This window comes from Phalangium opilio, unplaced genomic scaffold (assembly GCF_054372755.1).
Source record: "Phalangium opilio isolate 3A_F unplaced genomic scaffold, DU_Popi_V2 ptg000041l_1, whole genome shotgun sequence".
NCBI lineage: Eukaryota > Metazoa > Arthropoda > Arachnida > Opiliones > Phalangiidae > Phalangium > Phalangium opilio.
Window position 1 is genome coordinate 3,063,609 of NW_028324165.1, and position 116,988 is coordinate 3,180,596.

General features: G+C 38.1%; 9 protein-coding genes across 15 annotated transcripts; 6 read left to right on the forward strand and 3 right to left on the reverse strand.

Moving 5' to 3' along the window:
- Window positions 1–4,081: 4,081 nt before the first annotated feature.
- LOC149679365 (uncharacterized) lies at window positions 4,082–82,980 on the forward strand. Of its 3 annotated transcripts, none has more exons than XM_089835087.1 (7): window positions 4,082–4,391; window positions 4,484–4,549; window positions 6,078–6,159; window positions 6,216–6,320; window positions 6,602–6,733; window positions 6,826–7,708; window positions 82,179–82,980. In XM_089835087.1, exons 2-7 carry the CDS (start codon window positions 4,503–4,505, stop codon window positions 82,346–82,348), a joined length of 1,419 nt encoding a protein of 472 aa, XP_089691213.1. In that variant the 5' UTR covers window positions 4,082–4,391; window positions 4,484–4,502; the 3' UTR covers window positions 82,349–82,980. The 3 variants fall into 3 exon arrangements, with proteins under 3 accessions (XP_089691213.1, XP_089691215.1, XP_089691214.1); XM_089835089.1 differs by lacking the exon at window positions 82,179–82,980 and adding an exon at window positions 7,769–11,516; XM_089835088.1 differs by lacking the exon at window positions 6,078–6,159 and having other exon boundaries at window positions 6,189–6,320.
- On the forward strand, window positions 11,663–17,398 carry LOC149679366 (uncharacterized). Its single transcript, XM_089835119.1, has 5 exons — window positions 11,663–16,349; window positions 16,412–16,597; window positions 16,658–16,720; window positions 16,778–17,041; window positions 17,100–17,398. The coding sequence occupies exons 1-5, from the start codon at window positions 16,297–16,299 to the stop codon at window positions 17,374–17,376; spliced, it is 843 nt and encodes a 280-aa protein (XP_089691245.1). The 5' UTR covers window positions 11,663–16,296; the 3' UTR covers window positions 17,377–17,398.
- On the forward strand, window positions 17,519–18,134 carry LOC149679367 (uncharacterized). Its single transcript, XM_089835131.1, has 3 exons — window positions 17,519–17,653; window positions 17,715–17,771; window positions 17,831–18,134. The coding sequence occupies exons 1-3, from the start codon at window positions 17,601–17,603 to the stop codon at window positions 18,075–18,077; spliced, it is 357 nt and encodes a 118-aa protein (XP_089691257.1). The 5' UTR covers window positions 17,519–17,600; the 3' UTR covers window positions 18,078–18,134.
- On the forward strand, window positions 34,529–41,096 carry LOC149679368 (uncharacterized). Its single transcript, XM_089835049.1, has 2 exons — window positions 34,529–37,864; window positions 37,923–41,096. The coding sequence occupies exon 2, from the start codon at window positions 38,029–38,031 to the stop codon at window positions 41,083–41,085; it is 3,057 nt and encodes a 1,018-aa protein (XP_089691175.1). The 5' UTR covers window positions 34,529–37,864; window positions 37,923–38,028; the 3' UTR covers window positions 41,086–41,096.
- LOC149679369 (uncharacterized) lies at window positions 43,552–45,251 on the reverse strand. The gene is made up of 6 exons (XM_089835050.1): window positions 45,154–45,251; window positions 44,742–44,956; window positions 44,466–44,657; window positions 44,065–44,401; window positions 43,912–43,995; window positions 43,552–43,829 (listed from the first exon to the last, which is right to left on the reverse strand). Exons 2-6 carry the CDS (start codon window positions 44,940–44,942, stop codon window positions 43,594–43,596), a joined length of 1,050 nt encoding a protein of 349 aa, XP_089691176.1. The 5' UTR covers window positions 44,943–44,956; window positions 45,154–45,251; the 3' UTR covers window positions 43,552–43,593.
- LOC149679370 (uncharacterized) lies at window positions 48,791–49,693 on the reverse strand. Its single transcript, XM_089835719.1, has one exon. The coding sequence runs from the start codon at window positions 49,607–49,609 to the stop codon at window positions 48,797–48,799; it is 813 nt and encodes a 270-aa protein (XP_089691845.1). The 5' UTR covers window positions 49,610–49,693; the 3' UTR covers window positions 48,791–48,796.
- Window positions 75,860–77,055, forward strand: LOC149679371 (uncharacterized). Its single transcript, XM_089835127.1, has 4 exons — window positions 75,860–75,936; window positions 76,007–76,111; window positions 76,467–76,598; window positions 76,683–77,055. The coding sequence occupies exons 1-4, from the start codon at window positions 75,898–75,900 to the stop codon at window positions 76,914–76,916; spliced, it is 510 nt and encodes a 169-aa protein (XP_089691253.1). The 5' UTR covers window positions 75,860–75,897; the 3' UTR covers window positions 76,917–77,055.
- Window positions 82,981–89,034: 6,054 nt separating the features above from the next.
- LOC149679372 (uncharacterized) lies at window positions 89,035–90,931 on the reverse strand. 3 transcript variants are annotated; one of them, XM_089835085.1, is made up of 4 exons: window positions 90,813–90,931; window positions 90,437–90,681; window positions 90,079–90,368; window positions 89,035–90,015 (listed from the first exon to the last, which is right to left on the reverse strand). In XM_089835085.1, exons 1-4 carry the CDS (start codon window positions 90,899–90,901, stop codon window positions 89,254–89,256), a joined length of 1,386 nt encoding a protein of 461 aa, XP_089691211.1. In that variant the 5' UTR covers window positions 90,902–90,931; the 3' UTR covers window positions 89,035–89,253. The 3 variants fall into 3 exon arrangements, with proteins under 3 accessions (XP_089691211.1, XP_089691210.1, XP_089691212.1); XM_089835084.1 differs by having other exon boundaries at window positions 89,035–90,368; XM_089835086.1 differs by having other exon boundaries at window positions 89,035–90,368; window positions 90,838–90,883.
- A 1,291-nt stretch (window positions 90,932–92,222) lies between these two features.
- LOC149679373 (uncharacterized) lies at window positions 92,223–110,923 on the forward strand. Of its 3 annotated transcripts, none has more exons than XM_089835062.1 (5): window positions 92,223–92,354; window positions 92,445–92,581; window positions 93,383–93,471; window positions 93,567–94,217; window positions 107,551–110,923. In XM_089835062.1, the coding sequence occupies exons 1-5, from the start codon at window positions 92,352–92,354 to the stop codon at window positions 108,672–108,674; spliced, it is 2,004 nt and encodes a 667-aa protein (XP_089691188.1). In that variant the 5' UTR covers window positions 92,223–92,351; the 3' UTR covers window positions 108,675–110,923. The 3 variants fall into 3 exon arrangements, with proteins under 3 accessions (XP_089691188.1, XP_089691187.1, XP_089691189.1); XM_089835061.1 differs by lacking the exon at window positions 107,551–110,923 and adding an exon at window positions 100,580–102,448; XM_089835063.1 differs by lacking the exons at window positions 93,567–94,217; window positions 107,551–110,923 and adding an exon at window positions 100,580–102,836.
- The last annotated feature ends 6,065 nt before the right edge of the window (window positions 110,924–116,988 follow it).

Below are 116,988 nucleotides of genomic sequence, written 5' to 3' on the forward strand. Positions count from 1 at the left end.
ACTAGGTCAGATACGGATAATTTGGTTTGGTTAATAATAATAATAATAATGATGAAACGAACTGAAATGAAAGGATTGTTTATTGTGTATACAAAAAACCGCGAGGGTTCACGAGAATATACACATAGGGCTTATACAATTTACATACAGTGCAATACAATGAAAAAAAAAATGTCAATTGTGCCGAAACATTAATTACATACTTTGTTAAAATAGTTTACTTTGTTAACATATATTTCGTGATTTAAAACTTGTATAATAGATTTATTATATTTATTTATCGGATATCTTTGTAATGCATGCAAAACAAATCGAAAGTACTACTAAAAGAATTATAATGTCGTTGCATACGTTGCATGGAATCAAGTTTACCGTTCTTGACATAAAACGTCTGAGTCCGTCGCAGACTTTTAGGGACTAGAAAACACAGTTTGACTAATAATTCACTCAATGGTATAATATTACGAACAAACTTGAATAAAAATTTAACATCATTAATTTTCATGGTGTATTCCAAGGACTTAAGGTTTAGTTCATTTAAAAGGGATTCGTAATTATAAGGTAAATGACTTAGAAAAAAACTATGAACGTATTCGACGAACTTTCTTTGTATTCCTTCCATGCGAGTGCGAAGGTACAGACTACACCCTCCCCATACCAGAGCACCATACAGGGCACGAGAGCGCACTAGACTAAGGTACAAAATTTTAAAATGATGTAATGACTTAAGTGAGCGTGATAGTTTATAACAGACAGCTAGCGTCCGCCTACAGCGATTTACACAATTGGCTATTTGCTCGCGAAAAAATAGTCCCCTATCAAAAATAACTCCCAAGTCATTTACTTGCAATTTTTGCGGAATTACCGCGCCGTCAACACTATATGAAGAATTAAGGTTTCCCACAGTTCGGTTCAAATCGGTTTTGGACAAAAACTGAAACTGAACTGAAACTTTTCAGTTAGGATTTTCAAGAACTGAAACTGAACTGAAATTATCAGTTCGGTTCAGCCAAGAAACCGAACTGATCAGTTCAGTTTTCAGTTATAACTGAACTGAACCGAAAACCCCAGATTGTAACCATTAACCGCTAACGTTTTCTACTACTACTAAATATTTTGGAATCGTTAAGTGCCATACCTTAAGAGTCGTGTTTATTTCACAAACTACTAATTATTAACATTGAACAATTTAACTTTGACTAATTAACTAATTATGATACCCTTTTTCTAATGTTGTTAATTTAAATAAGAACTGCTACTTCATGGAGTAGCAGTTCTTATTGAGATTAACAACATTAGAAATATTAAAATACCGTGGATCAGAAATTCAATATCTACGATATGATACCCTTTTTAGTTACTAATTATTGGTATTCTTTTAGCCTGTGTCTCTCTGCAGAGGGTCCCAGCTAATCACGGGACTTGAATTATTAGCTTATTTCTATGCATAATTAAATATACGCGACATAAATGATGAAATATGCGCGACTCTAATATGGTAACTTTACGCGACACATCCCCCAAAATATCATACAGCATGCAATACTAAACGATGCCAGTTTTCTATTGTTCAACTAATGTTTGCGGGAACGTATTGATATCGTTTCTCGCGATAGATCGAAAGAGTACTTAAATATCTCTTCAGTTCAGTTTTCATCAGTTCAGTTTAAGAAATAAACCGAACCGAACTGAAAACTGATCAGTTTGGAGATGTGCAAACTGAAACTGAACTGAAGCAATCAAATCAGTTTAGTCCCTAAACTGAAACCGAAAATAACTGAACTGAACCGAAAACTGAACTGTTTGAACTGAACTGTGGGAAACCTTATGAAGAATGCACCTCGCGACAAAACCTTCTCGTGAAAGTCACGTGTATGGACTTGGAAGGGTTAATCGCAAGGTTATTGCGAGTGCACCAACGGGCAATGGCATGCAAATCTCCCTGTAGTTTCGCAGAATCGTCAGGTGTATTTATAAGATGACAAACTTTGTTGTCATCCGCAAATTGGAATAGGGTACAATGCTTAACCAAGAATTGCAAGTCGTACAGATAATAATAATCTAGGCTTTGTCTATGAAGGGATTTCCACACTAAGCCTGTGGCTTGTTTACAGGTAGGTCCCTTTACAATGCATAGAGGGGTGGTGGGTAGCCCCTATGTCACAGCTAACTCACAGCGCCCTATACTAACTATTACCGTTAACCTCTGCAAGTTTTTGTGGAAAGGAGAAACAGGGTTAGACCGCGGAGGAAAACTCCTTTTAACAAGCGAACTCTGCGCAGAAGAATTTGTTCCCAGATTTTCACCCGCTGATTATTTGAACTCAATAGTATTAGGTCAGGTCAGGTTGGGTTGGGATTTTAAGGGTTTTTTTTCGTTTGGTTTGAGTTAGGTTAGTTATATTTTGGAAATAGTGTAACAATGTTACGCCTTTTCCAAAATATTGTTGTTTATCTATATTGACTTTCCAATTAATATGCCTTTTCCAAAAAATATGTCACATTACCAATATTACGCCTTTTTCAAAAAAATATGTCACATTACCAATATTACGCCTTTTCCAAAATATTGTGTTTATCTTCATTGACTCCCCAAATAATAATATGCCTTTTTTTAAAAGATTAGGTCACATTACTGAATAAACTAACATAAAAACCAACGAACATAACTGTATTGTTAAGAAATGCTCAAAACTCTAGACAAACACTGCTATTTCCCAAAATAGCAGCCGCTATTTCTAAAACAGCAGCTGCTACTTCTTGAAGAGCAGTTTTGATTAACGCCGCTGTTTTTTGGAATCGCGGTTGCTATTTCGAGAACTGCTCTTCCGAGAATTGCTGATACGAGTTACACCCCCCGAGAGGTAAGGGCCCCGGGAAAATGGACCGAATTGCCCCCCTCTCTCGACGGCTCAGAAGATGTTGAAGCTTTTCCGTGGCTTATCGCGAGAGAAACAAAACTTAAACCTCCGTTTATATTTTACTTTAATGCTTATTGAGAAAAGGGGGAAAACAAGGGACTAAGAGCACATTAAGAGTAGGCTAAAGTTTAAAAACTACTACTCATCATCACCTTTTGAATTTTACTGTTTAAGCTCTAGTTGAAGATAAATTTATTTTTAAGTTTTATATTTATATTTTTACAACCATTATCCACTAGAATTAACCAAGGTCGAGGCCCGGCCGGGCCCCCGAGAGGTACGGGCTGGAAAAAAGGACCGAACTGCCCCCTCTCTCGACGGCCCTGTGCATTATAACGACATACTCCCCTCTCATTTTAGGGATCGGCTTGGGGGGCCCTTTTTAAAAGTGGCAGATGGCTGTGCAGCTTGCCAGTCCGCCCCTGTCACTGAAACAGTCCTAAAACAATATACAGAATGCAAACTTATCCTAATGAACGTATGATAAAATAACAGACAATTTTTCAGTCTGTTGAAACCATCTAGTACCTGTGCTTATGACGAAGTTAAAGTAATTAAAGACGCAAATGACGACCAAGGACATTTAGCAAGTATACTACATCTAAACTTGAAGAAACTTCAGACAATTCAAGTGGTGATGAGAGCTCCTAGGAAACTGATAACAAAAATCGCTCGAAAGAAAAATCTCAAACGATATTACCATAAGTTTATAACGATAAGTTATTAACTTATGATATTACTAAACGATAACTTTAGTTGAAATCAGGGTGAGAAATAAGGCGGTGGCACTGGGCAAATGACCAGTTTAAAAATTGCTTTGACCAGTTTATTTATTATATGCCTGGGGGTCCAGTGGTCACCGCGACCACTTTTTAAATTCCCCTTCTTTAGTAAAAAATAATTCCCAGAAGTGGGTTATAGAAATTAATGCTTATAAAACACATAAACAGTATAATAAAACCATCCCTAGAGCCATTTCAGTGCAGCTCTGACAGTATATAGAAATATTAAGTGGTCATTGACCAGTTTTTTAATTAAAACCCTTGGGCTCTACTGGTCAAATGACCAGTTTAAAAATTTTCCTTATTTCTCACCCTGGTTGAAATTGTTCTAGATCATTTCATAAAAATAACACCGTTTATCCAAAAGCGGGTGGAGGGAGGGTAGTTTAATTAGGTTTATTTAGTTTCTGAAACGGACTTAAATAACCTACTTTAATTGCGACGTTTATTGGAGTTTTGGAACTCTTAAATTTTACCATACAAAATGTTCTTCCGAAACTCACTATGTTACCCCTAAAAGCGGAAGCCAATTTAGCCAAAAGTCTTAAAATGTTTTAGCAGACGACGCATAGGACTATTTCTACTATTTTAGAATTTGGGAAATTCAGTAAAAATTGGTCAAAAGGAAATTTAGGATTAAATAGCGTTTCCCGAAGATGTGTTCCTAACTTCATATCAGCCCTGACTGGTATGTGATAATGTACATATTAGTGACACTAAGTTTTTGTTTATGGCCATATTTTTATTATCATTAAAATGTTTCGTATGTTATCTTAACAGGGAAACTGTACAAAGAGTGATGGAATTTGTTAAAGAATGTCGAGTTATGGTCGAACGTATAAGCAGGTAAGTGATGAATATAATGCAACTTGGATGTCAACAAGGCATGTAACGATCCAAACCTTAACCTATAGAATAAATTCCCTCATTTTCCAAAATATTACTAAAGTAGGTATGCTGCCTATATATGGTAGGATTGCACTTTCTATATATGTTTTGACCCCTGAATAACCTGACCTTTTAAAAATTATTGCTGATTAGCATGTTTATTGCCTCCTTTTCAACAATATTGTTAATTTAGTTTCATTCTACCCCCAAAATTGCCGCACATTTAGCCACTCGTGTAACTTTGTAAGTTGTCCACGCTATAGTGTGATTTGGTTATGCATGTGAGTTGTGAGATCTACCCATAGACAGGGCCGGAAATAAGCACAGGACACTGGACATTGTCCAATAAAATTTTAAAATGTCCTATATTTTTTTTAAAAACTAAAGGGGTCACAGGACGGTTGACCAGTAAATTTTTCCGAAGTTTTTATAGCTTGACTATGAAGGCGCGACACAATTTTTACGCACTCCAGTGGACAATGTCCTGGGCAAATAGCGTGGGTGACGTCACACTAAGGTTTCTGAGGTAGGGGACCGTCCATAAACTACGTCACACTCTTATGGGGGGAGGGGGTTTCTAAATTTGTGACGGTCCGTGACAAGGGGGAGGGAGAGGTTCTTCGATGCGTGACGTCACATTTAGCATTGATTTTGTTACGAAGTCAGTAAGAGGCCGATTGGCTCTCTTATGTTATAGAAGAAGAAAGACAACATTCCATAGTCCACCGTTACAATAATTGTTATTCCATCATCGCTAAAATAGTAGAAAATTTAAGCAATTTTCTACTATTTACACCTTTTTATAGCCAATTTAAATAGCGCATTTAAAATAAACAGCGTAAACTCTCTTATGTCTCTGTTTATTCGCCCCTGTTATTTTTGGGGATGAATAAATCCCCCTGCCGATTGAAATGGTTTAGTTTCTTTGGCAAATTTTCTAAATCTCAAGCTCGATTAGTCTGTTTTCGGTGACAGTGTCGAAACCTAAAAAGTGTGCCCCTTTAACTAAGCTTTATGGAACTTTTTTGAATCTTATGAAAAGCACATCCAGACATTAAAATTGTAAAGGTCAATCAGAGGGAAAAAGCTTAAAACGGAAGAGAACTTGAATTTTCAGCCGAGCAAAATATTTCTGAGAGGGCGGCATATCACTCAAAAAATTAATCAAATTAAATTTGTAAATTAAGACAAATCATAGTGCGGAGGGGGGTTAAAGAAATGTGACGTGGTTTTTAGGGGAGGGGTCTGAGAAAAGCGTGACGAAGCGTGATCTGGGGGGATGGGGGTTCAGAAAATGCTTTTTTTCGCGTGACGTAGTTTATGGACGGTCCCTAGCTCTTGAACAAAATTGCAGCGATAATTATCACAATCTTTTGAACTAGTTAACCTTTGCCATGTTTTTCTTAGCTACATTGTATGGGGAAACCTCTCTTCTTATTTGTTCGTTTTTAATTTACCTTCATTTTGAAAAATTATTTTATTTTAGGGAAGATTTACAATTTCACAAACTCTCTTTACAAAATTCCGAAATGAGTTTAGTAAATCTTCAACGGTTGGTGATTAAAGAGGTATTTTGCGAAATTATTATTTATTTAAGACAAACTGAAGATGACGAAAACTTTAGGAAATGGACTACGAGGAAGAATGTAGCTATGATCACTTGAGCAAAGATGATCTAATCAATGAAGTAAAAGCTAGAGATGATCGAGTTACGAAACTGGAAGCCAAGGTATTTTTCAAAGCATAGGGGGAGCACAAAAATATGAGACCCTTTTGTGATCATAGCCAATTTTCTATGCGCAGGATAAGTTGTCGAATCTGTTGTCTCCTAATTAAAGGCTCTAATCTAAGGGGATTGGTAACATGTCCGTCGTTATTAACGAGGACCTTGTTACTGATCCCTGTTCTTGCGTGTCATTGGTTTCCCCTTTTTCTTGCTTGCCCCTTCAAAATACTTTCAGCCAAAGAAAGTCCGAAAATTGTTTAGTAATGGATTCTCATTTTGGTTAGTGTAATGTCTTAATTTCAAACTTGGAAAAAGAGAGAGTGAAAACAACGTTAACGATATATAAACAAATAGACGAAATTGAAAGACTCAATAGGGTCATTAAAGACATGGAAAAAAGAATCAAAGATCTGATGGTATGCAACATCCTTCATTTTTATAGTCGATAGAAAAATTAATAAGTTCAAGAGTAAGAGTTAAACTATCGTTACTTGTTCAAAAATATTAGAAAAGTGGAATACATCAATTAGATAATGATGAATACGTGAAAACTGAACCCGTTGGAAATGATTTGGAAATTAATGTCCAGGAGTTAACAATTCCTATTGTGATGCACAGTGTCCAAGTTATTCTGGATAAAGAATATATTATTCAAGAATCACCTGTTTTTGAACATCAATATATTGCGGAGTTTTACAATACAAACGCAAAAACTGAAATTACCTCAATAAATTCTGAAAATATGGGGTTTATAACGCGTAATTCGAATCTGTGTATCCCTAAACCGAACTACAGTGACAGTTTGCCTCTTTGTGCGCCTTCACCAAAAATTAAGGTCGAAAACCAATTCGAAATGACTCCTGACAGGAACAAGGAGAGCGATCCGCCTCGAGAACCTCTTGGGAACAATATTTACATTAACGACTCTCTTCTTAAATCGCAAAGTGTCTCGACAGAGGGGGACAATGAGGATATTACAACTCGATCGAAGGAATTTCGTGTTCCTGAATTGAATGTTGAATTCGAAAAACATTTGGATCTTTCTCTTGACACAAATATCGAAAGCGATTCACTAGAAAGAGTCCTAGAAAACGATCTTGATGATAACCAATCCGAAATCGCCTTGTCAGATGCGCAGAAAACTGACAATAGACAAAATCAAACTCTGTATGTTGATACGAGGACACTGAGTGTGCCATTATGTGTCCCTAAACTTGAACTTATCCCAATTGAACGATCAGAATTGACCTCCGTCTCTATGGAAAGCGATTTACCCGAAGTTCCAATTGCAGTTCAACATAATAGTTCGGTGTCCAACTCCGAGACATTTGAAGATGTCGCTCCAAAGATTCCAGAAGGTAAAACCTCATCACTTCGTTCGGAAATTGCAGGTAAGTCATTTTAAGCTTTAATTGTCTTGAGTACCTAGATTGAGAAGTCATATTTCTAAGGAACTATTTCCGACTTCTCGGTATAAAGTCTAATAGCGTATTCCATTTGAATGCTCTGAGATCGCTCTCGATTTGCTTAATAAAATCCGAATGTATTTTTTAGCCATATCGTATGATGTACATCTACGATGTGGGTATTAGTTTGGCCTGCCCTGTTGGCGGCATTGTAGGCGGCGTTGTAGTGTACCACAATAAATGCCTTTGGCAGTATAAAAATTTTCGTTCGTCATTTGAAGGGACTCAGGGAGACTGCATAGGAGAGGATTAAGCATTGCATTTTAATTGTACTAGTAAGGATAAGAATTGTGAATTGTGTTTTACGTTTGCTGGATATATTTAAAGCGAGAGAGACCATTACTTTACTACCTTAATTTAAAGGAATAGCGACGTGATTTAAAAATTATCTCAAATCTAAAGAAAACCTTACTTTTTTTGAGAGTTTAAACTCTTCTGATTCCAAAAATATGCTTGATAAATATTTAAATATGAGGGAAAACACAGAAAAAACACTTCAAACATTTGAAATTTGGTTGGGCAAAAGGAAATTTGCGGAGAATATTTTTGGCGGGTTTTTCTCCTTGATACGTCACTCACGGCATCTCGCGGGAAAGCCAAGCGCGAGCGCACGAGACTCCCGAGTCTACTAATGCCGCGCGAATCTGAATAAAATAGGCTTAACAAGGCGCGGAGACACTAACAGGCGTCACGTGCGCGATATCTAGAGAGAAAATTTCTCCTTACTACGTCATCAAACGAAACAAAATTTTAACTAAGCCTTTTCCAAACACAATACTTTGATTGCAATTTTCTAAATTGCTTCGAAACCAAATAAAAAAGTAAACATATCATAATAAACTAGATTTTTCAAGGATTTTTTTCGCATATTAAGTTTGTGGATGACGAAAATTATGTCACTAACACTATAAATAGGAGGTTTCCTACTCCCTTTAAAGGAATGGCTCACCCATAAATTTTTTTTTTGTCTCTTACCTCAATAGTACTTTTATAAAGATATTGGTACTACTGAGATTAAATTATTAGCGATAGTTTTCATTTTATAATTAAAATAAAATTTTGTATAGACATCACCATTAACCCCTATCTCTAAACTTCACTGTCGTGCTTGGCCAGACCGGCACTCGATTTTATAATACCCGGAGTTTTTTTCGCGGACGATATTTGCGTCATGGCTGAAACCGAAGTGACACTAAATGATATCTTAAAAATTTGTGGCAACTACGCGAATGACTTCGGTTTACTATTTTGCCCCAATAAATGTCAAGTCTTGCACTTTGGAAGTGACAAGTTACCGAATATCCCCATAACTCTTCAAGGAAGTGAACTACGGATCGTAGAAGAGGCGACTTACCTGGGAATAACATTTACCCCGCATGATGAGTACCTGGCAACCTTCGAAAAACATCTCGCTGGTAAAGCCAATAGACTTCTCGGAGCTATTAAACACAAAGGTTGCCACTCTTACAACAAATACCATGTCATTCGTTCACTGTGGAAGAGCGTAGCTGCACCGGCCCTAACCTATGGCAATGAAGTGCTATGCTTTAGGGATTATACTACGAAAGCGTGTGAACGTGCCCAATTCGCTGCTGGCAAAGCCGCTGTTGGCGGAAATTTTATGACAGCATCCTCGGCTATAAGTGGCGAAATGGCTTGGTCTACCTTTGTTTCCCGAGAGGCAAAAAGTAAATAAAGGTACCTTGGTCGCCTTATATTCATGGATGAAACTCGGATCGCCAAAAATATCTACCGCTATCTACGAGCTACGGGACTTAGAACCCGTTGGATTAATCGGCTCTCTTTCCTCGATGGGACGTATGGATGCGGTTCTAGCAGAGTAGAAGCCACTAACACTAGAGACTGGAACAAGATCATGGATGCGGTTCTAGCAGAGTAGAAGCCACTAACACTAGAGACTGGAACAAGATCGTGGATAAGTCTGTTAAAGATCTCGCCGAACAGAAATGGAGGGCCGAATAACCGCGCGTGAGGATATTCCTCACATCCTGTTAGAGTGTCCCTCTTTTAGTCAATACCGCGAAACTGCCGCAGGAACATCAAATGCACAAAGGTTTTACGGGTAAAGACAAAGCCAAGAATGTGCAATCGACAAAAGCCCTCCTAAAAGCTTGGAACAATATTAGACCAACTCCTGCCACCACAACAACAATAACCGCGCCTTAAGCTTTAAAGCATACAATAATTTAATAAATAACATGTTCTAAAGTGTACAAAATTAAACTTGCGAGCAGCCTAACTTCTCCTTCCTGTTCCAAAAGGGATTCACTGTATGTGAAAAGAAAATAAATATTCATTCATTCATTCACCTGCCAGATGACTGGCTGGTTTAAATAGAGGTTTAGCTAATGAGAATTTAGTACTCCAAGCAGAAAAATTTAGGTCGGGTTTTTTTTTTGAGTCTGACAATTTCATCTTCAAGTATGTTTAGCTCTCGTTAGTCGTTTCGTTGATCAATTTGAATCAAAATTAATTGCCGAAATGCCAAGTTGTACTGTCAGAGTGTTAATTCTAGGTGTGCGGTTAGTTTTTATACTGTTCCCGATCACTGTAAGTACCCTTATAGTGCATCAAAATGTTTACGATATGCCACGATTCGCTAGCGTACTGGGCCTTGGGCTACGGAGCTCTACGGGCTTGACTACGGCTCTACCAGTATCTCTACGGGCGCTGCCAACGTACCTTGTCGCCGGTCTAGCGCTCAACTGCGTAATAGTCGAGTTTACTTTTTAGTAGAAGCTTGTCCTCGGCCAATAAGATGGAGGACTAAATTAATATATGAGAGTGACGTATCGCACTCTCACTGGCTTTGCGGAAAAGCACCATACAGGCGCCAAAAGGTCCTCAATGCAATTAGTTTTTCTGATTTAATTTAAAATATACTTAATGTAAAATTTTTTCAACCCTCGAAATCTTGGTTTTTGGTGTAATTAAAGGGATTACTGCAAAAAAACGTTTATGGGTGAACGGTGAACCATTCCTTTAAATTCTCTGACACCCTGGATTTTACGATTTCAACCACGCTCCCCATCCCCTATTTCAACATTCAAAGAAATCGAGGGAAATTTTAAAAGCAAAAGCAAGCATACACTGATGCTATTTTTAGAATGCGCATAAGGCACCGGGATATAACAATTATTGGGTGTTTTACCGAATAACGAATTCTTTCTCTTTCAAACGCTTCTGGCCATAAGTTCATGTTAGAATTTTTATAAGATGCGAAAAGTATGCGTCGGCATAAGTCTATGTTGTAAACTAAAACTTTCGGTACGTGTATTAATCGAGCGTTAAGTACATAATCAGTTTAGCACTGTTAAAGGTAACTCGATCATTGAGGGTGTAATCGCTAAAATTTTCTGTTCTGATATTAAGGGTTACTTGCGTGTATCATTTTAGCATTGTTGTTTTTAGAATGGTCTTACGGGTAATCATTTTAGCAATGTTAAGGGTAGCGCATCGAGGGGCTATTCACATAAATGTTTTGTACGCCTGTTAAGTAGGGTACGATGCGGCTGCTATTACGAGCCCTTGTGTCGTCCTGTTTTTCCATCTTTCAAAAATCGCGAATGTGGGAGACACGAGCTCCCTGCCGGAAAATCAGTGTTCAGTTTTAGGATGTAATTCCGCTTTAAACTTAGATGAAAACTAATCTTGGGTTATATTAATTCAAAATCTATAACCTCACATTAAAACGCCATGCAGGAAAAAAAAATCTTCAACTGTTATTAGTGTTTCTTTGCAAGCACCCTGAAAATTAATTTGGTCAAACAACAAGCCATTAACAAATGGGGGGGGAACCTTTGTTCGTGATCAATGTGCCTTAGGAAGAACGTTCTTGACTTGGAAAAGTATGGGCAAATTGAATGGATTTGAAGACTACACAGCCAAAAAAAACTTCATTTACGTCCTATATGGAACAAATTTATATGTATTGGACAAACGTTCACACTTTTAAAGTTATTTTTAAGATTCTAAGTAACATATATTTGAATTTTAGCACTTAACGACCTTTCAGCCTCATGAATAATAAAACTTTCCCAAGGGTCTTGACTCTTTTCTTTTCATCGATGGTACTTATTTCGACCAAAATACTTTGACAATAGAGAGGGGGGGGCGAGGACGAATTAAAGGGGTAACTTCTCATCATGCAGCGTCACCTAGCATTTGATTCCCTAAAAATCCGTTGAATATTTTGAGAGGAAAGAAAAAGTTTTCCCCCATCCTGTTCTGTGATTTCAGCTTCAAAGGATGATGATGTATTTTCGTCTTGCCGAATGGTGACCATTCAGGTCGCTAGTAGTAAGTTACCACACTTTTAGGCATGCAAATTAGCCAACAATGATCCAAATTTGCATAATTCAGAAATCCCACTTTTGACTATGCAAATTAGGATCTAAATTTGTATAATTCAGAGATCCGACCTTAAACATGTAAATGAACCGAAAATGATTATAATTTGCATAATTCAGAATCACACCTGTCAATCAAATGCGAGTCACGTGTGAGTCACGTGTACTGTTGTGACGTAGGTAAAATTTGTAAGATATATCAGCAACAGGGTTTGAAATGATATTAGTTCGGGCCAAAACGTAAAGCTATAATGAACTGGGAAAAACTACGGCTCGAAACTTTTAAAGATTACCCCGTTAGTAATATAAGACCGTCAGAGTTTGCGAAACATGGTTTTTATTATTTAAAGAAAGGCGACGCCGTTAAATGTTTTTATTGCGATATAACATTACATAGTTGGAAAGTTAATGATAAAGTAAATGAGGAGCATCGGAAATATTCCCCGGAATGCCCAATTGTGAAAGGGTTTTCAACATGCAACATACCCATACATTGTTCTAACGACGAGTCAGGGAGAGATGTACCACCAACGGAGAAATACGTTTCAACTACAAGCAAATCCAAGACTGAAGAATATTGTAATAATCGATGTTGTACGCAGCGTGTTTTACAGGTTGTAAAAGAAAATGTCTGTTTAGGTGGGTTATTACTTATCCTTCCCATAACTGTACCTGTAGGACTTATTTGTGGAATGTTATCTATGAACCCAGGAGTAGCGCTTCTTGGTTTTTATCCTGTACTCTTACCTATTTTAGATCAGAATTTTTTTAAAACAGGATTGTGTCAATGGTGTAAAAAACAAATCAAAGGATGAAATAAATTTTTTAAAAAACAATGTTTATTTGTATTGATTACATCACGATTAAATTCTGCGATAAACATTCCAAAAATTTGGAAATAAATTTAAAAAGTGTCTTTCCATCTGTTCCAAGTCTTGATGATAATAATAATCAACAGCGTCTTTTGAAAATACTTTAAAAGTGGGGTCATACGCTAATCTCAAGTTTCTATCTTCCAAAATACTTGGAAGATATGGAGATCTTGTAATGAGACTAAATTTATTTTTAAATTTTTCGAAAGTGAAAGTTAAATCCATTAAAGAATGATTATATTTATGCAATTCTTCAATAACTACGCTAATATATAATAACTTAAACAAATTAACAGTATAACTAACAGGTGTAATAATATATTTAATATGGGGGTTGTCATTGCATTGTCTGTTCTTTATAGTCAAACGAGTGTTGAATTCATACAAAAGTTTTATAATTGCAGTATTTAATACCGATTCAACACTCGCTTGATCGTGACACACATACCCTAAAACGTACGCTGCTCGATAACATTGATCAAGTTCATTAGGGTTGTATTTATGTAAACTTCCTAGTTTACATGCCGAACTACAAACGTAGCGTCCACAATCTCGGGTATTGATAGAGGTCCATTCGAACCATTCACCATTTCGTAAGTGGTAAGATACACTTCGGTAGTAAGATATTTTAACGATGTTGTTAGCGCACAAGTTTTTTAACATTTCGCGACGTACAAGTTGATTAATGACACGCTTCGATATTAGATTGTTTCCTTCAAACTTTTTACGATTGTTCTCAATTTCGATCAAACATAATGTACCTAATCGAGGTATCGCGTTTGCACCTTCTGATTTAATACTAATAGGTTTGCAACACACATAACTCGAAAACCGATGATTTATATTTTTACGCGATTCAATACCAAAAACGTTCTCCATTTTTGAATTTTTATTTCACCAAAAGGTGATGGTTCACTAACTCGTGAATTATAATTGACAGTGTTCTTTCTGGGGTTAAATTCTTCGATAGTAAAACGAAAAATTTGGAAAATTACGTTTTAAGATTTTATCTAGTTTTTCCAAGTCGTTGTTGAAATACGTTAAGTGGTCATTTTTAAACATTGTAATCATCGGGTTATAAAATACACCGCTAACACCTTTAAACGGATGATGACGGTGTACGAGAAAAGCAAACTTTCTTTTATAATTTTTAAAAGTGAATGTCAAGTCCATAAACGAAAAATTGAATTTGTTCAATTCCGTAATTGCAGAATATAAATACGCAAATTTCAAAAATACTACTGAAAAAGTAGTAGGAGTAAAGTTACCAACAAAAATCGATTGGTTTTTTACAATTAAAGGAGAGTTTAATTCGTATAAAAGTTTTATTATAGCGGTGTTAATAACTGCTTGAACACTATCACTGTCGTGACACACGTACTGGAAAATATAGGCTGCGTCATTCGAATGCTGACAACGCCACTGTTTTTTGGGATCGAATTTATGAATTCGACCAAGTTTACATTCTGTCGTAACAACGTGACGACCGCAATCTCTAGGATCGATTTGACACGACTCTATCCACGCGTGTGGCCAATTCAAACGCACGACCCTGCTTTCATATACGTTTTTTAACATTTCCCGACACACAAGCTGTTCGATAGCGTACTTGGCAATTCTCTTCTTTCCACCAAATTTTTCACGATTATCCTCAATTGTGATTAAACATAACGTACCCAGTCGCGGTACTGCGGGCACAACATCAACATGGATACCAAGAGCTTGATTAAAAACGTAACTCCCGAATTGAGGCATAATTACCAATCCCAATCTTCACCTTCAAGTTCTAGGAAAGATGGATTGGCATTTTGAAAATCTTCGTAAGATTTGTTAGTGGCATTCTTTGAAAAAATCACTTCAGACACGTTATCAATGGATACATTGTCACGAAAGTGACCGGTTTTACAAAAAGAGTATCGAACCTTAAAAAATGTATCCCTAAATCTAGACAGTGTATTTGATAAGGATGATTTAGAGTAATTGCCGAACCGTAAAGAATCGATTACAACACTAATATATAACAGCTTCAAGAAATTTGAGCTGAAGCTGTTAGATGTTGCGTAATTCTTGCGAAATGGGTTTTTATACGTCAGCGTAGAGTTGCATTCGTAAATGATTTTAACAATCGCCGTGTTAATTACTGCTTGAACAGCCTCACTGTCGTGACAAACGTATCCCAGAACGTAGGCCGCCTCTTTTCGATGTTGACAACGCCAGTTTTGTTTGTTATAGTACTTATGAATCCGACCTAGTTTACACTCCGTTGTAGGGATGTAAATACCACAATCAACCGTATCGATTTGACATAATGAGTCAACTGTACAGAAAGTGACCCAAGATAGTTCTACAACATAACTCTCCCGCTTGTTTTTCAAAATTTCTTCGCAAACGAGTTTTCTAATCACTGTGTGAGTTATTTTATACTTTCGCGCAAATTTCTGACGATTGTCTTCAATTTCGATTAGACATAACGTCCCTAACCGAGGTACGTTATTTTTACAATCATGTTCAATAATATTTTTTTCATTAAAATTGTACGAATAAATTTCTCTCATTTTTGGGGGAAGCTACACAAATAATAGTTTGGTTCCTCTTCACTGTCCCAGTATGAACACTCTTTTTCTTGACGTTGAGCTTTGTAACAAAACTGGTTACAATTGATACAAAAAAAACTATTGTCCAGAATCGCGTAAGCGTTTTCAATATTGGTGATTAAAACTTTACCGTATTGTTTATAAATGGCTTTTTTAAATTTTTCACAATTATTGTTAACGCAGTAATGAATTTCACCACCAATAGATGAGAAACTAGCAATATCGTCTTTTTCACAAAAAAGACAGTTTAGATCCTGACCACTCTGTAACTCAGTTTGGCCTGTGGTATTTAATTCCGAAAATTGTTTTTCATTCAAGTCTGTGAAAAGTAATAATATCTTATAAGAAACACGCACGTTGTGAGGGCCTCTTTTAAAATTATACATTTATAATATGCACCCTTCTTAAAACGACTGATAAATATTTTTCGATAGGGACGCTCATTAATATGGACCCTTCTTTAAAATCGTTAATACATAAAAAACCAACAGTTAAATATTTTTTCAAAGAAAACTAGGGATGACCTCGACGCTCATTACAAATTCCTAACTAGACTTCTTAAGCTAACAACCTTGAAAATTTCATATATAAACTGAACGGATTTCAAAGTTTCACATCATAACGCAAAAAACTTTAAGTTTGAAAATATCTTCAAAGTCTAGAGTACTACTAGAAAAATGTGTCCAGCAAAATCTTTTGACTCAAACGCTGCTCAACCGGTTGAGGAATTGTAAGTTATTTTAGCTAGCAAGTTAAAATTATTTTTTAATACCAGATCTATTTTATATATAGCGCTCTACCCCAACTCTGGGATATCGATGATGAATTGGAAGTAGAACCAATCATCATCCACGAGGAGCATGATATCCCAGATGGCATGGAGGAGCAAATAAACGAATTAATCGCGAATTTTGATATGTTCGCCGAAGCGGACGACCCGGATGTGGTCTCTACCGAATCATCCTCGGATGAAGAAACGTAAGGTTTTAAATAAGTTTGAGGAATTGTAAGATACCTAACAAGAAATTTTTAAAACAGCGAAAGCGAAGAACTTTACAACGCAATGATTCAAGAATACCCATGCATGCAAATTGATTTAAAGTAAAGCAAAATAAATTATTATCTAAAAATTAATAAACTAATACATGATTTTTACAGTCTTAAATATCCCTATCCAACATTGTGTTCTTGTTGTTTTTCCACCGAATTTAATTCTCATGTCATTTTTCGTACTACTGAATCCCGCTATATTTTATACTTTTGCGCTAATTCTAACTGCCCTCTTTTCCAAACTATCATCTGCCTTACCTGGGATCAGTCTAATTTCTATCCAATTAACATTTTCCTAGATACGTTTTTCCTTTCTAAATATAAAGCATACCGGCTTCCCGAATACGAAAAAGATCTACAAATTGACTTAAAGTAAGTTGGAAATGAGTCTTATTGTATATAAAAAACAAATTTTAATCTATTTTTATAGTTCTACCTACGATATTCCTACTCGCTGCCCTAATTGTTACTGCCGTTCTCCAAACCACTACACTATCAGGGAAACTGTCTGCGTTCCGGAACGACGTACAACTGTCTACAAGCTCTACTTCTGTCCTATTCGAGAGTGTCCTTTATATCAACATCTCATCTGCTTCTCCTATCATCAAAAATATTATCCTGTTCTTATTTTAAATAATTCTCATTTCTGTTTTCTTATTGATCGTAGACGCTTACCTAAATTATTATCTCAAATTAATTCTCAATAAAAATATATATATTATAACGAAACTTGTCTCTTATCTTTTTATATTAAGCTTAAACACTCTATAAGAATCCCTCTCTCTTAAACAACCGTAGTGCCAAACATTGCTTAAAAAGTAGTTAACCTTGAGACAACGCCCAATAATAATTCTTTTGAAATAGTAGATATCTCGGGGAAAACTTTATCATTTTCTTTTAACGCTTCATCCGAGAAAGTCTTTTAAAAAACATGGGTCTCCCAGAAGATAATCCTCAGCCGCAGTTACAGGAGATGGACTCTCTGTAAGCTAAAAGTTTACTAGTTGTTTTTAAGCTTCTAGTTTCTTAAGAGTGTTTTTTATAGAACCCAAGTACCGTTAGAAATTACAGCAGCTTTAGCGAGAGAAAGGGCATCTGCAGGGTAAGTGATATTTTTACCATTAAAAACTATAGTTAAGTAAAAGTAGCTATGTATTTTAGAATCTTCGAAACTCATTCATACGCATTCGTACCGTGTTGCGTTTGTAAAGGAAGAGAGGTTTCTGAAATCGATAGAAATATTACAAAGGCTTTCTATTGTAGAACTCTATCCTGTCCCCGATATAATAAGATAGTGGGTATTTGCATCCCCGTTTTTATGTTTAATATTCATTACCCCTGTCGCGGCCATCCCGATGATTTTAATACGGCATTTATGGAAATGTTTGATTATCCTTTAAATGTTTAACTCTTTTTCTAAAAAAAAATATTAACTTTTTCCAAATATATACCATTTATTATTGTTGTATTTTAATTTTACATGTTATTAAAAGATTTTTTAAAATTCAATTAAACAGTACGAAATCATTTGTTGAATGCTTAAAACACATTGAATATTTTGAGGATTACGTAAATTATTTTCGAAAGATTTTAACAGATCGGTTAAATTTAACGTGCTGCAAAATGCGTGTAAGGTAGTTTTATACTCGCGTTTAACATCCAATAGTTTTTTTTCAAAATCACCCAAAAGAATTCGAAAGGTGAGTAGCATATTTTTTATGAAAATTCTTTGATTAATAATAAAGTTAATATGGGTTGAAATAAACCCGTTCATGGGGTCTTGCATAATAAGCGTAAATACTTCGGGTTTAATTGTCACTGGAACGCTTTCGTCATATGTAAAGACAAGACCCAAATTCGTAATAGATATATAGATGTTTTGACAACGACAAAATTTAATTGACGATTTCTGCATACAGGCCGCGAATTCAGATTTACGTTTGTTCAAGATGTACCATATTTTATACGGTATTAAAATAAAGTTTCCACTTTCAACAATAACTGTTGGTTCTACGTCTCTTCCCCGCGGACAAACAGTTACCGTTACACCGCTTTTTGTTAAGTGTAAGTTCAAATCGCGAAACATAGCCATATTTTTATAAAAATAGTATTACTCACAACACATCACGGGTATTTTTATTCAGGAACGAGCAGTGCAGTTTCAAACATTTACTTTCGATTGACTTTCCTAACAAAAACTCGGGGTCTTTTTATAGTAAAATATCTCCACTTAAAAATTCCATAATATTACCCTTAAGCGATAGAAATTCTTATACCTGATAATTACGAGAAAATAAAAACCTTGGGAGAATTCACACGTGATTTTTGAAAGTATAATTTTAACCCTTCGACCTTTTTCCAAAAATATCATCCATTTTAAGATCGGAGCACCTTTCCCCCGAAAAATCCCTGTTTAAATTCCCACACTTTTTCGTTTTTTATAAAACCATTAAATACCAATTAAAGCTTTCCATCTGTGTAGGACGTGTATTGGAAAGCGTCTTTTAGCCTTCTACATAAACTCCACCCAAATCGAAGCAAAAAATACTTCTCGGTAATTACACCCAGGTGCATCGTATAAAAAAGCAATTATTTTTTTGATACAATGTAATTTAAAAAATATATTTGATAACCTAGGGGAATTCAGGTGTTCCAATCGTATATCTAATATCATTAAAAAGTATACCCGCAGCCAGATAAAAAAGCAATTATTTTTGATACATTGTAATACAAAAAATATATTTTACAACCTAAAAGTATCATTAAGTATAATTAACGACTAGAATTCTCGGTAAATTACTTTTAAAAAATATATTTGATAACCTAGGGGTATCCAGGTGTTTGAAATCGTATATCTACCCATCATTAAAAAGTATACCCGCAGCCAGCTAAAAAAGCAATTATTTTTGTTACATTGTATATACCTAGGGTATCATTAAGTATAATTAACGACGAGAATTCAAAATATATTTTATAATCAAGAGGTATCATTAAGTATCATTAACGACGAGAATTCAAAATATATTTTATAACCAAGAGGTATCATTAAGTATCATTAACGACGAGAATTCAAAATATATTTTTATAACCAAGAGGTATCGTATAATTATCCACGAGAATTCTAACTTTTAAAAATTTTATAGAGGCTATAATTATCTACGAGAATTCCTATCGTAATTATTACTGGGAAAAAAATATTTTTAACCGTATAATTAGGCGTTCCCCGCGCGCTAGCGCGCGGGGACGCCGTGTGTCACCCCCCTCCCCCGGGGGCGGCGGGGACGGTGTATATAAACTCTCGGGATTTTCGGATATTTCATTCGTTCTTCACTCGACGTTCGTTATGGCATCTTCATCTTCACTCGGTAAGCGAAAACTTAATATATCAGATGATGAGGAGGAAATAGATATTTTTGAGCAAATTAAAAACGTTAAAGAGGAAAATACTATCGAAAAAGCCGGCATTGTCCCTCGATACGATATTAAACGAGGTTTAGCTAGTTACGTGACTTCATTACCAGCGTCGCGTGACGATTTTTATTTCGATATTCAAATATACAAGTACGAGGATATAAAAGATAGAGATAATAAAGATATTTGGCAATGCGATGGAAGAAGATTAAGATTTGTCGCGTCTAAAGATAGCGTCGAATGTAAACAAATTCGATCTATCGTGAACAAGATCGCCAAGCATATCATCGATAATCCCGACAAGATCACGAAAAATTATTCGTTTTTTAAGAAAAACGAATAATTAATCAATATGGAATCCCAATATCTATTACTCGTATATCTATTAACGTATCTATATATACTATATACCCAATATATCAATTATCACTACTATTTAATATAAAAAAAGAAGACAATTATTACATGGTTGATGGGATGGATATGAGACTCGAAGTTAACAGATTATCAACGTTCAAGATATGGTCTGTCGAAGGTATTAGCGTGGATGACATGGCAGCCAGCGGTTTTTATTGCATTAGTCCTAAAACCGTTCGTTGTTTTTCTTGCCTTACCGCCTTGACTGGATGGAGAGCCGACAATCATCCAATGGCTGTTCATGGCTACGAACAACCGTTATGCAGATTTGTTTTTCGGTCAGGAATGAGGTGTGGAAACGTTCCCATCGCTGGACGTAATTTTTTCGAGGAAATTGAAAGGGACTACTCGGGACCGGAAAATCATCCCACCAGAAAACAACTAGCACCTTGCCCACACATGTTACAAGCCAGATTCGAAATCGATTTAAAAGAAAAAGAAGAAAAACGAATAAAAAATATATAAAACTCTAAACAATTTGATAAATTTACTCATTTAAAGATGAGTAGTTCGAGCGATTCCGAAAATGAAGAACCGCTAAATTTAAGTGTTAAAGCTAATCCTAAACAATTTTATACTTGCGAAAAAATATTAGATAAAAAATCAAGAAAATACAAATGTAATCAAGTAGAATGTAAAATTAAATTTAAAAATTTAGAACGTATTAAATTAACCGAAGTAAACGAAACGTTTGTTAGTATAATTAATTCCATACTCTTTGAATTATTACGCAACCAGCAAGGATATAATAGAGTTAGATTTTGTATTCGTTCGGATGAGTTGGATAGTCCGATAAATTTAAGGTTTATGAATATTAATGAATTAACGGCTGAAAGAGTAATAGGAGCTATAAGTCAAGTTGCGCAATCAAATCGAAATTTCCATTTACAAAGCTCTTTAGTTTTTGACGTTATTTTTTTACATTGCGACGTACCCGTTGGACGTCGATCAAAATCATTAAAAAATAGAAATATAGTAATTTTGGATACGTTTATAAAAACGAGTTCAAATTATATTTACATTGACAATACCGATAACTTATGTTTTGGAAGAGCTTTGGTGATAGGAATTTATTTGGCTGATAAGAGATTCGAAAAGAATACGAATGAAAAGTATCAAACAACGAACGAGTCAATTAATTATTTTAGAAAGATAAAAAATGTAATCACCCCCTCCAAAAAGAAAAAGCGGAGCAATTATATAAAAACGCTAATATTTCTCCGGATACCGTTAATTTATTAGATATTCAAAATTTTCAAACTTACTTAAACGAATATCAAATTATTATATTCAGAGCTGATAATTTAGAAAAATATTTTGTCGGACCTTTCAAGGAAAAACAAATTTTTTTATTGTTAGTTAATGATCACGTGCATGTAGTTAAGGAATTGCATACAATGTTTGGCGGTATATCTTATTGTTCTAAATGTTTAAAAGTATTTCACGGAACTAATCAAAAGAATAATCACTTTTGCGAAACTCGTGTTAAATGTAGTAGATGTAGAACTTTAAATGTATTCCACGAAGATAAACTAATTAAACCTGTTAAATGTCGAAAATGCCATCGTTATTTTAAAGGAGAAGAATGTTTGAATTTTCATATATCTAACGGAACGTGCGATAACTTTAAAAGGTGTTTAAAATGCGGACTAGAACTGAAAGAAAAACACTCTTGCTCGAAACCATGTAAAAACTGTTTACGCGTACACGAGAGGAACCGTTGTTACGTTATGCCTCTTTCGAGAACGTACGAAAAAACCAGATATTGTTATTTCGATACCGAATCAATCGTTAAAAATAACGAACACGTCCCTGTCTTACTCGTAAGCGCTATGCAAGAAAATGAAGGGAACAATTACGAGTACGAGATATTTCGGGGGTTCGACTGCGTCGATAAATTTCTAAATTATTTATTCCGGACGAAAGAAATGGTTTTCCAACACGCGACAAAACGGCTTAAAGCAACTAAACCGGTTTTTGAAAATATTACGTTGTTAGCCCATAACAGTAAAGGTTTCGATTCGTTCTTTATTCTTCGTGGGTTATTAAAATTGAACATCATACCGGATATTGTTTTTGACGGAAGCAAAATGTTGGCCATTTTTTTGAAAAATCAAAAAATGAAATTTATCGACTCTTTCAATTTCGTCTCGCAACCATTAAGATCGTTCCCCGCGACGTTTTCTTTGGGAGAAAATAGAAAAGAATTTTTCCCTTACATATTCCACACCGAAGAAACTTTGGATTATGTCGGTCCACTACCGCCGAAAGAGTATTTTCAACCGGAACATATGAAAGAAAAAGATTATAAAGATTTTCTCGAATGGTACGCTACGAAATCGAGACAATCGGTCTATAATTTACGCGAAGAACTGGAATATTATACTATCATGGATGTTAAGGTTTTACAACAGGGTATGGATAAATTTAGACAATTGTTCGAGAAGGAAACTGGTTTCGATGTTTTAAATATGAACGCTTTAACCATAGCGGGGGCCTGCACGAATATTTTCCTTCATAAATACTTGGAAGAATTTACGCTCGGAGTAGTACCGTGTAACGGCTACAGGAATAACTACAATCAAAGCAAATCTGCTTTAAAATGGTTGGCGTGGGAAGAAAAAGAACGCGGAATAAAAATTCAATCGGTTCTCTCGTTGGAAGGGGAAAAGAAGATTGGACGATACCCGGTAGATGGTTATTCTTCTCAACCCGAAATAATATTTCAATTTGACGGAGATTTTATTCACGGATGTCCGAAACATACGAAAGGAGGCGAATGGAATCCGTTATTGCAAGATACGTTTAAAAATTTATACGAGAGAACTCTGGATCGAGATGATGATATCATGTGTAACGCACCGAACGCTGAATATGTTAGAATATGGAGTTGCGAGTTTGACGAAATGTTGAAAAACAGAATCGAGGTAAGAAAGTTTTGCGATTCGTTACACTTTCGAGATCCGATAGGACCAAGATCGGCATTATACGGTGGTCGTACTGAATGCTTCAGGCTGTATCATAAAACCAAACCAAACGAAAAAATTCTATATTACGATGTTTGTAGTTTGTACCCCTTTGTACGTAAAAACAGAGACTATCCTAAAAATCACCCGGAGATTATTACGAGAGATTTTTCATTCGATTTGAATCATTACTTTGGGGTAATGTCTTGTAAAATATTAGCTCCGAAAGACGCTTACATACCGGCATTACCAATTCGAACCAGAAAAAAACTATTTTTCGCTTTGTGTCGTACTTGCGTGGAAAACGATATACAAACAGCCTGCGCGCATAACGACTCCGAGCGAGCTTTCGAAGGGATTTGGCCCACCCCAGAAATATACATGGCGGTCGAAACCGGTTACGTTATATTGGAAATCTTCGAGGTTCACCATTACCCCGAAAGGTACACCTATATCAAGGATAAAGATCCTGGTTTTTTCGGCAGTTACATTAATACATTTTTGAAACTAAAAATCCAAAACTCTGGCTGGCCTCGCAACGTTACCACCGACGAGGAAAAAACGGAATATTTAAGACTAATTAAAGAACGAGAAGATATCGAGATTAGACCCGAAGATGTAACAAACAATTCAGCTCTACGCGCGTTGGCGAAATTAGCTTTAAACTCGTTATGGGGTCGACATTGTTTAAACAACGATAAACCAAAATCGGTTTTCGTCAAGGATTATCAAGATTTCATTAAAATTATAATGGATCCGACATTGGAATTAACGGATATGCGGCCAATTAACGACGATGACGTTTGTTTAATGACCTACAAATTCAAAAAAGATTTTTGCCCGACATATTACAAAGGATCGGCAGTGTTGGGGAGTTTCGTTAGTTCGTACGGTCGGATCGAATTATTTCGAACTCTGAATAAATTAAAAGAAAGGGTTTTGTACTGCGATACGGATAGTATTATATTTATTCACAAAGAAAGTGACGAATTTCTTCCACCCGTCGGACAATTTATGGGTGATTGGACCGACGAAGTTCCAAATGGGTATATATCGGAATTCGTTACTTCGGGTCCGAAATCGTACAGTTACAAAACAAATACCGGGCATTGCGTTACGAAAATGAAAGGAATTTCGTTAAACAGGAAAAACGAACAGATAATTAACTTTGATTCGATCAAATCGGCTTTAGACACTCCGGGAACTAGTTACACTTTGGAAATCCCCTTTAACGTTGTGCGTGACAAAGCTCGCGCGAAACTACTTTTAGGAAATCTGAAAAAAAGTTTCGGCGTGACTTTTAATAAGAGAATAATCGCGGACAATTTTTTAACATATCCGTTTGGATACTCGTTAAAGCAAGATGCATCGTGAAAGTCTACGTTTAAAATCATTCAATGGTCATTGGACTTCCAATTCGTCGGAGTTGGAAGTTATTCCCGCGGAACTAGCAGCGTCGGGTCTCTTTTACTTGAACGACGGCTTAAAAACCATGTGTTTCAGCTGTCATAACTTATTCGATTGGGGAGGATCGAATGAGACTAATCCTCACGAAGTGCATCAAAAACAAGCTCCATTTTGTAATTATATTCTCGGACTCGATATTACTAACGTGAGTCTGGCTGATGAAGAAGGGGAAAAGAGAAGATTAAAGGAAGAAATCGTGGAATATTTTGACGAATCCATCAAAACGTTTACGTCTAGTTTCGTCGATTTAATTCTCGAATCGTCGATAGATGCTTTCAACACGGAATTTCAACTCTAAAAGAAAAAAAGTGACTTTCGACGATATCCCCGTGGTTTTTATTATTCCGTACGAAGATCGCGTTAATTGGAGAGAAATAAACAAACTCCATTTTCAAAAACGGATTGACGATTTTAATAAACTTTTTGAGAAATGTTTGATTCGTGCGCTTGTAGAATAAAATTCCAAGCCCCCATGCAAATTTTACTGGCCGGTAGTACTATGGCTGGTAAAACGACGTGGATATTTAACCTTTTGAAACACGCCCATTGTTTGATCGAACCACCTCCGGACAGGATAGTGTACTGTTATAAAGAATATCAACCGAAATTTGACATTGCGAAAAAAGAAATTAAAAACATTGAATTTATGGAAGGACTCCCCCCAGATGATTCTTCATTTTGGGATGAAAGTATTAATAATTTTCTAATAATAGATGATCTGGCATTCTCTTGTTATAATAGTTCCCATATCGCTAATATATTTTGCGTCGGCTCTCATCATAAAAATTTATCCGTCGCTCTTTTAACTCAAAATCTTTTTGGTCAAGGTAAAGAGAGTCGAACCATTAGTCTTAACTCTTCGTACATAATTGTTTTTAAAAATCCGCGAGACGGGTCTCAAATAACTTACTTGAGCAGACAAATATTTCCGAATAATAAAAACCTCGTAACTAGAGCGTATGATTTTGTTACCAAGGGTACTCCCTATTCTTACTTGTGTATCGATTTAAAACAAAACATTCACGATGATTTGCGTTTAAGAACAAATATTTTTCCGCATGAAGGAAATATGATTATTGTATGTGATGACAAATAAAATTTGTATATAAAACTATTTATCGTTTCCGTATGTCTTTTATTTCGCGTTGGAACGTTCGAGGAGTTGGAATGGTTAAGAGAAAGCGTAAATCGAGTTTGTTAAAAAAGGTATTAAAAAGAAATTTTAAACGAAAAATTCGAAAGAGAGGACGTCATCCGTTACACAGACATTTACCATTTTTTCGTGGATTGGTACGCGCCAGTCAAAGTGGCGGAGGAAAATTAACCAAGGTACTGAAAAAAGCCAAGCAAAGTCAAATCAAAGCCGTTCACAACACGTTTTATAATTTGTTAAAGGGAAATATTCCATTACCCGAAAAGGATAGAATTTATATTAAAAAACATCGAGTATATATAAGAAAAATCGCTAATAAAAGAGGTCTGGCTAAAAACAAACGGAAACTTCTTATAAAACAGGCGGGAGGATTTTTACCCGGGTTAATAGCTGCTTTGGTACCGACCTTGATATCTACCATCACTTCATTAGCGAGATGAAACGAATGGTATTACTACCCGAATCCGCTGTTTTATCGGGAGCTGAAAAAGAAGCGACAGAGTTGGATCGTGAAATGAGTCGGATTTTAAAACAAAACACCTCTTCGGAGGATAAACTTCGACATTATTTATTAACTTTACAAAAGTATTTGACTATGAAGAGCCTGATAGAACCTCCTAACGTCAACGTTGCAAATATTCCACCAGTTTTCCAAGTTCAACAACAACAACAACCCGTTCAACCACCGCAATTTCTAACACCTAATCCGTTTTCAGTATTGCAACAGCCGCCTTCGCAACAACAATCACCTCAAGGGACCCCCCTGGCCCTCTCAAGGTCAACACCGAGGTCACCCTCGAGGGTGCCCTCGACGATTAGGAAGTCATTCCCACGACCTAAACTCACGTCAACTCCGAAAACGAAGAGACATCGACGATATACCAGAGGTGTACCGGAGGCGGAGGAGGGTGATGATGGTGATGATGGTGACGGTCATCCTTATCGCCCGAGACGTCTCCTTACTGGTATGAAATTGCGAAAAGTCAAAACACCGATAAAATGGTCTAAATGAAAATGTACCAATTTTTTTAAAAATAAAAAAATATTTTATTTCATTTTTTCTCTTGATTCAATAAATGTAAACACATATTTAACATAATAATAACGTCGTTGTAAGGTTTATCTTTCACATCGTACAATTCTCGTATTATTTCATTAAAAGAAAATCCGTGACACAAACTTGTTAAAACAAAAATAACGTGTCCCCCGCATGTAAATGAACTGTTCGGCTGTATTTGACAATTATTGTAATACCAATTGGAAGCGTAGCTTGATAGATTAAAACCGTAATAACTAGGGTCTTTACCGTACGAGCAAAAGAAATAACCGTTATCGTTAGTATCGATATAGACTCCTAACCAATGCAATCCTTCGTTTGAGGATGGTTCCGAATTGACTACGAAACAATAGGGTTTCCGTTCTGGTGGGTCGGGTAAAATATCTTTCGGGAACACTCCTATGAAGTAGGGTCTCGTTCGAGGATCTGTGCTTAAAAAAAGGTTTAATTCTTCCGTGTTCATTTAACAACTTTTTGTAATTCCGGCTCGTAGAATGATCCTTTTATTATTTCGTCGTTTTCGTCTTTTATTATGTAAACAGTTGGAGTACGTAGTAGTACTTTATGTACGACAAAAATTTCATTCGTCCAATATCCAGTATATCCTTTACCAAAGGCGCCTTTGTCGGTCGTAATTCTCACCAAATCACCCTTGCGTAATTTTGGCTTGTTGCTTGTACGTTTCTTCTTGTAATATAATCGTTTCCATATTAAATGTTCGTTATTTATATTTACGTTTTTAGGAGCTATACCGATTGTTGAATGAACAGTAGCGTTATATCCATTTACAATTTTTTGTAAATGTTTCGTGTAATTATAATTGTTATTTCTCGTCATTAATCGAAACATTCGCGTTTTCAATGTTCTATTCCATCTTTCTATCATGGCGCATTTTAAATTACCGTAACTAGCGTACCAATGGATATCCTTACTTTTAAGATAAGCTTGCACTTTTTTGTTTTTAAACTCGCTTCCTTCGTCGGAATTTAACCTCGAAGGTGTACGTTGCTTAAAGATTGTACCGAGAGCTTTTATAATTTCTTTCGCCCCCTTTGTTTTTAACGGTAAAGCCCACGCGTATCTCGACAAGACGTCAATGACGGTTAGAATATAACGATATTTGTTATTGTATTTGGACAATTGGGGTAGATCGATTAAATCGCATTGGAAAACCTCGTTCATACTAGTGACGTAAGTTTGGTTTCTAGGATATATTTTTCTTCTGGGTTTATGTTTCGTATACGCGGGTTGGGAAATCAACCATTGCTCGATATCTTCCTTTGATACATTTGGTAGAGCTTTTTGTAATTTTCTCACCGAACCTAAACTCGCGGGATGTTGCGGATCGTAATATATATTTTCGATTTTACGCGCTATTCGTTTACTAACCATCTTTGAAGGTATTTGGGAAATAAAGAAAAAAACATCTGTGAATAAGCTTTTTATTTATCAAACGTAATTGTAAAAATCATCTCTTTTCAATTCCGTTACATTGTCGGTAATAATAAGAAATAATTGATCCAAATTTTCGTTCTTCTCTCCAAATCGTTTTTCAAATTCATTCTTCAGGTTCGTCTTATTTAACATCGATATCGCTTGTAGGATATTCAAGTCCGTATTCGAATTTGAGGTGCAGGATACGTGGTGCTCTATTTCGCCTTGGCAATTAAGATTACCGCAGCAGTTGGTGTTTTCCAGTAAACTTTCGGTAATGTCTCGCAAAATCATTGTTCTGAATAATTCCTTGGTATTGGCTTTTATTTCCAATTGCCGATCCAATTCCGGTTTTATTTGTTTCAATCGATTCCACGTGGTTTTATTTAAACAAAATCCTTTACAAGTAGCCATCCATAGTAAATCGTAGCGATGAATATTCGAATTTTCGCATACGTATTGTCGAATGTCGATATACTTTGTTCCGGTTCCGGATACGTAACCTTCAACTTGAAAATTTTCCGGTAGGGTACTGTGGAAGCGAGGTAAGACGTCTTGGAAAAACAAGTTTATATAATCCACCAGCAACCATAAGTTTTGATATACTTTGTTACTAATAGTAACCATATATTCCGTTCTCGCATTATCGGAAATGGAAATAATTAGATCATCGCCAGCTTCGGCTATCTCGATAGTTTGTTTATCGGAGAGATTGTACTGTTGTTGTTTCATGATTTTCACGCGATCATTTGACGCTAATTCGTTGGAGACGTTTAATTTTATATTTCTTTCATCACCTTTTTAATTTCCTTAAAATCCCAACAATTACCGACAATAGTTACGTGTCTTTTGTTATTTCTAACTGTTACGAGAAGATTATTATCTTTTCGAGTTGGTAAATAAACGTACTCGTCCATACTCTCACTCTAGTTTGTACAAAACGTTACGATCCCTCGTTATTAATAACTCGTTTTCAAACTCGGCGTATACTATAGCTGTTACCGCAAACGCGAGTGGTCTTTTAAAACGTATAGTTAACCTTAAACTACCGTGTTTTTCTAAAGAACAATGCTCGGCACTAGCCTGCTCTTCCGGAGTAAAGTCAACAGCGTATAGAGTATTACCTCTAGGATAATCAAAAAGACTAATGTAGTTTCCTTTATTTTTCCCATAACTATCTAGAGCCGTAAATAAGGTAGCGTATTCCCTACAGTAATGATCCTGAGTAAAATCCGGTGTGAAAGGTTGATCTGGATAATTTTTATTCCCTACCGTAACTGATAAAAAGTTCAAATCTAGGTGTTCGAAATAAAATGGATTTTGAGATAAATTCCCATTGAAGGCTGATGTTTTAACGAATCCGATAATCATTCGATTAGGAATTCTACCCAAAAATAAGTTTTCTTTAATCGTGTCACTGTTCCCGGTTTCGATACTAAAATACTTTGCCACAGTTTGATTAATGGGATACACACACGGTGTTTTTTCCAAAACCATAGCATGCGCTAACATAATTTCAGTGTTTGGTTTTATTTTCCGTACAAATAAAGAAGCTGATTTAATAACGATTTTATAATTATTAATTGGATCAGGAGGAGGAGCATTCCCTTGGGGCGGAGCAGCAGGAGGAGGAGGTTGGAAAATTATTGGAAAAGTATCCGCTGATCTAATAAATTTAAACTTTATATCAACGTTGTTCAATAAGAACTTGTTCATCTTACATACATCAACGTGTAATCTCCCTATCATTTCAAATATTTTAGATGCTCCGGTTCTAGTTCTTCTAGATTTCATTCCGTTATTATCGGCATGGTGTGAATCGGTATTTGTTAGTTTTGAATCTTTGTAAAACATTTCTAACGCCAATTGCGTGTCTTTAGCTTCTTTCCCATAATTTAACATTGTTTCGAAATAAGCGATATATGGGGCCAAATTATTCACGACTTGAACCTGAGTATCGTTAAACATAACTTCTATTTGATCAAATAAACTCCATAAGGTTAAATTAGCCGGGCCGAGTTTATCGCTTCCCGCGATAGCTTTCCATTTATTATCAGTTGTATCAAATCCTAATATTTGAGCCTTAACGTACAGTTTAATTTTTGAAGTGTCTATATAACTATCAGGAGTTCCTGGAATAAAAAATTCCAATGGACCACCATCCGTTATAGCATTAACAGTTTGTAGTTGTATATCGTTACTGGCCACAATATTCAAATTAGAGACGGGTTTAGCGAACAAATCTAATTCCGACATCATTCCTTCCATTTTTGTATAACTTTATTTGTCAATGTTTAAGCGTAAACTAATTATTACTCGCGTATATTCCCTACTTTTATACCCCCCCCCCCTTTGATTTTTATCGAGTCTTCTTTAAGCTAAAAAATCAGACTTCTTCCTTATTCTTTTCACTTTTCTCTTTCCTAGCTTACTGGCTCTTTTTCTTCTTTTACGCCTTCCACTCCCAAATTGCGCTTCCCCTATTTTATCACCCGCTTTATGTAATAAATTAGACCCCGCAATTTTAATATTCTTTTTGAAAGAGCTTTTAGGATCTGCTCCCGTTGATATATCACCAAACCATCTACTTCCGACACCTATCGCTTCTCGTCCAACAGCTTTTGCTGCTGGTTTGAGTATGGGGGTTATGAACCGAACTAAACTCTTAAATATCGATCCTAATCCATTTCCTCTTTGAAATACTGGCCCAACAAACGCCCCGCCCGATTGTTGTAAATAATAATTATAATATCTATTCCGTACAGACATTATTAGTGATTACGGATCCTTCTAAAATGTAAAGTCGTAACAGTTTTTCCGAGTTTGAATGGAATTTTCGTTCCCGAATCGGTCTTTATATCAATCTCAACTAAATTAAAATTGGGTGTACGTACTGGATAATAATTAATTGGATTGAATGTTAACACGTGAGGTTTATTATCTCGACTGTTTTCAGGTCTTGGAATTGTACGTAAAAGCCCACCCCAAGAGTCACCTATTACCTGGGGGTATATGAGACTCGTATAAATGAATAAGGTTTGTACACCTCTATTTATATCTCCGAGATGTTTACTTTCCGTATTGTTCCTCAACGGAGTGTCTACTTGACTCTTATCAAATCCTAACATGTAACCTAATCCGGGATTATCTTTTGGAAATGTAATTGAAAAATAATCCATATATTTAGCCTCATTTTTGGTTATTTTATTCCATGGGGTATTCTCCTTAACAATACCAACCCCGCATTTGATTGTTACTGTTCCTGTTTTATTATACACAAAATCGAAATATTTTCGTTTCGATTCGGGTAAAACCATTTTCATTGCTTCGACCACAGTATCTATACTTTCATACGTTCCGTGAGGTATCGTATAAGATTTCGTTTCGATTGATGCTTTATTAACATCTTTATCAACGTCAACGGGTCTATTTCGATCCCTTGAAACAAATTGCTTGACTTGGAATTTACCCAAATTTCTGGTATCTAATTGATCCCGCGCAATGTCTAAAGGATTACTAGCTATATATGTTTCCCGAAAAATCCATCGATCCCAATCTAATTCCGCTATTCCAAGTACTTTTCCATATTCTTTAGGAAACTTGATAGCCGTTTGTTTGTCTCCGTTAATTTTAATTTTCATAAATGTCATTCCCTCTTTCGTCATTATTTCAAAATTTATATCATCCCTAGCGTTTGTTGTTATTGATTGTTTAAACGTTTCGAATAATTTTTGGTAAATACTAGTAGGTTCGTCTTTCGCTCCCTTAACTATATTTCCCAAATTACCACAACCGCCTTCCCCAATTTCATACTCATAATCAAGATCCACCGATCTAACGACAAATTCATCAAAACAATCAGTTATGTTGTCCCACTTTGAAGGCATATTTATTTCCGACAAACCAACCTCCCAATTTCCATCCGATAAATTATACGTTGTAGGTAGTTCCGTCCTATAACTTGTTTTAGTATTTTCAGGATATAATTGCATGGAGGCATTACTTGGTAAAGTAATGTAAAAGGAATCGTAAGCGGGTGCTAACATTGCCATGTTTACTTGTCGAGTTATTCTTTGCTATTGACGTATTCATCAATTTACTAATTGCTTTTATTAACATTTTTGATTGACAGGTGTGATAATACAAATTCTGAGCGCATATGCAAATTTTGATCATTTCAGGCATGGTTAAAAGTGGGATTTCTGAATTATGCAAATTTGGATCATTTTCGGCTAATTTGCATGCCTAAAAGTGTGGTAACTTACTACTGTCGCTGCCGAGAATCAGAGGGTGGGTGAGCTGGGAAGTTAGATGAGCTAAGGCGGAATCAGTCGTTTGACCTTTAGGGTCGTACAGAGAGGCTAGTTGTATTCGTTGGCCTTGCCAGGTGAGAGAGGCGGCGACACCTTCGATTGACAAGGGCCAAGTTAGAGTGAGGTTTGATGGTCGGAGGTGAGAGGCAACAAATATTGCCACCCCACCCCCTCGCCGAGATGAGGTATCCGGGTCCGGGGGTCTGTCTCTTCGAAATACGGTGTATTTATTGAAATTAGTGTGGGTTGGAGCCAGGTTTCTTGTAAGAGGAGTGCATGTGGGTTATACCGGTGTATTAGGGCTGTGAGGTCGCCTAGATTAGCGTTTAAGCTGCGGATGTTCCATTGGATGATAGTGAGATGTTGCTGCGGCATATTAGTTTCCGAAGCTTTCCTTCAAGAGTTGTCTCTTGTTGGGGGGAATTTTCTGGATGACTTCTTGACATTGAAGGTTGGTTTTGAGCGTGCGATTAAGTAGTAAGGTGAATAAGGAAATAATTTCCTCAAAGGCGGGTGGAGATGGTTTGGCGAGAGCCATGGTGGCCTCGTAGAGCATACTGAGGAGGGCGTCGGGGGATTGCAGAGGCGGTTGAGGCCTGGCGGAGGACCAAGGTGAGTGAGGTGTGTGGGCGGTACTGGTCGTAGGTGTGGGGCCTGACGGAAGAGGGGGGAAGTTGGTAAGATTCGGTTTTGGGGCAGATGTCGGATTTTGTTTCTGGTAGGTTTGGACCGCATCGTAGCGGGAGAGATTATGGCGTTCTTGTAGGCGGAGGATTTGCAGTTCTTTTTGGCGGCGAGGGCATTTGGCGGCTGTAGCAATGTGGTCAGTAGCTCCACAATTGGCGCATTTTTTCGGACCCTGGCAATCCACCGCATCAGCGTGGTTGGCGCCACACGTGACGCAGCGGAAAGGGCTTGTACAGTATTTTTGAGGGTGTCCAAATTGTCGGCAGTTTTTGCATTGTATGGGTTGGTGCTCATACGGGGAGACTTTGTAAATGCGGTAGTACATACGTATTTCTTGAGGGACCTCCTCTGGTCCAAAGTTGAGCAGAAAGGTGGTGTTATTGGCACCTAGTCGGGTTACTTTAAGGCAGTTAATGTCTTGTCTTCGTAAGGCTTCACTAATGAGGTTTTCGTCGAGGTTTTCCGGGACTTGGTATATGACTCCCTTGTTTCCAGGCTCTTGGTGTTGTCCAGGGCTGGTTATTGTGAATTTGATGTTGTCGATATGGTCCCATTTAACGAGGGTGTCACGTTGTTTCGCCGTAAGGGGTACCACCAACAGGGCGCCACCTTTTAAGTCCCGAAGATCTTTTACTTCTCCAACAGTTCTGTCAAAGTGATCGCAAAGAAGAATAAAGTCAATATCATGGAATGTGCGTACGGTTTTGTTTTGAGAGTCCTTGGTAAGTTTCCCTTCGCGGGTAACGGGGGGTTGAAAAATCAGCGGTTTCATATTATCTTGGGGTATCGAAGTCTCCATTGAGTCGTAGCCTTGGCCTGCTTGAGTTCTTGATGTTTCCGATTGGCATTCATCTTCGGCTTCGGGAGGGACCGAGTCTTCATTTTTTTCCGTTTTCTGGGGGAGGGCATAAAGAGGGCAGGGGAGGGGGGAGAAAGAAAGCACTAAACAGAACTTTAAAAAAATCGCAGAGAAACCGGAGCGCAAGAAAGGCGACCGGCCGGCACGAAAGCAAAAATCGAACTCCGTTCAAAACCAGTTTATTAATTGCTTGGACTAGTTTTAAAATTCAAGAAGTGAGGGTTACTGGTCCTCAGGACCAGTTTATTAATTGAGAACAAAGGTGGGGGCCAGTCCAGAAACCAGTTTATTATTTCGGACACTAGGGGGGTCACTGGTCCCAAGCAGCGTGGGAAATAAGGCGGTGGCATAGGGCGAATGACCAGTTTAAAAATTGCCAGGATCAGTTTAAAAATTGCCAGGACCAGTTCAAAAATTGCCTGGACGCGTTTAAAAATTAAATCGGAGGGGGGTCAGTGGTGTACTTGACCACTAATAAAATTCAAGGGTAACTGGGTAACCAGAGTCCAGATGTTATCTCAACTATTTTAATTATCCACTGCTTCATTTTAGCAGACGACGCGTCCTGGTCAATGGTCATGGATCAATTTATTTATTCCAGACTAGGGGGTGGCTGGCCCAATGTCCAGTTTTAAAAAATCCTTATTTCCCACCCTGTACTCCCAAGGACTAATTTAAAAAATATCCTTATTTCCCACCTTGTACTCCCAAGGATGTTGTAAATTTCCTAATGGGCACACAGAAGGCTTTCATTTGCACGAGACTCATTCTGCTGTTTCTGCTTGCTTTTGTTTAAAGCCGGGTTTTGTTGGGTTTTTCTGGGGTTTTTTATCTTTAGCAGTTGCGTGTATAGTAGAAATGGTCATTCGAAAATCATTCTGGAAATGAATATGATTCTTACGCCACGATAGGTCCGAATATCGTATAGTAACAGGAAAAACAAAAACGTGAAGTTCAGTCCCCAAGAAAACATTTGAAAACTGAACCGACACAGTCTGGTCGACGTCGGTCCCATGTGTCACGTTTCGAAAACTGAACCGACACAGTCGAGTCGATGTCGGTTCGTCTGTGTGATGTTTCGAAAACTGAATCGACACAGCCTGGTTGACTTTGGCCCGACTGGGTGACGTTTCGAAAATTGCACCGACACAGTCTGGTCGACGTCGATGCGACTATGTGACGTTTCGAAAACTGAACCAACACAGTCTGGAAGCTTCTTGCCGCCTTTTGCTATATTTAAGTCAAGACCTGACCTTTCAGTCAAGGAGGTTAAAGTGTATAGACATCTTCCTAACGGATGGTTTTCTTACATTTCGGTTCATTTGAATCATTATATTTAAAGATTGCCTCGAATTATGAAACGTTTACATAGTTAGCACATGATAGAAGTATCATTCCAGAAATTTGAGTTATTTATAGGTAAAACAGTTTGAAATGGGCAGGACCGCCCAGAGAATTTGCCGGCCCTGGGGAAAGTGACCGAAATCGCGGGTCCCCATCAAAACAGCCCTATAGTGGCATGAACCCCAATGTATATACGGGCCTCGTGTAAACTGACCGAATTGCCCCCTTGTCTCGACGAGCCTAGGCTTACACAAAAAGGTACAAGGAAGTAAAACTCTTTGATGAGTTCCTGTTATTGTAGGTTTTTCTGATTCTACCATCATATTGGAGACAAAAAACATGGTTTAGTCATCGTACAAAGTTTCTATTTGATGGGATATGTGAAGTCCAAACAAGATTGACCAAACTTAAATCAGAGAAATGGGAGAGTAAAAGAAAGTGTAAATTAAGAATAATTATAAATATCACCTTAATAAAAGAAGGGAACGGGAAAAACTACAGAAAAATCTGTAAACACGACCCCAAAATAGAGTTCTCTCAAATGGAAACCCATCCTTCTATAAGCCTATGGCAAACACGAAAAATAAATGGCACGAACCTCCATCAAACACACACATAACTAGTTTTTTTCCTCTATTTCTAAGAAATAGCGCATTTTTCGTTCCATGTTCATTCTACCATTGAAATCGCGCCAAATGGAAACATTTTTTCAAAAACGCCTATCCCATCATATATATATATATACCAAAACCATCTCGTTCCTTCCCCTTGTGTTCGGCTAACCCAGCAACCCCCGTAACTCTCTCTCTCACTCTCTTTGAATCTCTCAGTTTTTCCAATCTTCGAGGAATTAAGTCAGTAGTTTGCACATTTTAGAAAAGTGAGCCTTCGTTTTATAAAATGACCCAGTCGCGACATCTACCTTACATTTGGACCAATAATAGAGTATATTATCCACAATAAATATGATTTTTTTGGAAATGAGTGTTAAATGTCAGGGAAAAGTAAGGGATTCGAGAAAGAAGTTCGAAATGTGAGGAAAAAGTCAGGAATTCGGAAAAGGAGTGATAAATGTCAGGGAAAGCTCAGGGATTCGGGAAAGGAGTTCGAAATGTGAGGAAAAAGTCAGGAATTCGGAAAAGGAGTGATAAATGTCAGGGAAAGCTCAGGGATTCGGGAAAGGAGTTCGAAATGTGAGGGAAAAGTCGGGAATTCGGAAAAGGAGTGATAGATGTCAGGGAAAGCTCAGGGATTCTGGAAAGGAGTTCGAAATGGGAGGGAAAAGTCAGGAATTCGGAAAAGGAGTGATAAATGTCAGGGAAAGCTCAGGGATTCGGGAAAGGAGTTCGAAATGTCAGGGAAAAGTCAGGGATTCGAAAATGGAGTGTTAAATGTCAGTGAAAAGTCAGGGATTCGAGAAAGAAGTGTTAAATGTCAGTGAAAAGTCAGGGATTCGAGAAAGAAGTGTTAAATGTCAGGGAAAAGTCAGGGATTCGAGAATGGAGTGTTAAATGTCAGGGAAAAGTCAGGGATTCGAGAATGGAGTTAAATGTCAGGGAAAAGTCAGGAATTCGAGAATGGAGTTAAATGTCAGGGAAAAGTCAGGGATTCGTGAAGGGAGTGTTAAATGTCAGGTGTTGTGTTTTCGTATCCCCTTAACCTAGATGTCGCTAGCGTTCCCATTCTCGGATATAAGTCTAGACGAGATATTATCTCTCCTTTGTTTATTCAGTCACGCGGAATACGCGCCCTACACCGGAACGGGGAAAACACTACGCTCGTCTTAAGATTAGTATTTCTTGTAACGTATTAGCCTCTCAGCACAATTAAACTTTATGTCATTAATTAACTGACTAGTTATTTTATTAGCTCATTATAGTTAGATTATTTAGGCTCCAACTTGTTATAATGTTGTCACGTGACCCAGACGAGGCTAGCTTATTCACGTGATCTAGACTGGCCAATAAGGAACTTACACGATAAACAAAGCTACAGTCAGGCTAGGTAGATCGGCGAGACGACAGTCAGGATCAGATACTCGAGCGATGTAGTCATTCTTAATGTTAATTTAACGAGCTTATGTCAAAGTAATAAAGATACTGTTTTTAAGTTTTATGTTGACTTATTATCATAACATGGTGATAGAGGTGGGATTACGGCCCCACGCAAACGTATACAGAAAGATCCGCACCGTCACAACACGCCAAGGCCCAAATTGATTTCGACCACAGAAGAAGGAGACTGACTCCAGATGGCATCGTTCAAAAGCCCTGCGCAATTTATACCCGGTACAGACCCTGCTACCGCTTGGAGGGAATACAAAGAAGGCTACGTCATATACGCCACTGCAGCCAAGTTAAATGGCGAAACCGTATCGATTCAACGCGCCACATTCTTACACGTATTAGGCCCGGTCGGCAGAAGAATATACAATACGCTTCCAATTCCAGAAGTAGATGACGCCCGTACCGTTCCGGTAATTATAGCGGCATTTGACACTTATTATCAACCATACAAAAACCTGCTCTATTCGCGTTATTTGTTTCTAACAACGAAACAACAAGAGAACCAAACATTCGATCATTTCTTCACGGAGTTGAAGGCCAAGGCTTATGAGTGCGATTTTACTCCATTAACTGATGAATTGATAACCACCCTAATCGTCGTAGGCATACACAATGACAAACTACGGAAACAACTACTATCTACACCCAACCTGACAATTGACATAGCTGTTGCCCGATGTCAAGCGGAAGAAACATCCAGCATTCAGGCCTCCTTGATGGGCACACAGCACGCCACTCTGGTAAATACAACAAACGACATACCAATTGCGACCCTTGATGCAATGAATCGACGGAGGTTCCAGACACGGCGACCACGTCACACCGCAGCCCCAACCATCTTGCGCCAGCCACACTACCAAGCTAACTCTTCGCGCTTTTCAACCAGTAATCGCCGGAATACCCCATATGAGGAGCGGCAACCTAATCACGACTGTCCCAACTGTACTACAAGTCACGGGGGGAGACCTTGCCCAGCACGGAACTCGAAATGTCTCAATTGCAACATTAGGGGACACTGGCGCCCCAAGTGTCGAAAGACGTTTTCACTTCAAGAAAGACAACAGGCCCAGGAGGACAGAGAGCCCTTACAGGACTACTCACGCCAGCCCATGGTATTTGACGAGATGCCAGCCGATTATAACGAGGTTTTCAACTACAGTATCACATTGGACACCCACACACTTGATGTACCCAAGTTAGAACTACGTCCACTTACACACTTACCGAGAGAGGACGAGATCTACGACCAAATATATCTCCTTGACAAGCCAATAACCTTCAAGGTGGATACAGGATCTCAAGTAAACATCATTCCAAACCAAATTTACGAAACATTACCAGGCAGGCTGACACTACGACAACCCGTCCACACGGTAACAGCATACTCTGGCCATACAGTCCCGATAGAAGGCATAGTCGATCTCCCATGCACCTCTTATAATGCATCAATCACCTGCCCATTTTACGTCATAAAGGACGACCGGACGCCAATCCTGGGTGCCGCAGCCTCTTTTCAACTAGGCCTCATTGAACACCACCGAAGACCATTGGGACCACGTCCAGAATATCAAGTGAACTCTACATCATTAGCTGGCGAAGACCATACGACAACGACTCTACAAATTACACCCACGGAAGTAATTCGACAATACTCCTCAGTATTCGGCGAAATTGGCATAATTCCGGGCACCCATCACATACAATTGAAACCAAACACTATGCCTCACATAGCCACCGCCCACAAAATACCGATAGCACTGCAACAGCCAGTGAGACATGAACTAAACCGACTTCTACAACTCGGAATCATAGTCCCAGTCCAGGAGGCAGTGGATTGGGTCCATCCGATGGTGGCCGCCCCAAAGAAGGATGGCACAGTCCGCATTTGTCTTGATCCTCGGCGGCTCAACAAGGCCATAATGCGCACACCATATCCAGTTCCAACGTCCCAACAAATATTTGCGGAGCTAAATGGAGCTACAATCTTTACTGTATTAGACGTCCAGAGCGCTTTCTGGCAAATAAAACTTGATGAGTCTAGTTCAAAGCTGTGCACATTTGCCACGACAGAAGGCCAATATCGTTTCACGCGCCTCCCCATGGGCATCTCAACAGGCTCGGAAGTTTGTCAAGCAGCCTTACGGCGCATCTATCCAAAGACACAATTTCCAGAAGTACATATATCGACGGACGATTTTCTTATTGCCACACCGGACATGAACTCGCACATACATTCATTAATAAGAATTCTAGAAAAAGCCTACCAAATAGGATTACGGTTTAGTAGTCAAAAACTACAACTGACAGTAACAAAAACAACCTACATAGGACATCTCCTTACCCCATCTGGAGGACAAATAGATCCAAGAAAAGTCCAAGCGATTACGTCCTTACCACCACCAACAGACAAACTGGCGCTACAAAGCTTCCTCGGCATGATAAACTACAACGCAAAATTCATTCCTAATTCTAACGAAGACACAGCTCCACTACGAGCTTTGCTTAAAAAGGATGCAGATTTTCGATGGGAAGCCACACACCAACGCCATTATGACAACTTAAAAACACTTACATCCACAGCCCCAGTACTGGCATATTTCAACCCGGAGCAACCAATCGTACTATCAGTAGACGCAAGCCCGCACGGAGTAGGAGCCGTTCTCCTACAGGACGGACACCCAGTGGAATACGCATCGACATCTTTTAATCCAACCCAACAACGCTACGCCCAAATAGACAAGGAATTACTGGCTATAGTCTACGCATGCGAACACTTCAACTACTATGTGGCAGGAACACGATTCACCGTACAAACAGACCATAATCCTCTCATAGGATTGTTGCAAAAACCTCTCCGACTCATCTCACCACGTCTACAACGGCTTACCATGCGATTGTTTCGCTACCAGATCGATCTAATTTATGTACCTGGCAAACAACTTTTGATCGCCGACATGCTCTCACGAGCCCCTCAAAAACACATGTTAATCAACACACCTGAACTGGAAGGCCCACAAACCGCAGTACATACCATAACTACCCACCCCCAAGAAGTACAGGATCGATACATAGAAATGACGCAGCAGGATTCTACCTTACAGCTGGTAATTGGGTTTGTAAAACGAGGCTGGCCTAAACATCAAAAGAAGAATGTAAACCATACTGGCCCTATCAGGACGAATTATACTGCAAGCACCACTTACTCTTTCGTGGCACCAGATTGGTCATACCTCAAAGTATGAGACCAGAGATTCTTGGGAAAATCCATAACACTCACCAAGGTACAAATGCGTGTATTGCCAAGGCCAAACTCAACGTCTATTGGCCAAACATAACACAAGACATCACTAACTATGTGAAGGAATGCACGATCTGCATGGAACGACAACGGGCTAATCCTCCAATGAGCATGACACCACACCCGGTACCCGCTTTACCATGGGAAATGGTTGGCACAGATCTGTTTATGATCGGATCACAAACATATATTCTTCTGGTCGATTATCTTTCACATTACGTTGAAGTACAAGAACTACCTAAAGCAAACACGCAAACAGTAACCACTTTCCTGAGATCCCAATTTGCACGATATGGTCCACCTCAAAGGCTCATATCGGACAACGGACCCCCATACAACGCCATGGACTTTAAACTCTTCTTGAAGAAGTGGGGCGTACAACATGTTACGTCCTCTCCTCACTACCCCCAATCAAATGGGCTGGCCGAGAGAATGGTACAAACAATTAAGAACGCCATTATCAAGGGTAATCAAGACGGAATAGACTTAGAAACGGTCCTATTAGAATACAGGACGACCCCCAAAGTGAATCGTCCATCCCCGGCAGAATTAAGCATGGGTCGCCGGCTACGCACGTTACTCACAACTACAAACAAAACCTTGCAACCCCAGTTCCCGATACAAAAGGCCAGGGGTCCTATTCTGAGTCGGTCGGTAGCTGGCTCAACGATCAAAAATCGTCGGTACGGGAAAATTTGGTCGATAGAGTGGCTAGTTGGTATTCTGAGACAATCGTTATAGTTGTTGGTCGGCGCGGCCGACTAAACATTGTCGTTAGGCTAACGATATGGTAACCTCTGTCGTTAGAAGTTCTCTAACGATTGAAACTTCACTTTTAAAATGGCGGTCGCCCTGTTACAGCGGGAAATTTTTATGCTAGCCGCGATTGAAGATGAAATGCCTCGCCGAGACTTAAGAAGACAGAGAATAATTAGAGATCGCGAACATCCTTTTGAATTAGACGAATATAGGTTTAAAAGATTATTCAGATTGAGGAAAGAAACAGTTTTTATACTTTGTGATAGGCTGGAAGAGCGACTATCGGGTCAAAATGCGCTAGGTATACCCTCTAATATTAAGGTAATATTTTTTATTCATGTCACAAGTAAAATTACACCACATTGTTGAATAATATTACGTTATGTTTTATATAGATATTAGTCGCTCTAAGATTCTTTGCAGTTGGTTGTTATCAGCTAGCAATTGGACAACATTTGTGCCTAGCTGTAAGCCAACCTTCAGTTAGCCGATGTGTGAGAAGAGTTTGTGACGCAATAATAGAAATTTTAATGCCGGAGCATATTAAATTCCCAACCACAGATGAGGAACAGATGGCTAACAAAATTGGGTAAACCGTACAAAACGTAACATAAATATACATTCAAAACACTAACGTAAGAATTGTTATTACAGTTTTAGCAAAATTGCTAATTTCCCAGGAATAATCGGAGCTATAGATGGAACTCATATAGCTATAATAGCTCCTTCTGAGGATGATGAATATTTTAGGGAATACCTATACGTGAACCGTAAAGGGTTTCATTCGCTAAATGTCCAAATTGTATGATATTTTAACACATTTAGTTTAATTACTTTCTTATGCCTATGTACTCATTAATTCCTAGGTGTGTGATCATAAGTTGCGCATCACAAACGTTAACGCGAAATTCCCTGGTTCCTCCCATGATTCACATGTTTTCCGAATGTCGCAAGTCTCTACATACCTTGAACGATCATACACAAATGGGAGAAGAAGTTCTTGGTTAATTGGTAAACATCGCATTTCATTACAAATAATTATCTTTCTAACAAAAACGAACGTAGGTGATAGTGGTTATCCTCTCAAACCATGGTTGATGACACCAATAACGCACACGGTTGCAAACTCTGCAGAGGAAAGATTCGACAACTCCTTAACTAAGACACGGCAAGTAGTTGAAAGAACTATTGGAGTGTTGAAGCAAGTCTTTCGTTGTCTTCTTTTACATCGGACGCTTCATTACCACCCCACTGCAGCAGCTCGTATTGTGTATGCTTGCGCTACTTTGCACAATCTTCGTCGAGATAGGGCTCATCAAGATGAGGACGATGATTTTAGTGAAACTGAATCATCAAGCGATAGTGATTTAGACAATGAAGAAGGTGGAAGATTGCTAAGGAGAAGGGTGCAAGCAAGACAAAGAAGGAGACGGCTGAGACAGGAGAGAAGGGCTTTGGTAATAGATGTACCCCAATATGAACATCAAGCCAATGAATCGTGGCTACTTGCCGGTCAAGGAGTCCGTCAACACCTTATTCAGCGCTTCCACTAGAAAATTGCGTTTTAAATTGCTTTAAATCAAATGAACAAATAAAGAAACATTTCCTATTTTCGAGCATACTTTTATGTGGAAATTAATGACAAAATACATTGTGAATATATAATTTTATTTAAAATTCATTTTAACAAAAGTTATTTGGCAAGAAAAGCATTAATTGCTGGAACTAAATTGTCAATGCTTGATGCTATGGAACCGAAGCTCATGGTTAAGTCAGCGAGGGCTTTCGCTTTTCTCTCCTCTATGGCATTCCTTTCATTCAATGCATTTTTGATATCAATTAAAATAACATTTTTCTCATCTTCCATCTGTTTGAGAGTCTCCGTTGCCATTTCAAACTTCTCGTTATTTTCTGTTCTAAAGTTACGCTCTAAAACCAATTTACATTTATAATTATGGAAAATTCAAATCTAAACAAATCTTCATGTGTCAACGTAAATTATGTAACTTACTTCTTTTTTTATTCATCCGTGAATCTCTACCTTGAGGAACTTGACAATTTTCATTTTCCGGGTTAGCCTGCTCTGCAGTTTTATCTATAAACAATTTATAATTTATGCATATTGGCTCGATAGATTTTAATACTAGTGTTATTAATTTCTTACCACTAGCGTTATTGACAATTGAATTGTCGTCTATTATAATTTCAAACAAATTATCTTCAAGCTCAGTGCCAATCGTTGCCATACATGACGCTGATTGAGCGGCAAATGGAGGTCCAAACAATGAAGAATTACACCCTGACTTTGGTGGTACCGATTTAGGTCTTTGTTGTTGCAGCGTTGAAGTAGATGTTGGCAATGGAGCCACTGGTGTGGTGGTACAATCTTTAGCCGCTAATGAAGTTTCGTCTAATCCAATAGTTGAGCAAGACGGTATTGAAGGATCCACTAATGTAGCTTCCCGAGATTTGGGGGCTGATAAATTATCGTGCGTTTCAATCTTAAATAAGTAGTTTATAGGATTAGACTCGAAAATATGACATAAATAAGAGCAAAATACTGACGTTGAATATACTAAATCCTCCTTCTGCTACGTCATTGTTACCCTCTACACACATGCCACCCATAACTAATAGGAGGCGTGTTTCTAACGGACTAAGCTCGAGCTTTGATTTTTCTCCACCACCCGTTAAAGACATCGACTTCTTAATATTTGCAGCCTTAGCTTTAGTGTCCGATTTCCAATCGGTCCACGACTTAAAAGAAAATAATATTAATTCCTTATCATAAAAAAGGTTGTCTTTATCCTTCATTTCCAATAATTAGTAAAAATTACATACTTTTTTCCATTTTTTGTTATCTTTAATAGCACCGAGGCCTTCTGCATTTAACATATTAGTTAATGTCTCCCATAGTCTCTCTTGTATTGTTTTGGTAAAATTAGCATTAAATTTGCCAGAAACTAACTCCGGGTGTTGTTCCATAAAATCCAAAATCATTTCCCTTTGTCTATCCGTAATTTTAGGACCACGCGGAGGCATAGTTATTGGTTTTCCTTTAATAGGGGTAACAACTTAAATAATAATAGCCAAGGCTTAGTAGGCCACTAAATTTTTGGATGCCAATGTAAAGTAAAGTTAAATTATACAAAGATTCGAGTGAACTCAATTGAAAAGGAAAATTACATGAGGTTGTTGTTAAAAGAAATAAATATATAAAAATAATAATACAATAAATACTTTACGGTTTTACCTCGGAGATTCTCTGCTGCTAAATTTTCTAAAAACTCTCGGAAGTTAACTACGCACGAGTAGCAAGTTTCCCGATGTAAACAAAGAACCACGTGATATAAAACCACCAATAATCGACCTCAAAATAATAGTAGTTTTTGGTGGGATAAAAACCCCTACAATTTTAACGACCCTCTATCGACCGTGGGAAAAAATTGCCTTTGAATACCACTATCGTGCGATAAAAAAAATTGTCGGTATAGGATCGTTAAGGAAAGGGGTCGGTAGGTTTTGATCGGTGACTCAACGACTATCTCAGAATAGGACCCCAGGACTGCCATAATTCACCAACAGGCAGACATGGTAAATAGAGCCAACGAAAAACGGACTATGACGTCAACGCCGCTATACCCGGGTCAAGCTATTTATTATCAAAAAGGGAAAAGGAATTGGCAACCGGCAAAAATTGTTGCTAAAGCAACAGAGCCTCTGTCATACAAAATCGAGACGCCAACGGGTCAGATCTATAGACTTACCAGAATCCAACTGCGACCTAAACAGCCAGAGAACTTTTCCAACATCAGTACTCGCAATCCCACTCCACCAATACTCCCAAGACCAGACAACACGCCAGAGCAGAGTCCAAGTCCAGCAAACCATACAGCCTCGTTCAACTCAAGGACATTTTATCGAAGACAGACTGATCAACGACAGGACCCAACACTACAACCAGAGGTCATAGACGAACAACACCCTCCCGGAACAGTTCTTCAGACAGCGGGCAATCTTGATGAGACTGAACCCTCCCACACTCACGAAAGGATCCAGATGCCTGACAACGACGTCAACGAGACCAGACCACAGAGCAACCAACGGGAGGACTCCAGAACATACGCCCAGCCTAGCAGAACCAGTAGGAGTGGTAGACCATTAATACCACCACGGCGATACCAAACATAGGATAGGGCAACACTAGCATAGGCATAAAATTAAAAAAAAAATTAATGAAAAGAAAGATGTTATAATGTTGTCACGTGACCCAGACGAGGCTAGCTTATTCACGTGATCTAGACTGGCCAATAAGAAACTTACACGATAAACAAAGCTACAGTCAGGCTAGGTAGATCGGCGAGACGACAGTCAGGATCAGATACTCGAGCGATGTAGTCATTCTTAATGTTAATTTAACGAGCTTATGTCAAAGTAATAAAGATACTGTTTTTAAGTTTTATGTTGACTTATTATCATAACACAACTAATACTCAGACGCAATATACAACAAACTGGCGACGGAGATTTTTTTTCACCGAACCCTCCCTGTTTCGCTGTCTACAAAATGGCGGCTTCTTCGCTCTCGTCCGTCGAACCATTCGACGCTTCTTCTTGTGATTGGCCAACCTACATCGAACGCATCGAACTGTATTTTGTTGCCCACGATGTCACAGCTGCAAAACAGGTAGCCACGTTTTTAACCATGTTAGGCCCGAAGACTTATTCGTTAGTGCGCAACCTTACCGCTCCCGCGGCTCCTTCTACGAAGACTTTCGCAGAACTTAAAACTATTTTGGGTGATCATTTGTGCCCTAAGCCTTTGCTCGTCGCCGAACGTTTTAGATTTCACCGCTGTCGTCAGTCCGCGTCCCAACCTGTGTCCGCCTTTGTTGCGGAAATTAAACACTTGTCCGTCCGTTGCGGTTTCGGAGCCACTTTAGAGGATACTCTCCGCGACCAATATATATCGGGTCTGGCAAATGACGCGATTTTGAAACGCCTTCTCTCAGAAAGCTCTTTGACTTTTCAACAAGCGGTCGATATTGCGGTATCAATGGAAACGGCGGCACGTGACACTCGTGAATTACACGGTTCAATTACCACTTCAGTTGCCAACCCGGTACATGCTATTCGCTCTGGTCCGGCCCGCACTCCTTTTCGTTCGGCTCGCGCTCCCTCAAGTTTCTCGCGACCCCCGCGCTCTTCAGTTTCTGGTTCAGCACCTTGTAATGATTCGCAAACGGGTCGTCCCGCGTGTTTTCGCTGTGGTAGCTCTGACCACACGGACACCTCTTGCCGATTTAAAAGGTCCAAATGCAACCGATGCCATCGTCATGGCCATATTGCTCGCGTCTGCGACGTTCGTTCTAAGCACCAACGCTCCACACCTTCCCGTACAACTCCCGTACATTCTCTGGACTCTGAGCCCAAACCCACTGGTTCCGAATCGGATGACGATAATTCCTTCCAAAGCTCTCTCTATGAACTTCGTTCTTTAGCAATTGGGGAGGACTCTCCGATCATGGTTGATCTAGTAATAAACGACAAACCGCTATCTATGGAATTGGATACAGGCGCTTCGGTTTCCGTCATCTCTAAACAGGTCTATGACAGATTTTTTGGACATATTCCTTTAGACTTTACTCGCAAGAGACTATCAACCTACACAAAGGAATCAGTACGACCCGCAGGGGTCATGTCCGTCAAGGTTCGCTACGGCTCCCAGGAGATTCGGGAATTGCTTTACGTGTTGGAAGGGGTTGGAACTCCACTTTTTGGACGGAGTTGGCTGGGAAAAATAACTCTCAATTGGAAAGAATTACTTGGTACTAGAGGAAAAGTCGCAACTCTATCCTCTACTGAATACAAGACCCAACTAAACAAAATATTAGAAAAGCACAAGAAAGTGTTCGGTCCTGAAATCGGGAAACTACAGTCTTTCAAAGCGCATCTACATCTTCGCGAGGGCGTTAAACCGATCTTTTGTAAGACCCGTACGGTAGCTTACGCTCTTCGACCGAAAGTAGAACAAGAATTAGAACGCCTTGAACGTGAAAACATACTCACACCAGTCGATTTCAGCGATTGGGCTACGCCAGTAGTTCCTATTGTAAAACCAAATGGCACTATTCGCCTATGTGGCGACTACAAAGTAACTGTCAACAAGTCTTTGCAAGTGGAACAGCACCCGATGCCTCGCATTGAGGAAATGTTCGAACAACTATCACGAGGAACACGGTACACAGAAATCGACCTAAGTGAAGCTTTTAAGCAAGTGCAAGTAGACGAAGAAACTGGCAAATTCCTAACGATAAACACCTCAAAGGGACTCTACCGAGTTAATCGGTTAGCTTATGGCATTGCTTCATCGCCAGCCATATTTCAAAAGGTGTTAGAACAAGTTCTCTCTGGACTGAAATCCACAAGTAACTTCCAAGATAACATCCTAGTAACTGGCGAAACCGACGAAGCCCATCTAGACAATTTGGATAAAGTACTTGCTCGTCTGGCAGAATTCGGTTTGAAAGCACGAAAGGAGAAATGTCAATTCTTTGTGGACTCATTAGAATGTCTAGGACACATAATTGACGCTACAGGTCTACATCCTGTTGTAAATTGAGATCAGTCAACTAGTAGTTTAAAACATAAGCACTTTATTTAAGTTTAGTCTAACATGATAAGAGTGACCTCGACACTGCGGGCCTAGTTTATATAGCCGTTCCTTATCTAACATTGGTTTTTTATCTAAGGTCTATTATTGCGTTATGCCTATTATAACATCTTTCTTTTCCTTAACAATTAGTTTACAATATAATAACTGTAGTACGTAAATTATTATTATTTTTTTTAACGTTAAGCCTTTGTAGTTATAATATTATAGTATAGTAGCGCAATTATGTTAATAAGAATTTTTTAACTTGTTTGGAGTCGGTGTTGTAATCTTCTGGCCTATATCGTTTAGGTGGTATAAGCGGTCTGCCACTTCTTGTTGTGGGTCCACTCCTTTTCGTGTTTGCTTCCTGAACTGCCATGGCCGCGTCCGGATGTTCGGGCGACCGTCTGGGTCTGAATGCAGGTGGTAGCTCAGGCAATTCCTGGAGAGTGGCCTTTCGTTGTGTCGTTGCTATCCCTGGCGCTTCTCGCATTTGGCTGGTGAACGCAGGTGGTAATCCAGGGGATTTTTGGAATGACGTAGCTGGTCTTGGAACCTCGGGTATTTGGCTGTTTGGGGATGTAGTTGCTCGATTTTCGTTGCTCGAAATTAACTTGGTCCTCGATTGACGTCCTGGTAGGGGACCTATTTTTGAGATGGCTCTTGGAGTGCTATCCGTATCCTCTGCTTGTCTATGGAGTTCCGGAATGGCTTGATTTAAGCATGAAGGGATTTGTCTATGATCCTCTCGAAGATGGACTCTTGTACGTCTGAATGTTTGACCCCTTTCTGTCTTTATTTGATATGACCTTGGTTCGGGGCCTGTGTTTAGGACTCTCGCAGGGATCCAATTCCGTTGACCCGCTTGGTAGTAGATGGCCTGTCCTGGTAAGAACGGTTTTAATTGTTTTGATGTTGATGCTTGTTTTTTGTTAAATCGTGTGACCATGTCTTCTTGTTGTTTGGCGATAGCTGCCCTTTCTTTTCGTAGTGGATAGTTTGGTTCCAGTACTTTGTTGGTCACTGTGAGTGGCGTTCTTATTTTGCGGCCCATGGTGAGCTCTGCGGGAGATGGCCGATTGCTTTTTGGAGTCGTACGATATTCTAGAAGTACGTCTGATAAGTCTTTCCCGGACTCCTTGGCTTTGATTATGGAGTTTTTCAGGGTTTGGATATAATTTACGTACTACAGTTATTATATTGTAAACTAATTGTTAAGGAAAAGAAAGATGTTATAATAGGCATAACGCAATAATAGACCTTGTTTAGTCGCCGTGGGTCTATGCAGATTCGTACATCTTGTGCATTTTCAGGTGCTTCAGTTTTGGGAACAACCACCATTGGGTGAACCCAGTCGCTTGCCTCCGTGACAGGAACTATCACCCCGTGTTGTAGCATTCGATCCAGTTCCGCCTTGACTGGTTTTAGAAGGGCGAAAGGAATTCGGTGGGCTGTCGCAGCTGAAGGTGTTGCGTTTGGTTTTAGTTGTATGGTGTGCTTCCCTGGGATTTTTCCTATGTTACCGAATACCGTGTGATATTGTTGAATTATGTCTTCTGGCGTGATGGCTGGCTCTCGATCGCTGCTGGATTGCCCTTGCGATGTGTCTAAAACGTTTATTACTTGTGGTGGTGGTCCAAGGTGGTTCCGGTGGTGCTCGATTAGGCCTAGTTGAAATGCTGCGGCCGCTCCCAGTATTGGGGTTCTTTCCTCCGTGGTGACGTAGAATGGGTGCGTAATGCATGATTTATAAGATGTACATGGTGCGTCTATTATACCGGCGATCGGGACGGTGTGACCGGAATAAGCAGTGATGACGTGCGATGGACTCCGTAGTGGTACTTTTATCGGCAGGGCTTCGTACATTTTGTTGGTTATAATGTTCACCTGGGAACCCGTGTCTATCTTGAAGGTCATGGGTCGATCAAAGATATAGATAGATAGATAGATTTCGTCTTCTCGGTGAAGGGAATGTTGCAGCGTGGTTTCTGTTAATTGACAGGTGGTGACCGGATTTTCTAGCGTTATTGCCTGGAGTGTTAAGCTGTAGTTGAGGTATTCTTGACTTGGAGCTTGCGAATCATCGTATATAGGGTAGGTTTCTGCGTCGTAGTCCGGAGTGTCTGCTACGTAGCGCTGTGTGTGGTCATATCTTGTTTCGGCAAGAGCGTTAGTGCTGCGACACTTGATCTTCCAGTGTCCTCGTGCGTGGCATCCCAGGCATCTGGCATTACGGGCAGGGCATGGTCGTGTGTCGTGAAACGTACCACAGTTCGGGCACTCTGTTTGTAGGTGGTTGGAATTTCGATGCGAATGGGCATGTCGAGGTGACCTTTGCCGCTGGAAGTTGTGAGTCTGCGTGGAACTCCCGTGTTGGGTTTGGTAGTGGTAACTGCTTGGTCTGGGAGCTCTTTCGTGGTCATGACTCCGTTGTTTAAGGAATTTTTGTCTCTTCAGCGCGTCAATGCCCGGCGTTTCCGAGTGAAATGTGGTTCGAGGTGTTGACGAGTTCATGGCTACTGCGTGAAGAGAGGAAGTTTCTTCTGCTTGACAGGCCGCTACAGCAACATTCAATGTTAGGTTTGCCTTGGAGAGGAGCTCCTTTCGTAAAGTGTCATTTCGAATTCCGACTACGATGAGTGTTGTAATGAGAGAGTCTGTGAGTGGTGTCAACTCGCAGTCTTGGGCTTTGGTCTTTAACTCCGTGAAGAAGTCGTCAAATGTTTGAGATTCGCGTTGTACCGTGGTAAAGAATACGTAACGAAGATAGAGAAGGTTCTTGTAGGGTTTATAGTAGGTATCGAAAGCTGCTAATATTACCGCTACTGTCCTTGCGTCGTTTATTTCGATGATAGGCAAAGTATTGTAAATCCGACGTCCTGCCGGTTCTAGGATGTGCAAGAATGTGGCTCGTTGTGTTGCGATGTCCTCCTCGGCTAATTTCGCTGCGATGGCATAGATTTCGTAGCCTTCCTTGTATTCACGCCAGCTTGCTGCTGGGTTGGCACCTGGTACGAACTAGGCGGGACTCTTAAATGAAGTCATGCTAGGGCTTTGGTGCTTGTTGTGGAATGTTGCGATTTACAAGTAGTCAGGCTAGGGTGTGGTCATATCCCACCTCTATCACCATGTAGTAAATTGAGGTCAGTCAACTAGTAGTTTAAAACATAAGCACTTTATTTAAGTTTAGTCTAACATGATAAGAGTGACCTCGACACTGCGGGCCTAGTTTATATAGCCGTTCCTTATCTAACATTGGTTTTTTATCTAAGGTCTATTATTGCGTTATGCCTATTATAACACATCCTTCGCCTAAGAAGATAAACGCTATCAAGAACGCACCCCCTCCTATAAATGTATCTCAACTACGTTCCTTTATTGGACTCGTACACTGTTAAAAAAAAAGGTATTTTGAAGGTACTATAAATTACCTCCGGGACCTTTTTAGTACCCATGAACGTATTCTATTAGTTGTCTCACAGTGCGGGTATTAAATGATTTCGAAAAAGGTATTTTGGGAAAATAAGGTATGTAATGAAACCTTTTAGAGTTTCAGCGCTTCTAGCGGTATTTTATCGTACCCTGGATGTAGAAAAGGACTTAACAGATCCCTTTAGAGGGATTTTTTAGCTCCGGTCTGCTTATTATTTCTAACACTACTAGAGTAAAGTAAAATACATGATATAATGCTTCTAGCCCAAATTCTCTAACACTGCTCACTTCACCATTAGCACTTGTAATGACAGCGCAGAAGGAATCTCTGTTGGAATATTATATATAAGCATAAAGAAAAGGTTCGGTTAGGTTTAGTTTTAGGTTTTTCACTTAATAGGGTAGTGGTTTTCTACCCGAGATTTAAATTTCAATCGCAAGCATCCTAGCTAGTGGTTTTTCTTAAATATTTAAATAGATATAATTAAAATTAATTATTTTCTTCTACAGTTATGGACATAAGCATACGTTACATCATTTAAATGTGGTACAATTATGACATAAGGTATACATAATTAATATAAAGGTTTGAATCCGAGCGTACGCCTTGAGTCGCCATTCAGAAAATATCCATGTATATGTGACCCCCAATTACTATTATAATGTAACAGTGCCACACCTTCCTTAACTATGGGTAAGCAAAACTTGGGGAAATCTATAGCGGTTGATCCCTTGCTTACTTTCATGATCCTGTAAGCCTACAGCACAGACACTAAAAGGCGAGATAGATGACAAAATTTTATACTCGTACTGCGAGCCTACAGCGTAAAAGACGAGATGGAAGGCAAAATTTACCCTCGCGTCTTTCCGTCTCAGTAACATCGAAGTTGTCTATTGCTTACCTTATCTGAGAATGATTCAAGCCCGTGGTAATTAAGGAAAAGCTTACCGGTATCAAATGTGCCGCCAATATTTCTGATGGCGCGAAAATATAATTTAGACCTGTTCGTGGGTTTTATTTGACACCTAATTCGGTAGCTCATAATACCTTTAAAAGTATATTTTCGAACCTTTTTGAGTATTAACAGGTACCCTTTTCGGTAATAAGGAGTACCTTTCAAAATTTTAAAGTATTATTCTGACCTTTGTTGCCTTGTTCGGGTTTAAATAATACCTATTTCGGTATCACAAAATACCTTGTAGTCCTCAAAAATACCTTGATAAAGAGGTATTTTAGAGTACCTTTACACAACGGTATTTTGTAGTACCTTTATAGGTACGTCTGGGGATGCATCGAAAAACACCTTTAAAGGTACTAGACAGTACGGTTATTTTTTACAGTGTAAATTACTATGGAAAGTCTAGGAAAAGTACTAGAATATCCAACTCTTAAAGGTGTTACGCGACACTCTTAAAGGTGCGAAGCGACACTCTGAAAGGTGCTATGCCGCACCCTTTAAGGAGTTGCACAACACCAATATGAGAGTAAAAATTCACTTTCAGTGCGATATAAGAGTTAAAAAGGTGTTAAACTACACCTCTGTTGCACCATTTTATTCTTATCTTTGCCACCAATTGCTCAAATAAGTGTTATTAAACACTTTCAGGGGTGTAAATGCACACCTGAAACGGTGTCAAATTTGGACCCATATAAACTACTTTTAAAGGTGTTAAAGCACACCCCAATTTCTTAGAGTGAATAATGTGTTAGTTTTTACGAGTTGCACTAGAACACTTTGAAATCATGCCAATGTGATTTTTGACGTTCTTTGTATGAAATGTGAAAGCAAATAGAAATACCAGAAGGTGCAATAGTGAAATTTGTTTTCTAAATACTAGTGACAATATGGTAAATTGAATTGCATTAACAAAATTAGCACTATGTAATCTAAAATCACCATGAATCAAACATGTACTGTTCCCATGTTTTCAATTTGAAGAAGAGTTGCATATATTGTCACCCTGCAATTTCCTTAATACATGTGGATCAAGTTGAATATACACAATCGTGTAAGTCGCTCCTATTCCCAAAAACGACAAAAACAACCTTTTGGTAATCAGGAACAATCCTGCAATTTTCACGCCAAAACATTCTCCTTGCAATTGCGATTTGATAAACATGTAATCCTGCATTCTTCCCCTAGCCAAAAAATCCTTCGATAATTCTAACAGTTTTTCGGTAATTTCCTTCATGGTTTCCGGTATTTTAGCAGCGCAAATCGTAATTAAACACGTGATCAATATGTCTTGCAACATATAAGGAACCCAACCCAAGTGTAGAAATATTTTTTCGTTGGCATTACCGTTGGTTAGAATGCAATAAATTAGACAGCTGAACGTCGAATACAAAGATCCACAGAACCATAACGCTAGAGGTCTCTCCACTACGTTATTAATTCGACGAATTTGATTCACCAAAAATAGAAAATGATCGTTAAAAACGTTCAATTGCCGAGGGTTGGAAGTATCTTCTAAAATCACCGATAAATGTTGTGCCAGTTCGGCCGTGTATGAAAAGGCCAGCCAAAGTGTTATCACCAAGAATAGTCTCAAAGCGAAAAGACTCGCAACTTCCAATGAAATATAGAACAAAGCGCCAACTATTTCCAACAATGGTGTCACTATCTGGTTTAAATTTAATCTAAGTGTCAAAAGATTGCTGAAATTCACCACTGAGTTCTTGCTATCCACTATTGCGGGCTCAACCGATATCTGAAGGAATAAGAGTAAGACGTTGAACACCGTAGCCACGATGACGTGCCGTTTCATGGCTTTATTTATGCTGGTCACCTCTTGTGGAGAAGTACTATTGAGACGAGAAAAACCTCGAAAGATTTCTCGAATTTGTTTGCGTTTGTATATGAAGGTGTATGTCGAATCCAAGGACGCAATATTTGATATCATTTTACCGGCATGAAGTGAAGATATTGTGGATAGTAATATATATTTATTATTCTTACAACGAATAAGTACTTTAACATTATCACCGAACACCAGAAATATATGTTGACAAATAATGGTGTGTTTGAACCAAATACGGGTAGACGAGAAGAAACGTAATCTTCTTTGGTTAAACTTTTAATTTTAATCGTTGGGGATTTGCGAATTGATGCACCCATGTTGATTAAAAGTGACTACGTCTTTTCTAAGAGTTGAACTCTTGTGTTTTTGCAAGCAATATTGCGAGGGGTTAAAAAAAGAAAAGTATCCTACTGATGTAACAGAAAATGTTTACAAGAAATATTATGACATAAATTTGGGTTTTACAATAACAAAGAAAAAGACAAGAGGTTCTCTGTTATGAATTGTATTGACATATTTGGCATTTATCAATATTAAAAGATAAAAGTTTTTAATGTTTTATAGCATTTTGCCGTTTGGGCCACTGTTTTCCAGTTAAGATTGTAGTATTTTACGGATGACCCCTTAATTTTCATTAAGAAACTGTGTTAAATTAATTAAGGAATCATCCCTAAAACACTAATGACGTAACTCGAAAACCATGGCCCGGACGACAAAATATCAAGACTCTTAATTAACGTTCAAGCTGCAAATTTCTTACAGTGTCAGTATTATAGAGATTTTCTATTTAAATTATATACGAAATTACATTAAACACTGTGTAAAATTTAACAATAGTGTGTTAGTTTTTCGAATTACACTAGAACACTTGGATATTATGTCTTTGGTTACAATATGAAAGCAAGTAGAACTAACGGGTTGTGCTTGTTTTTGAATATTCTAAATTGAATTGCATTTACGAAGTTAGCACTACGTATTCTACTATCACCATGAATCAAAAATTTACCGTCCCCATGTTTTCAGTTTGTAGAACTGTTGCATGCAATTTCACCCTGCAATTTCCTTAATACATGTGGATCAAGTTGAATATAAACAATGGCGTAAGTCGCTCCTATTCCAATAAACGACAAAAACAACTTTCTAGTAATCAAGAACAACCCGGCAATTTTCACGCCAAAATCTTCCCCTTGCAATTGCGACTTGATAAACATGTAATCGCGCATTCTTCCCCTAGCCAAAAAATCCATCGATAATGCCAACAATTTTACTGATACTTCATTCATGGCTTCCGGTATTTTAGCAGCACAAATTGTAACAAAACACGTGATCATTGTTTCCTGCAACATATTAGGAATCCAAGTCAATGTTAACGTCAGGGTGGGACTCATTAAAATGCAAAAAATTAGGCTGCTGAACGTGGAATACAACGACACGCAGAACCATAGCGTCAGAAGTTTCTCCATCGCTTCATTTACCAGACGAATGTGGTTAACCACAAAAAGAAAATGATCGTTGAATACTTCCAATTGCCGAGGGTTAGAAGTATCTTCAAGAATCACCGATAAATGTTGCGCCAGTTCGGCTGTGTATAAAAAGGCCAACAATGGTGTTATCATCAAAAATACTCTAACAGCGAGAATTGTCAGTGTATCCGATGTGTAGTAGAACACAGCGCAAGTAGTTTCCATCAATGGCGTAACGTTTTGTTTTAAATCAAATTCGAGAGTTAAAAAATTAGTGTAGTTTGCATTAGAACTGCGGCCTTTAGTTATAGAGAACTCCGTTGCCAAAAAAAGTGCCAAAACTGCGACGTTGAAAACCACTACCACGATGGCGTACCGCTTGATGACTCTATTTACGCGGGTGACAACGTGGGGTGAAACATAATTGAGGCGTAAAAGACAGTCTTGAAAAATCTTCCTTATTTCTTGGCGTTTGTACACCAAAGTGTATATCAAAATCAAATATACGATTAAACTAGCAAGTTTACCATTAAGGAATAGATAACGTTTAGGATGGTAATATGTATAGACTAACTTCGTCACTAACAAGTACTTCAAAATGAACACCGATGTCCAAAAATAAATATTAATAAATAACGGTGTTTTTGAACCAATAATGGGCAGACGAGAAGTTAAGTCATCTTTCGTAGTTAAGGTCTTAATTTCACTCGTTGTAGATTTGCGAATTGATGCACCCATGGTTACTAAGATATCTTCGAGTGCTTTGAACTTTGTTTCCGAAGGGTTTAACTGTAAATGGGCAACAACTCGCGCCTTTTCATTAAGACAAGAAATATCCTCTAGTTTTGCTAAGTAAAGATGAGATGAAGAGTGATAGAAAACATTTACATATAACAACAGTTAAAGGAAATCGATTTCATGAAAAATATTTTGAAATAAACAGAGCCACACCCTTTGTGTGCTTACAATAACACATAATACATTAAAAGCTTATATGTTTTTGACTTGACATGTTTGAAATTATTATCAATACTTCGAAATAACGAGCTTTTTTAAATAAAGGGAGACTCCGGGCAAGAATTTATTTTTAAATCGAAAAGGCATGTTTTTTAATCGAAAGAGCGTGTTTTTTAATCGAAAGAACGTGTTTTTTAGATGGAAAGAGTAGTTTTTTAATCGAAAGAGCGTATTTTTAATCGAAAGAACGTGTTTTTAGATCGAAAGAATATTTTTTAATCGAAAAAATATTTTTAATCGAAAGAGCTTGTTTTTTTAATCGAAAGAGCTTGTTTTTTAAATCGAAAGAGAATGTTTTTTTAATCGAAAGAGAATGTTTTTTAATCGAAAGAGCATGTTTCTTTAATCGAAAGAGCTTGCAAAATAAATATTTGTATGTATTTTGGATTCCCAACTAAGCCAAAAAGCTGCCCACTGAATATGAAGTACACTTGCGCCTCTAAATTGAGTCGGAAGTAGCTAGGTTTTAAGTTAGCAGCAGTGGGTATTTTTGGGTCATGTGACAGATGGGAGTGCTTTCTCGAGGGGAAAACTAACACTTTTATTTTCTATATTGGTGAAATTGTTTCCAAAGAGCCCTGGTCAACTACTTGTAAAAAACTAATATCAAACACCACAGAAAATGCTGACCAATTAACGATCAATCCCGCGTACGCGTGCGCTCTTGAAAGGCATGACGTCGTTACTTCGACTAATTTCATTGAATGTAACCCCAGCGTATTACCTAAAACGTCGGATAAAATATAACGCAAGTTACGCCCGGCCGAAAGAATTGCCATCGGACTAGGCCACAAAAATTTTGGTCAAACCCTTTTCTGCATGGTTTTGTGCCGTGTTTACGACCGAAATGTAATCTAGCCCTACAAAAATGTTGTCCGGCAACAACGTCTAAGCGCTTTGCTGATAGTATTAAATGAAAGTATAAAAGTTCTTCAATGCTCCTTTACCAAAACAAGAATATTTTTGATGAGATTTTTACGTTGGGGGTATTCCCATTCACCCTTTGCTGCGATATGTATGTTCCATACTACCGGAAATTGATGCACATTTAGGTAATATTGAGAACGTATACACTACAGGTTTTAAACTCAATTTAGACAGAGGGAAAACCGTGATAGAGAGAGCCAAGGTTTTTAAAAACTTATTCCTCAACTTGGAGTTATTAAACGCAGGATGTTTCGTATTTCTTCCCAAGCCATTGCAAAAACTGCAACGGTGCACTACCGTTCACTGATCCTTTTGGGCAGAGTGGTAATTTCACAAGCAGAAAAATGTCTGCCGGAGTAGCAAACAAACTTGATAATCGTCTGTTTACAGACGATAGCTACTATCGTAAATGACTCAGGACTAATTCTCTAACGTGTGTTAATTTCTACTCCACTTAATTAATTAATTTCTACTTGCATGGAGTTCGTCAAGAGTCTGACGGGAGTCTTACGAAGTTACGACTTTATAGTATAATCCTTTTTCTTGTTAACACTGGGGAACAGGCATAATATATCAATCTGGCAGCACTGTTTTTTTTGGAAATGATTGGTATTACCTCACACGATAAACACGCTCGGGCTGCCAGATGATCCTGCCTTTAATTGGCTAGTAGAGCCCAACCATTTCCAACCCCGAAATATCTGACTCTTCCCTGATATGTGACACTCATTTTAAAAATCTGTGGCTTTTCTCTGACATGTCACACTCATTTTAAAAATCCCTGACTTTTCCCTGATGTTGTATATTGCGTCTGAGTATTAGTTGGAGCCTAAATAATCTAACTATAATAAGCTAATACAAGTTGGGAAAACCAAAATATTACCTCTCCGAGTCAAGACGACTACTTACAAACTTATTTACCCAGATATGGAAATGTTTCTTAAGTTAAAATTTATGAAATATTAAAGCAGTATACAAAGCATAGCAAATTTACTGTAAATCAGACGACATTTTACATCCAATAATGATATACTTGTACACATTAAAATCATCCGATGGGGGAAAACGGGAAATGAAGAGTTAAAACTTTGGAGGGATATTACCTTTACGTGTTTGTAAAGGCCCAATTTTCTACTCCTCAACTGTATGCCCTCTATGTTCAAAGCCATATTCACAACAGGGTTGGCATGTAAACACTATCCTCTCGTTTCACCTCAACGATTTTCTTAGTTTAACAACATGACTTAACGTTACATAACACCAAAGCTTATTTGTGGCTACACACACTGAAAGTAAATGCGTACCATAAAAAGCATGAAAACACGAAGCTATTATCCGATTACGATCAGACCTTTCACTGGTCTGGGCTGCGTTCAGCAGAGCTCACCAAAAAAGACAGCGGATTTGGGAAATGTTTACCGGTGAGCTCTGTCGTCATAGCTTTTCTCCGGTCATCGGCGTTTTATAAATGACGCTAGCGCAATAAAGCGTGCAAGGTACCAAGGCTTAACAAAAATTGTAGGATAACATATTTATAGAGATAGATAACAACTTTTATAATTAAAATTAGAAAATAACATATCTCTTAAAATTCTCGCGTGATCAACTGGTTTCACGCCAATTAAATAGCTATAGTCCCATAAAGCTATTTGTATTAATTCCTCCATGGTTTTTTCGCCAAGCTGAGAACTACGCGTTTTACGTCACGTTATCCAAAAAGCCGACTATTTTCTTTGAAGACCGCGCTAGCTCAGCGCTAAGCACCGTGACGTCAAATTTCAAAAAACAAAATCCCGTTATGTAGGACACTGCTAGCAGCGCTGGGCTCTTCTGAACGCGGCCCAGATTTCCACCATGATTATAAAATCTAAGCCTAATTATTTAAAAGTGTATTTAACTTTTGGCTCACTCTGAACCGTTAATGTCTCTGCATACAGAAACGAAAACCAAACCCAAACGTTTACTTTTTGGTTCACTAGGCCTATTGACAAATAAAAGTTCATTTGACCAACATACCAGCGTTGAGCTTACATTCACTGTGACTTTAGAAAGGATTATGCTATAAACAGATGTAGTATAGCTTAAGTAATATATAAAGATCCATTTTAAATAATAATATTAAAAAAAATCTTTGGAATATCAAAATGAAACGGAGCTTTAAAGCTACAAAAGTACTAAATGCATCATAATTACGAAAAATATTTCCACATATTCATTTTATATTATGTAAAACGGGAATATTAAGGTTCTGAAGGATTTCTTTACACATCAAAACAAAACGAACTTCTAACGCAGCGCACTAGTGTTACAACGGACGGACACATATAGACAAACACATAGACTGCTGTTTTACCCTTTCCGTATTAATTTTGAGTTGAGAGACATGATTATCTTAAATATTAAAATAAATATAATTAATATTAAATATTTTCTTCGATAGCTGTTCGCCTTATTGAGCGTTACATCTTTTTGAAAAAGAACAATTAAACATTCTTGAGAGACTTGACTAATATTGGCGTTTGAAATGAAGCATACGCCCGTTGCTTCGCCTTCATCAAATAGGTAGTATATAAGGGTGTCGAATCGCAGCTATGGATAAGAACAGCGCAATTGCGTGAACCTTTGGTGGAAGCCCCACCATTGGGAGGCCGGACGTTTCTCGTAACCCTGGCCGATCGCCGCGTATGTCTTAACCTTAAGGAGTAGAAGCCAGGTGTACAGACTGGTGTCCATGTGGGATGGACAAAAACAAAGACCAGAAGATGGTGGTGTTAGAAGCCAGGTATACAGACTGGTGTCCATGTGGGATGGACAAAAACAAAGACCAGAAGATGGTGGTGTTAGAAGCCAGGTATACAGACTGGTGTCCATGTGGGATGGACAAAAACAAAGACCAGAAGATGGTGGTGTTAGATGCCAGGTGTACAAACTGGTGTCCATGTGGGATGGACAAAAACAAAGACCAGAAAATGATGGTGATAGAAGCCAGTAAGTACAGACTGGTGTCTATGTGGAATGGACAAAGACCACAAAATTGTGGTGTGTGAAGCCAATAAGTACAGATTGGTATTCATGTAGAATAGACAATTGACTAGTCAGATGAAGTAATAGGGGCCAGTTGATTTGTGGATAGATTCAAGTTTTGAAATTTCCGGGAACTGTGAATACCGTCCGGAAATAGCGAACACATTTGCTTCAATTCGGAAACTGCGAACACGGTCCCCTGGGGTGTAAGTCAATAACAACAGACAGACACACACACACACACACACACACACACCCAAACACACACACAGACACGTCGAAATTAGAACCTCTCCGTGACATACGTCACTCGGAGAGGTAAAAATAACTCGTCAGTTAATTAATGACATAAAGTTTAATTGTGCTGAGAGGCTAATACGTTACAAGAAATACTAATCTTAAGACGAGCGTAGTGTTTTCCCCGTTCCGGTGTAGGGCGCGTATTCCGCGTGACTGAATAAACAAAGGAGAGATAATATCTCGTCTAGACTTATATCCGAGAATGGGAACGCTAGCGACATCTAGGTTAAGGGGATACGAAAACACAACACTCCTCCCAAATTAAATTGAAAATACCAGTTATACAAGTTATGATAATACAATGTTTAAATTTTTTAAGAGAACAATAACTTTCAAATATTTTTTTTTCTTAGTAACAAAAATTTATCACCCGTTACTTTACGGTACCAATGTATAAAATAATCATTTTTTTTTTAGTTTTAATACTGCGAATTAGGAACTTTTAATTCGTCATTAATTGTTGAGATCAGATTTAAAGGTTGAGTCTTTTAGGTGGTTTAATATCACGTTTTGATCGTCTGATCACCGGAGTAGTAGGAGTGATAGTTTCTTTAGTAATCTCTAGTCCGGGTGTTTGTGTTATAGGTTTGGGAGTAGGAACTTTAGGAGTACCCATATTACAGGTTGGTTGGTCAGGAACGTTAGAATTGTCCGGTGTAGGAACTGGTGTTGGGGAGATTGTCACGTTGGTTGGTTGAGCTCTTGGGCTGACAGGTATTTGACTAGAATTTGGTTCAGGACTTTCTTGGCGTTCAATTAGCTGGTCCTGGTGTCGTTTCCAAATCATTTGGTCAGGAGTTTGAATTCTATAAGAAACTGGTCCTGTACGTTTTATAACCGTAGCCGGTGTCCAACTAGGTTTTACGGTACGATAGTCTCGTGCAAAGACTGTGTCACCAACTTCGTAGGTTTTGTTGTTCACTGTGTTTCTTCTTAAAACTTGAGATGTTTGTTTAATTCTTACAGTGGTGTTAATGTCCGGTTTGATTAGACTTAGTCTTGTTTTCGGAGATCGTTTGAGAAACATATTTGCTGGAGTTTCTCCTGTTGTAGAGTGAGGGGTATTTCTATACGTAAGTAGGAAGTCATCTAGTTGTTGTTGAATAGAAGGAGCTGTTGACGTATGTTTGAGATTCCTTTTCAACGTTTGTACGAATCTTTCGGCCTGTCCATTTGTAGATGGATGAAACGGGGCCGAAAAGACGTGTCTAATTCCGTTAGTGGAGGTGAACTTTTCAAATTCAGAGCTACGAAAGCATGTTCCATTATCGCTTACGATCGTCTCAGCTAGTCCAAATCGTGAGAAAATATTAGTGAGGGATTCAATGGTCTGTTCCGATTACTAAAGAAACTATCACTCCTACTACTCCGGTGATCAGACGATCAAAACGTGATATTAAACCACCTAAAAGACTCAACCTTTAAATCTGATCTCAACAATTAATGACGAATTAAAAGTTCCTAATTCGCAGTATTAAAACTAAAAAAAAAATGATTATTTTATACATTGGTACCGTAAAGTAACGGGTGATAAATTTTTGTTACTAAGAAAAAAAAATATTTGAAAGTTATTGTTCTCTTAAAAAATTTAAACATTGTATTATCATAACTTGTATAACTGGTATTTTCAATTTAATTTGGGAGGAGTGTTGTGTTTTCGTATCCCCTTAACCTAGATGTCGCTAGCGTTCCCATTCTCGGATATAAGTCTAGACGAGATATTATCTCTCCTTTGTTTATTCAGTCACGCGGAATACGCGCCCTACACCGGAACGGGGAAAACACTACGCTCGTCTTAAGATTAGTATTTCTTGTAACGTATTAGCCTCTCAGCACAATTAAACTTTATGTCATTAATTAACTGACGAGTTATTTTTACCTCTCCGAGTGACGTATGTCACGGAGAGGTTCTAATTTCGACGTGTCTGTGTGTGTGTTTGTGTGTGTGTGTGTGTGTGTGTGTGTGTGTCTGTCTGTTGTTATTGACTTACACCCCAGGGGACCGTGTTCGCAGTTTCCGAATTGAAGCAAATGTGTTCGCTATTTCCGGACGGTATTCACAGTTCCCGGAAATTTCAAAACTTGAATCTATCCACAAATCAACTGGCCCCTATTACTTCATCTGACTAGTCAATTGTCTATTCTACATGAATACCAATCTGTACTTATTGGCTTCACACACCACAATTTTGTGGTCTTTGTCCATTCCACATAGACACCAGTCTGTACTTACTGGCTTCTATCACCATCATTTTCTGGTCTTTGTTTTTGTCCATCCCACATGGACACCAGTTTGTACACCTGGCATCTAACACCACCATCTTCTGGTCTTTGTTTTTGTCCATCCCACATGGACACCAGTCTGTATACCTGGCTTCTAACACCACCATCTTCTGGTCTTTGTTTTTGTCCATCCCACATGGACACCAGTCTGTATACCTGGCTTCTAACACCACCATCTTCTGGTCTTTGTTTTTGTCCATCCCACATGGACACCAGTCTGTACACCTGGCTTCTACTCCTTAAGGTTAAGACATACGCGGCGATCGGCCAGGGTTACGAGAAACGTCCGGCCTCCCAATGGTGGGGCTTCCACCAAAGGTTCACGCAATTGCGCTGTTCTTATCCATAGCTGCGATTCGACACCCTTATATACTACCTATTTGATGAAGGCGAAGCAACGGGCGTATGCTTCATTTCAAACGCCAATATTAGTCAAGTCTCTCAAGAATGTTTAATTGTTCTTTTTCAAAAAGATGTAACGCTCAATAAGGCGAACAGCTATCGAAGAAAATATTTAATATTAATTATATTTATTTTAATATTTAAGATAATCATGTCTCTCAACTCAAAATTAATACGGAAAGGGTAAAACAGCAGTCTATGTGTTTGTCTATATGTGTCCGTCCGTTGTAACACTAGTGCGCTGCGTTAGAAGTTCGTTTTGTTACCTCTCCGAGTGACGTATGTCACGGAGAGGTTCTGTAACGATCGTGTGTGTCTGTTTGTTTGTTTGTTTGTTTGTTTGTTTGTGTGTGTGTTTGTGTGTCTGTTGTTACACCCACGTGACCGCGTTCGCAATTTCCAAATCGGAGCAAACGTGTTCGCCATTTCCGAACTGCATTCACAGTCACGGAAATAGCTCCTCTACTTGAGTTCTCACACCACCATCTTCTGGTGTTTGTCCATTCCACACGGACACCAAACTGTACATACGGGCTTCTAATCACCATTATCTTCTGGTCCTCGTCCATTCCACTTGGACACCAGTCTGTACATACTAGCTTCTAATCACCACCATCTTCTGGTCTTCGTCCATTCCACTTGGACACCAGTCTGTACATACTGGCTTCTAATCACCACCATCTTCTGGTCTTCGTCCATCCCACTTGGACACCAGTCTGTACACCTGGCTTCTACACCACCATCTTCTGGTCTTGGTTTTTGTCCATCCCACATGGACACCAGTCTGCACACCTGGCTTCTACTCCATCGTCCTCGTTGAGTTTAAGACATTCGCGGCGATCAGCTAGGGTTACGAGAAACGTCTAGCCTCCCTAGGGTGGGTTGTCCACGATAGGTTTTCGCAATTGCGGTTGTTCTTGCTTTTAGCTGTAGTTCGACACCGTTATATACTACCTATTTGATTAAGGCGAAGCAACCGGCGTATGCTTCATTTCAAACGCCAATATTAGTCAAGTCTCTCAAGAATGTTTAATTGTTCTTTTTTAAAACGATGTAAGGTTCAATAAGGCGAATAACTAACGAAGAAAATATTAAATATTAATTATATTTATTTTAATATTTAAGATAATCTTGTTTCTCAATTCAAAATTAATACGGAAAGAGTTAAAAAGCAGTCTATGTTTTTGTCTGTGTGTGTCCGTCCGTTGTTACAGTAGTGCGCTGCGTTAGAAGTTCGTTTTGTTTTGATGTGTATAGAAATCCTACTGAACCATAATATTCCCTTTATCCTTAATATAAAGTGAAAATGTGGAAATATTTTTCGTAATTATGATGCATTTAGTACTTTTGTAGCTTTAAAGCTCTATTTCATTTTGATATTCCAAAGATTTTTTTTAATATTATTATTTAAAATGGATGTTTATATATTACTTAAGCTATACTACATCTGTTTATAGCATAATCCTTTCTAAAGTGAATACAAGCATAACGTTACTATGTTGGTCAAATGAACTTTTATTAGTCAATAGGCCTAGTGAACCAAAAAGTAAACGCTTGAGTTTGGTTTTCGTTTCTGTAATGCAGAGACATTAACGGTTCAGAGTGAGCCGAAAATTAAATACACTTATAAATAATTAGGCTTAGATTTTATGGTCATGGTGGAAATCTGGGCCGCGTTCAGCAGAGCTCAGCGCTGTTAGCAGTGTCCTACATAACGGGATTTTGTTTTTGAATTTTGACGTCACGGCGCATAGCGCTGAGCTAGCGCGGTCTTCAAAGAAAATAGTCGGCTTTTTGGATAACGTGACGTAAAACGCGTAGTTCTCAGCTTGGCGAAAAGACCATGGAGGAGTTAATACAAATAGCTCTATGGGACTATAGCTATTTAATTGGCGTGAAACCAGTTGATCACGCGAGAATTTTAAGAGATATGTTAGTTTAATTATAAAAGTTGTTAGCTATCTCTATAAAAATGTTATCATACAATTTTTGTTAAGCCTTGGTACCTTGCACGCTTTATGGCGCTAGCGTCATTTATAAAACGCCGATGACCGGAGAAAAGCTATGACGACAGACCTCACCGGTAAACATTTCCAAAATCCGCTGTCTTTTTTGGTGAGCTCTGCTGAACGCAGCCCAGACCAGTGAAAGGTCTGATCGTAATCGGATAATAGCTTCGTGTTTTCATGCTTTTTATGGTACGCATTTACTTTCAGTGTGTGTAGCCACAAATAAGCTTTGGTGTTATGTAACGTTAACAGTCATGTTGACAAACTTAGAAAATCGTTGAGATGAAACGAGAGGATAGTGTTTACATGGCAACCCTGTTGTGAATATGGCTTTGAACATAGAGGGCATACAGTTGAGGAGTAGAAAATCGGGCCTTTACAAACACGTAAAGGTAATATCCCTCCAAAGTTTTATCTCTTCATTTCCCGTTTTTACCCCATCGGATGATTTTAATGTGTACAAGTATATCATTATTGGATGTAAAATGTCGTCTGATTTACAGTATATTTGCTATGCTTTGTATACTGCTTTAATATTTCATAAATTTTAACTTAAGAAACATTTCCATATCTGGGTAAATAAGTTTGTAAGTAGTCGTCTTGACTCGGAGAGGTAATATTTTGGTTTTCCCAACTTGTTTTGATGTGTAAAGAAATCCTTCAGAACCTTAATATTCCCGTTTTACATAATATAAAATGAATATGTGGAAATATTTTTCGTAATTATGATGCATTTAGTACTTTTGTAGCTTTAAAGCTCCGTTTCATTTTGATTATCCAAAGATTTTTTTAATATTATTATTTAAAATGGATCTTTATATATTACTTAAGCTATACTACATCTGTTTATAGCATAATCCTTTCTAAAGTCACAGTGAATGTAAGCTCAACGCTGGTATGTTGGTCAAATGAACTTTTATTTGTCAATAGGCCTAGTGAACCAAAAAGTAAACGTTTGGGTTTGGTTTTCGTTTCTGTATGCAGAGACATTAACGGTTCAGAGTGAGCCAAAAGTTAAATACACTTTTAAATAATTAGGCTTAGATTTTATAATCATGGTGGAAATCTGGGCCGCGTTCAGAAGAGCCCAGCGCTGCTAGCAGTGTCCTACATAACGGGATTTTGTTTTTTGAAATTTGACGTCACGGTGCTTAGCGCTGAGCTAGCGCGGTCTTCAAAGAAAATAGTCGGCTTTTTGGATAACGTGACGTAAAACGCGTAGTTCTCAGCTTGGCGAAAAAACCATGGAGGAATTAATACAAATAGCTTTATGGGACTATAGCTATTTAATTGGCGTGAAACCAGTTGATCACGCGAGAATTTTAAGAGATATGTTATTTTCTAATTTTAATTATAAAAGTTGTTATCTATCTCTATAAATATGTTATCCTACAATTTTTGTTAAGCCTTGGTACCTTGCACGCTTTATTGCGCTAGCGTCATTTATAAAACGCCGATGACCGGAGAAAAGCTATGACGACAGAGCTCACCGGTAAACATTTCCCAAATCCGCTGTCTTTTTTGGTGAGCTCTGCTGAACGCAGCCCAGACCAGTGAAAGGTCTGATCGTAATCGGATAATAGCTTCGTGTTTTCATGCTTTTTATGGTACGCATTTACTTTCAGTGTGTGTAGCCACAAATAAGCTTTGGTGTTATGTAACGTTAAGTCATGTTGTTAAACTAAGAAAATCGTTGAGGTGAAACGAGAGGATAGTGTTTACATGCCAACCCTGTTGTGAATATGGCTTTGAACATAGAGGGCATACAGTTGAGGAGTAGAAAATTGGGCCTTTACAAACACGTAAAGGTAATATCCCTCCAAAGTTTTAACTCTTCATTTCCCGTTTTCCCCCATCGGATGATTTTAATGTGTACAAGTATATCATTATTGGATGTAAAATGTCGTCTGATTTACAGTAAATTTGCTATGCTTTGTATACTGCTTTAATATTTCATAAATTTTAACTTAAGAAACATTTCCATATCTGGGTAAATAAGTTTGTAAGTAGTCGTCTTGACTCGGAGAGGTAATATTTTGGTTTTCCCAACTTGTATTAGCTTATTATAGTTAGATTATTTAGGCTCCAACTAATACTCAGACGCAATATACAACATCAGGGAAAAGTCAGGGATTTTTAAAATGAGTGTGACATGTCAGAGAAAAGCCACAGATTTTTAAAATGAGTGTCACATATCAGGGAAGAGTCAGATATTTCGGGGTTGGAAATGGTTGGGCTCTACTAGCCAATTAAAGGCAGGATCATCTGGCAGCCCGAGCGTGTTTATCGTGTGAGGTAATACCAATCATTTCCAAAAAAAACAGTGCTGCCAGATTGATATATTATGCCTGTTCCCCAGTGTTAACAAGAAAAAGGATTATACTATAAAGTCGTAACTTCGTAAGACTCCCGTCAGACTCTTGACGAACTCCATGCAAGTAGAAATTAATTAATTAAGTGGAGTAGAAATTAACACACGTTAGAGAATTAGTCCTGAGTCATTTACGATAGTAGCTATCGTCTGTAAACAGACGATTATCAAGTTTGTTTGCTACTCCGGCAGACATTTTTCTGCTTGTGAAATTACCACTCTGCCCAAAAGGATCAGTGAACGGTAGTGCACCGTTGCAGTTTTTGCAATGGCTTGGGAAGAAATACGAAACATCCTGCGTTTAATAACTCCAAGTTGAGGAATAAGTTTTTAAAAACCTTGGCTCTCTCTATCACGGTTTTCCCTCTGTCTAAATTGAGTTTAAAACCTGTAGTGTATACGTTCTCAATATTACCTAAATGTGCATCAATTTCCGGTAGTATGGAACATACATATCGCAGCAAAGGGTGAATGGGAATACCCCCAACGTAAAAATCTCATCAAAAATATTCTTGTTTTGGTAAAGGAGCATTGAAGAACTTTTATACTTTCATTTAATACTATCAGCAAAGCGCTTAGACGTTGTTGCCGGACAACATTTTTGTAGGGCTAGATTACATTTCGGTCGTAAACACGGCACAAAACCATGCAGAAAAGGGTTTGACCAAAATTTTTGTGGCCTAGTCCGATGGCAATTCTTTCGGCCGGGCGTAACTTGCGTTATATTTTATCCGACGTTTTAGGTAATACGCTGGGGTTACATTCAATGAAATTAGTCGAAGTAACGACGTCATGCCTTTCAAGAGCGCACGCGTACGCGGGATTGATCGTTAATTGGTCAGCATTTTCTGTGGTGTTTGATATTAGTTTTTTACAAGTAGTTGACCAGGGCTCTTTGGAAACAATTTCACCAATATAGAAAATAAAAGTGTTAGTTTTCCCCTCGAGAAAGCACTCCCATCTGTCACATGACCCAAAAATACCCACTGCTGCTAACTTAAAACCTAGCTACTTCCGACTCAATTTAGAGGCGCAAGTGTACTTCATATTCAGTGGGCAGCTTTTTGGCTTAGTTGGGAATCCAAAATACATACAAATATTTATTTTGCAAGCTCTTTCGATTAAAGAAACATGCTCTTTCGATTAAAAAACATTCTCTTTCGATTAAAAAAACATTCTCTTTCGATTTAAAAAACAAGCTCTTTCGATTAAAAAAACAAGCTCTTTCGATTAAAAATATTTTTTCGATTAAAAAATATTCTTTCGATCTAAAAACACGTTCTTTCGATTAAAAATACGCTCTTTCGATTAAAAAACTACTCTTTCCATCTAAAAAACACGTTCTTTCGATTAAAAAACACGCTCTTTCGATTAAAAAACATGCCTTTTCGATTTAAAAATAAATTCTTGCCCGGAGTCTCCCTTTATTTAAAAAAGCTCGTTATTTCGAAGTATTGATAATAATTTCAAACATGTCAAGTCAAAAACATATAAGCTTTTAATGTATTATGTGTTATTGTAAGCACACAAAGGGTGTGGCTCTGTTTATTTCAAAATATTTTTCGTGTAATCGATTTCCTTTAACTGTTGTTATATGTAAATGTTTTCTATCACTCTTCATCTCATCTTTACTTAGCAAAACTAGAGGATATTTCTTGTCTTAATGAAAAGGCGCGAGTTGTTGCCCATTTACAGTTAAACCCTTCGGAAACAAAGTTCAAAGCACTCGAAGATATCTTAGTAACCATGGGTGCATCAATTCGCAAATCTACAACGAGTGAAATTAAGACCTTAACTACGAAAGATGACTTAACTTCTCGTCTGCCCATTATTGGTTCAAAAACACCGTTATTTATTAATATTTATTTTTGGACATCGGTGTTCATTTTGAAGTACTTGTTAGTGACGAAGTTAGTCTATACATATTACCATCCTAAACGTTATCTATTCCTTAATGGTAAACTTGCTAGTTTAATCGTATATTTGATTTTGATATACACTTTGGTGTACAAACGCCAAGAAATAAGGAAGATTTTTCAAGACTGTCTTTTACGCCTCAATTATGTTTCACCCCACGTTGTCACCCGCGTAAATAGAGTCATCAAGCGGTACGCCATCGTGGTAGTGGTTTTCAACGTCGCAGTTTTGGCACTTTTTTTGGCAACGGAGTTCTCTATAACTAAAGGCCGCAGTTCTAATGCAAACTACACTAATTTTTTAACTCTCGAATTTGATTTAAAACAAAACGTTACGCCATTGATGGAAACTACTTGCGCTGTGTTCTACTACACATCGGATACACTGACAATTCTCGCTGTTAGAGTATTTTTGATGATAACACCATTGTTGGCCTTTTTATACACAGCCGAACTGGCGCAACATTTATCGGTGATTCTTGAAGATACTTCTAACCCTCGGCAATTGGAAGTATTCAACGATCATTTTCTTTTTGTGGTTAACCACATTCGTCTGGTAAATGAAGCGATGGAGAAACTTCTGACGCTATGGTTCTGCGTGTCGTTGTATTCCACGTTCAGCAGCCTAATTTTTTGCATTTTAATGAGTCCCACCCTGACGTTAACATTGACTTGGATTCCTAATATGTTGCAGGAAACAATGATCACGTGTTTTGTTACAATTTGCGCTGCTAAAATACCGGAAGCCATGAATGAAGTATCAGTAAAATTGTTGGCATTATCGATGGATTTTTTGGCTAGGGGAAGAATGCGCGATTACATGTTTATCAAGTCGCAATTGCAAGGGGAAGATTTTGGCGTGAAAATTGCCGGGTTGTTCTTGATTACTAGAAAGTTGTTTTTGTCGTTTATTGGAATAGGAGCGACTTACGCCATTGTTTATATTCAACTTGATCCACATGTATTAAGGAAATTGCAGGGTGAAATTGCATGCAACAGTTCTACAAACTGAAAACATGGGGACGGTAAATTTTTGATTCATGGTGATAGTAGAATACGTAGTGCTAACTTCGTAAATGCAATTCAATTTAGAATATTCAAAAACAAGCACAACCCGTTAGTTCTACTTGCTTTCATATTGTAACCAAAGACATAATATCCAAGTGTTCTAGTGTAATTCGAAAAACTAACACACTATTGTTAAATTTTACACAGTGTTTAATGTAATTTCGTATATAATTTAAATAGAAAATCTCTATAATACTGACACTGTAAGAAATTTGCAGCTTGAACGTTAATTAAGAGTCTTGATATTTTGTCGTCCGGGCCATGGTTTTCGAGTTACGTCATTAGTGTTTTAGGGATGATTCCTTAATTAATTTAACACAGTTTCTTAATGAAAATTAAGGGGTCATCCGTAAAATACTACAATCTTAACTGGAAAACAGTGGCCCAAACGGCAAAATGCTATAAAACATTAAAAACTTTTATCTTTTAATATTGATAAATGCCAAATATGTCAATACAATTCATAACAGAGAACCTCTTGTCTTTTTCTTTGTTATTGTAAAACCCAAATTTATGTCATAATATTTCTTGTAAACATTTTCTGTTACATCAGTAGGATACTTTTCTTTTTTTAACCCCTCGCAATATTGCTTGCAAAAACACAAGAGTTCAACTCTTAGAAAAGACGTAGTCACTTTTAATCAACATGGGTGCATCAATTCGCAAATCCCCAACGATTAAAATTAAAAGTTTAACCAAAGAAGATTACGTTTCTTCTCGTCTACCCGTATTTGGTTCAAACACACCATTATTTGTCAACATATATTTCTGGTGTTCGGTGATAATGTTAAAGTACTTATTCGTTGTAAGAATAATAAATATATATTACTATCCACAATATCTTCACTTCATGCCGGTAAAATGATATCAAATATTGCGTCCTTGGATTCGACATACACCTTCATATACAAACGCAAACAAATTCGAGAAATCTTTCGAGGTTTTTCTCGTCTCAATAGTACTTCTCCACAAGAGGTGACCAGCATAAATAAAGCCATGAAACGGCACGTCATCGTGGCTACGGTGTTCAACGTCTTACTCTTATTCCTTCAGATATCGGTTGAGCCCGCAATAGTGGATAGCAAGAACTCAGTGGTGAATTTCAGCAATCTTTTGACACTTAGATTAAATTTAAACCAGATAGTGACACCATTGTTGGAAATAGTTGGCGCTTTGTTCTATATTTCATTGGAAGTTGCGAGTCTTTTCGCTTTGAGACTATTCTTGGTGATAACACTTTGGCTGGCCTTTTCATACACGGCCGAACTGGCACAACATTTATCGGTGATTTTAGAAGATACTTCCAACCCTCGGCAATTGAACGTTTTTAACGATCATTTTCTATTTTTGGTGAATCAAATTCGTCGAATTAATAACGTAGTGGAGAGACCTCTAGCGTTATGGTTCTGCGGATCTTTGTATTCGACGTTCAGCTGTCTAATTTATTGCATTCTAACCAACGGTAATGCCAACGAAAAAATATTTCTACACTTGGGTTGGGTTCCTTATATGTTGCAAGACATATTGATCACGTGTTTAATTACGATTTGCGCTGCTAAAATACCGGAAACCATGAAGGAAATTACCGAAAAACTGTTAGAATTATCGAAGGATTTTTTGGCTAGGGGAAGAATGCAGGATTACATGTTTATCAAATCGCAATTGCAAGGAGAATGTTTTGGCGTGAAAATTGCAGGATTGTTCCTGATTACCAAAAGGTTGTTTTTGTCGTTTTTGGGAATAGGAGCGACTTACACGATTGTGTATATTCAACTTGATCCACATGTATTAAGGAAATTGCAGGGTGACAATATATGCAACTCTTCTTCAAATTGAAAACATGGGAACAGTACATGTTTGATTCATGGTGATTTTAGATTACATAGTGCTAATTTTGTTAATGCAATTCAATTTACCATATTGTCGCTAGTATTTAGAAAACAAATTTCACTATTGCACCTTCTGGTATTTCTATTTGCTTTCACATTTCATACAAAGAACGTCAAAAATCACATTGGCATGATTTCAAAGTGTTCTAGTGCAACTCGTAAAAACTAACACATTATTCACTCTAAGAAATTGGGGTGTGCTTTAACACCTTTAAAAGTAGTTTATATGGGTCCAAATTTGACACCGTTTCAGGTGTGCATTTACACCCCTGAAAGTGTTTAATAACACTTATTTGAGCAATTGGTGGCAAAGATAAGAATAAAATGGTGCAACAGAGGTGTAGTTTAACACCTTTTTAACTCTTATATCGCACTGAAAGTGAATTTTTACTCTCATATTGGTGTTGTGCAACTCCTTAAAGGGTGCGGCATAGCACCTTTCAGAGTGTCGCTTCGCACCTTTAAGAGTGTCGCGTAACACCTTTAAGAGTTGGATATTCTAGTACTTTTCCTAGACTTAAGAGCAAAACCGATGACAGAAAAAACACTATAGCTACATTTTGACCACTCATGAGGCATAACTCAAATATCGAGTATGATTTTCTTGTTTAATTAAATTTTGATTTTCTGCCATTCCGCAATTAGTGCTATATTCATAGCATTGAGAGAACTTCATCCCCTATAGGGAGAAAAGTTCTCACATGCAGAACTATACCTCTTTAAGCGAGGGTTGTTGCGTATAAAGTCATTTTTACGGGTTTATAAACTTCTGAAAAAGGCAGAAAGTTTTTAATTCGTACAATTGCATAGGGTATTAAATTAGTTTTGGAGGCTATAATATTCAAGCAGTAGATATGGACGTTCTTGTTAAATTTAATAATCTCTTTTCACTAAGAGTTATTCGAGCACCAGAAACGCGTTTAATCTAATTTGCACTACAGATTTTACAAAGAAAACCCATTTAGTACTCTAATTTTTCTCAAAATAATGATAAAACATGTCACAAAAGCAAGTGCCCCACTTTGGCTTCTCAAGCTGGCCCTACTGTGAGGCCAGTACCTAACCTAGTCTCGTTTTTTAAGAGTATCACTTAACACCTGTAAGAGTGTCGCCTAACACGTTTAGCATAGTTTTATGAAGGTACAACACCGCCAGATTACCAATTTCATTGTAATTTTATTTAAAGGATAAAACTGTTTTCTTTCATGAATATCATCTTTAAAAAAGGTTTAACAATTACGTTTTTCAATAATTTTTTACTGTTTGTATTGACTTTAATATTAAGACATTAATGAAAATGAAAGACCTTATTTAAGAAACCCGCAGTATTATAATTTTTCATGTTTAATTTCGAACTGTGTTTTAATAGTGTTATTTTACACCGAATTTACACTTTAAATTTCTCCTAAAAAGTCAAGGTAATAAAACTCTCTTTTGGGTGTTTTTACGGTGTTTACACCGTTTTAACACAATTTTAACACTTCCATTTCTTAGAGTGTTGTTAAATCTTACTCAGTGTTTGATGAAATTTTGTGTTTAATGTAATACTGACACTGTGTATTGTTAAACAAAAAAGAAATTTCGTTCTGTACCCCCGCGCATTCATGTATTGTATTCAAATAAATGCTGTGTTTAAAAACTTTCCAGTGTATTAAAAAGTATATATATAAAAACCAAGCTTTTGTATTTTTCTTTGTTATTCTAAACCCATAAAGGGTGTGGTTAAATTTATGACATAATATTTCTTGAAAGTATTTTCTGTTGTAATATGTAGACACTTTTCTTTTTAAAACATTCGTGTTTGCTTGCATAAAAACTCAGGAGATCAAAACTTCGGAAAAGACGTTGCAATCTTGCGAAAAAGCTTTCATCAACATGGGAGCATCAATTCGCAAATCTCCAACGATTAAAATTAAAAATTTAACTAAAGATGATTACATTTCTTCTCGTTTACCCGTATTTGGTTGAAACACACCATTATTTATCAACATAAAGTTTCTGGTGTTCGGTGATAATTTTAAAGTACTTCTTCCTGATAAGAATAGTAGATATATATTACTATCCACAAATCATCACCTTGATGATATATTTTAATTAGTTTGTGGTACTCTAATATCTCATACTAAACGTTTTTAACACGTTTTTCTGTCAATTTGTTTTTCTCAGTAATGTTTAACGTCATAGAGAAATATAAGTTGAATGCCACCGGCTTAACACAAACACGATAGTTGAAATATGAGTTAGCTTGAGAAAATCCCTAGTCTTGAACAAAAGTGTCACAATTTAAGCATTGCTATGTTTTTCTTAGCTTTTTATAGCGAAAGCTAAAATGTATGGGGAAGCTTTCCTTGTCCGTTTTTGATTTACCTTCAGTTTGAAAAGTTATTTTATTTTAGGGAAGATTTACAATCTCACCAACTCTCTTTACAAAATTCCGAAATGAGTTTAGTAAATCTTCAAAGGGTGGCAATTAAAGAGGTATTTTGCGAAATTATTGCAATATTCCTTGTTTTGGGGAATCTGGAAGTTATTGAAACTTTGTTTTTAGGAAATGGACTACGAGGAAGATTGTAACTATGATCACTTGAGCAAAGATGATCTAATCAATGAAGTAAAAGCTAGAGATGATCGAATTAGGAAACTGGAAGCCGAGGTATTTTTCTAAGTATAGGGGTTTTTTAGCAGTGTGAAATTGAGCACAGAGATATGAGAAACTTTAAATGGACAGTTGTTGAATCAGGTGTCCCTTAAAATAGAACCAAACTCTATGAGTGGGTTAATTAATTAAGGTTATTGGTTAAAACACCTATCAGGATTGGCACAAAGCTAAGGGGATTGGCAACACGTCCTTCGTTTCTTTATTAACAAAGAAACCCGACGAGGGCCTTTGTTGCTGATCCCCTTCTTGCGTGTCATTATCTCCCGCTTTTTCTCGCTTGCCCTTTTAAAATACGTTTAGCCAAAGAAACTCCGAAGATTGTTTTGTAATGGAATCTCATTTTGTTTAGTGTAATGTTTTAATTTCAAAAATGGCAAAAGAGAGAGTGAAAACATCATTAACGATAAATAAGCAAATAGACGAAATTGAAAGACTCAATAGGGTCATTAAGGAGTTGGAAAATAGAATCAAAGATCTGATGGTATGGAACAGTTTCACTTTCATACTCGATTGGAAAGAGAATTACTTTAAGAATGAGAGTTATTGTTAATTGTTTAAAAAATAGGAGAAAAGTGGGATACTTCAATTAGCTAACGATGAATTAGTGAAAACTGAACCCGTTGAAAATGATTCTGGAATTAATGGCCAGGAGTTAACCCTTCCTATTGTGATGCACAATGTCCAAGGCAACCTGTGTAAAGAAAATATAAGTCAAGAATCACCTGTTTTTGAACCTCAATATGTTGCGGAGGTTTACAATACAAACACAGAAACTGAAATTACCTCAAAAAAAATATGAAAATATGGGGTTTATAACGCGAAATACGAATCCGTGTGTCCCTAAACTGAAATACAGTGACAGTTTGCCTCAAAGTGCGCCTTCACCAAAAATTAAGGTCGAAAACCAATTCGAAATGACTCCTGACACGAACACGGAAAGCGATTTGCCACGAGAACCTCTTGAGAACAATATTAACATTAACGACTCTCTTCTTAAATCGCAAAGTGTCTCGACAGAGGGGGACACTGAGGTTTATACAACTCAATCGAAGAAGTTTCGTGTTCCTGAATTGAATGTTGAAACCGAGAAACATTTGGATCTTTCTCTTAACGCAAATGTCGAAAGCGATTCATTAGGAGCCCCAGAAAACGAACTTGATGATAACCAATCCGACATCGCCTTGACAGGTGCAAAGAAAAGTGATGGACAAAATCAAAGTGTGGAACTGTTTGTCGATCCGAGCTCATTGAGTGTGCCAGTGCTTGTTCCTAAACTAGAACGTAACCCAATTAAACTATCAGAATTGAACCTCGTCCCTATGGAAAGCGATTTACCCGAAGTTCCAATTGCAGTTCAACATAATAGTTCGGAGTCCAACACGGAGACATTAGAAGATGTCGCTCCAAAGAATCCAGAAGGTCAAACCTCATCGCCTCGTTCGGAAATTGCAGGCAAGTCATTTCATTCTTTAATAGTCTTGAGTACCTAGATTGAGAAGTCGTATTTCTAAGGAACTATTTCCGACTTCTTGGTATAAAGTCTAATAGCGTATTCCATTTGAATGCTCTGAGATCGCTCTCGATTTGCTCAATAAAATCCGAATATATTTTTTTTTTTTTTCATCTTTCAAAAATCGCGAATGTGGGAGACACGAACTCCCTGCCGGAAAATCAGTGTTCAGTTTTAGGATCTAATTCCGCTTTAAACTTAGATCAAAACTAATCTTGGGTTATATTAATTCAAAATCTATAACGTCACATTAAAACGCGAAGCAGGAAAAAAATCTTCAACTGTTATTAGTGTTTCTTTGCAAGCACACTGAAAATTAATTAAGCCAAAGAACAAGCCATTAACAAATGGGGGGGAAAAAACCCTTGTTCGTGATCAATGTGCTCTAGACTTTGAAAAAGCATCTGTAAATAGAATGGATTTGAAGGCTACAGATATCCTATATGGAACATATTTAAATGTGTTGGACAAAGGCAAAGCGTTCACACTTTTATGTTATTTATAAAATTCTACATAACATTTATTGAATTGAATAATGAAACTTTCCCAAGGGTCTTCACTCTTTTCTTATTTCGACAACAGAGAGTGGCTACGAGGACGAATTAAAGGGGTAACTTGTCACCATGCAGCGTCACCTAGCATTTGATTCCCTAAAAATCCGTTAAATATTTTGAGAGCGAAGAAAAGTTTGAAATACGACCCTTCGGCAATATACGTCGTTTTTCATATTTTTATATATTTTCTGTGGGGAAGTTAAGAAGGAACGTACAATGGGGTTCTAAAGTTCAAATATTAAACTGATTATAAAAGGGGTGTACAACGTCATATTTCAAAGGTTAACGAAGAAAAATGCTTCAAATATGATCAGTGCTAATATAGATTCAGGCGCAAGTGTCATTTAATCGCGCATAAACACATTCATAGCGCTGAAAAACTCTTCAAATATGATCAGTGTGACTGTGGGTGTTTTTAACTTTTTACCTCGGTAAACATACTTAATCAAAGCTACTTTTTTCCTCTCCAATTGACATATGTCATTGAGAGTCACTGTCTGGGACGTTTCTGCAAGGAAGATGGAGATAGGGAAGTTTCGTGTAACGCTATAACTCCGGTCGCCCAAAAATCCCGTTTTCGGCGTGGATGTGCATGCGCGCACGCGCCGCACTTTTCTCGCGCATCGTGCTGAGGACAGGCGCCTCTACCGATTTCCTGCGCAGTTCAAACCAACGCCGAATATAAGTCATGTGACCTGCTACATTTCGTGATGAGAGATTCCTATACTGACCAAACTTCCCTATCTCCATGTTCCTTGGTTTCTGTGTCGTCTTTTTTGCAATAGAGCGCGTTCGCAGGTTGCGTATGGAAGTAAAAGTGTTCACGTTTTCCGACTTACAACAAATGTTCGGATCTGTTCTTATCCTGCTCTTTAATGATTCATAACTATTATGAACCTCGTATTTTTGTTATTAAATCAGTCCTACATACTTCAACATAAGTTTCATCTTGCAATAAGTTCTGATGAACCTGTCTTAAAACGATTGAATGAAAATTAATTTGAGAGCAAAGAAAAGTTGAAAGTACAACCTTTCTGTTTTCGAGCCAAGGTTTCTCCTCCATTTAAGTTGATCTTCATCCCCTTTTTGTTGATGTGCTCGTTTACTCATCTGCTAAGGCCTTAATCAACACTGTTTCTACACAAGGTTAGTGGAAAAGGCAAAAATTGCTATAATGGTTTCAACACACCTTATTTATTCTGTAACGCACTACCATGAAGTTCGCTTGAACGTTATTGTATTTTTGATATTAAATTGTAAATGATGTTTGTGATTTTATATTTTCTGTAGGGAAATTGAAGAAGTTATATTTAGTTCAAAATCAAACTTAGTATGGATGAAATCTATAACGTCACATAAAAACGCTGAAAAGAAAAAGTCTTTAACTGTGATTAGTGTTTCTTTGCAAGCACACGGGAAATTAATTTGGTCAAACAATTAACAAGCCATTTACAAATGGAGAAAAACCCTTGTTCGTGATCAATGTGCCTTAGGAAGAACGCTCTTGGGTAAATATAATGGATTTGAAGACTACGCAGCCAAAAAAAATTCATTAATATCATCAGAAGTAAATGAACCGAAGTTGTCAAACTCCTATTGTTTTAATGTTAAGGGCAATTGCCCATTACCCCCTCCCCACCCCGACCCTATTTCGCGCTTTTCATGACGTCTATCCATCGCGCCGTTTTTAAAGGGCGCCCTCGAACGGTCGAGAGAGACTTTAGACTAGAGTATGCTTGAGTGAATTAAAATGGCGGCCTTCATAGGTGGGGTTTGTTCAACAGTTGGCAACGAAAGCTGGCTGAATGAAATTGTAAGAACTAAAAACCTGAATACACAAAGTAATTTTAATTTATTGCCCAAAGTGGAAACTAAAAATAAAGCGTTAACGTGTAAAATAGGAGAAATTGCTCTTAAAAACAAAGATTCTGGCAACAAAGAGGCTAAGCCTTTGAAGAAAATGACATTGTAAAGCATAGGCGTTTGAGGCTTACATTGGATTTTAAGCTTGTTGTACAAAGCGACCAAATTTTCCACATACCTTTTCGCAGTATCAGATTCTATTAATTTTAGGTACGAATCAAGTCTCGAAAGCACAAAAAACCGCTTAACATTCGCAAGGTATGCTAAAATATCTTTCGGCAAATTTCCCACTTAAAAATTAATTCAGTTCATCTACAGCCACAGACTAAATAGAAAACTACATGAAGAGCTAAGCTTAGCAATAGCAGACGCCAAATTTTTGTAATCCCCATCTCCAAAGGTCGCTCTCAGATGGCGCTTCAGATAGTATCCCATCAACCATTGCATGACCTTTCTCAGTAGAAAATGGGGAACAAATAATTAAATGTTTCAACCCCCTCGACGGGGCCAATGCATTTGGTTAATTATCCATTCTTTGATAACTTCGGTTCATTTACTTCTGATATCATATATGGAACATATGTGTTGGACAAAACGTTCACACTTTTTATGTTATTTTTAAGATTATGCATAACGTATATTTAAACTGTAGCACTTTCTACCTTTCATCCTGTTGAATAATGAATATAATAAAATGCCATCTTTAGCGTCATCGCTGGTACTACTTATTTCAGCCAAAATTACTTTAACAACAGAGAGGGGTGTTAGAACGAAATAAATTGGTAACTTGTCATTACGCAGCGTCACCTAGCATTTGATTCACTGAAAATCCGTTGAATATGGTTAGAGCAAAGGAAAGTTTAAAATACGTCCGTTTGATTTTCGAGCCAAAGTTTCTTCTCCATTTAAGTTGATGTTCATCCTCTTCTAATATGCTCGTTTCTTCATCAGCTAACGCCTTTGATCAACAACGCTTCTTTTCATAAACACTGTTTTCGTTCGCCTCAGCATTACATTTTAATGAAGTTCCCTTGAATGTTACTGTATTAGTGTATTTTCGATACTAAATAAATGATATATGATATATGTCGTTTTAATGTTTTATATAATTATAATCGTTAGGGATAAGATTACAGGAACTGTGTAACCTCCACATGGCTAGACTTACGACAAATGTTGGCGCATCTATTCTTATGCTGCTCTTTAATGATTCATAACAATTATGAACCTCCTATTTTCGTAATTAAATCAGTCCTACATACTTTAGAATTAGTTTCATCGCGCAGAAAGTTCTAATGAACCTATCTTAAAACGATTTAACGAAAATTAATTTGCGAGCAAAGAAAAGTTAAAAGTACAACCTTTCGGATTTGCATTTATTTAAGTTTATCTTCATCCCCCTTTTTGTTGATATGCTCGTTTACTCTAGGCTAACGCCTCAATTGATCAACTCGCCTTTTTTCTGCGTTTTCGTGCGCATTACCTTTTTTATGAAATTCGCTTCGAGGGGCTAGTCATTCGCCAAAATTTTGTACACCTGATTACTGATTTCTGAATTTTTATATGAATTCCTATGATTACTGGACGAATTCCTTGATTTCTGTGATTACGATTATTTTCGGTGATTTCCATAATCATTACACTGATTTCCAGTTATTTCCGCTGATTACTTGTGATTTCCGTTTGAATTCCAATGCATTCCGGTGATTTTTTGGTGAATGCCGTGATTACCACTGGATTCCTCGAGAATTTCGATGAATACAGTGATTATTTCTATTTCAACTGTTATGATTTTTATTTTGGATTTTCGAATTCCTCCATTGATTATGCGTGATTATTTCACGAAAGGCGTGATTACCGAGGTGATTACAAAAGATTACTAGTAAATCATGTGATTATTTCTAATTTTCTCAAGATTTTACGTGATTTCCAGTGATTATCGGAGATTTATGATTACCTTTGATTACCCGCAGAAATGATTTTGATTACTGATGATTTTCAAAGAATTCTAGAAATCAAGTAATCGATTTCTGCTGTTTTGTACACCTGATTATTCAAGTGACTAACCCCTCGATTCGCTTGAATGGAAAAGTATTTTTTGATACTAAATTTGTGCTTTTTATATTTTCTGTAGGTAAATTCCATCAACGCATTCACAGTGGTGAAAAACCCTTTAAATGCGAACAGTGTGATTATGCAAGTACGTGGAAGAGTGATTTGATCAAACACTGGCCTATTCACAGTGGTGAAAACCCTTTAAATGCGAAAAGTGCGAATATGCTAGCTCGATCAATAGTACTTTGATGAAACATCAACGCATTCACAGTGGTGAAAAACCCTTCAAATGTGATCAGTGCGACTATAAATTTACGCAGAAGAGTAATCTGACCGTACATAAACGTAGAAGACACATGCACGATTAGATGGATTTACATTTTAAATGTGTTGGACAAAAACCCTATTTAATCCTTTTCTGAAATGAATGAATGGGCCAAAACTGTGTCGCCATTTTCAGAACTAATATGAATTGAACTGAGTTTCATTTTCATATCATATAAAACAACATAACAGTAATGTTACTTTTCATAGTTAAACAAGATTAACACAATTTTTTAAAATACAATTTTTGTTAATTTAGCGTTATTTAGATTTAAGACAAAATCTGAGTTTAAAAATACTCATATAGCCTATTTTGTGCAAATGAAAAGTTAATTCACGAAAATAGATCATTATGGTATTTGTATTAACAATTTTAAAGTAGCTACGTGTAAAGCGTGTCTTTTTCTTTTCGAAACAAGTCTATTTTCAGTAACGTGACTTGTTTTCCATTCTTTTTATGAATTTGTTCCAGTTGCCTATGTAAAATGTTTTGTAGTCTCGAAGAATTTTGCGCGATAATTGAAAATGTATTTTTTCTAATAATATTTTACAATCTATTTGAAAAGTTACTAACTTATTTAAAAAACTAAACTTCAGGTAAGTTAATCTGTTTCTAATTGTTAGAAGCCTGTGGTCATTTAAGATATTAATGTAATCGTATTGTCAGCGTTTTAAAAACCTGTCATATACGATTTGAACGAATTGTCAGTAATAGACCCGTTTCAAAAAGGGCGAGGGGCAAAGTAAAGTATGCTTCATATAGGGTTACAACGGAAAATCAGAAAGGTAAAAGAGATAGATAGTGGAAAACATAGAGTAAAGATAAAATATTAAGTCCCGCCTCCGTTTCCACCCTCCACCCACCCATGAGGGGGATTGTCGACTATCACGCGCGCACCGGACGCCTTTTTAGGCCTTCTTATAGTAAATCCCTTCTTGGTTCTATACCCAAAAAGAATTATTGGCTTAACTTTATACTATATTTCGAAAAAATGAAGTCGTTGTGTAAATAACGTTTTTATTATACAGTTAAATAATATCACGATAATAAGATGCTGACAGTGTTATCATCGCTAAGTTTATCCAGTTGTCTTATATTAATTTAAGACTTGGAAAGAACCATTTCAAAATGTGTTAATTTTAAATTATTCTATTGGTTCACTTAAACTACGTTTTGATGACGTTGCTGATGGGGGCGTCGAAAAATACGTAATTCCGTTTTGCCTCTATCTCTATGACCCGACTTTTCTTTCATACCCCCCATCCCGGGGAAGGGGGTCCGGGGCTTTGACGCGCGCCCACATTACTCTGTTCTCCATTCCTACTTCTAAAATTAAATCTATCCCTGCTATGGCAAAATAGAATTTATTGCAACACATGTCTCAATGAAATTTCTGGTCATTCGAATCAATAGAATCGTCCGTGGGCGTATCATCGAGTGGGCTATGACTTTCCTACTTGGAGAAGAGAGTGGGATGGAGACTTCATCTCTTTACCTATAAAGTAGCCTCTATAAACACATCTATGGCAACTACGTTCTCCGAGCATCCTCGCTGTTTCGGTATGGGGTAATACGGTACGAAAACGTCAAAGATGCCCATTATGTCTTAAAAATAGAAACTACTCTCATACAAATACAATGGTGCTACGCGGCAGAACTTAATAATCAACTATGGAAGGGTAGTGGCGTCCGCAAGGTACTCCTATAGAATTTCATTGCCGCACATGTTCCACCAACATTTTACTCCAGCCAAAAGTGGATGAGAGGAAAAGTATGAAAATGGCCAAAAGTCGCGAGTCATCAGAGTTTCGCCGTAGTTGACCGTTTTATTGGCGTAGCTACACTGGGCCTGTTCACTCCCTTAAAATAGGTCTTGTGTTAATTCGCGCTTACACGGTTACCGTCGTCTGCTATTGTGTATGCTAGAACTTCCTCGATTTGTGTTTGTAGTCAGGAGTCTCAGGACAGAGTAGCTGGTAATGTTTTAGAAGGTATTTGAAGGTATAAGGTTATCGAAGCAATAGAAAAGAGCACTTTAAACTAGATACGTTTAAAACAAATCTCGGTAATTTAGCAGCTTGCGTCGTGATGCGCGTGATCGAGTGGGCTATGGTTAAACCAAGGAGCATAAATGTCTGAACTACTTTCAGTCGCGAGTTTGCAAGTCCATTAGTCACTAGTAAACTAAATAGTTATTGGCAAAACTTTGATGTCCGCGTTTTTAAACACAGGCTCTATGGCCATTGTCATACTTTCCCTCTCATCCACATTTGCTCCAGCCCACTATCTCCTCCAAGTTAACTCATTGAGCTTCCATGGAGCAATGAAAATGGGAGAAGTATTTAAGGTCATCAGTTAAAGACCGTTTCTGCAGAATAGAGGTCTGCAATTTTTATTGTTCCTTGATAGCGCTCATTCGCCTTGAAAAGTTCATATTTAGAATTGAATAATTCTCTCTTTGAAGCACTTTATTTAAAATTTCAAAAGGGAAATTAGGGAATGCTGGCCAGGCTAGGAAATAAGACAAGTTTACAGGTCAAAAACCAGTTTATTAATAGCTTGGACCACTTTTTTCATTCAAAACGAGAGGGTCACTGGTCCCAATGACTAGTTTATTAATTCCTACTTTTATTAAAAATTGATATTTCATTTTAACATAAATTTCGACTCCATGAGTCCAGTTGTGTATACAACCCTAAGCCGAGAGAGATTTTTTTAGAAGAGAGAACGACCACAAGTCCTGGGACCAGTAGAAAAATAAATAGGGGAAGGGTCACTGGTCCCGGTACCAGTTTCATATTTAAGACATCAGGGGTCACTGGTCCGGAGGACTAGTTCAGAAATAAACCTTATTTCCAAGCCTGATGCTGGCAGCGTGCCGCCCTTATACCGTCGTCTGCTACCGTGACTGCTACACAATTTAAACCGAAATTGGCCCCAACCTAATACCCTCGCAATTTATTTGGCAAACATTGGGGGAATGATTTTCGTAAAGGAAAAGTTACGTCTTTAGAGCACGGAGTCTTTATCGTTATACGGAGGGGCAAAGCGGTAGCTTCTAGTGTACAAAATTACATCTCCCGGCACCGTCTCACTCAATCTGTGGGTGGGGAATGTGAGGAGGGGAAATTTGGGCTTTCAAGGCCATTCTGGTTGTTTTCGTTTCCGGTGAAAATGGCGGCGCTCGCTCTCTCAGCTCAGTCATCAACTACTTAAAATTGAGATGAATTCCTAAGAATTAATTTATTTTTTAGAGAATTACAAGCGCGAAACGATGGTTAAAAAGAAATGCGAGTACTCTTTGTGTTGGAATAGGGAAAATTATGTCAAATCAAGGCCTAAGAGCGTAGATGTTACCTATTTTCCGTTTCCGAGGCCTAGGCTTAATCTTGAAAAATGTAAAAGATGGATTTCTGCTTGTGGACGTTTTGATGATCGAATTACTATTGAAAAAATTAATAAATCCACGTATTATATTTGCTCTGCTCATTTTGTGGGGGGTCATGGACCAACAGACGAGAACCCTGATCCCTTACCTTTTGAAGAAACACTGGATAGTCTTCAACTAATGGTGAGTTTTAAAGTTAAGTTTTTCAAATTGAAAGTGCCGTAGTTAATTATTAATTTGAATATTAGTATCAGAATGCTGATATTTCTTCAGATGTGAATGAAATTTCAACCCAAAACACCCAAGGCTTGGAATGTGAAATATCAAATGAAGACCAGATACCCACATTAAAAACATCGGAAGATTCTCAGACAGTAGTGCGCCTATTATCAATAGAAACTCCTGAAATGCTAGCAATACCTAGTAAAACTAATGAAATATTGTTTATGGTATGTTATTGAACCTTTTAATTGTAAAAGCATCTTTTTGGAATTTCACCCTTGATATATTTAGAATGAAATTGCAACGAGTACTCCACTGAAACCAGGGCACGAGCCAAACTTTGTAAGCTATACCAGTGTCAGAAAAAGAAAAGTTGCTCAAATATTTTGATATATCTGAAGCAAATTCAACTGAATTAAGTTTTACTGAAGTGGAATCTGAAGTTTCCCTAGCAAACCAATCTGATCAAAGTAGCGAAACCATTTTATATAGCCTTTTATCAAAAACGGGTACAACGTCAGAAGATTCCGTTTCAATTAACACAAGACAAATTGCTACAGAAGCTTTAAGTACTAATTTAGATGACACCATTATGGATGTATCATTTTCTGCCAAAAATCAAACTCTTGAAAATAACGCAACCTTCCAGCCTAAAGTTAATAATGAGAAAATATACACAGAACATTTAACAATATCTTTTGGAGATAATCCAATACCTAATGGCTGGTTAGTCACTACTTTGGATGATAGCGTTATGTTCTCAAAATTGGATTTAGAAAATTGCTTCGTTATCAAGTCATTTACAATAAAAAACCAAAATGAGAGAGGCATACTTAAAATATATGGAAAAGACGTTTCTGAAATGCCCTTTGTAAGAGATTCATTACCCGATATCAAGAGCGTAACATCATTGTTTACCTTGATAGAAGTTGTGGATTCCCTTACTTTATGTTGCGGAATTTTCAACAAGGAAATTGTAGATATGTTCGACAGCAAAGTCAAGATGAAAGGGGTAAAGAATAATTTTACTAACGCAATCCATGCAAGTGACTGCCAAATTGTTTCACAAAAAGTGTTAAAAAATTTTGGAAAGAGTCCTGATACCCGTGATTTATGCGAAAACTGTTTCAAGTACAGGAGGTCACTGATAAAAGGTGTAATTAGAAGCAAACAAGAGAATGGTGAAAGTCGAATTAGCTATATGCCGAGAGGACTACTAATAAAGAAGATAAAGCAACAAGCAGTAGTAAATTCGCATCTGAAGAAGAAGTCGAAACTTATGAAAGCCAGAATGAAAATTCAGCTTAAGAAATATGGAGAGAAACTGAAATCGGAAGACACGAATTTTTTAACAACTTTGCTTGACCAACAGAAAAAAGTGCTACCCAAGAATTCTTTTCAGCGCTTATTTATTGAGCAACAATTATTAGCGCTTAAAGCCAAAAACAAGCGCATGCGCAGATGGCACCCAAAAGTGTTACAGTGGTGCATTCATTTCTATCGAAAATCTCCTGCAACATACAAATTTTTTCAATCTAGTGATGTCTTACAACTACCATCAAAAAGGACTTTGTATAACCACTCTAGCCACATAGGTTTGACTCCGGGCTTCAGCAACATGTCTTTTGAAAAAGCTAAAGACAAGCTCTATCAATTGTGCCCTCAAGAACATCAGAGATATGTTAGTTTGATTTTAGATGAAATGAAAATTAAGGAAGATATCATTTACAAAGCAAATACAGGGGAATTAGTTGGTTTCAGTAACCTTGATGATGTAGGAAATGAAATTCTAAGATTAAGACAATCAAATGATGCTGAAATGCCTGAAGTCGCAACGCATGTGCTACAATTGATGATTAAAAGTGTAACTGGGAATTTTAAATTTCCATTAGCTTATTTCCCATGCAAGAATCTGGACAGTGATAATAATACTGCGATAATTTTAGAAGCGATAAGTCGTTTAGAATATTATGGTATTCCAGTTATTGCTGTGATTGCTGATGGCGCTAGTAACAACAGAAAGGCATTTAAAAATTTTGTTAAGGACGGATATAAATGGAAAAACATTTACGCGAATGATGAAGAGCGTTTTGTTTTTTTCATTTGTGATCCCCCTCACCTCATAAAGACCACAAGGAATGCCTTTGCTAATAGCAATTTTCACACCAAAACTAAACGACTTTTAAAGAACGGGCAAGAAATTTTATGGACGCACGTTTTAAAACTCTTTGAATTAGATTCACAGCGGCCACTTAGGCTAGCACCGAAATTAACGAGAGATCATCTATATTTGGATTCCTATTCAAGAATGCGCGTGAGATTGGCTGCTCAAATCTTAAGTGGAACTGTTGCTAACGCCTTGGAGTTTGAAATTGGCGAAAGTGTCCGTGAAACAGTCAAATTTATTAGAATCATAAATCAATTTTTTGACCTCATGAATACCAAAAATTTGGATGAGGGAAAGTTGAAACGAAATGCAAATTTGAATCCATTTAAAGATCCAGGAGATACCAGATTAGTAGTAAGATTAGCCGCTACATTTAGAATTTTTATAACTTGCCTAATGGATATTTTTAAATTTAATGTTTGCAGTGGTTAGAAGAAACCTTCATTAAATACTTTGAGGAATGGCAAAATGAAGTGTCTTCCAAGGCAGATACTTTAACTGCTGCAGAACGTCAGAAAATGACTTTAAGTCGAGAAACTGTCGAAGGATTAATTATGACTGGTTTGTAATTAAAATAAGACAAATTATGATCTACTCCTGCATTAATTACAAAATATATTCCTCTCTTCAGCTCAATCCGTCCCAGGAGTCGTTCGATACCTATTATCAAAAGATGCGTCATTTGTTTTAACATACAACTTGAATCAAGACTGTCTTGAGCAAGAATTTGGCAAGCACCGAGCATCTTGTGGAGGAAATACTAACCCCGATGTCCTACATTTCAGTCAAAATGTTGATAGATTTATACAATTAGAAAATGAAATTTTGGCCCCCATAAAGGGTAATGCTTCAATTTGCCCACAAAACTTTTAAAAATAAAAAGCAATATTTCAAAAAATGACTAAACCTTTTACTTAATTCAGAAAACTAAAGCAAGGTATTAAAGTACCATCACAGATATTTTGAATTAATCACATGTTCATTTAGTTTAGTAACATTAATTTTAAAATTATAAGATATCACATGCTTGTTTAATATAGGAACTTCAAAATTCAGATTTTTGTTGACACGTTAATCTTGTCATGCAACCCTTTTCTTAGTGCTGGGGATGATTTTTGCTTCTTATTTTCCCTGGAAAAATGTTTTCCTCTCAAATAGAGTTGTAGGCCTTTTCCTCTTAAATTTAAAAAAGCCGAGAAAATTTTTGGTAGGATTTTCTTTGTAGCATTAATTTCACTAGGAACTTTTGAATTAGAGATCACTGAATCGAAAGCTTTCAAAATATCACTACTTTCTTCCACTTTCCTGAGGGACTGGTCCCTCCTGTTTACACCGTTTTTTAAAGAAGACTTCAACTGACCGCCATCATATAAATCTGAGGCTATAGTGTCCATTATTTCAAATATTTTAAAGGTAGTTTTGTTTACATATAATAAACCTCCTCTGTTATTTTGTGTAACCCAGGCAGATATTTGAATTTTAGGGAGGTTACTATCTAAATAATCCTTAACTTCGTCAAAAGATCCTTTAATTGCAAATGCTGAAAGTAAGCACCATTGATAGGGCATAGATTTGCACACAGATTTGATAGTGGCACCAGCTACGTAGTAAAGAATTTGTTTATCCCTAACATCATTTATTTCAGTTTTACTTCCATTTGCAGGTAATTCAAGTAGTTGTTTATTTATTGCTGGGGCTAATTCTTGGAAAGAAACCTCATTTTTCACTATATCACAATGCACACAACTTAGCAAATTATGTGCAAATCTAGCTGAAATAGCCTTCTTACACAAAATTGGTAAGCATATAAATATCTGCAAGCAATGAGGGCATTTCAATATTAACGCAGAAATGGGAAAAATAATTACGATACTAACTGGTGGGGCAATTGAAGTGATGTATGCAATAGCATCCGATAAAAAGTCTTCATTTGAAAGAATCTCTAGGCCAACGTCCCAAAAGGATTTTGATATTTTTAATTTCGCTAATTCCAAATTCAACGTCTGAAATCCAGTCTCCCACATCGTCGCTTTTTCACCAACACCCACTGCTATCAATTCTTCCATTACTTGTATTGTGCAACTATCCGATTTATCTGGTATACCCAAAGCTTGCAATTTCTTGAAGCTTTGGTTAATAAAATCCTTGAATGTTTTAGTAGTCAAATCTGCATGATATTAATTACATTAATTACTTGAAATTGATATCGCAAAATTGTTTAACTCTTTAACTTACTAATTAGTTCTTCAGACGGAATTACAGTTTTTCTTTTTTTCCCAGAACTATTACCTACTTTACAATTTATATTTTCAACAGAACTATTTATCATATCGGAGAAACCTCCATCAGTAATATGAGGTACAACATTTTCTACATATTCTTCAACTATAATTATCTCAGGCGTCTCGTATTGGTCCTCCTTAATACCATAAAAATTTATATCCTTTAATTTGTCCTGTTTCAGTTTTAAGGCAGATTTCCTATATTATAATGTAAATGTTATTAACCAAGGCTTAACACAAATAAGATCTTAATAAGTACATTTTAAAAGTACAAATTTAAGTTAATAATATTTAACGTGCAATATAATGCTTCTAATAAAATTTCTTACTTTCCGGTATATAAATGTTCCTTACATAAATCATTTCTCCTCAATACGAACAAATCTCCGCAACTTTCCGAAACTCTGACGCGCGCCATTTTTAAAGTCCTAGCAAAAAAAAAATCCGATGACTATGACCTTGACTGCCCGTGGTTTCCTAGCGCAAAGCGACAGTGGTGGGATACCTTTTCGTTATGCTTTGCCCCTCCGTATAACAATAAAGACTCCGTGTTTAGAGTCAGGCATTTCGGAAATGAGTTTAATAAGTCTTCAAAGTGTGGCGCTTAAAGAGGTACTTGAGAAATTATCCGTGGTTTGCACAGGAATTTTAAATTTCAAAAAACTGGACTTTGTTTATAGGAAATGGAGGCGAATGATTGTAACTGTGATCATTTAAGCAAAGATGATGAAATAAAGCAACTAAAAGCCAAGGTGAGTTTTAAAGCCTGTAGCGTTTTGGCCAGTACAGCATGATGAGCCATCCAATCTAGTATCCCTTTAAAGCAAGTCTCTGCTCTGACTGTGCTTTAGTATAAAAAAACGGCACCAGATGCTCCCATAGTCGAGGGGTGGAGTTGACTGACGCAATAAGCTTATCAAAGACTAGGTCTAGCTCTGCCCTTGAGGACGATTTCTGATTGGTTCCTGCCTTTGGCTACATAGAATTGGTGTGTAGAAGGTTAATCAGTGTGTTACGCGCGCCACAGTAGCTGATATTTGCTTTGAAGCATAAATCGCAATAGAAAAACCTAAAGTAAACCAATGTTTATTGGTGGGTGATTAGAAACACCATAAGCCTATGGTGATAGGCTTATGGAAACACATCCCTCGACCATGGACGAACCAATACTGAAGGACCGATGGCAGCCCATAGAGTCCCATACTAAGCGACTAAACAACCAATGTTAAGCTTACTTCCTCCCTTTCAGCCCCAAAATGTTGGGGAGTTATGAAAAATACTGAGTCAAATCCCGGAAAAAGCTAGCACCATCTAGACAAAATAAGACGTTAGCTGCTTCCCTCGATAGAACGTTGATTCCCCCATAAGCCCCCCACTATCCGGTTTGCTACTATCTGCCGCTAGAAGGTGAATTAACAAGTATTTTCAACTTTCTCCCTCTGCCATCCGTCCTTCAGTATTGGTTCGTCCATACCTCGACCATTTATAGCGTTATTAAAGGGCACCACAAGAGCCTTGTGGGAGCTGTATGCCCACACACACAAACTGCAGCCTTGCTTATAGTTCTTGCAAAGCTACCGCGCCCCCAAGCCTCTGGTGGCGCCCTTGACGAAAAAACCCCTTCTGATCCCCGCCCCCCTTTGTTGACGTCACTGGTTTCTCTGTTTTCTTTCTGGACACTTTAAAAGACATTCTGCGATAAGAAAGTCCTATTTTGTAATGCAGTCTATTTTTTTCAGTGTAATGGTTTAATATCAAACATGAAAGAAGTGAGAATGACAAGTTTATTTACGATAAATAAGAAACTGGACGAAATTGAAAGGCTCAATGGGGTCATTAATGAGTTGTAAAGTAAAATCAAGGATCTGATGGTTTGTAACATTCTTCATTTTCATAGTCGATGTGAAAGAGAATCAGGTTAAAAGTATTAGTTCAATTATTGTTAATTGTTTATAACATAGGAGGAAAGTGGAATACATGAAAGAGCCAACATTGAATGCGTGAAATCAGAACCTGTTGAAAATGATTTAGGACTGAATGAACAGGAATTATCTCATCCTGTTCTGATAAATCAACAAACAGAAGAACAAATACAAAGGTATATAAAGCAAAAAACCAATGAGAACTTGTCAACGAGGGCGGAGCTAAAACTAGCCTTTGCTTATGCTAAGCTAAGCGGGGCTGTCAGCTCCACCCCTCGACTATGGGAGCATCTAGTGTCACTTGTTTGAACTAAACCATAGTCAAGTCTCGGCTATAGTTAAGTTTAAGCTCAAGTATAATTTTTTATTTGACTGACTAATTCGCGTCCATAAAACTTGATTCGTTAAGCCTTGCCCTGAGAATCGTGAATAAAATCCGAAGTATATAATACTTCGAGAGAGAAGTGGGGTAATTGTAACATGATTCTTCCCAACATCATTTTATATTTGGAGCAAGGTTACTATTAAACCAAATCACACTCGTTAAATAGTTCCCTCATTATTACTCAATAGGGTAATGGCAGCCCTCTACCTTCGACTGTATTAAGCTCTATGGAGAAATAACATGGGGTGCCATTAGTCTATTAGTGCTTAACTATTTGCCAAGGCGCATGCATGCGCTTGTGCTAATTTTTGTCCCATCCACGTCAAGACAATCAAGGTTTGTGCAGGGTTGATTGCTGAGGATTTAGTAAATACCAAACAGTTAATAGACTTCACCCCACGTTGTGATGCCCATCTGAAGTTTGTTGAGCAGGAAAGCAAATGTTCAAAAAGGGGTCATTCGCCTGGGAAGAATCATGTTACATGATATAACTAAAGAGTGTCACCCTTTTTCTATTATCCCCTTCTGATAAAATGTATTAATCTTTTATTGCTGTTGCTATATCAGTTTTGACGATTTCTTATTTGGATAGTTCGCAAAGTATACCAGCTGAGATTACCAACAACATTTACCAAAGTCTGCTTAAAGTGGAAGCCACAAACCTCGAGCAATTTGGGATAGGTATGGTGTCACATTATTGTAATTCTGACCCGCAACCTGATGTAGTTCCAGTTTAATGAAACTATTTGGGTTATTTTTTCGTTTTGATCATCAAGGTTCGTTGGTAAAAGCCGAAGGTGCTTGCAATATCGAAGGCACGCTGACTGAAGAAGACATTAAGGAAGAATCACCTGAATGTGATGCGGAGATTGGCAAAGGAAACACGTCCCAAACTAAAACTACCTCAAAAAATGCGCGTTTTACAACGCGAATTATGAAACTATGCATTCCTAAACTCAAATGCCGTGACGGTGTTCCTTTACTTAACCTTGAAGGCGAAGCGCAGTTGGAAATGTCTCCTGTCCCAACGACAGATTCGCCTCCCGAGAACAATCTTAGCGTAAACAATTCTTATCCCAAATCACGAATTTCTTCGACCAAGAGAGGAAGTGAGAGTATAGCAACTCGATCCAAGAAATTGTGCCTTGAAAAACATGGGGAATTGTCGTCGCTTGACGCAAATAAGGAAAGCAATTCTCAGGAAGAAGCCCTAGAGGAGAATCTTGATGATAACCAGTCCAAAAACACCTCGACCGATTCAAAGAAAACTGATAATAGACAAAATGAAACTTTGAAACTGTGCTTGCCAAGCGATTTAGCAAAAGTTGATGTTGAAGATAATACTTCAGTGTCCGGCTCTGATACATCCGAAAGTAGCTCGTCAAGTAGTTCCGAAAGTAATACAACTTCTGCCAGTTCGGAAATTGGTAAGTCATTTTACGCTTAGGGTCAGCAACGATTTTCGGGACTGGAACATAAGACTCAAAAGTCGTCAAAATTGAGCCACTTACGGTAGAAAGTAGAAACCTCACAAAAAACAGGGGATGTTTCGAAATTTTCTAGTGGTAGTTCCCCTAACAGGTTTTTTAACCCCGTCCCTCCAACCCTAGGCCTGATACTGAGTCACTTTTGTCACTAAAAGTCACTTTTTCAGAAATTCAGTCACTAAAGTCACTTTTTTCTGATATTTAGTCACTAAAGTCACTTTTTTTGAAATTTTCAGTATTTTGATATTTTTATTCTAAATCTTTGCTAACAACTTAGTATATTTCAATCATCTAAAGTTCTAAACACAAAAAAGCCACAGTTCCTTTCCTTAGACTTAAGTTTTTGTTTTGTAGGAACTGTACTGAACTAAACCAAATTGTTTTCTGAGAGCCGTTGAGATCTCGCTCCTGGCGAAATTAAATTCGCCTGTTAGTTGCAGCTTTGCCAGACCTACGATTATTATAGTACAGTGCGATTTTTTTAAGAGTTTTTTCGAAAAGTGTGCGATAATTTTGACAATAAATTCGATAATTCGGCGTAGGCGTACGATAGTTGTACGATAATTTCGAATTTAGCTTGAAATCTAGCTAATCTGGGTACAAATGGGCTTGCTAAGATAGAAAAGCGAAATAGGAGGCAGTGGTTGAACTTCCACTTAAGTCCCAAGGCAGTATGCGAAAAACACTATTTACCTATCTCCCTCTGGACCGTTGTACTGTTTTAGCATAAATCCGGTATTCGATAAGCCCATTTTCGCTATTCGATACGAATTTCGAATACCGAACTGACTACCATAAATTAAGGTCCTTGGCACTAGAGAGACCCACCATATTTTAAAAAATATCATCCCAATTTTATTTGTCTCCCATCAAAAACTACCGCCAAGTGCCTAGGAAATTTTCAGATATACTTGGCCACCAATTAGGATAGGTACTTTGAAATTTAGGAGCTTCAAAATGTTTTTCTCCTTGCTTTGTATTAACAATTCGCGAATATTAGGGTTACTAACCGATTAATCGCGAATAGTTAAGCCTAATATTCACGAGTATTAGGGTTAACTATTCGCGAATACTAGACTTAACTATTCGTGATTAATCGGTTAATAAGGTCTAACTATTCGGTATTCGATTTGGAATAAACAATTCGATTCGGTATTTAATAAGGAAATTTTTTGGTATTCGGTAACCAGTTTGATACCCAAAAAGTGCTATTCGCACACCCCTAGTATAAATACAAAGTGAATCAGATCACCTGGCCACCCACATACGTTGTACCGCGCTTTTTTTTGTCGCTAAGAGCGTACTATAATTTTCGTTGAAAATCGAGAATTTTTGGGTCTTGGTGCGACAATTTTGGAATTTTCATCTGGGCAACGCTGGCTAGTTGTAATTGCCTGGCACTGTGCAGTCTGGACAGAATGTCTGACATAACATTATTAACTTAAAGATTAAGTGTTACATTCTACATATGTTAGGACCCTTAAAATGTTTTTTTTAGTCACTTTTTTTAAAATTTTTAGTCACTTCCGTCACTTATTTTTTTTGTGCAGTAGAGTATCAGGCCTGTAACCCTGATTACTTTCTGTCGTCCCTGGATTTTTCAACCTCATCCTCAATCTTTAGCATGTTAAATCTTTAGGTTCTAAAAATTTTGTCTCATTTAAATTAATGCGTTTTTAACTTTAAATTTAAACGGAAAATTGTCCCTGCTAATAATATTTAACTCAAAACTTGATTAACTAAATTCAGCGGTTGAGCCTGAGCTCCGTGGCCACCGGACGAGAAAAAATTCCCTTTTTTGGTACTTTAAAAATGCAGGTACCCGGCCGTCCTTGGTGTCTTAAGGAGCCCAAGCAAACGTTGCTCAGATTGATAAGACCTTAGTACTTTACTCCCAATGGTCTTTGAAACTGTGAATAATTTCATCTAAAGAATATTTTAGAGAACCTACTCCGTCTTTATAGCAGTTCTCGAATCTATGCAAGCAAAGAGTATATACCAAGAGGAGCAGAAAGTCCAGCCTTTCACAAGGCTTTTGAAAGGCCCGGCCACAGTTTTGGTCGTAACTAGATCCGGTTTGTGTTGATTGGCTAAGCAGCGACGCCTTTTATCGGTTAAATTATGTCGACTGCTCATTTTTGGTGGTGGCTACAGGGCCGGAAATATGAAAAATTTCTTATAGGACACGTGTCCAGTGACCCCTCTATTTGACTGGAAAATTTACTGGACATTGTCCACTGGCCTGTGCGTAAATAGTGTCGCATCTTCATAGACAAGCTATCAAAACTTCGGAAAATTTATTGGTCAAAATGTCCAGTGAACCTCTTAGTTTTTAAAACATTTATGGGACATTTTTATATTTTATTGGATAATGTCCAGTGTCTTGCGCTTATTTCCGGCCCTGGGTGGCTAAGGGTTGACCTCTGGGTTGAATATTGACGTACAAAAGGTAATTTTTAAGTAGACCGAAGACTACAAGGTCACGTGAACAACCGGAATTAGTTGCTCCAAATTCAGAGCCGGTCCCTATTTACAAAGTTTCTGCTCCTCTTGGTATATTCTCTTTGATGCAAGTGGTTAATCGGTTCTTGAGGTAGTGTCGAAGGAACCGCGTCACCGAATAATTGTCCTTCGCGTGCTAGGAGGTTCTATACGAGGCGTTGCGAATATATCGTGTAGCTCACCTATGGCCCAAGATGCATACTTTGTGTGTGAAGCCTTACCGCTTTTGGTCTTACTGATAATAATAATAATCTAAGCTTTGTCTATGAAGGGATTTCCACACTAAGCCTGTGGCTTGTTTACAGGTGGGTCCATTTACAATGCATAGAGGGGTGGTGGCTAGCCCCTATGCCACAGCTAACCTACAGCGCCCTATATTAACTATTACTGTTAACCTCTGCAAGTTTTAATGGAAAGGAGAAACTGGGTTAGACCGCGGAGGAAAACCCCTTTTAACAAGCGGGGAGAGACCTTGCAAACTCTAATAATGAAATATGAAACGGTGTTAAGGTAAACATCCTTGCGATTTGGGTTGAGCCTTTTGGCAAAATAATGTTATAGTCGTTGCAAACTATACAAGACGATTTCTTTTCTTCTGACTCAATCGTTGCAATAAGTAAATCACGATTTTGTCACATACACCGCTTACGCCTCGGAGAAGTGGCCATCATATCCTAATATTATGATGATATCCAACTTATCGAAAATTTTAAGCTTTCTCTACCATCATATTCAGTTCATAAGGGTAACGCCAGGGCCAAATGTTTCCCACGCAGTCTTGAGTTAATTTGGTGTTACGTGTTAACGAATTGCAGTTACTTGCATTTAAACTCGATCACCTAGAAACAAACCAGAGGAGAGGACATTATAACGCCTTTCAATAACGGCAGTCATACCATTTTCCCTTCCAATTTATTTTATAAGCATATTTATATTGCAATAGACTAAAACCTTAAATATTTTCTTAATAATTAACAACCAGTAGTTTCCGCTTTCTGATGGGTAAAATCTTCGGAAATAGTCATCTTGATTCGGAGCGGTATTAATTTTGTTTTCCGAACCTTGTTTTCTTTAACTTGGTGTAATTTTAGTACTCGGCATGACCGGTTTTATCAAGTACTATTGAACAGTTTGATTCAAAGTGTGACAAATTTCAATTTGCTTGCTTTCTGAAGTAAAATCTGAGAAGCAGCGTTCAACTCTTTGCAACAGTGATCTTGATCGTCACATTAAAAATGGCACTGAAGAAAAACGCTTCAAACTTGATCAGTGTGACTATACTAGCTCTGAGAACAGTTCTTTGATCAGACACGAACATGATTTAACTACTCTGAGATCGACGTTGTTTTGCTTAATAAAATTCATCTTCCAACAATCTCGAATGTGGGAGACACGGCCGAGGTTTCTTCTCGCCATTTAAGTTAATTTTCATCCCCTTATGTTTGATATGCTCGTTTATTCATCAGCAAACGCCATTGATCAACACTGTTTCAACACAACGTTTTTTCTGAAACACCGCGTTTTCGTACGCATTACCTATTTTAATAAAGTTCGCTTGAAGGTTATTGTATTTTTGATACTAAATTGTAAATGATGTTTGTGGTTTCTATGTTTTCTATAGAAAAATTGAAGAAGAAACGTACAACGGGGCGCAAATATTCGACTAAATATAAAAGGGGCCTACAACGTCGCGTAAGAAAGGGTAACGAAGAAAAACGCTTCAAATGTGATCAGTGTGACTATACATGCAAGCATAAGTGCGATTTTATCAAACATCAACGCATTCATAGCGGTGAAAAACCGTTCAAATGTCATCAGTGTGACTTTGCAAGTACGCAGAAGAGTTCATTGATCAGACATGAACTTATTCACAGTGGTGAAAAACCCTTCGTATGTGTTCAGTGTAACTTTGCAAGTACGCGATAGAACGATTTGAACGTCCATCAGCGCATTCACAGTGGTGAAAAACCCTTCAAATGTGATCAGTGTGACTATGCTACTGCCCGTAAGTGTACTTTAATCGCACATCAACGCATTCACTGCGGTGAAAAACCCTTCAAATGTGATCAGTGTGATTATGCCATCTCGCAGAGCTGTCATTTGAACGTCCATCAACGCATTCACCGTGGTGAAAAACCATTCAAATGTGATCAGTGTGATTATGCCATCTCGCAGAGCTGTCATTTGAACGTCCATCAACGCATTCACCGTGGTGAAAAACCATTCAAATGTGATCAGTGTAATTATGCCTGCACAAAGAAGGATCATTTGATCTGTCATCAACGCATTCACAGTAGTGAGAGACCCTTCAAATGTGATCAGTGTGACTTTGGAAGCACTCAGAAGAGTACTTTGATTGCACAAAAACACATTCATAGCGGTGATAAGTCCTAAATGGGTACATATCGGGCGGTTTAACAAAGTTTCTTCAGATAATGTGCAAAGCACATTAATGTTTAATTACAATTGTCTCTGCAAAGATTTAACGGCTTGGGATGGATCGAAAATAAAATTCTCACGAGCTAAACATCTGAAGGCATAAGGCAGACTGTTCGTTGTATCTAAATAGAGACTCGGACAGTTCTATAAGTTTAACTAATCGAATCAGGGGGAAAGCTTCCATTCCCCCTCCCTGATCGAACTCGGTTACATCACCGCAAATATATTCAACAGTCATAGATTTGTGCACCTCCTAGGTTCACGTAGAATATCATTCAAACAAATAATATAGAATGTTTTGTATATTTTTATTACCCTATTCCACAATCTCAAAGCATATATTGGGTTAAGTAAGATCAAGTCTTTGGGGACCGCTGTTTCGACTCGGACACATGGATTATTTCTGTTTCCAAAGTCGTTTCTTTTATGATAATACATTCAGTGTGTGATCGGTGTGATTATTCTAGTACCCGTAAGAGTACTTTATCGCACATCAAGGCATTCATAGCTGTGAAAAACCCTTGAAACGTGATCAGTGTGATTTTCCAGCACATTGAAGAATAATTTGATCAAACATCGACGCATTCATAGTGGCGAAAGAACATTCAAATGTGATCAATTCGATTATGTCAGGGCCCAAAAGAATATTTTGATCAGATATCAACGTAACAATCACAATATATATAATATTGTATATAAACCATATTTGATATAACAAATGGTATATAAGTAATTATATCTTCGCTATTAAAGAATAAAAATTTTACCATAGTAATGTTTTTGCTTTGAATATTAATTTGCTTCTTTAATAACTGTATCGTTGTCATCACTTCTTGTGCTAGTTGGTTTCAACAGAAACAAGAGAGACTGCAAAATTGTCGCTAACTTTACCCTTGACTTCATACTTGTTTTTTTCACTACTTTGTAGGTGTTATCATGCACCTTCGGAGATTTAATGGCAGAATATGGCTGTTCATATTGTCACGTGTATTTTATTATACGTTGATCATGCGAAAGTTTGAATTATATATATATATATATATTTGAGAAAGTTGTTTGTTAGTTCATTATGACATACACAGTCACGATTAGTTAATTTCCAAATTCGACCAAGCTGCGGGGTTGATATCAGTGATACCAGGAATTAAAAAATCTTTCACGTTCCCATGTTATCCCAACGCGTAAGGTCAAACCTTTGGAAACCGCTGTTTCGACTCGGACATCGGTTATTGTTTCGGAACTTTTTTTGTTTGCCTTTGTGTCTTTTTAAGCCCAAGCATAACCTGCCTTTGAACATAGAAATGTTTGTGATGCGAGTTGTTTGATATAATTTGAGGTTTTAATCTATTTCATTTCTGTAGGAAAATCCAAGAAAAAATGTTCAACTCGATACAAATGTTCACCTGAATATAAAAGAGATCTTGAACTTGACATTCGAAACGATACCAAGGAAAGAGGCCTCAAATGTGATCAGTGTGACTGTGCAAGTACGCGGAAGGATGATTTGATCAGACATCAACGCATTCACAGTGGTGAAAAACCCTTCAAATGTGATCAGTGTGACTATGGATCCACGCAGAAGATTAATTTGATCAAACATCAACGCATTCATAGCGGTGAAAAACCGTTCAAATGTCATCAGTGTGACTTTGCAAGTACGCAGAAGAGTTCATTGATCAGACATGAACTTATTCACAGCGGCGAAAAACCCTTCAAGTGTGATCAATGTGAATATGCAAGTACGCGGAAGAACGATTTGAATATCCACCAGCGCATTCACACTGGAGAAAAACCCTTCAAATGTGATCAGTGTGACTATGCAAGTACGCGGAAGTATCGTTTGATCATCCATCAACGAATTCACAGTGGTGACAAACCCTTCAAATGTGATCAGTGTGACTATTCAAGTGCGACCAAGAATGGTTTGATCATACATCAACGCATTCACACTGGTGAAAAACGCTTCAAATGTGATCAGTGTGACTATGCAAGTGCGACGAAGAATGATTTGATAAGACATCAACGCATTCACAGTGGTGATAAACCCTTCAAATGTGATCAGTGTGACTATGGATCCACGCAGAAGGGTAATTTGATCGCTCATCAACGAATTCATAGCGGCGAAAAACCCTTCAAATGTGCTCGGTGTGACTATAAATGTACACAGAAGATCAGTTTGATCACACATCAACGCGTTCATAGCGGTGAAAAGCCCTTCAAGTGTGAACAGCGTGACAATGGTAGCAAGAACAGGAGTACTTTGATCAAACACAAACGAATTCACAGAGGCGAAAAACCATTCAAATGTGATCAGTGTGATTATCCCTTCACGCAGAAGATTAATTTGGTCACACATCAACTCATTCACAGTCGTGACAAACCCTTCAAATGTGATCAGTGTGACTATGCAAGTGCGCGGAAGAGTAATTTGACCAGACATCAACATATTCACAATTGTAAAAAACCCTTCAAATGTGATCGGTGTGACTATAAAGGTACGCAGAAGGTTCATTTGATCATACATCAACGAATTCATAGCGGCGACAAACCCTTCATATGTGATCAGTGTGATTATGGCAGCATGCAGAAGATTAGTTTGATCAGACATCGACGCATTCATAGCGGCGAAAAACCCTTCAAATGTGCTCGGTGTGACTATAAATGCGCACAGAAGATTAGTTTTATAAAACATCAACGCATTCATAGCGTTGAAAAAACCCTTCATATGTGATCAGTGTGATTATGGCAGCACGCAGAAGATTAGTTTGATCAGACATCGACGTTATAATCACATGGACTAATTAAAGGATTGTAGTTAAGCATACTCAGCAATTTAAAACTTGGAAAGAACCATTTCAAAAGTGTTAATTGCGCAACGTGTTTTCTTTTTCGTTTCACAAATTACCGTTCTTGACAACTGTAGTAGATGCTCACTAACAAAATGTTTTCGATCATAGAAAAATTATTAAAAACTAAAAAAACCTATCCTGACGGAATAGTCACAGGGCAGGCCACATGGTTTTTCAAAATTGTGGAATGTAACAAGCTTAACTTCTTTTAACGGAAAACTGGTAGTAATACGATGTTTGTGTTAATTATTTATAAAACCTTCACGACAATATTTAATGTAACCCTTTTTTTAAACTATAATTAACAATATTTAATATAACAAATGGTATATCAGTAATTATATCTTCACTATTAAAGTATGATATTTATACCATAATAATTAACTAATCGTAATTTGCTTCTTTCCTTTCTTTAACTTCGTCATCACTTCTTGTTCTAGTTGATTTCGGCAGAAACAGGAGAGACAGCAAAATTGTCGCTAAGTTTAACTTTACCATTGAATTCATGGTTGTGTTTTTTCACTTCTTAGTAGGTGTTATCATGCACCTACAGAGGTTTAATGGCAGAACATGGCTGTTCATATTGTCACTTTTTATTTTATTGTACGTTTATTATGGGGAAGTTTCCATTCTGTTTTACGCGAGTGTCTAACGTGGGATCAAGTTTGAATCTTCCACGTTCTCAACGCATATATTAGATTTGGTAAGGTCAAACCTTTGGAAACCGCTATTTCGACTCGGACATCGATTATTGTTTCTGAACTTGTTTTGTTTGCCTTTGTGTCTTTTTAAGCCTAAGCATAACCTGTTATATCTATTGCCTTTGAACAGTGAAATGTTTGTGATGCGAGTTGTTTGATATCAAATGAAGTTTTAATCTATTTCCTTTCTGTAGGAAAATCCAAGAAAAAATGTTCAGCTCGATACAAATGTTCACCTGAAAATGAAAGGGAGCTCGAACTTGACATTCGAAAGGATACCAAGGAAAAACGCTTCAAATGTGATCAGTTTGGCTATGCAAGTACGTGGAAGAATCACTTGATCAGACATCAACGCATTCACAGTGGTGAAAAACGCTTCAAATGTGATCAGTGTGGCTATGCAAGTACGACGAAGAATCGCTTGATCAGACATCAACACATTCACAGTGGTGAAAAACCCGTCAAATGTGAACAGTGTGACTATGGTAGCAAGAACAAGAGTAATTTGAACAAACATAAACGCATTCACACTGGAGAAAAACCCTTCAAATGTGATCAGTGTGACTATGCAAGTGCGTGTAAGAGTGGTTTGATCAGACATCAACGCATTCACAGTGGTGAAAAATTTTTCAAATGCGATCAGTGTGATTATGGCAGCACGCAGAAGTCTCATTTGATCGAACATCAACGCATTCACAGTGGTGAAAAATTCTTCAAATGCGATCAGTGTGATTATAAAGGCACACGGAAGAGTAATTTGATCACTCATCAACGCATTCACGGTGGTGAAAAACTCTTCAAATGTGATCAGTGTGACTATGTAAGTACGCGGAAGAAAGATTTGAACAAACATCAACGCATTCACAGTGGTGAAAAATTCTTCAAATGCGATCAGTGTGACTATGCAAGCACGCAGAAGCCTCGTTTGATCGAACATCAACGCATTCACAGTGGTGAAAAACCCTTCAAATGTGGTCAGTGTGACTATGCAAGTGCGACGAAGGGTAGTTTGACCAGACATCAATGCATTCATACTGGTGAAAAACCCTTTCAATGCGATCAGTGTGATTATTCTTACACACGGAATAGTGATTTGTTCAGACATCGACGCATTCACAGTGGTGAAAAACCCTTCAAATGTGATCAGTGTGACTATGCAAGCACGCAGAAGGTTAATTTTATCAGACATCAATTTATTCACATGGTGAAAAACCCACATAATTTAATTAGTGCGAATATGCTAGTAATCGTATGAGTAATTTGATCATACAATGCTGAAAAACGCCTCAATAGTGATCAGTGGGACTATGTATATGCAGACGGAAGTGTCATTTGATAGTACATAAACGTAGAAGTCACATGAATGAATAGATGGATTTACATTTTAAATGTGTAGGACAATAACCATATTTCATCGGCTTGTGTAATGAATGGTCCGAAACTGTGTATGTAACAGTCCATTAAATTTCTCCATTAGAAATTGTATTAACGGAAGCGCCGCTCATTTTCAGAGACAAGACTTTTGGTGCACTATACCCAGTTGTAACACCGCCATTTTCAGAACTAATTTTATATTAAATGTAATAAAATTCACATAGACGATGCAAAAATAAGTCATAATAAATTTTGGATACGTTTTTCGAATTGTTCCAAACTTGTTTCCAAACGTTTGAGGTGTTTTCTTTCGAGCGATTTCCATTTCCGTTATCAGTCCCCTCGGAGCTTTCATTAGCACATAAATTGTAGGAAGTTTCTTCAGGTTTTGAAAGCGAGTTATCTCAAGTGATAACTTTCGTCTAAAGGGTTGTAGTCAACCTCGTGCCGTCTATGAGAGCGCGAAATCTAAATAGGTGATTAGTCATAGGTGTCGTCAAACCTTGAAAAAAAAGTGGCGGATGTTTCGTGAATTCCCCTCGTGCTAATAAAAAACAAGGTGGTCAAGTTAAAATTTCACGGTCTTTAGTTATAAAGCAAGCGATAACTTATGGACCAGTTTAACCCTTTCGATAAGTTACCACTCTCTCTGGTTTCGAGCCAAGGTTTCTCCTCGCCATTTAAGTTAATCTTCATCACCTTTTTACCTCTCCGAGTGACGTATGTCACGGAGAGGTTCTAATTTCGACGTGTCTGTGTGTGTGTCTGTCTGTCTGTCTGTTGTTATTGACTTACACCCCAGGGGACCGCGTTCGCAGTTTGAAAATCGGAGCAAACGTGTTCTCAATTTCCGGAAATTTCGGAAATTGTATTACACTTGCAGGCTATTAATCCATTGCCTGTCTAACACCACCAGCCTCTGGTCTTTGTCCATCCCACATGGACACCAGTCTGTACACACTGGCTTCTAGTCACCACCCTCTTATGGTCTTTGTCCATCCCACATGGACACCAGTCTGTACTTACTGGCTTCTAACACCACCATCTTCTGGTCTTTGTTTTTGTCCATCCCACATGGACACCAGTCTGTACACACTGGCTTCAACTCCATCATCATCCTTAAGGTTAAGACATACGCGGCGATCGGCCAGGGTTACGAGAAACGTCCGGCCTCCCAATGGTGGGGCTTCCACCAAAGGTTCACGCAATTGCGCTGTTCTTATTGTCCATCCCACATGGACACCAGTCTGTACACCTGGCTTCTACACCACCATCTTCTGGTCTTAGTTTTTGTCCATCCCACATGGACGCCAGTCTGTACACCTGGCTTCTACTCCATCATCATCCTTAATGTTAAGACATACGCGGCGATCGGCCAGGGTTACGAGAAACGTCCGGCCTCCCTAAGGTGGGGCTTCCACCAAAGGTTCACGCAATTGCGCTGTTCTTATCCATAGCTGCGATTCGAAACCCTTATATACTACCTATTTGAGTAAGGGGAAGCAACCGTCGTATGCTTCATTTCAAACGCCAATATTAGTCAAGTCTCTCAAGAATGTTTAATTGTTCTTTTTTAAAACGATGTAACGTTCAATAAGGCGAATAACTAACGAAGAAAATATTAAATATTAATTATATTTATTTTAATATTTAAGATAATCTTGTTTCTCAATTCAAAATTAATACGGAAAGAGTTAAAAAGCAGTCTATGTTTTAGTCTGTGTATGTCCGTCCGTTAGTGCATCGCGTTAGCAGTTCGCTTTGTTTTGTGGAAAGAAATCCTACAAAACCTTAAAATTTGGTTTTCTCATAATGTATAATTAATATATGGAAATATTTTTCGTAATTTCGATGCCTTTAGTGGTTTTGTAGCTATAAAGCTCTGTTTCATTTTGATATCCCAAGAATATTTTTTAATATTATTATTTGAAATCGATGTTTATATATTACTTAAGCTATACTACATCTGTTTATAGCATAATCCTTTCTAAAGTGATTTCAAGAAGAACGCCACTATATTGGTCAAATGAACTATCATTTGTCAATAGGCCTAGTGAACCAAATAGTAAACGCTTGGTTTTCGTTTCTGTAATGCAGAGACATTAACGGTTCAGAGTGAGCCGAAAGTTAATTACACTTTTAAATAATCAGGCTTAGATTTTATAATCATGGTGGAAATCTGGGCCGCGTTAAGCAGAGCTCAGCGCTGTTAGCAGTGTCCTACAGAACCATAGATAATAATGTGTATATTATCTATGACAGAACGGGATTTTGGTTTTGAATTTTGACGTCACGGTGCTCAGCGCTGAGCCAGCACGGTCACCAAAGACATTAGTCGGGTTGTTGGATAACGTGTCGTAAAACGCGTAGTTCTCAGCTTGGCGAAAAAAAAACATGGAGGAATTAATACAAATAGCTCTTGCTGATTCTGATGGGGCTATAGCTATTCATTTGACGTGAAACCAGTTGATCACGCGAGAATTTTAAGAGATATGTTAGTTTCTATGTTTAGTTATAAAAGTTGTTCTTATCTATCTCCATAAATATGTTATCATACAATTTTTGTTAAGCCTTTGTACCTTGCACGCTTTATTGCGCTAGCTTATTTTTAAAACACCGATGACCGGAGAAAAGCTATGACGACAGATCTCACCGGTAAACTTTTCCAAAATCCGCTGTCTTTTTTTGGTGAGCTCTGCAGAACGCAGCCAAGATCAGTGAAGGTCTGATCGTTATCGGATTATAGCTTCGTGTTATCATGATTTTAATGGTGCACGTTTACTTTCAGTGTGTGTAGCCACAAATAAGCTTTGGTGTTATGTAACGTTAATCGTCATGTTGACAAACTAAGAAAATTTTTGAGGTGAAACGAGAGGATAGTGTTTACATGGCAACCCTGTTGTGAATATGGCTTTGAACATAGAGGGTATACAGTTGAGGAATAGCAAATTGGGCCTTTACAAATAGGTAAAGGTGATATCCCTCCAAAGTTTTATCTCTTCATTTCCCGTTTTTCCCCCATCGGATGATTTTAATGTGTACAAGTATATCCTTATTGGATGTAAAATGTCGTCTGATTTACAGTATATTTGCTATGCTTTGTATACTGCTTTAATATTTCATAAATTATAACTTCTGTATTTGTTCATAAAAAAAGAAGAAACATTTCCATATCTGGGTAAATAAGTTTGTAAGTAGTTCTTCTCTTGACTCGGAGAGGTAATATTTTGGTTTTCCCAACTTGTTGTTGATATGCTCGTTCACTCATCAGCACTGTTTCTTTTCTTTAACACTGAGTTTTCGTAGAGGCCTCAGCATTACGTTTTTTTCTTTTAAGTTCGCTTAAATGTTACTGTATTTTTGATACTTAATTATAAGTTATGTCGCTTTTATATTTCTTTTATTTAGGTAAATTCAAGAAGGAACTTCGGGTAACGTGTTCTACTGAATATAAAAGGGATCTGCAACGTCACGTTAGAAAGAGTAACGAAAAAAAACACAAATGTGATCAGTGTGACTATGCACACAAGTATAAGAGAAATTTGATCAGACATCAACTTGTTCACAGTGGTGAAAAACCTTTCAGATGTAATCAGTGTGACTTTGCAAGCACGCGGAAGGGTAATTTGATCGTGCATCAACGCATTCATAGCGGCGAAAAACCCTTCAAATGTACTCGTTGTGACTATAAAGGTACACTGAAGATTAGTTTGATCGCACATCAACGCATTCACAGTGGTGATAAATCCTTCAGATGTAATCAGTGTGACTTTGCAAGCACGCGGAAGGGTGATTTGATCGTGCATCAACGCATTCACAATGTTGAAAAACCCTTCAAATGTGATCAGTGTGACTTTTCAAGCACGCAGAAGGGTAATTTGATCGTGCATCAACGCATTCACAGTGGTGATAAACCCTTCGTATGTGATCAGTGTGACTTTTCAAGCACGCAGAAGGGTAATTTGATCGCGCATCAACGCATTCACGGTGGTGATAAATCCTTCAGATGTAATCAGTGTGACTTTGCAAGCACGCGGAAGGGTGATTTGATCGCGCATCAACGCATTCACAGTGGTGATAAACCCTTCAAATGTGATCAATGTGACTTTTCAAGCACGCAGAAGGGTAATTTGATCGTGCATCAACGCATTCACAGTGAAGATAAACCCTTCAAATGTGATCAATGTGACTTTTCAAGCACGCAGAAGGGTAATTTGATCGCGCATCAACGCATTCACAGTGAAGATAAACCCTTCAAATGTGATCAATGTGACTTTTCATGCACGCAGAAGGGTAATTTGATCGTGCATCAACGCATTCATAGCGGCGAAAAACCCTTCAAATGTACTCGTTGTGACTATAAATGTACACAGAAGATTAGTTTGACCAGACATCAACGCATTCACAGTGGTGGAAAACCCTTCAAATGTGATCAGTGTGACTATGCAAGCACGCAGAAGAATAATTTTATCAGACATCAATTTATTCACAGTGGTGACACAGTGGTGAAAAACCCCACGGAATTTAATTAGTGCGAATATGCTTGTAATCGTTTTAGTAATTTGATCATACAATGGTGAAAAACGCCTCAAGTGTGATCGGTGGGACCAGGGAGGAGGAATGTAGAGGAGTGGCCAAAGGTATTACGGAGAGGTCTCCATTTAGCGGTCTGGAGAGAGAGATCTACCCGAGGCCGACTAGTAGCTACTACCAAAAGTAATATAAGAAACCTCCCTTCGGGAGGAAAGTATACAAAGGCGAATTTTTCCCGATACATCCTCGTACCGCGAATGTCCCCGCGCACTTATACGGCCGTAAACAAAGTTTAAAAAATAGGGCCGCGCCGCGTAGAGCGTAGGAATACATTCTCTGATCTCGCGATTGCGTCGGCTGCTTAAGTTAAGTCAATTTCACAGACTCATAGTAATTTTAAACTTTTCCAGTAAAATAATTCATGCAGCATTTTTAGATTTTGATGATAATCAATCGTTAATAAACAGGCAGTGACTCGATTATAGGATTTTCATAGGTCTTTGCATAAAATTTGAATTAAACCCTTACCTTGCCAAGGTATGTGACTAACACTATACATAGATAGATTTTAAAATGGTGTTATCATGGATGAAGGATGCGAGTGAAAAACATTCGACGCTCAACAGGATGTGCAACTCCCTATACTAAAAAGTAGACAAGTCGATACTAGCGCCGCCTGGCTATCAGCGCTGGAAACCCTCGTGGGAAAAATGAAAAATACTGGACACGAGAAAAAAACACGCGCTACCGTTGATTTTTTTCCTTAGCGTCGTCTGCTAGAAGCAAAACAGTGATTTTTTTTTCTTATGTCCAGTATTTTTTATTTTTCCCGCGACGGTTTCCAGCGCTGGTAGCCAGGCGGCGCTAGTATCGACTTGTCTACTTTTTAGTATAGGGAGTTGCACATCCTGTAGAGCGTCGAATGTTTTTCACGCGCATCCTTCATCCATGGTGTTATTATCTATATCGAAATTTTGTCTTGTATTCATAATTTTCTTCTTCTTGGCTTCACAACAAACTAGATTTTCGTTTCGAAATAACCGTATGTGAATATTTATTAGCAAAATCAGGAATCTTCTATTTCTTTACGACAGACGGCTAAGCAGACTACACTAGTTTGAAGCGCTTTTTCCTCTTTCCCTTTCCAACGACCATATCAAAGGTCCGACTAGGATCTACCGTACCTTGTCCATGAGCAATAGTGTCTGAATATGGTATTTGGCGGTTCGAGGATGTCTCGCGTGTTATAACGTTATGCCTATGGCGTCTTGTATACTTCCCTCCCGTAGGGAGGTTTCTTATAGCGAATTCCACTTACTGCTCTCGGAGCGCTCCCATGGAGCAATAAATATAGGAGACCCTGATTTAGCAAAAACAGTCTTTAACGAAGCCGAGAACTACTTCTCCCATTTATATGGCTCCATGGGAGCGCTCCGCGAGCAGTCAGTGGAAATCGCTATTATACAGGGTGATTCTAAAATGGTGGCATAACCGAACTACTGCGGGTTCTATGAGCGATTTTAAGTCGAAAATGTTCTATGGCATTTTGTCATCCAGGCCACCGTTTAAAAGTTATGATAAGGATCATTTACGGATGACCCCTTAAAATTAATTAAATTCGAAAACAAAAGCCCAGCGGGTTGAATACATTTTTAAGGGGACTCACGTGTTTAGTAATCGCGCTCGCGATTTACTTCCCCGTGAACTCCATAAAGAAGTCCTCCACCAATGTAAGCTTGAAAATGGGTTCAAATGGGAAGATTCATGCCGAATTGAGAAAAAGATAACCCAATGGGGAAATGCATTGAAAATTTAATAAAAAAGGACCAAATGGGAAGATTCTTGCCGGATTGAGAAAAACCTAACAAACAATCAACAAAGGTTTAATGTTTTATTTCCACTCTCTTCTGAGAATCGTGTTTTGTTATGCTCTTCTGTCTACTTTGTTTATATAACTTTCTCGTTACTTATGCCTTAAATGAGGGTCAGTATTAACGATTAACAAATATCTTTATTGAGGTAGTGGGTATCTCTACATTTTTACTACTTCCTAATCCTGACCTACTCCACTGAGTAGTGGTTAGTCCTGTTGCTCTCTCTCTAGTCTTATAGATAGAGATGTCTAGTTCGGTTCAGTTCAGTTTTGTTAAATATCAGATATTGGAACATCCCGTTTGTTTAAACGACAATTAATACAAGTACAAAATATCACTATTACTGTAACAATAAAAAATAGCTTCTCATTAAATAGCTTCTCACTAAATATAGTTATAGTTAATTAACCTTAACTACAATTTTAATTTGTAGCATAGTCTTTCAGATAGGATGGTTTCTTTAACATACGGCCAGATCTGGATTGTCTTAGTGTTGAAAGTGCAGACGGAGATCGTGAGATTTGGTTCTGGTTGTCGGTGGTGATGAGATCGGGTGTAACAGATCCATTATCTGATTCTGTGGTTGACCTCTCCGTATCTCGACAGATAGGAGGTCTCTCCGGTATTCTCGTATCCGTTTGAGTGTGGGGAGACGGTGGTTGAGTCGTGTGGTCGGGTGTGCGTTGGTTGTGATCATGGGCGAACGCAGCTCCAGGTATGATGCGAGGTGCTGGTCCAGCCAAAGGCATTGGTTTGCTAAAAGAACGATTTGCAGGTCGTAGATCGATTCTATTGCGGCGATAAAGACTTCCTTTGATGTCCACAACGTACGAGCGATTATCGAGTTTTTCATGGACAAAACCCATAGTCCACGTCGACTTGGTTTCGTGTGGATAAACTTTGACCCAAACGGGCTCTGCGGGCCTTAGTTCACACAAAGATTTTGCATGTTGATCATATCCCTCTTTACAGTGATCTCGTTTCTGTTCTAGCGTAGTCTTGACATTCTTAATGACTTTTGGTGTCAGGAGACTCTGGTTAACTGGCAGTGTGGTCCTTGTTCGTCGAGACATGAGTCTCTGTACTGGACTTGCTTTGACAGCGTCAGTTGGGGTGTTACGCCACTCCAATAGAGCAAGATAGAGATCATCCTTCGATTTGTCAAGTTTCTTTAATAATAGTTTTGGCTATTTTAACGGCAGACTCTGCTTTGCCGTTGCCTTGAGGATGGTAGGGAGACGATGTTAAGTGGGTGAATCCTCATAAATCAGCAAACTCGCGAAATTCAAAGCTTTGAAAAGGTGGTCCGTTGTCTGTAATAACGGTTTCCGGAATTCCAAACGACAGCGGCAGCAGTAGTAGTTGGCATCAGATCCATTTCCCAATAGTCAGAATAAAAATCAACCATAATCAAATACTTTTTCTTATTGGCTTCCATGGTGAAAAGATCCATGGCGATTTTCTGCCAAGGGAGAGAGGGAAGAGGCACCGATATCATTGGTTCTCTTGTTTGGGATTTTTGATATTCATTACAAGCATGACATTGTCCGACGGTATTCTTTATATCTTCGGAGATTCCAGGCCAGAAGACTACATCTCGAGCCTTCCGTAAACACGCTTGTATGCCTAAATGGCTTGTATGGAGAATTTTTAAGATGTCTTCTCGCATGCTTGTGGGGATAACAAACCGTTGACCCTTATAAAGAACTCCGTTGTCCACTGTGAGTTCATCTCGATATGTCCAAAAGGGACGAACGTTACTAGGCGTGGCTGATCTATGTGGAGGCCAGCCGCGCTTCACCATGTGGATGACGGCTTGCAAGGACGAGTCCGTGTCAGTGCCGACTTTAATCTTTGCCAGTTTGCGATCCGAGACGCGTAAATAGGTAGAATGGTCTATTGTTTCCAACAAAGTTTGGTGACTGGTCTCCGAGGTGAGTTGGTACATGGGACGATCTTCATGTGCTTCGTGGGCATTCGGGAGATGTGCCACAAAATTACGAGATAAGCAGTCAGCCACAAACATCTGTGAGCCTTTTATGTATGTGACATCCAAATTATAATTTTGCAGTTTGAGCAGCATGCACTGAAGTCGTTTCGGTGCGTTGAGTAAGGGTTTTTTCCAAATGGTTTCCAGGGGTTTAGGATCTGTTTCCACAGTGATTTTGTCGCGACCTCCAAGATATTGATGAAAACACCCGCATCCAAAAACAATTGCGAGGCATTCTTTCTCAATTTGAGCGTATCTCTGTTCTGTGGGGGTCAGCGCTCGGGAGGCAAAAGCAACGGGTTTGCCCTCCTGAAGTAAAGTAGCTCCGAGACCCACATCACTTGCGTCACATTGGAGAGTGACTGGTTTGTGTACGTCATAATATCGCAGGACCGGAACACAAGTGACGAGTTTTTTAATGGTCTCAAACGCTTGTTGTTGGTCTGTTGACCAAACCCATGGAACACCTTTATGGATAAGTCTTCTCATCGGCTCGAGACTTTCCGAGAGATGCGGCAAGAATTTCGCTAAGTAGGTCGTGAACCCGATAAAACTTTGTAGTTGTTGTACATTGGTCGGGGTTGGCATATCGACAACAGCTTGCACCTTTTTAGGGTCAGGTGAGACTCCTTCAGCGGATAAGATATGACCAATATACGGTATTTCAGTCAGCCGAAGACGCATTTTCTCTTTGTTGAATTTCATATTTATCTGGCGAGCTCGATCCAACACTTTGATCAGTTTCCTGTCGTGATCTGCAATAGCTTCAGCCATAGTGGTTCCACAACCAAAAACAACGTCATCATCTGCGATGACTGCTACTCCTTCAAGCCCCTCAAAAGCTTCATGTTGGCGGCGCTGGTACTCCTCGGGTGCAGTGGCAATTCCGAAAGGCATTCTTAACCAACGGTAACGACCAAAAGGGGTCCAAAAAGTCGTCAACATACTGCTATCGTGATCTAATTTGACTTGCCAAAACCCATCTTTAGCATCCAAGATTGTGAAGAATTTCGCGTTGTTGAGTTTCGGAAGTATATCTTCAATGGTAGGAAGTGGGTACTTTGGTATTTCAAGTGCCTTGTTTAAATCTTTAGGATCGATACATATTCTTAGATCCTTGGGCTTGACTGGTAGATGTTGTGCTTCTAACGGCTGTTTAGGGTCTACTTGCTTAGTAGGTTTCTTTACTAATACCATGCTGGAAATCCATTCCGTAGGTTCGGTGACTTTCGCTATGACTCCTACTTGTTCCAGTTCAGTTAGCCTTTGTTTTAATGGTTCTTGTAATGCAATTGGTACGTTACGAGGACGGTGCTGGACTGGTGTAACATCTTTATTAAGGACAAGATGACATTCCCCAGGAAGGCGACCCAACCCTTCAAAAACATCAGTATAGTCAGTTAAAATTCGCTCTTTAGTGAGAGTACTGGGAACTGATTGTCTTGGGGTGGTGATTGCATGAACATCAGCAGCAGGAACATGCATGGTAATTAAGCCAAGTTGGATACAGGTAGAGCCTGATAGCAATGATGGTTTCGGTCCTTTTACCACTTGAAACTCAATGTCATATGGCTTATTGTTGCAGAGGCATCTAACAGTGGCGATTCCCGTAGATGTCATGAGTGAGCCATCATAGCATCTGAGTGAAGTTTTGACCTTTCTGAATGTCTTCTGGTCTGATGGTAGCCGTTTGAAGTCAGCTTCACGTAGACAGTTACACGTTGATCCATTATCCAGTTGACATATTAGGTCTGAATCGCTATTTTGGCCAGAAACCTTTAACGTGACAAACCATTGTTGACCACGGCAATTTATCGCAGGAATGATGTTCACTTGTTCAAGGGCGTAAACTTCATCCATCTCATCAGCCTGAGGAGTGCCATCCGAGTCTGTAGCTTCAACATCCTCGGAGTAACTGGTTTGATTGACTTGTGGAGGTTTACGTTTTTTATAGCTTTGCGCCTTGTTTTTAGTTGAAGGTGTGCCTCGATTTGGTTGACGGCAAACAGTTGCAAAATGATTTGGCTTACCGCAGACATTACAAATCTTTCCATTAGCAGGACATTGATTCTTATCACGAGCGTGTATCAAAGCGCAGTAGTTGCAAGGACGTGACAGCATTTCATGTTGTTTCTTGACTGGTGGTACCTTTTTTCTTGAAGTGTGATAGGACTTATTCTCTACCCGATGAACTTGTGCAGAGGCTGATTCTCCAGGAGTTGTAAATTGTCGCTCAGCTAACTCATTTGTACGACAAATGTCGATAGCAGAGGCTAGTGTCAGTTTTTGATCTTTGACCAATTGTGCGCGAGTACTTGGATCTTTGTTTCCAACGACAATTCGATCGCGGATAAGTTCATCTTCAAAAGTTTTGTAGTTGCAAGACCGAGAGAGATGCCGGAGTCTATTGACATACTGATCAATAGTTTCATGAGGTTCTTGAGTGGTCGAATTGAAGATCATTCGGTCATAGATTACATTAGAGAGAGGTTCAAAGTAGACATCGAGAGCATCTAAGATTTCCTTAAGCTGTCCTTTTTGTGCTGTAGTTAGCGGAAGATTCTGATAAATTTTGAAACATTCATCACCCATGAGAGAGAGAACAGAGGCGATGCGAATGGCTTCATCCTTTTTATCCAGACCAGTGGCTATTTCATAGTTGGCCCATTGAGCGCGGAAAAATTTCCATTTTTCGACAGCTTGCCCATCCGAAAGAGAGACGGGTGTCGGAGGCGGGATGTGTAAAGACATGTCCGGGACGAGAGAGAGAAAGAAAGGGCGGACACAAAGAGCAGCGAAAGATCCCAACAAAGAAAGGCAGGCAAGGCTTAGCAGGAACAGAGTACGGCAGCAAAAAGTCCGCGTTCTGACACCATGTTTTGTTATGCTCTTCTGTCTACTTTGTTTATATAACTTTCTCGTTACTTATGCCTTAAATGAGGGTCAGTATTAACGATTAACAAATATCTTTATTGAGGTAGTGGGTATCTACATTTTTACTACTTCCTAATCCTGACCATGAACGAAATAGTGAACAATCCAGGACATGCCTTTACCGAAAAAACCCGTCCACTATGTGTAACAAGCGACTACTAGTTCCCCCTTTTGAGACAAATTTGGGCTAGCGGAACTACGTCATTTTAGGGACAGAATTAAAGGTCACGTGAGAGGGTGGCTATCTAAGGCGGCATACACGAAATAGAGAATGCGGTTTATGTAAACAGAGAGAATTGAGGTAAGACTTAAATACCAGCTATCACTGTTACAATTTGGATACACAAAGTATATTCTTAGCCAATTTACTTAAATAACGACCAAATTTCACAATTTTAAGAAATGAGAGCCAGAGATACGTTTTACGACATCAGACTTCAAAATGTAATATATTATACTTTACTTGTTTACCCGCAGATGGCGTTAGCAAAACCGGAAATAACCGCTTAATTTGTCCCCAATTCTTTTTTTGTCTCAAACTTCTATCCCCTCCTCCTGTCTTTCCACCCCCTTCTTGTTACAACTAGTGGATGCCTCGGTTTGTACGTACAAAGGTGCGGCTGTTAAGTCCTGGATTGTTCACTATTTCGTTCATGTCCTGACCTACTCCACTGAGTAGTGGCATGAACGAAATAGTGAACAATCCAGGACTTAACAGCCGCACCTTTGTACGTACAAACCGAGGCATCCACTAGTTGTAACAAGAAGGCGGTGGAAAGATAGGAGGAGGGGATAGAAGTTTGAGACAAAAAAAAGAATTGGGGACAAATTAAGCGGTTATTTCCGGTTTTGCTAACGCCATCTGCGGGTAAACAAGTAAAGTATAATATATATTACATTTTGAAGTCTGATGTCGTAAAACGTATCTCTGGCTCTCATTTCTTAAAATTGTGAAATTTGGTCGTTATTTAAGTAAATTGGCTAAGAATATGTACTTTGTGTATCCAAATTGTAACAGTGATAGCCGGTATTTAAGTCTTACCTCAATTCTCTCTGTTTACATAAACCGCATTCTCTATTTCGTGTATGCCGCCTTAGATAGCCACCCTCTCACGTGACCTTTAATTCTGTCCCTAAAATGACGTAGTTCCGCTAGCCCAAATTTGTCTCAACAGGGGGAACTAGTAGTCGCTTGTTACACATAGTGGACGGGTTTTTTCGGTAAAGGCATGTCCTGGATTGTTCACTATTTCGTTCATGGCCTAACGACTCGCGCCGTCGCGACTCACGCGAGAGTAAATTTTAGCGGCCGACGGTCCGGAGAAAAAAATCGCGCATGCGCCTGAAAAAAAAAGAGCCTCGGTTAGGTCTCAGAGCTCTAACCCGGAATCTGCGAGAATTCTCTCTCTTTTTACAACGTGCGTAGACCACTCCTTTACAACATTCCTCCTCCCTGGTGGGACTATGTATATGCAGACAGAAGTGTCATTGAGTGTCACTATTCTCACCCCCCCC

Bases quoted from the DNA above. Each gene is read 5' to 3' on its own strand.
- LOC149679365 (XM_089835087.1), top strand. From the start codon at position 4,503: ATGGAATTTGTTAAAGAATGTCGAGTTATGGTCGAACGTATAAGCAG. The intron at 6,160-6,215 runs GTATTTTGCGAA...CGAAAACTTTAG, and splicing joins AACGGTTGGTGATTAAAGAG to GAAATGGACTACGAGGAAGA. The intron at 6,321-6,601 runs GTATTTTTCAAA...CATTTTGGTTAG, and splicing joins TTACGAAACTGGAAGCCAAG to TGTAATGTCTTAATTTCAAA.
- LOC149679366 (XM_089835119.1), top strand. From the start codon at position 16,297: ATGTGTCCAGCAAAATCTTTTGACTCAAACGCTGCTCAACCGGTTGAG. The intron at 16,350-16,411 runs GTAAGTTATTTT...TTTTATATATAG, and splicing joins GCTCAACCGGTTGAGGAATT to CGCTCTACCCCAACTCTGGG. The intron at 16,598-16,657 runs GTAAGGTTTTAA...TTTTTAAAACAG, and splicing joins TCATCCTCGGATGAAGAAAC to CGAAAGCGAAGAACTTTACA.
- LOC149679367 (XM_089835131.1), top strand. From the start codon at position 17,601: ATGGGTCTCCCAGAAGATAATCCTCAGCCGCAGTTACAGGAGATGGAC. The intron at 17,654-17,714 runs GTAAGCTAAAAG...TGTTTTTTATAG, and splicing joins TTACAGGAGATGGACTCTCT to AACCCAAGTACCGTTAGAAA. The intron at 17,772-17,830 runs GTAAGTGATATT...TATGTATTTTAG, and splicing joins AGAGAAAGGGCATCTGCAGG to AATCTTCGAAACTCATTCAT.
- LOC149679368 (XM_089835049.1), top strand. From the start codon at position 38,029: ATGGCATCGTTCAAAAGCCCTGCGCAATTTATACCCGGTACAGACCCT.
- LOC149679369 (XM_089835050.1), bottom strand. From the start codon at position 44,942: ATGCCTCCGCGTGGTCCTAAAATTACGGATAGACAAAGGGAAATGATT. The intron at 43,996-44,064 runs GTAAGAAATTAA...AATTGTTTATAG, and splicing joins AATTGTCAATAACGCTAGTG to ATAAAACTGCAGAGCAGGCT. The intron at 43,830-43,911 runs GTAAGTTACATA...AATTGGTTTTAG, and splicing joins ACGGATGAATAAAAAAAGAA to AGCGTAACTTTAGAACAGAA.
- LOC149679370 (XM_089835719.1), bottom strand. From the start codon at position 49,609: ATGGGCCGCAAAATAAGAACGCCACTCACAGTGACCAACAAAGTACTG.
- LOC149679371 (XM_089835127.1), top strand. From the start codon at position 75,898: ATGAGTTTAGTAAATCTTCAAAGGGTGGCAATTAAAGAG. The intron at 76,112-76,466 runs GTATTTTTCTAA...CATTTTGTTTAG, and splicing joins TTAGGAAACTGGAAGCCGAG to TGTAATGTTTTAATTTCAAA. The intron at 76,599-76,682 runs GTATGGAACAGT...TTTAAAAAATAG, and splicing joins ATAGAATCAAAGATCTGATG to GAGAAAAGTGGGATACTTCA.
- LOC149679372 (XM_089835084.1), bottom strand. From the start codon at position 90,901: ATGGCGCGCGTCAGAGTTTCGGAAAGTTGCGGAGATTTGTTCGTATTG. The intron at 90,682-90,812 runs GTAAGAAATTTT...ATTATAATATAG, and splicing joins GAACATTTATATACCGGAAA to GAAATCTGCCTTAAAACTGA. The intron at 90,369-90,436 runs GTAAGTTAAAGA...AATATCATGCAG, and splicing joins TCCGTCTGAAGAACTAATTA to ATTTGACTACTAAAACATTC.
- LOC149679373 (XM_089835061.1), top strand. The intron at 93,472-93,566 runs GTATGGTGTCAC...TTGATCATCAAG, and splicing joins CCTCGAGCAATTTGGGATAG to GTTCGTTGGTAAAAGCCGAA. The intron at 94,218-100,579 runs GTAAGTCATTTT...TCATTTCTGTAG, and splicing joins TTCTGCCAGTTCGGAAATTG to GAAAATCCAAGAAAAAATGT.